The sequence below is a fragment of the Erythrolamprus reginae genome, chromosome Z (genome assembly GCF_031021105.1).
Source record: "Erythrolamprus reginae isolate rEryReg1 chromosome Z, rEryReg1.hap1, whole genome shotgun sequence".
Lineage (NCBI taxonomy): Eukaryota > Metazoa > Chordata > Lepidosauria > Squamata > Dipsadidae > Erythrolamprus > Erythrolamprus reginae.
Window position 1 is genome coordinate 139,994,466 of NC_091963.1, and position 107,813 is coordinate 140,102,278.

Sequence of the window (107,813 nt, forward strand, 5' to 3'; positions counted from 1 at the left end):
AAGCAAGGAGCAACCTGTTTGCTGAAAGTCACAACAATTTTTAAAATGCATTTCATTTAATCACAATATTGATATGTATGTAGAATTATCTAGGTGTTACAAATGATATGTTAATAACTATTCAATAAAACAGTATCATTCATATTTACTTAAATGTGTAATATTAATTTCTTCACATACATTTCCTTGCAATCCGAGGCTGCATTAATAGAGGAATAGAATCAAAATCATGTGAAGTTCTAGTATCACTTTGTAAGTGCACATCAGAAGCAAAGTCTCAAGCAGAGGCGGGCATATGCCCACCCACGCCAATCTCTGGAGCCAACTAAAAAGTCCTAATGGATCATCGATCCCATTCGTACTGGACAAATCTCACTCCTGGCTGGTCCCACCTATCCTGTCCCTCCCTAGAGTCCTCACACAGCCTATTTTGGATGCAGATAAGTGCAGGGTGCACACAGAAGCTTGGGAGGTGTGTGAAAAATGGGCCTAGTGGAAGTTTGGCAAGGCTGGAAATGGGCCTGTTTCTGGCCTCCACGGGGCTTCCGGAGCCTGGGGAGGCCATTTCTGCCTTCCTGGAGGTCGAGGAAAGCCTCTGGAGCCCAGGGAGGGCAAAAACACCCACACCCACTCACTATGGTGCAAGAGGCCAACTAAGCCATGGTCATTATGGCCACGCCCACACAGAGAACGCCTTGCTAAAATTTTTGAAGCCCACCCCAGGGTGGAAGCTAAAACATACAAAGAATGGTTGCAGAAATTTTATATGTCTAGTCTAGTGAAAAGAAGGACTAGAGGAAACTAAATAGCAAGGTTCCAATATTTGAAGTGCTTTAACAAAGACAAGTGGGTCAAACTATTTTCCAAAGCATCAGAAGGCAAGGCAAAAAACAATTGATGGGAACTAACCAAAAAATGAAGCCACCTAAAATTAAGGAGAAATTTCCTAATAGTGAGAGCAATCAACCAATAGAATGGCTTGTCTTCAGAAATTGTAGGTGCTCCAACTCTGCAGCCTTTCAAAATGGACTGGACTACCCTTTGTCTGAATTGGTATAAATCAGGCCAGTTAAACTGGTGACCCATGGGGCGGATGCATCATGTACAGGCCACACCCACCCCAGGTCCACAAAGACAAAAAAAATGTCACAATATATCACAATATGTCACATGACTCAATTGAGTTTGACACCGATGGTATAAGTTGTCCTGCTTGAGCAGGGGGTTGGATTTTAGATGATTCCAATGTACCTTCAAGTTCTGTCATACTTTTTTATTCTATGTTAACATTCTGCTTTAGAATACATAGAAGAAATTTTCAGTCATTCAGGTCAAGGTTGTCCCAAAGATGCTTTTTCAAGATGATGGGGATTATAGGAAAGCTGCTTTCTGCGAATTAGATTTGTTTTTCAGATTTTTGAGGTTCTTGGTCACATTTGGGCATCTTGATGGGGACAGACACTAGTTCATTTTAAAAATGTAATTTATTGATGAAGTTCTTCCTACCTGAGCCATGGGAGCACAGTGGCTGGAATGCATTATTGAAGGCTGACTCTACCTGCTGCCGGGAGTTTGATCCTGACCAGCTCAAGGTTGACTCAGCCATTTCCAGGAATAGTAAAATGAGGACCCAGATTGTTGGAGGCAATATGCTGACTCTGTAAACTGCTTAAAGAGGGCTGCAAAGTAGTATGAGGTGATATACAAGTCTAATTGCTATTGATATGGTTAGCACTACCTAGTGGTGATGAAATTGCTTCCTATCATCCTAGTTTATTTTGTCTTTTACATTCCCCCCAAAAGCACTATAGTCTGTCTATAGGTATATAAGGCCCTTCTTGCAACCAAACATGGTGCTAGAATCCAGGGGTTTGTTTTATAGATTGTTGTGGTTGGCTTCAGGCCAACTCCTTTGGCTGCTGATTTTGACACAGAGCAGTAGGAGCCATCTGTTCATAGAAGACCCATCTGGCTGGAAGATGAATCAGACAGTGAACCAGAAGGAGAGGCAGGGAGGGAAATGAAGCAGGAAGAGAGAGAGAGGAATGGAGTCAGTCAGATCTCCAGCCAGAGTTTCATCTGACTCAGAAGGGGAGGAGTTAATGAACAATCCTATTCTGAATGTTTGGGTCAGGAGAATGCTGGGAAGACAAAAGCAGCTGCGCAAATGCAGAAACAGATTATAGGTCACAGGTGATAAGAATTAATGACACTGCTGCAACCTTGAAAAGGGGGAGGGTTGCAGAGGCCTGTGTGGGAGTCTATCATTCAGTTTTGAAGAAAGTTTGTTGAATTGTGGTTTCGTGTTTGCTGTGGATTTCTGGACATTATGACATTTAAGCTGTGAGGTATTTCTGGCTGTCATAAGCCTGAAAGACTTCTGCACTGATTGGAGTAATTAACTCTGCCTTATTGAACTCTTAAACTAACATTTGCCCTGAAACTCCGTGGTTTGCAGTTTTCTGAATATAAAGAACAACACTTGTTATATTTTTACAATCCTGCTTGTGTATGTTTAATTAATTACTTCATTCCTGGGTGTCCTGGGGCCAGGCAGAACACAGATTTCCTACTTCCTTTCCTAAACACCAGTTAAATATAAGAGATGTAGAAAACCTCATAGTTTTGAAGGGAATAGTTGCAAGTCTTCATCTAATATTGCCAACCCCAACCTGGAGCTGTTTTCTACCTTCTCGTGCAGATAGTCTTTCTCCCTTCCTTTTCTAGCCCCTTTTAATCTTGATCCCTGAAATTGGAAAGTGAGGCTGAGAGTGGAATGCTTCCTTCAAGGCCAAAAAAATATATAAACGTAAGAGACAAAAAATTGTGGTCCTATAATTTTCCCTCTAAGGACTTCAATCTGAGAATGGTCATTTTGGTTTTTCCAATGTTAGGACTGGTCAAGGGTATTTTTGGCTTTGCTCATGAACTTTCCTTTGTGGCCAAGAATCATGATGTGACATGGTATTTGAATAACAGTAACAGAGTTGGAAGGGACCTTGGAGGTCAACCCACTGCTCATGCAGGAGACCTATACTAGGGTTTTCTATGGCCATGGTGTGTGCCACAAGTGGCATGCAGAGACATATTGATGGACATGCAAGCTCAGGTCTGGCATGCATGCGCACACCAGTCAACTGATTTTTGGGCCTTCTAGGCCCACTGGGATTCAGGAAAGAGCCTCTTTTCAGCTTCCAAAAGGGGTGGAGAAAGCCCATTTTTGCTCTCCACAAGCTTCAGAGCCTTTCTAGAAAACTGAAGAGGGCAACAAGGGCTTTCCCCATCCCCATGCCTCTGGGGGCCCTCCAGAGGCTAGAAATGGCCTATTTCCCAACTTCTTCTTCTTGGAAGGCTCTGGAGCTTGGAGAGAGCAAAAAAAAACAACAACCCCAAAGCAAAACAACAGACCTTCTGGTTCAACAGAATTTGGCAATTGGGCCATTTTCTGCCTCCAGAGGGCATTGGGAGGGGTGTGAGGAAGGCTGTTTTTTCCCTCTCCAGGTATCTGGAAAGGCTCTGAAGCCTGAGGAGAGCAAAAAATGGGTGTGCCATCACATTTATTTATTTATTTATTAGATTTGTATGCCGCCCCTCTCCGTAAACTCGGGGCAGCTAACAACAATAATAAAACAACATATAACAAGTCTAATATTTAAAATAACTAAAAACCCTTATTAAAAACCAAACATACACACAAATATACCATGCATAAATTGTATGCCAGGAGGTGGGGGGGGTGTCGCATGTACATGTGCTGGGGGGTGCATGGAATTATAAGTGTGGGCACACAAACATGCAGCCCCTCCTTTTGGCACGTGAGCCAAAGAGGATTCTCCATTACTGTTCTATGGCAGTGATGGCTACCATTTGGCATGGGCGCCACAGGTGGCAAGCATAGCCATATTTGCCGGCATGTGAGCCGTTGCCCTCGCTCGTCTCCAGCATGCATGTGTGCATGGCCAACTGATTTTCAGCTCACACAGAGGCTCTGGGAGGGCATTTTCAGCCTCCGGAGGGCCTTTCAGGGAGATGGGGGAGCTTTTTGTCCTCTTCAGGCATTAAATTATGGGTGTGGGCACCCGCACATTGAAAAAAGGTTCACCATCACTGTTCTATGGTATTTCATACATCATACAGGTATTAGCATAATTTTAAAAACTTGAAAATGCAAAAAATAGACAGGAGTACAGATCACACAAAAATGTCCTGTAATATGAGCGTGTTGCTTAGAAACCCTTCTTATTGTTCAGCTTTGAGCATAACCTTTAGACTTACCCGGGGACCTCTTTAAAATTTTGTCTTCTTCGTCCCTTGAGAGAAAGAGACAAGTTGCACTTTTAATGATTCTCTACAGAATTCACATAACTTCTAGTTTTCTTTTGTGATTCTTTAAGTGTTGCCTGATTCCCAGATCCTGAAGCTATTGTCATGTTGAATTTTGTAGATCAATCTATATGTTGTTGAGAAGATGGTTCTGTCAGAGCAGCAGATCTTTTGTTAGTAGAAAGGAGTGGCTCTTCAACGTTGTAGCTAGTATGTATTATTAAAGCTTTGTTCGTCACAATAAATTGAGCTGTGACATCAAATTATCCATTGATATCAGATACTCCTTTATTTTCTGATAGCAGTTTACCCTCCAGAGAAAGTTCTATGCATGTAGTCGGAAATAACTATTGGATAACCATTTGTCTGAATTGGTGTAGGGTTTCCTGCTTAAGCAGGTGATTAAACTAGAAGACCTCCAAAGTCTCTTCCAACTCATTTCTTCTCTTCTCTTCTCTTCTCTTCTCTTCTCTTCTCTTCTACTTCTCCTTAAAAGTTGCATTTCCACAACTACCTAATAGATCCATGTTATTATTTAATTCTGAAATTTTCTTCTAGCATCTTTAAATCAACAATGGGAATTTTATCCTGAAGAAGAAAGGGGAGAAAATTGAACATAGTATAAGAAATATATAAGTTATCAATAATAGTAATAATAAAGGTTTGTTAGGAATAAAGATTAAGGACATTTCCAGAAACAACATTTCATGCAAAAATAAATAAATGAAGGAAAAATGGTTCCTGGTTTTGGATTAGATGTCTGATTTAAGAATAAACCAAGAGTCATTGGGATATCAGAATCATAGCAGAGAAAGATACTAATTTTAAAAAACCCAGCAGCAATACATATTGTGGCATAATGAGTATTATAGTTTCAAAAGGAAAAAAACCAGGTTACAGTAAAAATGTATGAATTTTTCTTAGTATGCATTGAGATAATTTCTTGTCCTAGTGAGTGAGGTTATTCAAGTACTTTTTTGCAACACTTTGTTATATTATTAACTGAAAGAGTCAGGGATTCAAAAAACACTTTTGCAAGTAAAATGTTCATTCTGCTTAGCATCCTTTTGCAAAGAGGAAAGAAAAGAAATGGGACTAAGAAAGAGGGAGATCATCTTACCACCATTATAATTTTGGAAAATCATTTCATTTACCACAATATTTCCTCTATGAAGGAGGTTCTGAATAGGAAAAATAATGGTTTAAATATTCAGGATGTTTTATTTTAAAATGTGGCTTAAGGAGTGTGGTTAAACTGGCCATTATTGGCAAGAGCTTTAGAATAAAAACCTTAGTATGAAATAGCTTTTCATGATGAAAACCAAAGATGCAAGATGCACTCTTTAAATGAAAATTGAATTAAAAATAAGTGCTGGGTTTTTTTATTTCCCAACTCTAATCCCTCCCCGTGAAATAATAGCCTTGTTCTATGAGGGTTTTACATAAATTTAAATCAGAAAGTGATAGAATTACAAATATAACGAGAACTCTAAATATAATGGGGGTGGGAGGAAATTGTCACAATTCTATCCTGTCTTCAACCTTTAACAAAATGTTTAAAAATTGAACTGCTTACTATGTACTTTTCTCCATTTTTGTCTTCCCCTCTTTTTCCAATGTTTCTGTTTGTTTTTGTTTTATTCTCCTTTTATTTCAGTAAATGTTTCCCATTTTATAAAGTATTGGAAGGTAAAATTATTGGAGGCATATGTGAATAATTGTGTCCTTACTTTATGTCAGCCCTTTGTCTTATGAATTCAGCCAATCAGTTTCTTATTTCCCATTCTTTTTCCCACCATTTCCTCACTTTTGCCTGCTCCATTTTTCTTTTGTATTCAGAAAATAAACACTGGAAGAAGAGGGGTTGAATCTGTAATGGTAGAGTCACCTTCTGCGCCATCTCACCCATCATCTATGGGAGTGAAGAACAGTTCTTATGTGACTGAGTTCATACTGACGGGTCTATCTCATGAACGTGGCATCCAACTCTTTCTCTTTGCTCTCTTCCTCATATTTTATCTCATTGTCTTGCCAAGCAATGTGCTGATCATTATTACCATCCGAGGAGATGCACACCTCAAATCTCCCATGTATTTTCTGCTAGCCAACCTGGCTTTTTTGGACATCTGGTATTCTTCCATCACTGCACCCAAGATGTTGGTTGACTTCTTCGCTGAGCGCAAAGTCATTTCTTTCAGGGGCTGCATTGCTCAACTTTTCTTCCTTCATTTTGTGGGGGCTGCAGAGATGTTTCTGCTCACTGTGATGGCTTACGATCGCTATGTTGCCATCTGCAAGCCTTTGTATTACTCAGTCCAGATGAGCCGAAGACTTTGCATCGTATTAGTGGTGGCTTCTTGGGTTGGAGGTTTTATCCATTCTCTCATCCAGGTTGTGCTAATTATCCGCCTCCCGTTCTGTGGGCCCAATGAACTGGACAATTATTTCTGCGACATCACGCAAGTGCTGAGAAGCACCTGTACTGATTCCTTCGTGGAGGAGATGGTCATGATTTTCAGCAGTGGCCTGATTTCTGTGGTTTGCTTTGTGGCACTCTTGGTTTCTTATGCTTTCTTGCTTATTGTGCTAAAGAAGAACATGGGTGAATCAGCTAGCAAAGCTCTCTCCACCTGCTATTCTCACATCACCATTGTCATTTTCATGTTTGGTCCTGCCATCTACATTTATGCCCGTCCTTTTGATGAATATGCACCTGATAAAGTGGTCTCTGTTTTTCATACCATCATATTTCCCCTTCTCAACCCCATCATTTATACCCTACGGAACAAGGAAATAATTAGCGCCATGAAAAAGATGGTTCTTCAATACCTCCTTTGCAGGAAATTCATAGGGTGATAGATTTATCCATTCTATGAATTTATCAATTGCATTCCTGTTTACCAAGCTGGAGGTAAATATTTAACATTCTATGTAAAATCATTCAACGAAGAAATAATCTCCTCCACAATAAATTATTATAGTAATATGAAATGGTCTTCTAAAATTATTTCATAGCGCAGGTAGTCCTTGATGGATGACCATAACCGAGCCCAAAATTTCCATTATTAAGCAAGACAATTGTTAAGTGAGTTTTGCCCCATTTTATGACCAATCTTGCCACAGTGGCAAGATGAACCCATGCAATTGTTAAGTTAGTAGCATACATTGTTCAAAAAATAAAGGGAACACTTAAACAATACAGTATAACTCCCAAATAAATCAAACTTCTGTCCACTTAGGAAGCAACATTGATTGACAATCACTTTCACATGCTGTTGTGCACATTAAACTTTGTACAGAACAAAGTATTCAATCAGAATATTTCATTCATTCAGATCTAGGATGTGTTCTTTGAGAGTTCCCTTTATTTTTTTTTGAGCAGTATAGTTGTTAAGCGTATCTGGCATAACTATTAATATTGCTTTTCACAAAGTTGCAAAAGTCATCACATGACCCTGGGACACTGCAACCATCATAAATGTCAATTAGTTGCCAAGCATCCAAATTTTGATCACATGGCCATGGAGGTGTAGTAATCGTGGTAAGTGTGATAAGTAGTCATAAGTCACTTTTTTCAGTGCTGTTGTAACTTTTAACAGTCACTAAATAAACGGCTGTAAGTTAAGGACTATGCACAGAACTCTTGAAACTTGATTTCTTCTGTGTCATGAAGCAAAATGCTGGATGAGTCTCATTTGTTTCAGTTATCTTCTCGTGGTGCATCTATGTGTGTTTTGTGTAAGAATAATTGGCTTTGAGTTACATAATGGGAAGAAAGAAGGAGGAATACTTAGAATGGAGCATTCAGCAGAATTCCAAGAGATAACTTCAAATTGTCTCTCATTGGAAGAATTTTCTGGGGATTTTTTCCCCTAACAATAGCAAAATCTAGTTCATTCTTTCTTTCTTTGGCAAAGATAATGCATACACAGCTTCCTTTTTAAAAAAAATAATGCAGAATGTGCTGAATTGTTTCTGATATGACCATGGCTTGGAAGCATTATGTCAGAGAAAGTCTTTGCTGTGGAGAATGACAATTGGCTGAACACGAACTAATAGTCTAAAGCAGCTTCTGGAATAACTAATGCAGTTCTTTGGTGCATTGGAATAAGTGTCACATCAAAGACTCAATGCTGCTATTTGATTTTATCTTCTTGTGGACAGTGATATAAATTGTTTAATTACATATGCACATACATACAATCATTATCTATTTGGCAGGATTACATCTCAGAAGAGCATGAATAGAGTAGAGTAGAGTAGAGTAGAGTAGGAGTAGAGTAGAGTAGAAGTAGAGTAGAGTAGGAGTAGAGTAGAGTAGAGTAGAGTAGAGTCGTTTATTGGCCAAGTGATTGGACACACAAGGAATTTGTCTTTGGTACATATGCTCTCAGTATACTTTTTTTTTTTAAAGATACATTTGTCAAGAATCATGAGGTACAACACTTAATGATTGACATAGGTTGCACATAAGCAATCAGGAAACAATCAATTTTAATATAAATCATAAGGATACAAGCAGCAAGTTACAGTTAAGCAGTCGTAAGTGGGAGGAGATGGGTAATAGGAATGAGGAGATGATTAATAGTAATAATAATATTAATAGTAATGCAGTCTTAGTGAATAGTTAGTAAATAGTAATGCAGCCTTAATGAATAATTTGGCAAATTATTGCTTTAGCAGAGTGATGGCATTTGAGAAAAAGCTGTTCTTGTGTCTAGTTGTCTTGATGTACAGTGCTCTATAACATCATTTTGAAGGTAGGAGTTGAAACAATTTATGTCCAGGATGTGAGGGTTATGTTAATATTTTCACAGCCCTCTTTTTGACTTGTGAAATATACAGATCCTCAATGGAAGGCAGGTTGGTCGTAATAGCTTTTTCTGCAGTTCCGGTTATCCTCTGAAAACTGTATCTGTCTTGTTGGGTTGCAGAAGTGAACCGAATAGATTAGAGCATATGCATAAGATAGCCATGAAGATGACACTGGGACCTGAGGACCAGTCCAATGACAGTAGTTGAAGGAACTTGAGATGTTCAAGCTCAAAAGAAGAGAGCAAGAGATGTATCATAGTATGTGGGAATAACCAGGAGTGAGAGTATCAGACTGGACAACCAACATTTGAAGATGCTCAATCAACAGAAGGGAAGATACCATGGGAAACATTTCAGAAGAAACTCTTCCTAGTTTCCTAAAGACACTAAAAGGAAAGGAGGGAGACTTGCAAAATTCTCTTAATATAACCTTACAATAAAGATAAGAGTTTTGTGATGGTTTGCTTGTGTCCTGCACAAATAGTTATGGACTCAGAGGACACAGAGACTGTGGAGGGACGAGACAGGTGTCTTATATTCCTGGCACCTGAGAGTGACAATGAAAGTGATGAGGTTTCAGGGTCAGAACAACCAGGGTCTTCTGCACTTCCTGGCATGAGTAAATCAGCATTTCCTGTCATGAGTGACTCAGGGGAAGAGGAGGAACCTCTTCTGGATGCAAAAGTTCAGAGGGCATCCAGAAGACAGGAATGGTTGGCTAAGAAAAGAGTAGTGCTGGGAGCTATTGGGCCATGCCCTCAGGGTATTTAAGAGTGAACAAAGCCACACCCCAGTGCAGAGAATAACAAGTTGTTCTGGCTTCTAGTTTCATGATCATTGTCTTGCATTTAAAAGAACATTTTTTGGCTTTAAGAACTCTGAACTTTGAAGATTAGTCCTGTGCATCTTTGCTTTTGATTATTTTCAGCTGGGTAATTATTATTTGTGCTTATCTCTTTTTTTGGAACACTTGCCAGCTGAAATATTGTATCTACCCTGCTCCTTTCGGCAAAGACATTTATAGACTTTTGCTTCCTCTGAAAGACTTTTGCTTTCTGCGAAAGACTTTTACTTGTAAATATACTCCTTGTACAAAGTAAATTCCTTTATTATTTAATCCTGATGGTCTGTATTTGATTCCTGGAGGGCTTAGTGCAGGCAGGGCCGCCGATAGACGGGTATTACTGGGACTGCTGTCCCGGGCCCGGGGAAAATTGGAAAATTGGGGGGCCCCGGGCCCCGGCGCCCCCCAAAAACTCCCCAACCCCGAAGAGAGCCTGAATAATGGGGGGGGCGGTGCTTCTGCTGCTGAGCCCAGTCTTCTCCCGGTGGCTTTCGACTATTGCAAGGCTGGCCTCGGCTCCCCTTCCCTAAACCCCCGCCAGCCCCCTCCTTCCCTTCCCGCCCTGCCCTCCTTCCCCGAGGCGTCCCTTGCCCAGCTCTTCCGGCGAGGGTGGGCCTCCGCCCGCGCAGAAAGCATCCTCCCTCACACCCAGCGCCGGCCATGGGGGCTTCTGCCGGCGCCTTCCGCAAGGCCCCCAGAGGAGCCGCGTTGGTCTCCAGACTTCTCCTGGTGAGTCCCCGCCGCAAGGATGCGGACGAGGGAGAAAGGGGAAACGGCGCCTTGCGGTAGAGGGGTAGTTGGTTTGTGGGGAGCGGGGGAGGGAATTATAAAAATCACAATTTCTTGCGTTGCTTTTTCTTTCTTTCTCTCTTTCTCTCTTGCTCTTTCATTCTTTTTTCTCTCTCTTGCTTTCTTTCTCCCTCTTTCTTTCTCTCCTTCCTTCCTTCCCTCCTTCCATTTCTTTCATTCCCCCTCTCTTTTTATTTCTCTTTCATTCTCTTTCTTTTTCTTTCTTTCTCTTTCTTGCTCTTTTTCTTTCTCTCTTTTACCTTCCCTTCCTCTATTTCTTCTTTTCTTTCTCCTTCCTACCTTCTTACCTCCCTCCCTTCCTTCAGTCCTTCCTCTCTTACTCTCCCCTTTCATAAGTTTCCTTCCTTCCTTCCTCTGTTCCTGTCCCTTCCCCCTCTTTCTTTCTTTCTTTCTTTCTTTCCTTCCCTCCATTTCTTGCTTTCCTTCTCCTTTCTCCCTTCTTTCCTCCCTCACTCCCTTCTTTCACTCCTTCCTCTCTTACTCTCCCCTTTCACACCTTTCCTTGCTTACTTTGCACCCTCCCTCTGTTCCTGTCCCTTCCCTCCCTCCTTCCTTCCTTCCCACCCTCCGTCCATTCATTCACCCATTCCTCTCTTGATCGCCCCTTTTACAATTCCTTCCTTCCTTCCTTCCGATGTGGGCCCGGGCCGGCAGAGTAGTTTGCTTTTGCACCCCGTCTCGAGCTCCCTTGGTGCCAACCCGGCCCTCCCCACTTCAGAGAGAGGGGGGAGAAAGAGAGAGAGAGAAAGAGAAAGAGAGAGATAAAAAGAGAAAGAGAGAGGGAGGGAGAGAAAGAGATAGAAAGAGACAAAGAGAGGGGGAGAGAAAGAGAGAGAGAAAGAGAGAAAGGGAGATAAAAGAGAAAAAAGAGAGAAAGAGAGATAAAAAGAGGAAGAGAAAGAGAGAGGGGGAGGGAGAGAAAGAGAAAGAGAAAGAAAGAGAGAAGGGGAGAGAGGGAGAGAAAGAGGTAGAGAAAGTGAAAGAGAGAGGGAGGGAGAGAAAGAGATAGAAAGAGAAAGAGAGAGGTTGGGAGAGAGAAAAAAGAGAGAAAGAGATATAAAGAGAAAGAGAGAGAAAGGGAGATAAAAAGAGAAAAAGAGAGAGAAAGGGAGAGAAAAAGAGAAAAAGAAAGAAAAGTAGAGAGAGAAAGAGAGACAAAAAGAGAAAGAGAGGGAGAGAAAGAGAGAGAGAGAGAGAGATAGAAAAGCAGGTGGGGGGGGGCACACCTATTTTGCCAGCCCTCGGATGGGCCATAGGGATCCGGTGTATGTGGAGGGAGAGGTCCCCAGCTTCTGTTCTGCAGAGGGGAAGCCAAAGCCCCCGCATGGGTTATGCAGAGTGCCAGTGTTTGGGGCAAGGTGGGGGGTGGGGGTCTTCCTTAACCCCCATTTCTTTGGTGGGGCTAAGAGGCCTGCCCAGCAGGGCTGATGTGTTGCAGAAGGTCTTGTTGAGGGAGACCAGTGGAGCCCCCCCCCCCGCTCCCATCCCCAGGGAAGGGGGTTGTGGCATCACTGCCACTGGCTTTGGAAAGAAGCCCCCGGCCTCTTCAGGGGGTGGAGGGAGGGGTCCATAGCACAGGGCTGGACAATGGCTGAAGACAGTTGACTGCAGCTTTCAGAATTCCTCAGCCAGGAATATGAAGAAGACAGTTTGAAAATTTAAAAGGGAAGGAAGGAAGGAAGGAAGGAAGGAAGGAAGGAAGGAGGGACGGAGGGAGGGAAGGAAGGAGGGAGGGAAAAGAAAAAGAAGAGAAAAAAGGAAAGAAAGAAAAAGAAGAAAGAAAGAAAGAAAGAGGAAGGAAGGAAGGGGAAAAAAACCAAAAGAGAAAAAAAAGAAAAAGGGAAGGAAGGAAGGAAGGAAGAAGGGAGGGGGGGCCCAGACACTTAGGCTGTATGGGGCCCCAAAATTCCTGATGGCGGCCCTGAGTGCAGGAAGATAACAAGTTCATACTCTTCTCTATGCTTCTTGTCTGGGCTACCTCAAAGAGCAAATCTGAACATGAAAGCTATGTTCAGATTTGTCAAGAGAAGCTATCATTTCCCCCCTCATACTACCCTTAATAAAAAACAGTTCAGGTTTAAAATATACATGTTTCCCTATTATCTTTTCTATATATCTATATATTTTTGCCCAATTATTTTTCTTTAACATAAGTCTATCACAAATGATAATATGTGGCTTACAATTATTACGATTATGATCATTATTACGATTTTGATCTATGATGCATATTTCTGGATCCATAGTACTTACAACCATATCATTGTCTATGGCTATAATAACATTTTATTTGATGCATTTAGTGTATAACAGAAGAACAGTCTACATATAAACAAGTAAGCAAACAAAAAACCAAATAAAAATAACTTTTTAATGGGCCAAAATTTTCTACTATCTTTAACTTAATTGTGTTAAAATATAAGTTGACTAAAACATTGCCATCATCTCTTCTGGGACTGATTGATCAAGCAATCAATCTATTCAGGTCTTTAATGAGAACTCCCAACTGCATTGCTGACATCCAAAGAAATCCATTCATTATTCTTTTCCACATATATTCATTTGCCTGTTTTATGATTAGAGTCAGAACAAATTCAAAAGCATTCACTGATGTCGCAAAGATCTCATTTTAACATGTGATTTGACAGTGGCAAATATGTGTAAACCCAGGACAAGTATGTGAGGTAAAATGAACAGATTTGGTAGAATAATCTTAATCTCCTTAATTTTTTTTTCAAAGAAAACATGCATATAGGTTGGAATCTGAACATAACTCTGCAACATTTATGATAAATCTGGCTTTAGAGATTTTTGCAAACTACATAGAAATGATATTGTAATTGTTTTCTCAATTATTGAATCCAAGTTATAGGAAATAATTTTATTGCAGTATTTTCTTTCCTTCAAAGACCAGGCAAAGGCATTTTCTCTCTCCAAAACATAGAATTCACAGGTAAATTGAAGCTAAATGTGATACACTTTGGAGCTATTATAACAATTATTTATTGATTTATTCCTCTATGAAGTTATTCCTTCTGTTTTCATGTCTCTTTCTCTCACTCTCTCTTCTTCCTCCCTTCTCCATACATGGAGAAAACTATGAGTATAATCCAGTTGACAAAAATATTTTCATTTAAAGGCTAGCATCTGTGTTTGTAAAAAAAGAAAATAAAATAAAAGCTCCTTATACATGTGCATGGCAACTTAACAAGTTAAATCATGAAACTAGGAAAGGTAAAATGAAGAATGGAGAATCAGGATAAGGCAAAAAAAAAAAGCATTATTTTAAAATACAGAAACAGGGTTTGGTCTTGAAAAAAAGTGAGTAAGTTTACAAGAAGATGCTGATAAACAAATAATTCCCTCAACACTGTCAAACTACAGTAAGTCTGCACTACTATTGCTACTAGTTTTTTCTCATCATTCCTATCACCCATTTCCTCCCAATTATGACTGTATGACTGTAACTTATTGCTTGTATCCTTAAGTTTTTATTAATATTGATTGTTTCTTCATTGCTTATTTAACCCCTATGACAATTAATTAAGTATTGTACCTCCTGATTCTTCACAAATGTATATTTTCTTTTATGTATACTGAGAGCATATGCACCAAAGACAAATTCCTTCTGTGTCCAATCACACTTAGCCAATAAAGAATTCTATTCCATTCTAATTTCAGCAAAAAGGAACATAACGTTGATAGACATATCACCTGTTTCTGAATAGTATTTGATATTAATGAAACTGTTTATCATAGTTTGTGATGTTCCTTCCTGTGATGGATCTAGAAAAAGCTAGGGAAGATGGGCAGAAATTGTGTATTAAATTTTTTTGCACAGAGATGAATAAATTTGAGAAGCAAGAGGTGAGGAAGCATGGTGGCTCTTTAAAATCTTCATCATTTTAGGAAACTGGCTATCTCTCTAAGATACCTAACTTTGATTGTTGCTTAAAACATTTATTAGAGCATTTATGAGGATTGGATGTAAAGGAAGACTTCACTTGCTAATGCTCACACACTGAATTCTCAGGTAGAATCAGGATTCAGGTTTTTAGCTCTAAGATGTAACTTTCCTTATCTGTGAGACTTTCCCACATTTTTGACCAGCTGGATCCTAAGGTGACCTGTTCACCCATTCTACACTTCATTCTGTAGTCTTACTAGAGTCAATATGTCTCTCTTCTCTCTTTTTCCTATTTTTTCTGCATCATCTCTCTTTTGTCTTCTCCCCCTTTTCTCACTTAATTCTCTGTGTCCTTTCTGTTTACCCCTAACTCTGAAAATCCTTCCCTTATGGCCAATAAACATAACAGGGAGAGAGATTTACTACAAAAAGAGGGAGAGTTGGATCTCTTTGAAGTTCACATATTTTCATTTATGTGCCTATTTATTTTTATTTACAGCCCGTGACAGTTATTTAAAAGAAAAAGAGCATTAAGGGAAGTGAGCATATTGGCTTCTATTGCACTGTATACATGTACGTCATATGTTTTGTTTCGTGTGTGCCAGAGACCCAAATGGGGCCAACAAATTTTCTTTTTATAAGTGCTTACTTTCCATTTCATAATAATATTTATTATTAGATTTTTTTTTAATCCAGCATTTTTGTGTTGGTGTTTTCTCTTTAACAATGCATATATCACCATCACTATTATTTTCATGTTTTGTTCTTTTGTGTGTGTGTTAATAAAAATCAATTTAAAAAAATTAAATTGTGAAATTATGGCTACATTATATACCAAAAGACTGATTAGGCACACTCCTATTGATATTCATAGCTTTGATCTGCTGATTATCTCTATTTTTTTCAATTAATTATTGTGAACAATAATATTGGAAGTGAACAGCCTTACTTAGGGGCTCTAGTTATTAGAAAGTTTTTTGAATTTCAAGAATTTAACCCAATCAGAGCTGGAGATTTATTACTTAAGTATTACATATTAACATGATTTTCCTCATACTTCAAATTATTCTACTAGTTTAAATATATGAATGTGAGTTTGATATTCATGCACCAATACTGAGATATATACATAATTTACATGTCTGACTCCAAATTCTTGGGATTGTAATCCCAAAATATTTGAAAAGACTCTTGTTGAGGAAAGTTTGTTTACTGAGGGGCAGAAATAGACAGCAGCTATGAGAATGAGAAATAAGAGAATAACAGAGTTGGAAGAGAGCTTGAAGGTCTTCTAGTCCACCCCCTACAAAGGCAGGAAACCCTATATCATTTCAGACAAATGGCTGTACAATATCTTCTTTAAAACCTCCAGTAATGAACATCTGGATCAATTGTTCCATTGATTAATTGTTCTAAATATCAGGAAATTTCTCCTTAATTTTAGGTTTTTTCTCTGCTTGATTAGTCCCCCTCCATTGCTTCTTTTCTTGGTGCTTCAGGTGCTTTGGAGAGTAGATTGACCCCTTCTTCTTTGTGGTAAGTCCTTCTATTCATTAAACTTACTAGACATACCCACCCAATTCCTGCAAACATGCTTCATATGTTTTAGCCACCACTCCCCTAATCATATTTATTGCTCTTCTCTGCACTCTTTCTAGAGTCTCAACATGTTATAATAATTTATAATAATAATTTATTAGATTTGTATGCCGCTTCTCTCCGTAGACTCTATTATTAATAATGATATTATTTTTTTGTTTGGAAGCAAATCATTTCTGAAGAAAGAATCCTGCTGTCTCATATAATTAATCTATTCTCTGCCATCAATACTCAACCTCCAACTGCTAATAAGATGGATTTCCAGGAAAAGAACGGCACAAGAATCAATGAATTCCTGTTGGCAGCCATTTCTCCCACATGGCAATCCCAAGTTGCTCTCTTTGTGGTCTTTCTCCTAGTCTATGCAGCCACCATCATAGGAAACACCCTCATAATGTTAACAGTGGGGTTTGCTCCCCAATTACGCACCCCCATGTACTTCCTACTGGGGAACCTGTCTTTCCTGGATCTTTGCTACTCTACTGTCACAGCTCCCAAAATGCTGATGGATTTTTTGGTTGAGAAGAGAAGCATCTCCTTTGATGCCTGCATGACTCAACTCTTTTTTCTCCACTTTGTAGGTGCCGCAGAGATGTTTCTCCTCACTGTCATGGCCTATGACAGGTATGTGGCCATTTGCAAGCCTTTGCATTATCCCAGTATCATGAATAGGCAGCTCTGTAGTTGGTTTGTAGCAGCCTCCTGGATGGGTGGTTTAATCCATTCTACAGTACAGACTATCCTCACCATGAGGTTACCCTTCTGTGGACCCAACTGGGTGGACAATTTCTTCTGTGATGTGCCACCAGTCATTAAACTGGCTTGCACCAACACATATGTCATTGAGATCCTCATGGTCTCCAATAGTGGCCTTATCTCCACTAGCTGTTTTATCATCTTGTTGACTTCCTACACCACCATCCTGGTGAAGATACGTTCCCCTGACGGGCGCCGCAAAGCTCTTAGCGTCTGTGCTTCCCACCTAACTGTAGTGACCTTGTTCTTTGGACCTTGTATCTTCATCTATGCTCGTCCTTTCTCCACTTTCTCAGTGGACAAACTGGTCTCCCTTCTTTACAATATTATCACTCCTATGTTGAATCCCTTGATCTACACTTTGAGAAACAAAGATGTGAAGATGGCCATGAGCAAACTGAGAAGCAAGGAAATAATGATTGACAGTGATAAGAAATAGATGGGATATTTTCCCCCTTTCTCTTATTTTATACTTTATTAATTAGATTTGTATGCTGCCCCTCTCTGAGGGGGATAGTTGGGTTTCTTTCTGTGTAAGTTTCCGAGATTTCTGGGGACGTTTTGACGAGGTCCCACTCCTCATCTTCAGGCTGGTGGTTTAGTCCTTGTGCCAAGGCAAATACATGTTATAACTTACACGGAAAGAAACCTGAATATGCCAAGACCTTCATACCTGGACCCGTGAAAAAATCTACAAATATATATAAATATATATATTTGTTTTCGTAGATTTTCATGGGTATATGTATGTAGATTGTTCTGAGTTCGGGTTCTGCCCCGTGTAATATTTTGAGTGTCTATATATGTCACATGTTTTTTTTGCTGAATTTGAAAATTAAGGGAGACTAGGATAGATCTATTTCGGCCTTATTTTGGCCTCATCAGCTAGCCATACCCACTGGGACTTGAACCTGCAACCTTTGCCTTGTAAGGCAGAGAATTATCCTCTAGGCTACAGTATCCAATCCCTTCAGCTCTGCACCAGGGAAGGGTTACATATTTTTGTGTCGAATCACCCTGGTGTATTGAAGGAACATCATATATATCCGTAGATAGATAGATAGATATATTCGTAGGTCCAGGTATGAAGGTCATGTGAGATATATATATCACATGTTTTTGCTGAATTTTTAAAATTAAGGGAGACTAGGATACTGCTATTTCGGCCCAACCCAATCCAATATATATATGAAAGTCTTGGCATTTTGGGTTTCTTCCCATGTAGGATTCAGATATTTCTGGTGATGTATCTGAATCCTACATGGGAAGAAAACCGAATATGCCAAGACCTTCATACCTGCACCCGTGAAAATCTACAAAAACAAATATGTATGTATGTATGTATGTATGTATGTATGTATATGTATATGTATATGTATATGTATATGTATACGTATATGTATACGTATACGCACACACTTACACACACACCTGTGTTTCCCTGAAAATAAGACAGTTTTATATTATTTTTTGCTTCAAAAAACACATTAGCACTTATTTTCCAGTTATGTCTTATTATGTCTAATGTTTTATTAGTATGGTACTAAGTGCATCAGTCCAGCTGATGATCTTAAGTAGGGCTTATTTTTGAGATAGGACTCCTGAAAAAATCATGCTAGAGCTTATTTTCCATTTGTATCATATTTTCGGGGGAAACACAGCAGGAATATGTTTTAACTTACCTCGCCGCCGCTTTGCTTCCTCCCACACATTGCCGAAAACCAAGCTTCTGTGCCAGCACAGAAGCAAAAAATAGAGCCAGTTAGGGGGCATGGCCAGTTTGCAATTGCTGCAGGTTCAACAAGCAGGGGGAAATTCCTGCTGTCAGGTCTATAGAACCGATCCAACCTGGATGCAACCCACCTCTAAAACATGGTATAGGAAAATTGGTAGAAATTCAAAAATTTTCATCTAAGTTGCAACCCACTTCATAACTACATACTTTTATTGTTTAGCTTTTGATTCTGGTCAAATATTTGGTTTTTTATATATATATATAGATAGATCTATCCTAGTCTCCCTTAATTTTCAAATTCAGCAAAAAAGCATGTGATATATATCACATGCATATATATATGCATGTATTTGTGAAGGATGCAGTGTCCTGGGGGTCAGGTGATCACCTTTTCTGAGCTTCTAACAAGCAACGTTAATGGGAAAGTCAGAATCACTTAGCAAGCATGTAACTTCACTTAGCAACTGTGGGAAGAAAGATTGTAAAATGGACAGAAACTCATTGTCTTGCTTTGCAAGATAAATGTTGGGCTCAGTTGCTGACATAAACAGATGATTACTTGTCGTTGATTATAATACAGTGGTATGTCTACTTAAGAACGCCTTTACTTAAGAACCTTTCTAGATAAGAACCAGAAAAATTTTCCATCATTGTTGATCTCACCTGATTCCTAAGAGGTCAGTAAGGGACATGCATAAGTGCACCAGAGTGCCTTCCATCCCCTGTCCTAATGTTTCCCTTTTACTAGTATCATGTGTATAAATATTGTTAGATCTTTGTATACCACCAATACTTATTTGACAAAACAAATAAATAAAATAAATAAAAATAAAATAAATAGATCAAGGGGGCGGCTCCATTGGCCTCAGAGGAATACGGGGAGGAGCAGTCCGTAGCAGCCCTGATGTCCTCAGGGTTGGGATGGCTTGTTAGCAGGGAGGAAAAGTGGCAAGATGACCAAGAGAGGGCAAGCAGTGAACATGAGGAATGACAGAGCTCAGGTGATGAGCAAGGACCACTCCTTCTGATCCCTGAGAGCACAGAAAGGGGAGACAAGGCAGGAACAGTGCAGGCTGAGCCAACAACTTGGAAGGAGAGTATCCTGCACCTTTTTGCAAGACACATCTGGACACTGAGATTTAAAGAGACATTTTAGAAGAGTCATTTGTTGGGAATAAATGCTAAATTGGTAGAGTTTGGTGTGCCGGTACAGATGTTTAGAGTTTGTGGGATTTCTTGTTTCTTCCTTAGTTGTGGACTCCTGACTTCATGGACTCATTATCTTGTTCCTGACTGTATGGACTCATTGTTTGTTCCTTGTTTCATGGATTCATTTCCTTGGTCCTCTGTTTTGCTGGACTGGGTGCAGACAGGGGCTGCTGTGTGAGGCGTGTGATGGTGGTGAAAGGCAGATGCTCTCAGCCTAAATTCGTTCAGCTTAGACTGAGCTCTTACCTGTAGTGTGATTAAAGCTAAAGTTTATACTTGGAGTCATTTACTGCACATATTTGGCATAGCCGATCTGAGAGGAGAAGGTGAAATAGTGTAACCAACCCTACTTGACTTCTTAGTAGTTTTCAGTGCCAATGGAGTGGCGTCCGGGTTTGGAAGTTGGGAGGGCTCTGTGTTGCCCTGGTTCTCTTCCTCCCTCGGTAATCACTTTCAGTAAGCATTGATAGGAAATTAGAGATCTGGCTCTAATCCACAAAAATAGCATAAATAAATCAACAATTCAGTAGCCCCAGAAAGAGAAAAAAAAGTAATCTACAACAGGGGCCCCAAACGTTTTGGACCTCAGGGACCAATAAAACCATATCTTTAAATCTCATGGACCACTAATATGATCTGTCTAATGACTGCCTGGGTGGGTGTGGCTAAGTGGTCAGGTGACTGGCTGGGTGTTGCCAACTTGATGTCACTCACATTGAGGGGTGCCTCACCAGCCTATCCTTGGCCCTCCCCTCCAAGCCACTCCTCACCTGTCTGCCTGGGCTCCTTGGGGCTCCAATAGGAAGCAGTTGTTGGAGAATAAGTTAGCAAAACAGCTGGCTCAGTTCAAATCAGATCTGACCAAGAAGGAGCCTCAGCAGAAGCACCTCACTGGGATTACAAGCATAGGCTTTCCAAGCAAATGGGATGGCCTGTGGGAGTGCAAGGTTATGTATCAGCACCTGGAGGCTCAGCAAGTTGAGATGGTCAGCCTCTTCCAGACCAAGATTCAGTTCCACTGGAACAAGGTCCTCAGGCTCTTTGCCACCATGATGCTTTCCTCCAGCCTTTGCCCAAAACCCCATAGCAGGAGGCTGAAACAGACCCCAAGTTAGAATTTCTGCACCCCTGTGACCCGTGCAAAAAGACCCTGAAGAGGAAGACTCTCTGCAACAACACAAAAATTCATTGCACATATCCAGCCTAGGAGCTAAAGTTTGAGGACCCCTCATTTAATGCAATATAAAAAATGCTAATATTTTTTCTGCAGACCACCAAATTTTCTTGCAGACCACTGGTGGTCCACAGATCACCAGTTGGTGACTGCTGATCTGCAACACATGGTGTAAGGATAATAATAGCCACTATTTAAAATAAACAAGCAGAAGATTAACAAAGCATATCCATGAACACCAATTAGCAATAAGAACAAAAATTAGTGTTGTAACAATTGGTGAGATTTAACCATAGTTTCAGCTGAGACCAAGTTAAGCCCAAATGCATACATAGACTTAACAATATCAACATACCGTTCAAAAGAGATGATCCAAAGGCCAAATTGGAAATGTAAAGACCAAAATACTTCTTCATCAGCAATCAACATCCAGATGAGCAGAGATTAACACCAAGGATAACACTAGACCAACAAACGAGTAAACAACATGCCAATCAATTACTAATGCAGACAAAAAAGCTAACAACCTAATCAAGGAACCATGAAGACCAATGAAGACACTTCCAAGACCGATGAATTGAAGAAGCTTCTTGGGTGAAAACTGAAATCATTTCAAACAAAGAAACAAGAAAGTCCAGTTGCCTCTTCAAAAAATGCCTTTGGCTGTGCCTCAAATAAGCACATTGACTTGATAGGCATATCAAATAAATTGCCCACAATCACTACATTGATTCTTTTATTGTAGGATATCTGAAGGGAATGATACTCCTAAATGAGATCTAAATTTCATTGAAAACAATTTTATTTGTTGTTTAATTAATCATGATTGAAATTTCCATTTGAATTCAATTGATTTCTCATTTGTGGGAAAAACAGTTACTGGAAAAGAAAACCTTTTATTTCTATCATGTAGTTCATTGTTTCTTGCTATCATTGTTATTTTGTTCCTAATTCCCTATAGTACAATTCCCTCCATGTCACAAATCAGTTTATGCACCTGAGCATGCCTTGATCTGTACAATTATTACCAATCAAGCATTGTTTCAATCTTGCAATTACAAAAAGTATTAAAAGTAATCTATTTCAAAGCAATAAAAATATAATATTCTTCCCTCCACCATGGGTACAACTGGAGAACAAAGACTTTTGATTCTGATTTTTAAAGCACATACACCTCCGATTCATGGAATAATGAATATCAAATTGTCCTACTTCAAATGAGTAAACCGATGGCTGGGAGATAAAATGGTCTGCAAGATGATATTATTCTTCATATCTGTAGCAATGCTGCCCCTGTGTGTAGAATCTAATAGCTTGCTTGGTAAGTGTTCCGTAGGAAACCAGCCTCATATTAAGCACAAGCAGTATCATTCAGAAAATGTGGTCATTGCGGCCATTTCCAGTCTAATTTACATGATGTCTGAAAAAGTAACATTCACAAGAAATCCATCAAAGGAACTACTTGATGATTTCATGTATGTAATTCTTCATTTTAAACAATGCAATACAGAAATAGTTAACATTTGTAGCATGATTGAATGAGAATGAATTTTGGATTGTCTTTGCTGCTTGGTTATTTTTCTTTCTTCTTAATGATGATATTACTGTATTACTAAATTATTGGTGGGTTTCTCTTAGAAAAACTGTTTCTCAACATGTTTTTATTTAGATAGTTTACAAATCCTTCCTTGAGCAGATAATAATTTAATTTCAGCGCATTCCTTTTTGTGTGGCAATAACTAGGCAATGTACAAAAAAGGGTCAGCATTGGCATCTCATTGAAGAAGAAGGAAGAAGAAAAGAAGTAGGAAACAGTGGAGTAGAATATTAGGGTAGGAGATAGAAATATTGGATTCCTAAATTAAAGAAAGCTGTAATTATTAACAATTATTCTATTTTGCAATTCAATTTTATTTAGGGAAATATCAAGTGGATAGAAAAAAAAGTTGAGTGTTACAGCCCAGTTATATCAGTCATTTACATCTATTATTATTTAACTTTGCCTTTTGTCTGGAGACTAGTTGTCTGAAACAGATATGCAATGCAAAATGCAAAAATAGAAAACATTAATTGGGATGCACCCGATTCCAACTTTGTGAACATTGAAGAAGAAGGAAGAAGAAGAAAAGAAGTAGGAAACAGTGGAGTAGAATATTAGGGTAGGAGATAGAAATATTGGATTCCTAAATTAAAGAAAGCTGTAATTATTAACAATTATTCTATTTTGCAATTCAAAATAGAATATCAAGTGGATAGAAAAAGAGTTGAGTATTACAGCCCAGTTATATCAGGAAGACATTTACATCTATTATTATTTAACTTTGCCTTTTGTCTGGAGACTAGTTGTCTGAAACATTCAGATATGCAATGCAAAATGCAAAAATAGAAAACATTAATTGGGATGCACCCGATTCCAACTTGGTGAACATATGCTCTCATACTCATTTCAGATTATTTATGCAAAATTACCAGCACATCTTGGCTTTGGAATTTGCAATCAAAGAAATCAATGAGAATTGCAGGATCTTGCCTAATATCACCCTCGGTATCCATATGTCCAATAGCAATGTCCTGGCAAGGTGGATCTACCTGGCTTCCATGGAGCTTCTCTCTACAAAGGGAAGATTTATTCCAAACTATAAGTGTGACCTCAAGGACAATATAATATCTGTGATTGGAGGACATAATGCTTACATTGGTCAGTTAATGTCAAATATTCTGAGCATTTACAAGATTCCACAGGTAAGAGTGATTCCTGAAATTAAAAAGTCAAAACCATTTAAAAAACTATTTATATGAACAACTGTGGCTTGTGCATAGTGATATATGAAATAGAAATAAAAACTATGATACGTAATAAGATCATCTGGGAGTTTTTTCCATCTACGTGTAATGAAATGTAGACCTAGCTCAAATTCAAGGCACAGATATCGCCAAAATAGACGGTGGAAACTTTTGAATCTCATTTGGAAACCAAGGACCCAGAGTTCAGAGGAAGAATGGAGAGGCACACACTGCAAGATGCTTGAGGTCCAGTGTAATGTTTCCAAAGTCTGTGTTGATTTGGGGAGCCATGTCATATGCTGGTGTTGGTCTACTGTGTTTCATTAAGTCCAGTGTCAATGCAGTAATCTACTGGGAGATTTTAGAGTACTTCATGCTTCCATTTACATACGAGCTTTATGGGGATGGTGACTTAAATTTTCCAGCAGGACTTGGCACCTGCCATACTGCCAAAAGCACCAAAACCTGCTTCAATGGCTGTGGGATTACTGTCCTTGATTGGCCAGCAAACTCACCTGACCTGAACCCCATAGAGAATATGGGGCATTGCCAAGAGAAAGATGAGAGACATGACACAGAACAATGCAGAAGAGATGAAGGTCATTATTGAAGCATCCTGTTCTTGCATAACAACTCAGTAATACCACAGGCTGATAGCGTCCATGCCACACTGCATTGAGGCAGTAATTGCTGCAAAAGGGGCCCAAATGGAGTACTGAGTACATATACATGCTTATACTTTTCAGAAGTCCAATATTGTTCTATGTACAGTGGTACCTCTACTTACAAACTTAATTCATTCCATGACCAATAGAAAGGTTTGTAAGAAGAAGCAATTTTTCCCAAAGGAATCAATGTAAAAGCAAATAATGTATGCAATTGGTGAAATCATAGGGAGGGTGGAGGCCCTGTTTCCTCCCAGGAGATTCCCAGAGAGGCCCCATGGAGGCTTTCTCCTGCCTTTTCCAGTTACAGTTTTGGAGGCTTGTGTTTGTAAGTGGAAAATGGTTCTTGAGAAGAGGCAAAAAAATCTTGAACACCCGGTTCTTATCTATAAAAGTTTATAAGTTTGTAAGTAGAGGTGTTCGTAGGTAGAGATACCACTGTACAATTCTTTTTTTATTGATCACATGTAATATTCTAATTTTCTGAGATGGGGGATTTGGGGTATTCATGAGTTGTACCCCATAATCATTACTATTATGACAAATCATGAATTTGCTGGCCAATCAAGGACAGTAATCCCATTGTCACTGAAGCAGGTTTTGGTACTTTGGGCAGTATGGGCAGGTGCCAAGTCCTGCTTGAAAATGTAAGTCACCATCCCCATAAAACTTGTAAACAGATGGAAGTATGGAGCACTCCAAAATCTTCCAGTAGACATCTTGAACTAACTTGCCTAGCATGTTATGAACATCTCTCATTTATTAAGTTTCACCTTTTAAGTTACATTACTGAAATAAATGAACATTTGCATAATATTCTAATTTTTTGAATTTCATCTGTATCATTTAGACTCATATACTGCTTCACAGTGTTTTACAGCCCTCTCTAAGTGATTTACAGAGAGTCAGCCTCTTGTCCCCAACAATCTGGGTCCTCATTGGAAGGATGGAAAGCTGAGTCAACCTTTAGCCTACTGAGATTCGATCTGCCAAACTGCTGGCAGTTTGCACTCTAACCATTGTGCCATCGAGGCTCTTCAGAAAAACCTCAGGCACGCGTTCTCTGAAAAAGAGAAGTTACATGAGATCACAGCCCCAAGTATGAACTCTCAGTGTGAAAAGCATTTACAAGTCAATCGGACAATGGAAGTAAAATCTATTGCTTTCAGCATCCCGTCAATGACCTAATCCAAATAGACTTCACTGAAGATTGATTTGAAAAAGCATGATGTGACCTTAAACCTTCCCTATCAGTCAGACCAGATGGTCTATGTGCATACTTCCTAAAAAAAGCTCTCTTCTGCTATAGCTGGACCACTAAGCATAATTTTTGAAAAACCCTTCAGTACCAGCACACTTCCTAAGATATGGTCAAAAGCAATGGTCATACCCGTCTTCAAAAAAGGAGACCCCTCTCTTGTCGATAACTACAGACCAATATCACTAAGCTGCGTCCCATGTAAAGTTATGGAATCAATTATAAACCAATCAATTATTCTCCACCTAGAAACTAATAATCTGCTCTCTAACAAACAATTTGGATTCAGAAAAAAACTATCCTGCAATCTACAGCTCCTTCACTGCAAAAACATATGGACAACTCATCTTGATCAAGGAAAATCTATAGATGCAATTTATATTGACTTCTCCAAAGCCTTTGATTCAGTGGTCCATGACAAACTACTTCAAAAACTCAAATCCTATGGTCAAAACAGGAAGTTCCATATCTACACCCATCCCTGTTAAAAGCGGAGTTCCCCAAGGTAGCGTACTGGGACCTACACTCTTCATTCTCTACATCAACGACCTTTGTGATCTCATCACAAGCAACTGTGTTCTTTTTGCAGATGATGTAAAACTCTTCAACACCACAGATAACACAACTACTCTACCAAAAGACCTAGACTCAGTTTCTGACTGGTCCAACACATGGCATCTCCAAATCTCAACCAGCAAATGCTCTGTCCTACACATTGGCAAAAAGAATCAGAACTTCAAATACAAACTTAATAAACAAATTATCACAGATAATCCCCACTCGGTCAAGGACCTCGGAATACTAATAACTAAAGATCTAAGTGCCAAAGCCCACTGTAACAACATTGCTATGAAGGCATTAAGAGTTGTTAATCTAATCCTACGTAGCTTCTGCTCTGGAAATCTCACACTACTTACCAGAGCTTACAAAACATTCGCCAAACACATTCTAGAATACAGCTCATCTGTGTGGAACCCATATCGCATCTCAGACATTAACACCCTTGAAAATGTTCAAAGATCACAAGAAGGGCCCTTCACTACTCCACTCGAAACAGAATACCCTACGAAACTAGACTTACAATCTTGGGTCTTGAAAGCTTAGAACTACGATGCCTTAAACATGATCTAAGTATTGCCTACAATATCGTATGCTGCAATATCCTGCCTGTCAAAGACTACTTCAGCTTCAACCACAACAACACCAGCATAAGCACACCATTGTGCCTACTGTCCCTGTCCTATTGTCTACTTTTTATCATTACTTATCTAATGTTTAATATGTACAAATTGTCACCCTATAATTGTTTGACAAATAAATAAATAAAAAATAAATAAACACAAGAGCACACAACAGATTCAAGCTTAATATTAACTGCTCCAAACTTGACTGTAAAAAATATAACTTTAGTAATTGGGTTGTCAAATCATGGAACTCATTACCGGACTCTGTAGTATCATCCCCTAACCCCCAACATTTTACCCTTAGACTATCTACGGTTGACCTCTCCAGATTCCTAAGAGGTCAGTAAGGGGCGTACATAAGTGCACTAGAGTGCCTTCCGTCCCCTGTTGTATGGTCTCTCCTATATCTCGTATTTCTTCTCTACTATATCCTCTATAACCTTCATTGTGTATTATTGTGTATTGGACAAAATAAATAAATAAAAATAAAAAATTGCTTGTCATACAGAAAGTGAAAGGTTCTGGGGGCTATAATCTCATGCAACTTCAGGAACCCATTTTCTGCCAAAGTGGATGGGTGCCTGAAGTAATCAAGGTAATTCACTCCTACAAATCTTGCAGTTACAAATAGAACTGATAGGCTTCGTTATATTCTTAACTCAAGTAACTCAAGTAATTAAATAAAATATAACAATATTGCTGGGATTGGATAACAATAGAATTATAATTAAAGCATATTGTTCCACCTTTCTATTAAAATATTTCTGATAATATGATGGATTTAATTTGTATTCCAAAGTTTCATCTAGATATTGAATGTATTCCTTAAAAATAGATAAATATTTAAGGATATGAAAATATATGCTCCATTTCTTTCTTTTTTCATAGCTCCTATATGGTTCTGCTATGGAGACAGATGACAACATACAAGCTGCTTACTTCCATCAATTATTTCCAAATGAAGAGCTTCAAATTATGGGGATCATCCAATTGTTGCTTCATTTTGAATGGAAATGGATTGGACTCATTAGCCAAAACCCTGAAAGGGGAAAGAGTTTAATACAGAATAGGCTTTATATGTTTTTTAAGAAAGGCATCTGTTTTAATTTCATAGCAGAAATGCCAAGGGAAATAGTTACCAATGACATTGAGGTTCAACTTAATGGCTATTTCATGATATACTGGGTCATTATGAAAGGTTCTGCCAATGTTGTGATCATATATTGTGAGAACGAGGACGTGACTGTCATTAGAATGTTGCCACTTATTTCAGAATTTGTTGACACCCCAATGAAGAGAAAAGATAAAGTTTGGATAATGCCAGCACAGATGGAATTCACATCAATCCCTTTTCAAAGAACTAGAGCCATGGACTTCATCCATGGTGCACTATCGTTGGCAGTTTCCTCAAATGAAATGTTAGGGTTTCAGAAGTTTATTCAGATGAGGAAGCCTTCTTCTTTTTCTGAAGAAGAAGATAGTTTGACCAGGCTGTTTTGGGAACAAGCGTTTGAATGTTCTTTCCCAAAGGCTGGGTTAAATGAAGACAGAGACAATCAATGCACTGGTGAGGAGTCATTGGAGACCCTTCCCAAATCTTTGTTTGAAAGTAGTATAACTGGGCAAAGTTATAGCATTTATAATGCTGTCCATGCAGTGGCCCATGCACTGCAATCCATGCTTTCATCTAAGAGTAGAAAAAGAGGAAATGCTTGGGAACTCAAAACTCTCAATCAACAATCATGGCAGGTGAAAATGAAATGAATTTAAATATCCCTTTATATAAGTGCTAGTCATATAAGTGTTTGGCTAATATTTTAGAGTTATATATAGCTAATAGGATCAAAGTGACAGGTCATATCTTTAAAGGGGGTAGATTTTGCTCTAACAATTCAGGGTGACATTAAACATAGTGTGCAACTGTGCTGGGGAGGCCATATCAAATGTTTATTTAAGAGGAAAATCAGTTCTAGGAGGAAGTTAAAGCTGGGCAGTGGGAAAAAAATGAGTTTCCAGATGAATGGAACTGTTTAACTGACGAATTGAAACATAACTATTATGTTCTTGTATCTCACTGTGGATTGTGATTGTTTTATCAGAGTATTATCCTGGCAACCCCTTCTAAGCTATAAAGCCACTGGGTTTTTTTGTTATGAGTATATATGCAAGAATCACTTTGCCTCCTTTTTGAAATATATAAAGAGAGAAAGAAAGAAAGAAAGAAAGAAAGAAATATCATTTATCACTGAAGAAAGACAGTTCACATCCAGAGGGATAAAAGTTGTTTATTCCTCATAGATAAGGCACCAAAGTCATTTTTAACATACTACAGTTCTAAAGCAATAGAATTTGAGTAAGATTTCAGAAAGTGCTATGTTAGCACTTTTCATAAAATATTATCAGCTGATTGATAATATTGCTTCTTGCATGATGACAATGCTAAAGGAGTTATAAAAATAATGTAGAGCAGTATATAGATTCCATTTGGAAAGGATGCATAAGCATTTAGAAGGACTTTTAATAGGAAAATTGTGATTCATTCACACAAAAGAGGGAATGTGAAATAGCAACACACACACACACACACACAAACTTCAAAAAATGTTTGCTGATTAATTTGCTTCAAAGGGGTAATATCTAGCTTATGAAAGTTTCTTCATTCATACTTCTCCATTATATATATAATCCTTTCAATAAAATTCCTTTCAATTTTTTCCATGTAGTTCCATGGGTATCTGAGAGCTGTTTCATTCAACAATAGTATGGGAGAAATGGTTTCCTTTGATGAAAGAGGCAAACTAACAACTGGGTTTGATGTTATTAACTGGGTCACATTTTCCAACCGATCATTCCATCGAATCAAAATTGGAAACATAGCTCCAGTCACTCTTTCCCAAGAACTTCTAACTATTTCTGCAAAGGAGCCAATCTGGCCTATCATGTTTAATCAGGTAGTTTTTGCAAAGATATATCGCAGGGAATAATTACTATTGTTTCTGTTATTTTCACTATGTTGTTGTTGTTATTAGTTGCAAAGATATGCCTGATCCATCGTGACTGCATGAACATCATTCCTCCAGGCCTTTTTGTTCTCTACTATTCTCTACTATACTATACATTTAAGCTCATGCCTACTGCTTCAGTGACTCCATCCAGCCACCTCATTCTCTATTGTCTCCTTCTTCTTTTGCCCTCGGTCTTTCCCGGCATTAGGCTCTTCTCCAGTGAATCCTTCTTTCTCATTTGGTGGCCAAAGTATTTGAGTTTCATCTTCAGGATCTGGCCTTCTAAAGAGCAATCAGGGTTGATCTCCTGGCAGCTCCTTGAAAGCAAACCATTGAGTGAAACTTTAGTAGTCAGCAAATGAGTTGAAGTTTGGACAACCCAGCACTCTTGGAACTTTGAGGAAATTAATATTGAGATTTAGAGCTATTGCAGATAGCTCAAAATGAAATGGTAGTTCTGATTCAACAGTTTTATTAGACTTTATTTATTAGACAGATTTAGTAGTACTCATGTTGCTTCTTCTTGCTGAAAGATACTTTTTAGATGCAAAGGAAGTATTTGACAACCTTAATCCATCCCCCCCCCCCCCAAGAGTTAGACTTCATGGATTTTGGTGAGAATTTTTAAAAATGGGTTAAATCAATGCATCACAAAATGCATAGATTACGTAAATGATGATTTGATAAATCTTGTGTTATTTTAACGCACCTGTGACAATGTCTGCTGTACTCAGTTTTACTTACATTATATTTGGAAATTAGGGATGGGGGGAGGGGATAAAGTAATTAATGATTTAAAAAGAGATGCATAAATTAAGTCCATTTGCAAAGTATGTGTTATTGATGGTGAGATATGGCCCAACGTTAACATTAATTTTAGCAATCACTTTCTTAGCCATACCATTTTGAGAATCTGGAACAAATATAATGTCTAGATGTATTTATCCCCAGAAAAAATAAACTGTATAGTGAATCTTTGGAAAGGGGTGGCATACAAATCTAAATAATAATAATAATAATAATAATAATAATAATAATAATAATAATGATGATGATGACACGAACAAAGCAAAGCTAAGACATCAGCCTGGCAACCAAATGTAGATTAGTCCACTAAAGATTGTGAAAGATGCACCTTTTTAAAAGATAGGTAGAAAACTGAGTCACTTCAACTGTGTCATTTCACTAGAAGGTAAAATGGCAAAACTGCATCTCACTTATTTTGGCCATGTCACGTGGGGGAATTCACTGGAAAAATCAATCACCTGGGGAATAATTAGTGGTAAAAGTAAATTAGGCCAACAAAGAATACAATGACCGGACACCATCATCAAAGCTGACACTAGCCACAGTATAAAAAATAATAATAAAAATAGTGCAAGATCAAAAGATGTGGAGAGACTTTACCCATTTAATTACCAAGAATTAGAAATACCTGAATTATGATCATCATCACCAACATCGTCACCATCAAACTGGCTAAAATTAACAAAGAGGCTTAATTTCTTAATTTTCCTTCTTAATGTCCAATAGGCACAACCTTTCTCTATGTGCAATCCTCAATGTTTATCAGGTTACAGCAAAATAAAAATAGAAGGAAGGCCCTTTTGCTGCTATGATTGCCTTCCATGTCCAGAAGGGAAAATTTCAAACAAGACAGGTAAGAGACCTAAAACACACATTTCATTGCTATGTATTTCAGGCAAATGTTTAGATTTTCTTTTTATATATAAACAGTAATTTACCATTACTTTAAAAATTTGCCTATAATACAGGAGAGGTGTAAATTATTTAGAAGACCATGTAATCTATTTTATCATCATATCATCCTTGTACTCTAATAAAAATAAACCAGATCATAAAAATACATTTTTTCATTTTTTGTGTCTATGAATGTTAAGAGATTAGAAGACTAATTCCTGCTCAGGCAGGAATCCCTATAATACTATATCAGATAAATGGTTGTCCAATCTCTTCTTTAAGAGTTGCTTAAAGCATTTTAAACATTCACAATTTCTGACGCAAGTTGTTCCATTGATTAATTGTTCTAACTATCAGGAAATCTATTATTAGTTCTAAGCTGGTGCTAAATCTCCTAGATCACACTATCAGAACAAACTGAAAACACTTTGCTTAGAAAGTTTTATTAGTTATCTTTCCTCACATACAATCAAATAAAGTTTATAAATATGAGTGCAATAATTTCTTTTTCAGATGCAGATGACTGCTTCCCATGTTTAGAAGATCAATATCCAAACAAAGCTCAGAATTTTTGCATTCCAAAACGCTTCATATTTTTGTCTTATGAAGAAACTTTGGGCTTTAGTCTGACAACTACTGCTTTCTTCTTTTCTTTCATCTCAGCTTTGGTTCTGCATATCTTCATTAAACATCAAGAAACTCCCATTGTCAAAGCCAATAATAGGAATCTCATCTACATTCTTCTCATTGCTCTCCTGCTCTCCTTCCTTTGCACTTTGCTTTTCATTGGGCAACCTGACAAAATAAAATGTCTCATGCGACAGACTGCTTTTGGCATAATCTTTTCTATAGCCCTTTCTTGCATATTGGCCAAAACAATCACAGTGGTTCTTGCTTTCATGGCCATCAAGCCAGGCTCCAAAGTGAGGAAATGGGTAGGGAAAAGGCTGGCTAAAGTTATCGTTCTTTCTTGCTCCCTAGTGCAAGTCACCATCAGTAGCATATGGCTGGCAATTTCTCCTCCTTTTCCAGATTCAGACATGTATTCCATGGCTGAAGAAATTGTCCTAGAATGTAATGAAGGTTCAGACTTCATGTTTTATACTGCCCTTGGTTTTCTGGGCTTCTTGACTGCTATTAGTTTCACAGTGGCTTTCCTTGCTAGGAAGCTACCTGATAGTTTCAATGAAGCAAAATTTATCACCTTCAGCATGTTGGTCTTTTGCAGTGTCTGGATATCATTTGTTCCCACCTATCTCAGCACCAAGGGGAAGTACATGGTGGCTGTGGAGATCTTCTCTATTTTGGCTTCTGCAGCTGGTTTACTGTGTTGCATTTTTGCTCCCAAATGCTACATTATTCTTCTGAGGCCTAATTTGAACAGAAAGGAACAGTTGGTAAAAAAACAAAACTGAGTCCATGCATCCAGGATGCTATAAAGTCTCCAAATTGTGATAGAAAACTCAATTATCTGCTTAAGAAATTACTGCTCATCTTGTAGGATTGATTGGAAACAAGTATGCAGGAATAAAATATGGAATGTAGTCCTTATAGAAGGATTTTGGGGTTTTTGTGAGAAATGGACAAATGTTATGTGGCTGCTTAAGAATTGTTTATGTTTGTCATAGAAAAGAGAGACCCGTAGGAAAAGTCAGAAGGTAAAGTCTAATGAAAAAATGAAGGGAAAAGAGAAGAAGAAATGTGAGAAATAAAATTTGAACCTATTTTTTGCCATTTTGTACAACCATTAAAAATATTGATAACCCAAAAACAGAAGAAAAGAGGAAAAAGATATAACTCAAATAAATGATGGTACATCCTTTGGCAAAGGCAAACTTCTAAAACATAATTGAAAAAATAAAAAAGACTACATAAATGATATCACACACTCGTTCAACTTGCATATTTCCAGCAGAATGTTAAAATTACTTGTTGGCATGGGTGTCAAGATTAAGAAGTGTTTATGCATATGTTTTGGGAATGCCCGGTAGTGCAGAACCTTTGAGAAAAAAGTGCAAGAGGGTATTGATAGAATGTTAAATATACGATGGGCAAATACAAAGGAAATGGTAATATTAGTTAAAAGCAAGGAGATAGGAGAATTTAGAGAAATAAAACAAGCAGCGATAGAAAGCGCTCGGGCGGTAATAATTTTGGGTTGGAAGAATGCGACAAAATGGACAATACAAAATTGGTACATAGTGGATCATATTCAATTTGAAATTATGGACAAGCGGATGAACTCAGCTAATGAAACTGATTTGCAAGAACTGATGGGATGATGGGACAAGGTTAGAGAATATATGGTTAGTAGAATTCGAGACCAAGCTACAAGGAATAAATTGGAATCACTTTATAATATGTAAACAGATATTTTGCTCTTGAGTTAAAATGGTATACAGTATATAAGATATGCCCCCATTTTGGTGAAGGGGTGTGACTGTTATCTGGTGGTGGGCACAAATCACTGAGCAATTGTTGTATGTTGTGTGTGTGTTTTATATTTCAAAATCAATATAAATATTTTTAAAAAGAGAAAATAAAAAGAATATATGTGTAAGTATTTATTGGATTAAGGATTGAAATCTTTTAGCAATCTTGACATTTCCATAATATTATCTGCTTTTCAACTTAAATTTCATGAAACAAATAACTAACACAATTTACAATTACTTACAAGAGTAAATAATATGCAGCGATGGATTTACAGTAGCACATAAGCCAATTAGAGTCCTCCAAAGCATCCAAAGTCAATCAAAAGACTCAGCAGTCCTGGAATAGAAATACAACATACTGTATAGTGCAGTGATGGTGAACACAAATGCAAGCACACACACACACACAGAGAGAGAGAGAGAGAGAGAGAGAGAGAGAGAGAGAGAATGGCAGCCTCCTGAGTTCTTTGCATGGAATCGGGATGCTGCTGTTTCCATGAGAGGTTGAACAAACATTTCTTCCCCCCTCCCACAGCCACTGCTTCCCTCCAGGCTAACACACACAGAGAGAGAACTGCAGCCTCCTGAGTCCTTTGCATGGAATCAAGAGGCTACTGTTTCCATTAAAAGTTGAAGAAATTTTTCTGCTCCCACCCACAGCCACTGCTGCCCTCCACGCAAACACTCACACACACAAGGCAGCCTCCTGAGTCCTTTGCATGGAATTGGGAGGCTGCAGATTCCATGAAAAGCTGAGAAAGATTTGATTCCCCACCCCAGTCACTGCTGTCCTCCATGCACGCCTACAACCACCCTCCTACCCTCACACATGCAACCTTCTGATTCCTTTGCATGGGGGGGGGGGAAGCAACAGCAGCAGAAGCTCCATGCTGCCGAGGACTCTTTCGTCCTCCTTCTTCTCCTGCTCAGTGAAGAATGGAGGCAATCCAGTATCAGCCTCCAGCTACCTCTCCTGCTTGCCTTTCTGCCAGGCTCTCCCCCACTTGGCAGTGGGAGAAGAAAGTGCCTGGTGCCCCTTCGGCTCCAGGGTCAGGCAACATCGGGGCAGCATGTGCGGATGAGGCAGCGAGGGACTAAAGCTGTGGACGTGGAGGCCAACCTGAGTTTCTCCCCTCACCCCTCTTGCACCGCCACAGCCTCCCTACCAGTCCACTTACTATTAGGCCGGTGTGGAGGGAGAAGCAAACAGCCCTTTGCAAGCCTGCTAGTGGATTTTAGTTACTGCACATGCATGTCAGGAACCCGGAAGTTCCATGGCTGCTGCCTGGAGTGCCCAGCAACATGGCTCCATGTGCCACCTGTGGCACGCGTGCCATAGGTTTGCCATCACAGTGTGTATACAACATATAGTGGAAGGCAGTGGTTAAAAAGTAATACAGTCAAACAAGCTAATAGTAAATAACAGGCTAATCAAGGAACCAAGAAGATCACTCCAACAGGGTCAGCTACTATTACATACAATGAAAGCAAACCCCACTCATTTGTAGCACTGAGGATATTATCTAATAATGCAATGAAAAATCTGCAAGAAAAGGGACATTGGTACTTATCTGATAAACCCATTCTCATAGGGTGGAACTAGCCTCCAAGGATGAGATGACCTTGGCCTTTACCCAATCAGGACTGAGTCTGAAAACAGTATAAATATTGCCTTCCATCTTAGGTTCCCCCTCTTTCAATGAAGGATGAAATCAGACTCGTGCAGCATCCAACACTGAAAAATGTTATGCAAAAAAAACAGTAACAAGCACCATATGAACATGGGCAGGTAGTCAGAAACAGTACCAAGACACAATAAATTACAGTCAGCCAGATCAAAATAAGGGTGGGACTTATAGGCTAGCTCCAATCTACGAGAATGGCCATATCAAGTGAGTAGTAACACCCCTTCTCCTTAGTAGGTGGAGCCAGCCTCCAAGGATGGGACATGCCAAAGCAGCCTAAAACTTGGGAGGGTCACTTGTATCTCGCTGGTTCCCTCGTGATCCATCCCTGCCTGTTGTAAAACCCAACGGTCAAAGTCTGCCTCGCCTATGATGAAGGTATCAAGTTTGTAATGGCGGACAAATGGGGTTGGAGAGGACCAGATGGCTGTCCAGCAGACCTCCTCGATCGATGCTTGAGCAGTTCAAGCTGCAGAAGGGGCTGTGGTTTGCATTGAATGGGCTGTCACTCCACCAGGGCAAGGTAGAGTAAGGAGGTCATAAGACAAAGAAATGACCGCACAAATTCAGTGACCCACCATTGGGGAAGAAATCTTTCTCCTGAGGGAAGCAGATTAGAAAGAGATGAAGAGCGCTTCTGTCCGACAAAAGGCAGAGGTGTGGTGAATGTACATGTCCAGTGCTTACCTCATGTTGAGTGCATAGTTCTCTCTAAGCTGAGCAGTGAGCAATCGCTCACTTAAAAATCATCATCAACTCAGAGTTGTCCAAACCTGCCCAGAAGCCGAGAGGGAAAGAGTGAGAGGGAAGGAGAGAGAGAGGAAGAGAGAGAAACAGATAGAAAAAAGAGAGGAAGGAAAAGAGAAAGAAAAGGAATGGGAGTAAGGAAGAGAGAAAGAAAATCAAAATCTAGTTTGAAACTAGCTCAACTATTTAAGTGGCATTTTGATATTGATAGAGTTGCCCTATTATGAGCTCACTGTTATAGACACACAGTACAGTATTTTATTTTGAAATTCTCTGAGGCAAAACAGGGTGGGTTTTTTGTTTGTTTGTTTGTTTGTTTATTTAATATTTCTGTGCCACCCAGTCCCGAAGGGACTGCCGCTCAGACACTACACTTTTCTGCCCACCCCCAAAAAATATTAGAGGGAACACTGGTTGAGTGTGTGCCATTGTGTCTTCAAGTCAGTAGACAGGGGATGGAAAAAACAAAGGAGAATTACCTCCTGTGTAAGTTCAACTTTGAGTGAATGTAGGGTTTAACCTCAGCACAACCCAATCCAGATGGAAGTCACAGAGGTTGCTTCATACCGAAAAAGCTGCTAGTTCGCAGATCTGATGGGCTGAAGTCACTGTGACAAGAAAGACCACTTTGTAAATGAGATGGCAAAGTGAAGCAAAGTTCAAAAGCTCAAATGGACCCTTAGCCCTTCTCCAGAGTCTCAGGGTGGCTCATAACAATACAGAACATATAAGAAATCTAATATCTTCAGCACCAGTCTGGATAAAATAGCATCCATATTTTTTTTATCACAATTACTCCTGTCCTTAATTCTATGATATATTCTCTAAGAAATCAAGAAATGAAGGAGGCAATGGGACAGGTGAAGAAGAAATGCATTTTTTCCCACTGATCTTAGAAAAATGGCAAGCATGAGTAGATGCATCTGAAATTTTTTTGTCATTTCACATATTAGCTTTTTAGGAATAATTCTTCTTATCACTAAAGGAGTAATCATAGTGCTGCTCAACATACAAGTCCAAGTCTCCATGTATGGTCACTCAAATCCCCCAAGTAGAAGAGAGTGATCTTTCTCAAAGCCAATGTTTATTTGTTTGTTGGTTGGTTGGTTAGTTAGTTTGTTTAGAAAATTTACGTAGCTACTTATGTTTCATGTGAAAAACATGGAGCTAACAATGAGGACAATTTAGTAAAATTGTTAATCAAGCAAAAACAGTATTAAAATTATCTTACTATAATAATCAATGTATTGTATACCATACTCAATAGCACACATCACACATAATTATATTCTTCAAACAAATAGCTACAGGTACTACTCAACATATGACCACAGCTGAGATCAAAACGTATGTTGCTAAATGAAAAAATTGTTAAATGAGTCCTGCCCCATCTTACAACTTTTATTGCAACATTTTAAAGTGAATCACTCCAATTGTTAAATTAGTGAGACAGATGCTAAGTGGTTTCCCCATTGACTTGGCTTGTCAGTCATCTGTTCTTCTCATTAATCTCTCTACCCCTACAAACTAACCAAAATGGAAGGATTTGACATCAATGTTTTGGGTCCACCAATCCTGGGATCATCCCAATGTCATTGGTTGTAAGTGTCAGTTCTAGAGGCCATATTTTATCTTTTTGTATCCAGGCCTGCCACAATTTCTACTGTGGGAAAGTGGGAGGGGGATTATATGGAGTAGGTGATATGTAGTAATCTAAATAGCATTCTTTCCAGAAAGTAAAAGTCACTGTTCCCTGTAGCTGCAATGAAGTAACAGGGAGGCATCTTCAGTTTTGGATTGTGCCTGATTAGATTGTGTGATATGGATGCTTAGAACAGGGACTTGAACTTTCTTTTGGGGATTTGGGGAAGAAACCACAGAGTCAGGTAGTTTATTCTAGTTATTGACCATGCTGAAGTCATATTTCCTGCAATCGAGTTTTGAGCAGTTTACCTTAAGCTTGTATCTATTGTGTGTTAGTGTATTGTTGTGGATGAACCTGAAGTAATAATTGACATGTACTAGATAATTTTATGTACTACACTTATCTAGCAGTTTGATAGTATGTAAAAAATGCAAGTAGAAAGATAGGGACCACCTTTGGTGGGAAGGTAATAGTGTTCCATGCACTTTTGGCATTTAGTCATGCCAGCCATATGATAACGAAGACATATTCGGACATTGCTGGCTCTTTGGCTTTGAAACAGAGATGAGCACTGCAACTCCAAATCTCAACCAAAAATACTCTATCCTACACATTGAAAAATAGGGACCACGTTTGGTGGGAAGGTTATAGTGTTCCATGCACTCTTGGCATTTAGTCATGCCGACCACATGATAATGGAGACATTGCCTTTACCTTTATCAGTTTAATCCCATCATTAAATATCCATCAGAGATTTTAAAGAAGCCTACTATCTCCAGAAAGCATGTAGATGTTGCTGTGTTATATTTGAAGGTTTATTTATTTACTTATTTTATTTATTAATTATAGGGTGATAATTTGTACAAATAAAACATTAGATAAGTAATGATAAAAAGTAACAAAAGAAGACAATAGGACGGGGACGGCAGGCACAGCGGTGAGCTTATGCATGCCCCTTACAGATCTCTTAGAAAGGAGGAAAGGTCAATTGTAGATAGTCTAAGGTTAAAGGTTTTGGAGTTAGGAGTAGAAACCACAAAATCAGGCAGTGCATTCCAGGCATTGATTACTCTGTTGCTGAAGTCGTATTTTTTGCAGTCAAGTTTGGAGCTGTTGACATTTGATTTCATGCTCATGTGTTGTTGCGGTTGAAGGTGAAGTAGTCGTTAACAGGTAGGACATTTTGATATATGATTTTATGAACTATAATTAAGTCGGAACAGAGAGGACAGAGTTGTAAGTTGTCTAAACCAAGAATTTCAAGGTTCTTGAATGTTAATGGAAAGATTAGCACTGAGAGCCTCTATTATTCTTCTACAGATCTAAAATGGAAAATGGAACATATTCAGAAGTATCTAAATTTGTCCTCCAGGGATTATCACAAATCTGGCAGATACAGCTATTCTTTGGTGTTGCCCTGCTGCTTTTCTATATCATGCTCCTCCCTGGGAATATTCTTATAATTGTGACAATTCTGAAGACTCCCTCTTTGAAATCCCCCATGTTTTTCTTTTTGGCCAACCTGGCTTTCCTGGACATCATCTACAGCTTTGTCATCCATCCAAAGCTTCTCCTTAACATCATTTTTGGTTACAGAAGAATCTCCTACTTAGGTTGTATCAGTCAGATATTCTTCATTCATTTTCTAGGAGGAGCTGAGATGTTCCTCCTCATTGCCATGGCTGTTGACCGGTATGTAGCCATTTGCCATCCATTGCACTATGCCACAGTAGTAACCAGCATTGCTTACTGGGCTATGGTAGCAGCTTCATGGCTAGGAGGCTTCATACATTCCATCATCCAGCTCATTCTCATAATCCCACTTCCATTCTGTGGCCCCAATGAGTTGAATAATGTCTTGTGTGATGTCACCCAGATCCTCAGATTGGCTTGCATCAATACCTACACACTAGAATTTTTCATGTTTGCTAGCAGTGGCCTAATGAGCATTGCCTCTTGCATCCTCCTCCTCATGTCCTATGGGGTCCTGTTTTTGAAAGTAAGAATGGGCTCCAGTCCCAGGAAAAGCAAAGCCTTTTCTACCTGCATCACTATCATCATCATCATCATCATCATCATCATCATCATCATGTTCGGTCCAGCCATCTATATCTATTGCCACCCTTTTCAAGAATACTCTTTTGACAAAGTGGTGACTTTTCTTCACACGGTGGTCTTCCCTTTGATGAATCCTATTATCTATACCTTGAGGAACAAGGAAACCCAAGCTGCCATGTGGAAACTGCTCAACAATATTAGTTATACCTGTTAAATGAATACATTCAATGCATGTCATTAGTACATAAATACATTTCAAAGCAAAGTATGGCTGAGTGTTGCATTTTTTACTTATTAATTACTGGTTGCTTATTAATTATTGGTTACCGTCTATTAAATATTGTTGTCTTGTGAGACTAAGGAAGCAAGTATTCTGTCATAGAGTTCAACTGGTTTAGGACAGGGGTAGGCAAACTTGGCTCTTCTATACATGTGGACTTCAACTCCCAGAATTCTTCAGCTAGCATGATTGGTTCAGGAATTCTGGCAGTTGAAGTCCACAAGTCATAGAAGAGACAACTTTGCCGACCCCTGATATAGGACAACTCACTGTGGCCATCTTGCCACATCCAACTGGGCCACAGCCATTTCACTACAGCCAACCCATTGCAACCATCTTTCCATGATCCTCTCACTGTGACAAACTCGCCATGGACAACTCCATGCAGGATAACTGAATGCGATAAATTTTATCGGCCAGTGTTTCTTTGATATTATTTCCAATAACAAAAAGGGAATAATGTTAAAGAAACAATGAAGGATAACATTTTTCGTATTGAAATAATCTCACATGGCATTGTCCACAGCAATTTGTCCTGCAATGAGTTGGTTGTTATGAGTTGTCCCACAGTAAATTAGCCACAGTGAGAAAGCCATGGTGTGTTGAGCATATCAAGATGGCCACGGTGAGTTGGCCACAACATATTGTCCCATTCCAGAGCCCAAGCTATGAAAAAGCATCTCCACAGAGATATGAACTGTTCCCTCTTAAGATTCCAGAAAATTCTGAAACATGAGTTTGGTCTCAAGCCTGCTGGAGTTATTAAAGTTATTCTTTAACTAGACTCCCTGTTTGGTGTTTCCCCCCCCCCCCCCTAAGATTTACTTTGGGCTGTCCATTTGGTTTGATGTTTTATCTGATTTTATGGGTTTTCCAGTCTTGAACATCACTCAGAGTCCATTAGTATCTGGCAGCAAATAAAAAAGTAAAAAAAGTAGTAAAGGAAAAGTAAAATAAAGTAAAAGTAAAGTAGTAAAATAAATTAATCAAATCAAATCAACATAACATAGAGTAACGTAATGTAACGTAATGTAACGTAACATAACATAACATGCAATATGTGCACTTGCATGCCTACCATTCCTGTCCTAATGTTTCCTTTTCCTTTTATTCATTTCATATATTCAAATTATGTATATACTTATTTGTATTATCTAATACAAGATTGACAAAATAACATAGCATGACAGGACAAGACAAGACAACATAACATAATGTAATGTAACGTAACGTAACATAGCATAGCATAGCATAACACAACATAACATAAACATTATCTATCTGGAACCCATACCACATTTTGGACATAAACAGTCTGGAAAATGTCCAGAGATACATTACTAGAGGTATCCACTCCTCTATTCACAACAGAATACCCTACACAACTAGACTTACAATCCTAGATTTAGAAAGCTTAGAACTATGTCGCCTTAAACACGACCTAAGTATAGCCCATAAAATCATCTGCTACAACATTCTTCCTATCAACAACTGCTCCAGCTTCAACCACAACAATACACAACAGATACAAACTTGAAGTAAACCACTCTATAACCGACTACAGGTAATAAAACTTTAGTAACCAAGTAATTTATGCATGGAATTCATTACCAGACTCTGTAGTATCATCACCTAACCCCCAAAATTTACCCTTAGACTATCCACTGTTATGCAGTGTGGATTCCATACAGGTGAGCTGTATTCAAGAATTGGTCTGACAAATGTTTTGTATGCTCTGGTTAGTAGATCTGTGCTTCTAGAGAAGAAGCTGTGTAGAATTAAGTTTGTGACTCTTAGTGCTCCTTTGACAATGCTGTTGCAGTGGGCTCTGGCACTTAGGTCATTGGAGATGAGTACTCCAAGGTCTTTGGACTTACAGGATGATTACATCGACTTGTATTTGTGATTGCTTGTATTGGTACCAGTTGTGGCCACTGGACCATGTTTTGTCATTTTTTGCCATTTTTTACCATAAAGCTCCCAGCGACCAATAGGGGCCCACATAGTTGATCTTCTCCAAGTTGTGTCAGCTAAACACTTTTGGCTAGCAGGGCCCTCGGGGAGAGCCTCCTCTGCAGCAGTTCCAGGTCTCTGGAAACAGCTACTTCCTGAAAGCCATACTACTCCCATCCTATTAGCCTCCCGAAAAGCTGTAAAGATCTGCTTTTCCATCAGGCCTGGGGCCATTGATTAGATCAGTGTTTCCCAACCTTTTTTGAGCCGCGGCACATTATTCACATTTTCAAAATCCTGGGGAACATTGAGGGGGGGGGGGGGCGCAAAAAAGTTTGGACAAAAAAATCTCTCTTTCTCCCTTTCGCTCTATTTCTCTCTCCCTCCCTCTTTCTTTCTCTCCCTCCCTCTTTCTCTCTCTCTCCATCCCTTTCTTTCTCCCTTCCTTCCTCTCTCTTTTGCTCTTTCTCTCTCCCTCCTTCCCCCCTCTTGCTGTCTCTTTCTTTCTCTTTCTCTCTCTCTCTCATTCTGTCTCTCTTGCTATCTCTTTCTCTCTCTTCCTTTCTTTCTCTCTCTTGTTCTCTCTCTTCCTTCTCTGCGGAGGCCGGCAAAGCTTTTCCGGGTAGGCTGGCTGGGGGATAGGGCGCGCGCTCGCACGCACCCCCGACGTTCCAAAGAACCTTCTCCGACCTCCGCTGTGAGAAGGTTTTCTCCGAGCGCTCGCCGGAGGAGCTGGAGAAAGGGGCAGATCGAGCGGGAGGGTGGGCGGGCGGGCGTCAGCGGCGAGAAGCCAGGGGCGCGAGGGGAACGGAGGCACTGGGGGGTGGGGGCAGCCGCGGCGCCGGCCTCCGCACTTTCATCGCTTCCCACCCCAAACTCCAATGCCCAGCTCCTTGTGCGGCACTGGAAAAGGGTGCTGCATTGCCGGCTTCTACCTGGTGCTGCCAGGGAATCTCCAGCTGGGCAGGGCTCTCCTTAAGCTCTCCTTTTTCCCTAGGAGCTTGGTGGCACACCTGGCTGTGTCTCGCGGCACACTAGTGTGCCGCGGCACACCGGTTGGGAAACGCTGGATTAGATGATACGTCATCAAAATCTGGCCATAAATTATACGTATGGTCTTATTGTAGGTTTTACATTGTTTTAAACTCTCTCTTCTTAGGGAGTTGGATGGCATATAAATGTAAATAAGTAAGTAAGTAAGTAAGTAAGTAAGTAAATAAATAAATAAATAAATAAATAAACAAACAAACAAATGAACAAATAAATAAGCAAGCAAGCCTATTAGGTATTCTGGATTCAGTTAACAGCTAAAGGATTCACTTAATAACTATAGTGATTAGTTTAATGAATTTTGTAAAAAAAAGTCATAAAATCAAGTTGGATTATGTAGTAACCTTCTTAACAACTAAAGTGACTTATGATGGAACATTCAGGCTCAGCTGAAATCTGGTTTTAGTGAATAAACTTAATGGAGAACAGATTTTCAAAACTATTTGCCTGGTATTCATTTTTTTTAATAAAGACCCTGGAGAGAAACTGAAGGAATCTTACACTAGGGCTCAGTTTGTCCAGGGAAATACAGAATCTTCTAGTTGTCTGATGACACACATTTGCATGAGTGCCAGGACTTAAAGGAAAGAAAAGAGAAACATATTTACTGATCCTTTTCTCCCTTCCTCTCTCTTTGTTATTCATACCTTCCCATCATGTAAGCTTCTTAATAGGCCTAGGAAGAAGAGTGAATTACAAGCTGTTCTTCAAAAAAAAATTCAATTCTTCAAAACAACAACAACCCCACCTTTGATTATGGATAACACTATGCTTAAATTTAGGTTCTGTTTTTAATTTTTCCCTGGTCCCATTCTAGCAGTAGCTACATAATCATCAGAACTACTTAACATTTTAATGGGAGAGGAATACAAAGGAGAGAGAACAGTTTACAGGTGATACTCTGCATGTTACGAAATCCCATCAACATTTTGATTTTTTTTCCTAAAGTACACGACCACCCAGAAATGAGGGAGCTGTCCCTTAATTTCCCCCCTGGCTTTCTATGAGTAAAATCACAAATTTGGATTCGCTTAACGACTGCATGATTTGCTGAAAGCCGGTGCGGTTCACTTCACGGTGGCAGCAAAAGAGGAGCAGGACCATCTCTAGGTAAGACTAACCAGGATTTACTCCCAAGTAAATTCTTGTGTGGGGTTGATAAGGAAGGAGTGTGAGCAATTCCTTCTCTCTTCCTCCTCCTTCTTCTCTTTTCTTCCTTCCTCCTTCTCTCTTATCCTCTTTTTCTTCCAGTCTTTCTCTTCCTTCCTCCCTCCCTCCTCTTCCTTTTCTTCTTTTTCTTTTTCTTTTTCTTCTTCTTCTTCTTCTTCTTCTTCTTCTTCTTCTTCTTCTTCTTCTTCTTCTTCTTCTTCTTCTTCTTCTTCTTCCCAGTCCTCATATGAGTAAATAGATGAGACTACATGGAGTGAAAACATGAAACTGATTTGTGTTTAGAATATATATTTTATTGAAATATGTGCAAATAATAGAAGAAAAAGGGCATTACTTAATTAGAATCATTTCTGAATGTCTCTAGTTTTTGAGAGAACCATCCCAACTAACTCCATCATCAAAGATCTCCCTCTCCAAATTCCATTTTTGCATCTTGGTCCGTTTCCTCCAGTTCTTTGCAAATCCCATTTCAAGCTTTGACAGAGGAGGGCAAAAGGGAGAAAAATCACATCTTGCCATTGCAAATTGGATAGCTAGATAGGTAGGTAGGTAGGTAGGTAGATAGGTAGGTAGGTAGGCAGGCAGGCAGGCAGGCAGGCAGGCAGGCAGGCAGGCAGGCAGGCAGGCAGAGATGGGGGTGACTAACAGTCTTCTAATATTATTATATCTTTTGAAGATACAAAACACAGGATGTTGAACTATGAAGTTTGCAATCTTATTGTAAAACTTCTGGTTCAATATATTGCACCATTCCACCTTCAGAACTGCTTCACTGGATTATCTCCAGACTAAGACACTCCCTGCCAGCAGGTTCAGCTTCAAAGACTGATTTCAGACAAGAAGGCACTGAGGTCAGATTTAAGTCTCCACATACAGATATTTACTATGGCACCTCAGAATTAATATATTACTTTTATAAATCCATTGTGTTTTTAGTTCCAGCATCAAAGGCTGCTTCCTCATAAAATGGAGACACCATATGTAATGGTTTCTTGGGCTGGAAATTACAAAATCCACCAATTTTAGATGTGGGTTGTTTCCCCCCCCCCCCCTTGAGTTCGACCACTAAGATTGATGGAAACATTGGGTTTTTTTAAAACCCCAACTGGGTCAGAGACCTTAATTTGCAATGATTGCGACTGTGCTACCCTATGTCCCCCCCAAAAAAGACATCCCCTGATAATAAATCCAATCTGTCTTTTGAGTGCATAGCAATAAGGCCAAGCGCTTATTTCAGGGTTCAAAAAAATATAAGATAGGGTCTTATCTTCAGGGAAACACAGTAACAGACCAGTAAAGGATGCCAATCTGATACTGAATCTGGATCAAGAAGCTCGTATTTGTAAAAAAGTAAGTAGGATCTCCTTCAAGTTTTTTTTAACTCCTGGGGGCTTCACAGTTATAAAGATAAGAGATTTCTCCTCCTTAAATGAGGCAGAAGTGCTGGCAAGTGCTTAACTATTTTAGCATAAATGATGGGATTTCGGAACCTGTTAATTTCCACCCATCATCATCATCATCATCATCATACCTTTCTTCTATTCCTATATCTCTTCTATTCTTTCATAGATATGTTCTATTACTTTATCTTCTTTTCTATTATTTCTTAGATATACTTTACTATGAGTATCTCCTCTATAACCTTCATCATGTATTTTACTATGTGTATATAGATATATACCCACTAAAAGCCTCATTGTGTATTGGACAAAAATAAATAAATAAATAAAAAATAAATAAAAAAATCATCATCATCATTAATTAGATTAGATGCCCTCTCCTCTCCCAACAGACAATACAGTCTACAAATCCAATATTAAAAAGCAGAACAATTAAGAAACCCTTATTAAGAACAATCACACAACTCAATATACCATACATAAAGCGGGACAGCCGGGGGAATCAATTTCCCCAGGCCTGGCAACATTGGACTAGATAGCTTCATTATTTGACAGTAAAAAGACAGTCATGAATCTAGCATTCTGATCAACATACATAAAATAGAAGTGCATTAACACTCAAAAGTAGTGAAATAGAAGACATAAGTTTGTGCTGCTTTTTTATTCAGCAATGATCTTGGAAATTAAAGCCAAACAGTGCATCCCATTAATGTATGGTGTTTGACATGTATAAACCTCATCCAGAAGTTTCATAATTAAGGAACATGTTGGTCAACCAAAGGGCCACCAGCAATTTTAAGAAGGGAGAACAAATGGTAAATTCTTAATCTATTTCTAGCCATAAACTCCATCCCATTTCTTTTATTTTCAGTTCTTGAATTCTTCTTCCAGATTCTTCCATGCAAGCCCTCTTTTCTATTTGCTGTTCAGAGATGAAGAGGAGGACTCACTTGATAGAATAGATCAGGATTTTTTTTCCTCAAAAAAATTTTCCCGCACATCTTATATTTAGGTTGCTATCAGATCACTTTTTGCTTCTTCTTTCAATATAGTTATATACGATATATTTCATGTTTATGTATTTCTCAATTTTTGTATGTTCACATTTTATCACAGTCTTTGTTTCTATTCCCTATCCATTTGTATCAGTTGTTCCAAATCTCATAGTATTCAGAGTTACTTGTTCCTTGATTTTCATTGTCAATCTATCCATTCTTTTAACCCCCACTCACATCTCTCTGTTCTATATTGCCTATATCTCTTTGTTATACATTGCCTAATATATAAACAAACACAGAGAAATCCCAACTTTGTTTTGGGGATGGCAATAGTAGGGCACATTTAAGACATCTTCTCTTGTGGTTATCAACCATACCCCTTTTTAATGATCTGGACCTTGAAAGGTATAGAATGCTAGAGAATAAAGGTATAACTTTATTGAGTTATTGAATCATTTGTATACTATATTCCACATTAAAAATGTCTCAATCCTAGATCCTACAAATATGTTGAATCAGAGTTCCAGGTTAGGAAACACCATTTGTCGGTTCTGGAGGGCACCTGATTGGGAAAGGTTAAGATAGACATTTTCCTCAACAATAAGAAGTACTAGAATATGTTAAAGGATCACATTCTCTTAAAACTTACAATGATGTGTCTATGCAACTATTGATAATGTCTAAAAATAGATCCAGGACCTATCAGCCTGACCTCATACCAGGGAAGATTCTGGAGAAGATAATCAAGCAACGAATCAACAAACATCTAGAAGCAAACAAAGCAATACTCAAAAGCCAACACGGGTTTGCCAAAAAGAGATCATGTCAGATAAATCTTATTGTATCCTTTGACAAAGTGACAAAATTAGAAACAAAGATGATTGGGGACTCAAGGCTAAAACATATAAAGAATGGTTGCAGGAACTGGGTATGCCTACTTAAATTAAAAGAGGGATTAGGGGAGACATGATAGCAGTGTTGAAAGAAGAGGGAGTCAGGCTATTCTCCAAAGCACCTGAGGGTAGAACAAGAAGCAGTGGGTGGAAACTAATCAAAGAGAGAAGCAGCCTAGAACTAAGGAGAAATTTCCTGACAGTTAGAACAATTAATCAATGAAACAACTTGCCTCCAGAAGTTGTGAATGCTCCAACACTGGATGTTTTAAAGAAGATGTTGGATAACAATTTATCTGAAGTGGTGTAGGGTCTCCTGCCTAGGCAGGGGTTGGACTAGAAGACCTCCAAGGTGCCTTCCAACTTTGTTATTCTATTATGACTCTTTGTGATTGTATGGGTCCGGTTTCTTCTCATCTTCTAATCTTGCACTATTTATTTGAGATTTTCTATACTCTGGCTGGTGTTATTTCTGATGGTATCCAACCACCATTTTCCTTGATGACCTGGTTTCCTTTTACCATTAACTCTTCCAAACATAATTGCTTTCTCCAGTGAATTCTCCTGCATGACATGGAAAAGTAAGTAAGATGCAGTTTCATGATTTTGCCTTCTAGTGATATATCTGGTATTATGTGATCTAACACATGATTGTTAGTCACTTTTACTGTCAAAAAAGCAATGAAAGAGGGTAGGAGGTGACCAGGCTGAACTGGAGGGAGGGGTCAAATATGTCATCAGTCATGACTTCCTGCTACGTCCAGCCCACTTTGAATGCCTTTCTTAACTCCTGCTAATTTTCTTTGACCATTAATAGCTCAGATTCTTGTAGAGAGTTTAAGCTTGCAATACATTTTTATACTTATTTGAAATGCCCTAATCTCTTGATTTCCTTTGTATTTGACAGGTAGCAGTTACAGAATAGAACAATAAAGGTGGGAACTAACAATCCATATGGCCAAGTAAGAGTGAAAATATAAATCTAATTGTCTTGTTAGGATTTAGTCTTGCCAGTTGGTCATATTAGACACTGAAATCCATAATATCTGGAAGGGTCCAGCTTGCTAATAACTATTTCAGGTTTGTTTGTTTGTTTGATTGATTGATTGATTGATTGATTGATTGATTGATTGATTGATTTCTATGCCCCCTTTCTCCTGAGACTCAGGGCAGCTTACAACAAGTAATATACACATGATAGAAATCTATATAAATTAAACTAAAAATTGCCATAATTAAAAAACCAACCAAACGAATTAAGACATCATGCATCAGACTAAATTTCCTCCTAAGAAATATTAATGAATGATTCCTAGGAAAACCAGACAGACTCTGAGAATCAACCAGGATTAAAAACCTATTATTTCCAGGACTCCTAGATCCATGGCTGTAATATATTTGGAATTACACAAAGGTTAAATGGAAAATACTAACACCGATTCTCTATAATTTGTATTCCTTTACAGATATAAAGATGGAAAATGAAACTTATTTACCTGTGACTGAGTTTGTCCTCCAGGGATTATCACAAATCTGGGAATTTCGGATATTATTTTGTGTTCTGCTGCTGCTCTTTTGCATCATCATTCTTCCTGGGAATATCCTGATTGTCATGACAATTCTGCGGAATCCCTCTCTGAAATCTCCCATGTTTTTCTTCTTGGCCAACCTGGCTGTGGTTGATATCTTTTACAGCTGTGTCACCCATCCAAAGCTCCTCCTTAACATCTTTTTTGGTTGCATGACAATCTCTTACTTAGGCTGTATTACACAGATATTTTTCATTCATTTTCTAGGAGGAGCTGAGATGTTCCTCCTCTTTGCCATGGCTATTGACCGGTATGTAGCCATCTGCCATCCATTGCATTATGCCATGGTGGTAACCAAGGTCATTTCCTGGGCTATGGTAGTAACTTCATGGTTTGGAGGCTTTATACATTCCATCATCCAGGTCATTTTCATTGTTTTCCTTCCATTTTGTGGTCCCAATGAGTTGGATAACTTCTTTTGTGATATCAACCAGATTATCAGATTATCTTGTGCCAACATCTATACTCTAGAATTTGTCATGTTCTTTAGCAGTGGTGTGCCAAGCATTGTATGTTTCATTCTCCTTCTTATCTCCTATTTGGCACTGCTGATGAAACTGAGGATGGGCTCCAGTATAGGAAAAAGCAAAGCCTCCTCAATCTGCATCACCCATATCATTATTATCTTCATCATGTTTGGTCCAGCCATCTACATCTACTGCCACCCTTTTCGAGACTACCCATTGGATAAAGTGGTGGCCTTTTTCCATGCTATGGTCTTCCCCTTGATGAATCCAGTGATCTACACCTTGAGAAATAAGGAGATCCAAACTGCCATGCGGAGACTGCTCATAAATATTAAAACTAGCAGATAAATAATAAGATTGGTTTGTTAAATTTTTCCCAAGAAGATTTTAAGTTGAAAACAAGAAAGAAAATTGGAGTTGAAAGGCCTTATGTGTTTCTTGTTAACAATTAGTTAATAGAAAGATTTAAGAGCGATAGCAAGAATTACGAGTCTGAAAAATGGTAAGGCTGAATTAGATTTGGAACTATGTGCAAATGATATATTACTGTTAAGATGTACAAACTTTTATTGAATGATTATAACATAGGCTCAGTGTTGCCTTTTTGATAATTAATTCTAGTTTCCTAAGATGGTATTATACTGTATATCAAAACAGAAAAATTAAACTAACCATGTATAGTGGGACAGTGTTCTGCCCCAGCTATGAACCACAAAGAACACCCAAATTCTGTCCAAACCTTTATTTACTAAATTAAAAACTATTAATGAGCTTTCTTAGTAGTAAGCAAGCAGAAATATAGTATAAAACAGTCTTTGCTTTACACTGGCTTAAGTTAATCCAACTTCATCAACAGTCAGCACGAGTTCATGAAATAATAAATCAAGTCTATAAATAAATAAATAAATAGATAGATAGATAGATAGATAGATAGATAGATAGATAGATAGATAGATAAATAAATAAATAAATCATGTATTTTACTATTTTGAGTGTCTATGCGACATTTCGGTGAAATCACATTCACCATCATCAGGCTGAAGTTGTAAGCTTTGTGCTGCTGTAGATATAGTTTATATAGATATAAACTATATCTACAGCAGCACTTCAGCCTGATGATGGTAAATGTGAAACTGGTGTTTCTGTCCTTGTTCTCAGGCGAACACTGCGAGACCTGAGCTGCATCCCTTCTACAAATACTGGTGGCTGGGTGTGATTTGATGGCTCAGCAATTGCCTGCTGTGTAGAAACTTCCTGGTGAGTCAGTGGGGTAACAATTGGGGTTGTTGATGTAGCTGAGGTATGCTGATTAGTTAATGGTTGTAGATTAGGCGTGATATCCTGAGTAGTAGGAACTTGCAGGATACTTGATTGTTTTACAATGTGTGTTCTGAGTCTGGTTTCTATGGCTGGGATACGTTTGAGGGCTGGTTTCCAGATGTCTGGTAAGTGAGAGGTATCATCCCGCTTGTTCATATTTTGGGGATGTTTTTCTACACACATTGTAAAACAATGTAAACCAGCCTGCTGGGCTTTCGTGTTGGCTTCATGGGCTGGAGGATTCATGCATTCCATAATGCAGGTCATTATCATCCTCCCACTCCCTTTTTGTGGTCCCAATAAACTGGACAACTATTTCTGTGATGTTACCCAAATAATCAGATTGGCTTGCACCAACACCTACAGCCTGGAATTTGCTATGTTTATCAACAGTGGCCTTACGACTGCTGGATGCTTCATTCTCCTTCTCATTTCCTATGGAGCACTGCTGATCAAAGTGAGGACAGGTATCAGCCAAGGAAAAAGCAAAGCATCTTCTACTTGCATCACTCACATCATCATCATTTTCGTCATGTTTGGTCCAGCCATTTATCTTTACTCTCACCCCTTCCATGACTTCTCCTTTGATAAAATGGTGGGTTTTCTCCACATTGTGATTTTCCCTTTGATGAACCCTATGATTTACACACTGAGGAACAAAGAAGTCAAAGTTGCCATGTGGAGACTGTTGAAGAACCACAATATTTAATTGGAGAAATCAAAGAAATTTATTTTTATTGGTATATTGTTTAATTTTTTTATATTGGACCCCCTAGTCATATTGTCATCTCTATAGACTGGTTGTCAACATCTGAGATTATTTATAACATTGGCATGAAATTCTATTTTTAACAAGTCACCTCCTTCTTTATGTAATAATGACATTTGCCAAGACCTTCATCTACGAAAACATATACATATATACACATATACACATATACACATATACATATACATATGTATACATGCATATATACATATATATGCATACATACATATACATACACACTCACTATATATGTATGTCACATGTTTTTTTGCTGAATTTGAAAATTAAGGGAGACTAGGATAGATCTATTTCGGCCTTATTTTGGCCTCATCAGCTAGCCATACCCACTGGGACTTGAACCTGCAACCTTTGCCTTGTAAGGCAGAGAATTATCCTCTAGGCTACAGTATCCCATCCCTTCAGCTCTGCACCAGGGAAGGGTTACATATTTTTGTGTCGAATATTGTATATTTGTATATATTCATTTTAACAACTATATGATTGGTTTAATGACCATGGCAGAAGAGGTCATGAAATCAGGCACTGCTCACTTAATAGAGTTCAGCTCCAATTGTGATTTTAAGTGGAGAACTACCTTTATCCACAAAAGATAAAGAGTGCTAAATATGCAATTCACTGTGAGTACAGACTATTTGGTGCTGCCAATTTGAAAAAAAAAATGTAATGGGATGATGAATATAAAGCCGATTTCCTACCACACACTTTTGATTAATGCTTCTGAAGAAGCAATATACTGGCAGGGAGGGGGTCTGTGTGGCTAACTTTTGAATTCAGTCCAAGTGTTGCATACTTTCTCTTTTTATAAACACATTGTCAATTCTCATTCTATTAGGATCACAGGCAATTTAAGCATGGAGTATAAAAAGCCTTCGGCTGCCCCAAGAGCTTCCAAACATTTGAAGGGCAGAGCCTGAAGGGTAAATAGCAACTCTATCTCAGACTTCAGACTTCAGACACACACACACACACACACACACACACACACACACCTTCTTTTTCACACTCATTTTCCTCCTAGCTTGCTTGAACAAAAATAGGCTCCACAAGCAGACTGGTGTAAAAATGGAATTCATGTTGATTCAATCCACATTCCTAAACTCAATCTGATAGAAGATTCCCTTTTCTTCAGGCAAGACTTCCTTTCCTTTCCTTTCCCCTTCCCTTTCATCCTTTCTTTCCCAAATGTACTGTAAATTTTATTTGAATTATTGTGTTTTCATTACTTTTAAGAAACTAAAAATTAAATTGATATTTTAATACATATTGTGCGTGGGACTGCATTTTGCCTGATGTTGCTTAATTGAATAACAAAACCCACAAAGTTAACCATAGTTATGTCTCTAAGCATTGCAGAATTCTGTCCTTTGTTTTCTGTAATTCTGCAGTGTGTTAATTCTTTGTTTAGTGTAGCTGTATTTGTAGAGTAGAATATTTGATTCAACTGATTCTGTAATTACTATCTGTCCCCATATAAACCAATTAAACACATAGGGGTTTCTACAATGGACACAAAACCATTAAGAAAGCATTTTGCCATCTCTTTATTCCACGTATGGCATTGCTCTAGGTAGGTCACTCATTTAGATGACTTTGTGACAGCTCTGTTGACAATTTCTAAGAAAACATTTTCCAGTGATTAAAACTGTTATGAAGACATTTCTTTCTTGCACTAACAGCAAGAAATCATCCTAAACTAGCAGTCCACGAATACCTTAGCAATAGACTTAAGAAAAGAATAATGTGGGATTGTAGGATAGGGATAGAAAATAAGTAAAGAGAGAAGTAAAAAAGGATAAATGAAATTTGAGAATGCAAGTTTAAAATAAAAGTATGCCAGTTAAACTTATTTCTACAATTTGGTTTAAAGTCACAAGCAGTTTTAATTTGAATAAACATGCAGAAATTCACATTATGTGTCTCAAAATGTCACAGCTTGGAAATCCATTTATTTCTGAATGATTTTGGTAGATGAAATAAGTTATTTTTTAATCAACAAAGATGATTACTCCCTCGTTATTGTGAGGAACTGGAATTCCTTTCACTAAGTTAAATAGTTTTGAAACACAGGTTTGCAACTCAATTTTATCCATGAAAGATTGCAATCTGTCTTTTTATTCTGATAAATGTATATGCCTGTTACACTTGTTTTCAAACAGAAGTTGGGTTCCTGATTCCTTCTAAAATAATAGTGATTAGTCCTGATACCCTTAAATGCTGCACTGTGACACAAAAATTTATTTAATATTCCACCTTCATAATTTTTATAAATAACTTAAGACAGGGAGCCTTCCCTCCTCCTATTTTCCTCACAATGACAAAACCTTGGGAGGTGAGTTGGGTTGAGGGAAAGTGACTGGCCCAGAGTCACGCATCTGACCTTGGTGCCTCAGGCAGGACTAGAATTCAGAGTCTCTTGCCTCCTGGCCTGGTATCTTAAACCACCAGAACAAGCTGACTGTTGGTTCAACCCACCTTCCTCGTAACAAGGCATGCAACTAGCTTAGTGAAAAAAAGAAGCTGTATAAAAAGTGATTTTAGAAATGCAGCATGTTGTTTCATGTTCCTTAAATTATTCCACTTCAGAGGAAATAATTGTAACAATGGAACTAAGCAACCATACTACAGTAACTAAATTCCTTCTTCAAGGATTATCAGAAATCTGGGAACTACAATTGTTCTTGTGTATCTTCCTTCTGCTCTTCTATCTTGTCATTCTACCTGGGAACATCCTCATCATTGTGGCCATTATCAGTGACTCCCATCTGGAATCCCCCATGTTCTTCTTTTTGGCCAATCTAGCTTCGATGGACATCTGCTACAGCTGCATCACGCTTCCAAAGATTGTAGTCAACTTCTTCTCCAGCAGTAAAACCATTTCCTTCCAAGGTTGCATGGCTCAGCTATTTTTCATTCATCTTCTCGGGGCAGCTGAGATGATCCTTCTTATTGCCATGAGCTTTGACAGGTATGTAGCCATATGCCAGCCTTTGCACTACCCCATTGTTATGACTAGGGAACTTTGCTGGGTCTTTGTGTTAAGGTCATGGGCAGGAGATTTCATACACTGTGATCCAAGTTATGCTGATCAGTCCACTGCCTTTCTGTGGTCCCAATAAACTGGGCAATTTCTTCTGTGATATTACTCAGATTATTAAACTGGCCTGCACCAATACCAACACTTTAGGGTTCATCATATTTGTCAACAGTGGCCTTTTAACTGCTGGATGTTTTCTTATCCTTCTCATCTCTTACTGGGCACTATTGATCAAGGTGAGGATGGGCTCCAGCATAGGGAAAAAGCAAGGCTGCCTCTACCTGCATCACTCACATTATCATCATTTGCATCATGTTTGGTCCAGCCATCTACAGCTACTGCCATCCCTTACAGAATGGCCTCTTTGACAAGATGGGGCTTTTTATCATACAGTGGTTTTTCCTTTGGTGAATCCCATTATCTACACGCTTAAGAACAAAGAGATTAAAGCCGCCATGAAAAGACTGCTTGCAAGGTATGAGATTTGTTGAAGAAGGGGAAGAAAATCAGGACATTTCCTTACTTAAACAGAGAAACAGAATGACCATGGATAAGGCAAAAAAAGCAGTGGGAACTGGAGTGACTTCAGACTTCTTAGCTACTACTTGGGGGGGGGGGGAAGCAAGGGATTTTGAGAGTAGTTGGTCCAGAATGGTCTCCAGCTGGAGATTTATTTGTCTCCAAGCTTATTGATCTTTCAGAGCTATTTAGGAAGCTCTGTTTTCAACTTTTTCTCAAAGGTAAACAATCTAGTTTCATGATGGAAAAACAACATTTCTGTGTTTCACACAGGGGTGGGCTTCAAAAATTTTAACAAGGGGTTCTCTGCCTGGTTGGTGGGTGGGTATGATCATGTCAGCATGGCCTAGTTGGCCTCCTGTACCATAGGGGTGGGGGATAGCCCACCCTGGGCTCCGGAGGCTTTCCTCAAGCCTCTGGGAGGGCGAAAAAAGGCCTCCCCAGGCTTGAGGCCCGACTGGAAGTTCCTGGACTTTTGCTAGACCAGTTTTTACCGCCCCCCCCCCCCAAGCCTCTGTGCACAATCTGCACTTACCTGCATTCAAAATGGATCATGTGGGGACTCCTGGGAGATAAGGGTAGGGATGGTTGGGGCCAGCCAGGAGTGGGATTTGTGGGTTCCCTTAACTACACAGAATCTTAGCTAGAGGTTCTCCCAAACCCCTGAAAATCCCCAGCAGCCCACCCCTGGTTTTACGTCTTTACACAAGGAAGAGCTTCTCCTGGCCTTCAAGGAGGCAAGCGTTAATTCATTCTTGAAAGACCTTCCCTGACTCCATACGATTTTGTTACTTGTCCATTACACAGGTCCACTAAAACCAGTGATGGGCTCCTACGGGAACGGTCAGGAACGCAGTTCCAGTAGCAAAATTTGGAGCTCCACCCCAGAGCACCCAATTTGCACTGAAAGATGTTAAAACGAAATGCATAAGCTATGCCCACAGTGTGGTAGTAAAAATTTTGGTAGCCCATCACTGACTAAAAGCCAAGTTATTCCCAATGCTAGAAGTGTTTAGTTGTCTATTTTTATCTATTAAAGTTATATCCTTCTGTAATCAAAACAGACTTTTTTATACTCATATTTCTTCCGAGTTGGGTAAAATGAGGATCTGGATTGTGGGGGCAATATGCTGGCTCTGTTAAAAAGTGCTATTGCTAACATGTTGTAAGCCGCCCTGAGTCTAAGGAGAAGAGCGGCATAAAAATCGAATAAATGATAAATGATAAATGATAAATGATAAATGATAAATGATAAATGATAAATGATAAATGATAAATGATAAATGATAAATGATAAATGATAAATGATAAATGATAAATGATAAATGATAAATAATAAATAATAAATAAGCAAAATATAATAATAAAAAATAAAGCCCTTATAAATATATTTCAAAATCAAATTATTTCTGGCAATTGTGTAAAGATGTGTTCACCTTCCTCTCTATCTATCCATCCATTTTTTTTCTAGAGCAGCAATTTCCATTTTCATTATAAGGAATACTGTAAACTACATATAGATTACCCTATGCTTTCAGGTTTTTTTTTAATGGGAACACGTGCATGGGGCCACATATAATCCGAGTACTTCTTTCTTTCACACCCAGAAACGTAGCCAGTCAAGTACATTCACCAAGAAAAAAGAGAGGCTCTATTGATGTGTCTAAGTAGTCGTTAAAAATCAACAACTTAATATCACATAAACCAGTCAGTCAATTCTTTGATTCAGGATTAGTTCTGACATATTGCCTCGGATGCAGGGTATGTTGTGGGACTACAGGGCCTCTAGACTATGAGGGTGTTAGGCACACGATCAGGGTACCAGTTGTTAAACTAGTTGCAGCCCACCACTGGATGTACATGTATACACATCCAAAATAGACTGTGTTGTTTCTCTGTGTCATAGAATATATGTGGGTATATGCATAATTTTGTATTCATTCATTCATTTACTCATATTTATGTAATGTATATTGGAGGTGGTGACCCTTGGAGAGCTATGTGCAATGAAATTTCATTTTAATGTATGGCGATTAGTGATAAGAAAGTTATTCTAATTTATCTACCATGCACAGTGACTGCAGTTGATGAACAATGCCTAGCCATGAATAAAAAGTGCACAAACATCCTATTTCTTAATTCTTGATGTGTATAAATTGTTAGCAGGCTCTAAATTGGAAACAAAGTTTGCTGCCTCTCTTTTTTCCTCCTCTGGCACCTCTGCCTCATCTTTGGTATTCAGTATTAACGGTTTAATAAGATCCCTTGAGAAGAATAGAAGACTGGTGTCTCCATATTGGTTCTCTGGAGTTGCTACCAAGGATATGTTCTCTGGAGCTGCAAGAAAGAAAACTAAGTATAATGAGATTCAGCTGTGGTCCTTTCCTTCCCCAAAAGGAGACTGAGATGTGGTTAGATTCTCTCTCCTCTCCCTCTCTATCTCTTTCCTTCCTTCCTTCCTTCCTTCCTTCCTCCCTTCCTCCCTCCCTCCTTCCCTCCCTCCCTCCCTCCCTCCTTTCCTTTCTTCTTCTGATGCTCAAAGATTAAGAGTTCCAAAACTGAACCTGTGATATTTATACCATATCAGGGGCACAACCTTGTTCAAATGCAGAGTCCTCTATGCTGCTGTATTTTTAAAACCTTTCTGTCCATTTAGCCATTCACCTAACCTCTACTCTCTTTGCATTTCACACTGCCTGTTCCCAGATTCTTTTTCTTAATGCAACATCGATTTAATTTCAAATACAAACCTTCTCAAACCTGGTGCCCTCTAGCTTCATTACACTTGAATTTCTAAGTTTAACTTTGGTGAGTGCCTTCAAGTCAGGTTTTGATTCCTGTAGACTGCCTGAACAAGTCCCTAGTGTTGGTTTGAAAAGACCTTTTGGGGGGGGGGGGTTGCCACTACCTGTTCACCTAGGGCTGAGAGAGGGTGCTGGCCCAAGGTCATCAAAATGGCTTTATGCTAAAGTGACCAGATTGTAACTTTGGCAAAGTGGGACACCATTGCAGCGGGGGGGGGGGGGGGGGAAGAGAGAGGAACTCAGCTGCAGTCTTGAGACCACCAAAACTTGCAGCATCGAGGGCAACAGGTTGGTAAGGAGGGTTTCTCTGCTGAGTCACCAGGAAGGGGAGATGGAGAAATAGCATGAGGACTGGCAGGCTGCTTGGCGGGGGGAAGTGCTGAGGGGCTCCTCCTTCTCGGAATGCAAACAAACTATGCTCTTTTTAAGACTCAGCTGATGGTGCCTTCCCCAGCTCTGCACTTCTCTCCCCACCCCTGTGCTTCTCTCCCACCCTGGCTTTCTCTTCACCCCGGCGGTTTCCTTGCAGTTCAAAAGGAGACATCGAGAAAATGAAAGGCAAGAGGCGGCCTGGACTAAACTGCGGGAAAACTTCAGGGCGAAGCGAAAGCCAGGGTGGGAGGAGAAGTGCGGGGATGGGGAAGGCACCATTGACTGAGTCTTAAAAGGGGCATAGTTTGTTTGCATTCCGAGAGGGAGGAGTCCCTCGGTGCTCTCCCCCCCCCTGTCAAGCTGACTGCCAGTCCTCGTGCCTCATTGCTACAAGCCTAAAGAGGGAAGTGCAGATATCAATTCTCCTGCCTTGTTCCAGGGACCTTTGGAAGGTGCCCAAGGAGGGGAGGGACCGGGGGTCTTCCCCTCCCCTTTCTTGCCTCCATCTTCCTCTTGATTCTCTCCCTGGCCTCCTTTTCCTTCTCCAGACTCCTCGTCCTCTCAGCGGCCTCTCCGAGCTACCCTCCTGCCTCCCGCCCACCGCCCCAACCCTTCCCCCACTCTCCCTTGGGATCTGCCCTGGAGCCCCTCCAGGAAGCTCAGGCGGAGTGCAACGGGGAAGAGTTGGGGGTGCCTTGAGGGGCTGTGGGCATCGAAGACAGCACTGGGCCTCTCCCCTCCTGGGACACATCAGGACTCCGTCTGCAGAGGCTGCAGGCACCCAGGAGACCCAGGCAGGGAAGAGATGCAGGTGGACAGCCTGGAGGGGCTGTAGCACCTGTGCCATAGGTTCGCCATTACTGGTATAGTGTCTCCTGCTTGTGCAGAGGGTTGAATAACAACTCCAAGTTTTGTTGTTGTTGTTGTTAAGTTCCCATACCTAAAGTAGTTGTCAGAGTTCCAAGTAATAAATCCAAAGCAAGCAAGACTCCAAGGCATGTAAATTCTTCGAAGAATATTTTTATTTGGAATTAGCATATTGGCACATATCTGGTGAAAACTGACTCTATGATCTCCCTAATTTTCACCTAATTAAAAGTAAAAATCTTCCCACTCTCTCAAAACAATCAATCACATGATCCAATCACCAAATGAGTTGGCAGTAGAGTAACATCAATCCACCTTCTTCCGACCAAGTGTCAGAATGTCCTTGGTCCCCAAGAGAAAAATATTGTTTTGACTATGTGTTCCCCTCTATCTCAATTCCTCCCTCACCTTTCCTCAGCGCCAGTGTGACAACATTGAAGAGGTAAAAAAATGGCTTCAAATAGATCAGTTTCAGGGTTGACAATAGGATTATTCTAATAAAGTCGCTCCGGGTCCTCAGAGAAGGGCAGCATAAAAGTCTAATAAATAATGATAATAATAAAAAGTCTCCCAATCCTCAACTGGCATTGGCATCCTTCAGTCTCAAAAGACCATGGTATCATGCTCTGGACTCCTCAGAGCACAAAGTCTGAGTAGGTTAATATGGAGAATAGAACATTATCCAAGCAGCAGGTCCACCCTCTCCATGTCTCTGAAATAATCCAATGGAATGGCAAAGGCCAATACGATTGGTTCCAGGTACATCGCAGGAGTTATCAAAGTATGGCTCTACACCAGTGTTTCTCAATCTTGGCAGTCTGAAGACGTGTGGACTTCAACTCCCAGAATTCCCCAGCCAGCATAGTTAGCTGGGGAATTCTGGGAGTTGAAGTCCACGCATCTTCAAATAGAAACATAGAAACATAGAAGACTGACGGCAGAAAAAGACCTCATGGTCCATCTAGTCTGCCCTTTTACTATTTCCTGTATTTTATCTTACAATGGATATATGTTTATCCCAGGCATGTTTAAATTGCCAAGGTTGAGAAACACTGCTGTAAACAGTCAGGAACTGCTTCCGGGACTCTGGCTCTGGATTTTGCCTGAAGGTTTACTCCTGTAGCCTCTTCCAATGATGGATATAGCTACAAGGCAGTGGAGTTTTGCAGTCAGAGTTTCCCTTCTCCTAGTGGTTGAACAGGGCATCTTTCGTGCCTTACCATGTTGTTAGCATACTACATCGCTACTGCACCTCTTTGTCTCTTACATGTCTAGGGAAGATGTGCTTTCCCAAATGTTTTACTCTCCTGCCTTTTTCCAGTACTTTTGAGAATAGCTACACCATGCTGTCCTTGGCGGCCAACACATTTTCATAACTAACTCCCTTGGGGGTGATAAAGCACTAAGGAATGGGAGTCTGCTTTTGCTTCCAGAATTATTGACAGATTTATTTATTTTTTTTGTTCCTGATTTGCTAATCCTCAATACATTGTGCCATTGTACAGTATTCTTTGAGTAGTTCCATCTAGTGCCAAGCACAGCTTTAGGAGAAGTGGCTACAGCAATTATCAAAGAACATCTGTTGGTGTTTGCAGGTGAGTAAAAATTAAAATGAGTTGAAGGAACCCTTGTACTTTCAGCAAAAGACTAATGTAAGACTACTTGGTGTGCCCATAATATCTACGTTTAATCTGCAAGATCCAGGTAATATTTAGAATTACTCACTGAGGATTTTGTTTTTCCTTTTTTCCCTTCATTCTCTTGTATTTTTAGGATATTCCTTGACTATATACTTGAGAACAAGGGTCATAATTTTGTATTGTTCTGTAAGGCTTTCTCAACAAGCGCAAGCTGGAGTGCAAGCTATGATTGAAATAACCACATAATGAATAATATCTAAATGTTCTAGAGATGAAGACTAGAGAGAAGTGGAGGTAAAAAGAGAAAGAGAGACTGGGGGGAGAGAAATAACAAAAACAGGTGCCCTGTGGGGAAAAAAAAGTAGGTTATGGATTCCAGAGGAACATCATTAATCATTGATTTGCTTTCTACATTTTGCAATAGCTGTGACATAAACATAGTATATAACATCCAAGCTAAGTATAATAAATTAAAATTAACCAAATATCCAATAATTTTTTTTAAAAAAAATTAACCAAATATTGCTCTCTAGTCTTAGTTTTCTATTTTTTTAGTAGCTTATAGATATCTATGAGTTATTCAGTTTCTGCTTACTTTTATATATATAATATGTACATTGGAGAATGATTTGTTTCATCACATAGACAAACCTTGGAGCAGAAGTGTAGAGATAATTTGGAGATAATAGGTGAATAACATCTGGATCATTAGGACATATAAGAAAGTAGATGGTCCACAAGTCAACCTTAACTGTACTTCATCTATGATGGAAATAGCTCATCCATGATCTGTTTTGCCTGCCCAGTTTTCTAGGTAAGAAGTGAATGGCATGGAGAAACAAGACTATGGTGACCGAATTTGTTCTGATGGGCCTCTCTTCATCTTGGGAAATGCAGCTGTTCTTGTTTATCTTCCTCCTCCTCCTTTATGCAGTAACTCTCTTCAGCAACATCCTCATCATCCTGTCGACTTCCCAAAACCGTCATCTTTTCAACTCACCCATGTTCTTCCTGCTGAGTCATCTGGCTTTCCTAGATATCTGCTTGGCCTCCTTTGCAACTCCCAGGGCTCTCCTGGGTTTTCTTACCCAGCATCAAGCTATCTCCTTCCAGAATTGCATGACACAAATCTTCTTTCTTCACCTCTTTGGAGGCAGCGAGATGCTTTTGCTAATAGTTATGGCCTATGACCGATACGTGGCCATCTGTCACCCTCTCCATTATGCCTCAGTCATGAGCCGGAGCCCCTGCGTGGGCTTTGTGCTAGCCTCTTGGACTGGTGGGCTCCTCCACACCAGTGTGCAATTGGGCTTCATGCTAAGTGTGCCGTTTTGTGGACCCAATCAGATAGACAACTTCTTCTGTGATATCCCCTTGGTCATCAAGCTGGCCTGTGTAGACCCTTATCCTTTAGAGGTTATGATGGTGGCCAACAGTGGCATTTTATCCTTGGTGTGCTTTGTGGCATTACTTGTCTCCTATGGACTCATACTCTCCACATTTTGTTCCAGACACCACTCAGAGGGTTCCTCTAAGGCTTTGTCCACATGTACTTCACACATCATGGTGCTCATCATGTACTTTGGACCTTGCATATTCATTTACCTGCGCCCACATACCCGTTTCATGTTTGACAAAGTGATCTCTGTCTTCTATACTGCAGTTACCCCTTTTGTCAACCCTACTATCTATGCGCTGAAGAATAAGGAGATGAGAGCTGCAATGAGGAAGTTGGTGTCAAGACATTTGGGACAGGTCTTTGCACAAATTCACATTTATCCTGCAGGAAGACTTTCTTGCTGGAGACACAAAAAGAATTGGTGTCCACGCAGGACAGTCTTGAATACAGTATCATTGTTACAAATTGTATAACTTATGGATTGTTGAATTAAATAGTTGGTTTGAAATAAACGGCCCAAACAAGAAATGCTATAAATCAAGATTAGGGACATTAATAAATGTATCCATTTCCCCCTTACATTAATCAACTATGGATCACAGTTCTCACTTTAAGTCCTATCTTTAGAACAAAGAACAATAGGGTTGTATGGAGTCTTGGGGGTCTTCTAGTCTAACCATCTGTAAAAGTAGGAGATCTTACACCATTCTGGGCAAATGGCTATCCATTGTCTTCTTGAAAAATTCTAGTGATGGAGCACCCAGAGGTAAGCCATTCCACTGATTAATTCTTCTCACTATCAGGCAATTTATCCTTATTTCTTGGCTGGATCTCTCTTTAATGATCTTCCACCCACTCAAATTCAAAAATGATTCAAAATGAATGAAGTGCCCCTGTTTCACATTGTGCCTTGGGAAAATCCTCATGACATAGCAGTTATCAATTTCAAATGGTTTAAAGAGGATATTAGATTTTGTCAACTTCAAGGTCATCTAAAATTCTCAAACATACAAAATAAAATGGTGTTGCCCTGCCCTGCAAAACTCACAAAAGAAGATGTGAGAATTCTCTGTCTGTTGGTGTGGCCCAGCAGTGCTCCACAAAATTCTGGCAAGATTTATCTTCATTTTCAGAGCCTTAAAAAGGTAGAATTCACCTTCAGTTGTGTCTGTTTAAAAATCTTCCTATATGTACAGTGACATTACTGGAGGACATTAGTCTATGCCTTTATCAATCTTATTGCAGCATGATTATGAGAGTGCCAGATAAGGTTCCACTTTTTTGGCAGAAAAGGAGAAGTTTCCTTGATTGGCCAAGCTCCCCAAAGAAGCCAGCTTTTCCTTGGGATTCTCATGTCCCATAAATCAAGCTTTCTTTTCATACTTCATAAATCAAAAAGAAAAAAAAGGAGAAAGTAGCAGCAAAGAGCACCCTCCCTAAGAACATTGAAGCAAAGATTGCAGACATGATGAGCAAAATTGACTTTGTTTGGCCTGCCACACTTTATGCTTTAGAATGTATTCTTGCTATGGGAATTTGGGAGGGGTTGTTACACGAGGTGTGTAGAGATGTAGCAATAACAAATTCTTTCTAGGGTCTCAAGCTTATCCCTTGCTCAGTACCTGTCCGGAAGTGGGTGAAGTGGACATATTGGCAGAAGACGACTAGTCAATGTGATGAACTTGTGGATGTGGGAGCAAGGGAATTAATTTTAAACTGGCTGGAGAAACCCTTGTGGCTTTAGATTCGGGTTTCTCACAGATGTGCCAACATGACTCTGTTAATAAATTGGAATTTTGAGGAAATCTGTGTCTTAGTCTCTGATTTAATTTTGGATGCTGTTTGGAATCCTGATATTCAGTCATTTCTGTTCTTCTACTGACCCAAACATGGCCTGGTTTGGAAAAGCTATAATAGACTGGATAAATATCACATCATCCTTGATTTACAATCATTCATTTAGCAACTGTTCAAAGTTACCATGCAACTTGGGGAAAAAGATGGTTATAACTGGTCATTGCACATGCAACTGTTCCAGCATCTCCATTGTCACATGATCAAAATGCAGATGCTTGGAAATACCTTCAATTGCAATCACAATATAGGAAAGACAAAAAAAATGGGGCCTAAAAATGAAGTTAGATCATAATTAGATAAATTGTTAGGAACAGAAGATAAAATGGTTTTTAAAATGTATCATTATCTTTTAGAACAGTCAATGTATGAAGAACAAGTCAAGGAAACCATGTTAAGGTGGAGTAGAAATTTACAGCATTGATTTACTTAATTGGCAGGAACTCTATGGGAAAAAAATAGAAAACTTGCCTTGACCACTACCTATAAAGAAAATCTCTGTAAGATGTTCTACAGATGGCATTTCTCACCCAACAGATTAGCTAAAAATCTCAAAACTCTCACCATTGTGCTAGAAATGCAAAATAACACCAGGGACCTATTGCCACATGTGGTGGGAATGCTGGAAAGCCTGTGATTTTTGGAATAAGATAAAACAATGGTCGGAAGAAATATTAATGTTAAAGAGAGAATTAAAACTAGAACTTTTCTTATTGGGTATAACAATAGATAAATATGATAAGAGGAATAATATACCTCGAGTCCTCGGAGAGGGGCGGCATACAAATCCAATTAAACAAACAAACAAATAAAAAAATAAAAAATAAACAAATAATTAATATCGTATTTTTCGGGGTATAAGACACAGTGGTGTAGAGGAGGAAAACAAGAAAAAGAGTATTCTGAACCAAATGGTGTAGTAAAGGAGTAGGCAAAGTTGGCTCTTCTATGACTTGGGGACTTCAACTCCCAGAATTCCTGAGCCAATCATGCTAGCTTAGGAATTCTGGGAGTTGAAGTCCACATGGCATACAACAGCCAACTTTGCCTACCCCTGGTGTAGTATCATATTGTTTAATAAAATACCAGTGTGGCAGAATACTTTTTAAAACCATGTATAGTTATAGTTATAGTTTATTAGATTTGTATGCTGCCCCTCTCCAAAGACTCGGGGCGGCTCACAACATAATAGTAATACAATACAAATCTAATAGTAAAAGTTAAATCAGTTTAAAAACACTAATACATATTAAAATCCCTAACTATACAATCATACACATTCAACCTAATCCATCATACAGTGAGGCCGAAAACATAATAGAAAGGGGGGAGAAGGTGGTAATTATCCCCACATCTGGCGACAAAGGTGGGTCCAGCATTTTACGGAATTCGAGGAGGGTGGGGGCTATTTGAATCTCTGGAGGGAGTTGATTCCAGAGGGCCAGGGCCGCCACAGAGAAGGCTCTTCCCCTGGGTCCTGCCAGCCGACATTGTTTAGTCAACGGGACCTGGAGAAGGCCAACTCTGTGGGACCTAACTGGTCGTTGGGATTCGTGCGGCAGAAGGCAGTCTTGGAGATATTTTGGTCCGATGCCATGTAGGGCTTTATAGGTCATAACCAACACTTTGAATTGTGACCAGAAACGGATCGGCATCCAATGCAGGACGTGGAGTGTTGGTGAAATGTGGACAGATCTTGGAAGCCCCACGATGGCTCTCGCGGCCACATTTTGCACGATCTGAAGTTTCCAAACACTTTTCAAAGGAAGCCCCATGTAGAGAGTGTTGCAGTAGTCAAACCTCAAGGTGATGAGGGCATGAGTGACTGTGAGCAGTGACTCCCGGTCCAAATAAGGCCACAACTGGTGCACCAGGTAAACCTGGGCAAACACCCCCCTCATCACAACTTAAAGATGGTGCTCTAATGTTAGCTGTGGATTGAGGAGGATGCCCAAGTTGCGAACCCTCTCTGAGGGGGTAGTAGACGGACAGATGGAATTGTCCTTGGGAGGCAAAACCCACAGCCATTCTGTCTTGTCAGGGTTGAGTTTGACACCCATCCAGACCCTCACAGCCTCCAGGCACTGGCACATCACTTCCACTGCTTCACTGACTGGACATGGGGTACAGATGTACAACTGGGTATCATCCGCATACTGATGATACCTCACCCCATGCCCTTGGATGATCTCACCCAGCGGTTTCATGTAGATATTAAATAGCAGGGGGGAGAGGACCGACCTCTGAGGCACCCCACAAGGGAGCAACCTAGAGGTCGACCTCTGACCCCCCCACTAACACCGACCGACCAGAAAGATAGGAGGAGAACCACTGGAGAACAGTGACTCCCACTCCCAACCCCTCCAGCCGGCGCAGAAGGATACCATGGTCGATGGTACCAAAAGCCGCTGAGAGGTCAAGAACAGGATAAACCCCTGTCCCGGGCCTGCCAGAGATCATCCATCAGTGCGACCAAAGCAGTTTTCGTGCTGTAGCCGGGCCTGAATCCAGACTGCTGAGGGCCTAGATAATCGGCTTCTTCCAAGGACCACTGGAGCTGGAGTGACACCACTTTCTAAACAACCTTCCCCATAAAGGGAAGGTTGGAGACTGGACAATAGTTATTAAGTACGGCTGGGTCCAGGGAAGGCTTCTTGAGGAGGGGGAGCACAAGTGCCTCCTTATAAGGAGCCAGAAAGGACCCCCTCCTCAAGGAGGTGTTGACAATCTCCTGGACCCAGCTCCGTGTCACCTCTACTTTCTATACACCTATACTTTTTCTCTTGTTATGAACTGGGTACTAGAAGGTCATTTGACAAAAATTCCGACCAGACTGGGTAGAAATTCCAGCTCATCCATATTCAGGAGTTGTGCAAATCAAAAATAAAATAGCACTCTCCCAGAGCCAGAGTGTTCCAACGCTCAGGAAAACTGAGAAAATGTTGCCTTACCCACCCACCCTCCGCTTTGTGTACTGAACTTCTTCCAAGTGCAAAACAATAGCACTTGTATGATAGTTACAGCATTTCAGTGTCACATGATTGCTATTTGCAACTTTTTCAATTGGCTTCTGATGAGCAGAGTCAATGGGAGAAGCCAGATTTGCTTAACTGTATGATTCAATCAACTACAGATTTGTGTCATAAAATCAGGCATCACTCAACTAGCAGCCCCCTTTCTTAGCAATGGAAATTCTGGCTCCAACCAAGTTCAATAAATTATGGATTACCTGTATTGAAAACTTTAACTCATGTAAATATATCCTATCTCTCAGTTCTACCTATCTGTGTGAGGTTATTCATGGGCTGTTTCTTTCAGGATCATTAGAGAGTACGGAATCTCCCCCCATTTGATGTCAATAATCATCAGAACTTTTTTGCCAAAATAGTTTAGAATATAATCCTTCCTAGCCAATTTGAGACTACACTGGCTTCACAATATTAATCCACATAATCATTGGTGCCAAAACCAATAGGAATCATAACCTTTGATCCCTAGACATACTGGTCTTCAAGTTCCCATTACTCACTCTCCTACCGGGATGATTTGTATAAGTAGCCAGAAAGGCTACCCAGCTCCATTTGTGCAAACAGTGTGCACATTGCGCCTTCAGCTCACACAATACCTCTAGCTGCATAGCTAGAGGTATAACAAGCAGTAAGAGGGAGATTGTGATCCCCTTATATAGAGTGCTGGAGAGACCACATTTGGAATACTGTGTTCAGTTCTGGAGACCTCACCTACAAAAATATATTGACAAAATTCAACGGGTCGAAAGATGGGCTACAAGAATGGTGGAAGGTCTTAAGCATAAAACGTATCAGGAAAGACTTAATGAACTCAATCTGTATAGTCTGGAGGACAGCAGGAAAAGGGGGGACATGATTGAAACATTTAAATATGTCAAAGGGTTAAATAAGGTTCAGGAGGGGTGTTTTTAATAGGAAAGTGAACACAAGAACAAGGGGACACAATCTGAAATTAGTTGGGGGAAAGATCAAAAGCAACGTGAGAAAATATTATTTCACTGAAAGAGTAGTAGATCCTTTGAACAAACTTCCAGCAGACGTGGTTGGTAAATCCACAGTAACTGAATTTAAACATGCCTGGGATAAACATATATCCATTGTAAGATGAAATACAGGAAATAGTAAAAGGGCAGACTAGATGGACCATGAGGTCTTTTTCTGCCGTCAGTCTTCTATGTTTCTATGTTTCTAAATGGAGCACATGCAATTCTCCGCTGCTCACGCAAGTGAGCCTGTGCACACCTGCTCACTGGCCATTTTTACAGCTCAGTCGCAAACCCCTCACAGCCCTCATGGCCCACAGGTTGGAGACTCCTGATCTATGGAACAATTTGCCCTCAGAAGTTGTGGGTGATCCAACCCTGGAAGAAGAGACAGTACAATCATTTTGGTTTTCCTGCCTGAACAGGGGGTTGGACTAGAAGACCTCCAAGGTCCCTTCCAACTCTGTTATTCTGTTAATTATTTTTACCACGGGATGGAGGGGGCGAGGTTACTATTTGCAATCAAATGTGTGCATCTACTGCAGAGATTTTAAAAGCACATTCATGATGGCCACAAATGGATGCTGACTCTTTCAATAGCTTTTAAGCAAGATCAAAAGTACAGATATATCTTTGATAAGACAGGAGAGGCACTTTTGCAATCTAACCGCAGCAATCATTTCTTCATTCTAATTATAGAGGTTGCCTGAGAGGCACTAGAGGGCAGCAAAAGACTGACGGGGTGGGGAGGGGTGGGAAAAAAATTCTGAAGATTGTAAATAATAATCTCAGGCTTGAATCCTTTGTGAGGGTTTAGGAATGCCTCAGTGTCCATATTTGTAGGTGGGCAGTGCAAAATCATCCAGTTATCATGTTGATTATATCTTTGTGTATTGTCTGATTTCAGCCAATGTAGCTTCTAAGTCAGGTTTGGTTAAATAGTAGTTCAACTAATTGCAGGTTCCTCAAAAGCATGCGGAAGAGTAATAGTAGTAATTAGCACAGAGAATCAGCTTCTGGGCTTACTTCCTTCTGCTCCTACACTATACTTACATATGGGAAGCTGACATTATTAACACAAATGTTGGTCTAGAAACCAGGACACTGTGAGTTCCAGTCCCACTTTTAGCATGAAAGCTGGCTGGGTGCCTTTGGGCCAATCGACCAGGAGACTGAGAGTTCTAGTCCCGCTTTAAGCATGAAAGGTTATTCTCTGGCCCAACCAGCCTCACAGGGTTGGTTAAAGAAAAAAGGAGGAGGAGCAAGGTATAATAACTGAGGCCTTTTACCAGAACAAGTGGGTTTAATCAGAACATGCCAACAGGGCAGGTACAGGCTTAAGAAAGTACACAAGAGAACACAGACTTATATACAGGACGCCTTCTGAGGCAACTACCAATCACATACAAAGGAGGGTTCCCGCTTTAACAGTAACTATGCGTATGCGGCCAATCAGGACCCTGGAGAGGGATACGCGAGCTCGAATCTGACAGCCGGCTTATTGCTATGCAGACACAGCACTCCTGCCCCTTCGGCTGACACAGACATAATCTTTTAAATACCCAGGTCTGCGACAGATTCTCTCGGAGCGCCGGGGCTCTGTGGGATGTTCTGACCTCTCGATCTCGGCCGGATGGATTGGATTGGGAGCCTGGCCCATTTCTTCATCCCTGTGAAACGCTGAGGGAAAGTTTCCTGTAGTTCCTGCAGCTGTGGGTGGGTCCTGAAGACACACCCCCTGGAACTCATTGGCTTCCCGATCTTCCTGCCGATCCTCCCTATTTAGTCTAATCTGATCCAGGTGTCTTTTCCAAATTCGTCCGTCTCTCAGTTCTACTTCGAACGAACGAGGCCCCAGTTCCCTGCAAACTATACCTTTCTCCCAATTCCTATGTCCTGAGAAGGCACGGGCAAATACCGCGTCTCCTACAGACACCTCACGTCTGGCGGCTTCTGGCCACTGTACTGTTCCCGCATACCCTGGGTGCAACCTGTCAAGTATGATTCGCAACTTGCGACCCATTAAAAGCTCAGCTGGCGTCTTCCCCGTGGTTACACATGGGGTGGTATGTTGAGCCATGAGCACATCAGCCAATCTAGCCTTCCAAGAATTCTGGGGCAGCCGTTTAAGGGACTCTTTAACTGACCTAACTGCCCGTTCCGCCTGGCCATTACTGGCCGGATGCCAAGGCGAGGTCAAGGCATGTCTAATGCCAGCTGTGGCCAAAAAAGATTCAAAGAGGACTGATGTGAACTGCGGGCCGTTATCCGAGACCAGTAGATCCGGGAACCCATGTGTGGCAAATAGGGTCATTAAGGATTCTATGATGGCCTGCGACTGAGTGGACTGCATCTGGGCCACCTCTACCCACTTGGAGTATGCATCCACGGTGATTAAAAACGTTTGCCCCATGAAGGGACCGGCCAAATCTATGTGCAAGCGTGTCCAGGGGCTGGCCGGTGGTTCCCAAGTTAAAGGTTCCGCTCGTGGGGGCAAAGACCTGCTCTCCTGGCAAACAGCACAGTTAGCCACACATTGCTCCACTTCCTTGTCTAATGCCGGCCACCACACGTAATCCCTGGCCAGACCCTTCATTCTAACTATTCCAGGGTGCCCCTTGTGCAGCAGGGACAACACCTGGTTCCTCAGCTTGCCTGGTATAACTACTCTGCCCCCCCTTAATAGAACTCCTTTCTCTACGGAAAATTCCGTGCGACAGCGGAAAAACGGAATGAACTGGTCAGCTGGGGTAGAGAGTGGCCACCCCCTTAAAACCCATTGCCTTACCTGGGCCAGAATGCGGTCTTTCCCTGTCTCTCTAGAAACCTCTGGGGCAGCCAGTACAACTGGCCCGTCTGTCAAGGCAAAAACGGAGCTGGCCGGTGCAGGGTCTGTTACTTCTTCATGTACTGGGCACCTGCTGAGTGCGTCTGCATGTGCAATGTGACGACCTGGTTTGTACGTTAACGTGTAAGTGTAGTTGGCCATAAAGACAATCCAACGTGTCATACGTGGAGACAAAACAGCTGGGCTCTGGCGGTTACCTGAGAGTAACCCTAGCAAGGGCTGGTGGTCCGTCACTAACTCGAACCTTCTGCCATACAAATACTCGTGGAAACGGCGAACTCCCGCCACTAGGGCCAATGCCTCCTTATCTATTTGGCCATAGTTTCTTTCTGCTGCGGCCAAAGTCCGGGAAAAAAACGCCAAAGGGGCTTCCGAGCCGTTTGGCAATCTGTGGCTGAGGACAGCACCCACTCCGTACCTGGAAGCGTCACAGGTGAGAACTAATGGCAGACTAGGGGAATACTGAGCCAGGACACTGTTTGAGGTGAGTATCCCTTTGACCCCTCTGAAAGAAGCTTCCTCCCGCTCCCCCCAGTGCCAAACTGACCGCTTGTCCAGAAGCCTATGCAACGGCTCTGCCACCGAAGCCTTGTGCGGGATAAACACCGCATAAAAATTCAAGAGACCCAGGAAAGCCTGCAGCTCCTCCTTCGACTGGGGTCTGGGGGCATCCCAAATGGCCCTAGTCTTTTCAGGGGTGGGATGGATTCCCTTCCCATCCACCCTGAATCCCAGGAAATCAACCTCTGGAACCCCAAAGACACACTTTTTTGATTTGAGCTTCAGTTCCGCTTCTTGGAATTTGAGCAATACCTGCTTAACCCTGCGAAGAAGTTCGTCTTCGGAACTCCCCGAGACCAGCACGTCGTCAAAGTAGGGCACCGTGCCTTCCAGCCCATACAGCAACCGTTCCATCAACCCCTGGAACAACCCCGGTGCAATAGAGACCCCAAATTGCAGCCTGTGGCACCTGAACACCCCCCTATGCGTTATGATCGCCTGGGCTTCTGCTGTCAAGGGGTCTACGGGGAGCTGTTGGTAAGCCTGGGATAAATCAAGCTTGGCAAAGATCTTACCATTACCCAGAGTGTGAAGTAACTGCTGCACCACTGGGAGCGGGTATGAGTGGTGAGCCAGGGCCTTATTAACAGTGCACTTATAATCCCCGCACAGTCTCAATCCCCCATCCCCTTTGAAAGCGATGACCAGTGGGGTCTCCCAGACAGCCTGGTCCACCGGCTCCAACACCCCTTGTGCAATCAGACGGTCCAATTCGGCATCAACTTTTGGCCGGAGGGGAATGGGCACCCTGCGGGGCTTCAGCCTTACAGCTGGCACTTTAGGATCAAGGCTAAAAGTAATCGGGGTTCCCGTGTAGCAACCCAGCTTGTCATCGAAGACGGAGGGGAATTCCTTAGTAAGCCCTTGAAATACTGATTCCCCTCTCACAGCGTTCACCCCCGCAACAGAAAAACCCAAAGCCTTAAACCAGTCTAAACCCAGGAGGCTGGAGAATGGCCCGTCCACCACCATCAGAGGCAACCTGCCCATGAAAGATTTGAACATGACAGGGAATCTCCCTTCCCCCAACACCGGAATGGGCGCCCCTTGGTAGTCCCGTAAAGTCACAGTACATGGCTGCAACCGACTCTTGCTCAAACCGGGCATGCATTTTTTGATGGTGGCCCAGGAAACCAATGAATGCGCTGAGCCCGTGTCCACTTGCATGGCGCAATTCACGCCTCCCAAACGAACTGTCACGGAGATCTTGTCTGAAGAGCCTGAGGTTTTCCTCACGAACGTAGAAGCTGGGCGCGGGCAGCTATAGATGGCATTGCAGTCATCCCTCTTAGTGGAAGAAAATCTCCTCTGCCAACGGGGATTGGAACCTTGGAACTCCCTCTGCTCTCTAGGGGCGGCTGGAGGGGACCTCCGGGAACGGCAGACCCTTGCAATGTGGCCCCTGGCCCCACAACGCCGGCAAGCCGCTTCTCTAAACGAGCAATTTGACCTATAATGGTTTCCCCCGCAACCCCTGCAAGGGGACAGAGGGGCCCGGGGGCGGCTGGCAGGAGGCTCACGACCCCTGGAAGCACCCAGGCGGCATACCTCCTCCTCCTCAACTTCGCAGCCGCCCTCCTTTTCTGTAGCGGCTTTCGGGTTCTCTGGCACCGCTGGCACTTTAGCTGTTGCATTCACAGAGCTGTCCATGGCTGCCAGGGATAGCGTGGAAAGCTCAAAAGCACGAGCTTCAGCTAAAGCAGTCTGAAAGGTCAAATCCCGGGTGGCCAGCAAACGGCGTTTAAGGCGGCCATCCCGGACTCCGAACACTAGCCTGTCCAGCAAGTAATCATTTAAATCTGTAAACTCGCAATATAATGCAGCCCGGCGGAGAGCGGCCACAAACTCATTAATGGATTCGCCCTCTGCCTGGTTTCTCTGATAAAAAACGTAGCGCCGGGCACACCGTGACGGGGCAGGGGCATAGTGATCTTGGAGAGTTGATAGGAAAGTCTCCCAAGGCACATCATGGATAGAGACGGGAGCGAATAAAGCTCTGGCAGTCTCGAACATCTCGGGGCCGCAGAAACCGAGAAAATAAGATCTTTTGCGGTCCCCAGAAATCTCGGTATACCCATTTGAAATGAGAAAACAGTCGAACCGGGCAACGTAGGAATCCCAGGTCTCCCCTTGTGGGTTGAAAGGGGGAAAAGTAAGCTGTACAGACATTGTCACTTACTGCAGACACAGATGCTGGATGGAAATGCAGGGCTGAAATCTCGTCGCCAGTATAATAACTGAGGCCTTTTACCAGAACAAGTGGGTTTAATCAGAACATGCCAACAGGGCAGGTACAGGCTTAAGAAAGTACACAAGAGAACACAGACTTATATACAGGACGCCTTCTGAGGCAACTACCAATCACATACAAAGGAGGGTTCCCGCTTTAACAGTAACTATGCGTATGCGGCCAATCAGGACCCTGGAGAGGGATACGCGAGCTCGAATCTGACAGCCGGCTTATTGCTATGCAGACACAGCACAAGGAATATCATATATCAGTGACGGAGAACCTATAGCACGGGTGCCACAGGTGGCACACAGAGCCGTATCTGCTGGCACATGAACCATTGCCCTAGCTTAGCTCCAATGTGTATGTGTATACTGGCCAGCTGATTTTTGGCTTGCACAGAGGCTCGGGGAGGGCATTTTTTGGCTTCCAGAGAGCCTCTGGGGGGATTTTTTTACCCTTCCCAACTCCAAGGAAGCCTTTGGAGCCTGGGGAGGGCAAAATACGAGCCTATTGGGCCCAACAGAAGTTGGGAAACAAGCTGTTTCCAGCCTCCAGAGGGCCTCTGGGGGGATAGGAGAAGCTCTTTTCATCCTCCCCAGGCATTGAATTATGGGTGTAGGTATTCACATATGCGTAATAGCGCGCGCAAATGCTCCTTCGGCACCCAAGGGAAAAAAAGGTTTGCCATCACTGTCATATATGTTCAGGACCTTGGGTTATTTATGAAAAATAAAAAATACATGATTTTTTAATTTAAATTAAATCTAAAGTGTCTAGTAGAAACCACAAAATCACACATGTCATCATGCAAATGACACAGATTATGGAATATTTATTGGGCAATTATATACTTTGCATGATTTCCTCAATGGCTTCTTATTGCTCATGAAATTTCTTCTTCCCTCCTCCAACGCACCCTGCAGGCACTCAGGTAAATGTGTTAGAATATGCATGACTGAGAGAGCTAATGGTAACAAGGTGAGCCAATGAATAGACATAGCAACTAAGTCAGCCAATGAGAGCTAAACATATCTTAGTCTATGCAGAGAATTGAAACTGAAACTAAGAAGGCTGGGGGTGGCTCAGCCCACTCTGTGTTCTCTTGTCTCTCTCTGAACTGAAAGCTTGTCTACCACTGGAAATAAAACTGCTTGTAACTACATTGAAGAAGAATTCTGCTAATGGTATTGTAAATTCATCTGTTACTGTGTTTATAAAGAAGTTCGTGAATTCAGCTGAATCAGTTATCTCTGTGTGCTTCTGATTTTGATTTTTGCAACAAACTCTAATAAAATGTAGCTCCACAAAGTTGCACAAGCCAGGGTCCTGTCATTGCAAGTTGCCTGCCTTCCTGTATACAGAAGAGATGGAGAAAGGGGGGGGGCACAAAGATATTCCCAGGTGATTGTATATACCTAAATGTCTGCAGGGGAAGTGAAGTGGCAAGTGACATTGTACTAGATGACATCAGGAGATGTGTGAAGTGTTAGATATCTTGCCCGGTTACCTACCCAGTTACAGGGTAAAAGTCAAAAGTTCAGATTTGTTTATTGCATGTTGATTGGTTGGCTGCTTTTGATGCTAAAAATGTATCTTTGTAAAGCTGCTCTGTTGCTGGGGCTAAATTGTATAAATACTGAGAACTGTCATTGTATAGTGCTCTCAATACACAATTGCTTTTTGACTGAATTGAACTTCCTTGTCCTGCTAGAGAAATAAAACTTGCTTTGATTCAACCTATTTTTGAGAGTTATTACATTGGCGATGAGGACACCGACCCTCCGTGTGCTATCATGGCTACTCCGTCAGTAGTCCAGCCACCTGAATTCTTCGACCCAGAAAGAATGACCTGGACAGCCTACATGGCGAAGTTTGAAATTTTTTGGGAAGCCGCCGGCATGAAAGACACCGACAGCGGCCACAAGCATGCCCTTTTCCTTAATTACTGTGGCACACAGATTTTTGAGCTGGTGGAAACCCTCACTGACCCTGAACCGGCGAACTCAGTTTCCTGGGACACTCTTTCGTCCAAGCTAGCCGCTCACTTCAAACCTACGAAGCCAGCTAGAGTTTTTCACCATCAATTCTCCCGGATGGCACAAGCCGAGAGTTATTACATGAAGATTGTCCCAAAGGTGGGTTTTTCCCCCCCCAAGAGATAATTGGACTTTCTGTTTTTTTCTTTGAAGACCTTTGGCTTCTCATCCAAGAAGCTTCTTCAGTTCTGACTGAATGGTGGGAAATAGAAGGATTTGTACTCCTTGCAGATAGCTAGTCATTTGCATTCTTTTAGCAAGTTGCTGAGGCCACCTAGAGGTTTATCTGTATCATCAGGCTCACATGAGTGGTGCAAATGGGTGTGGAGTCCTTCTGAAAGGACTGTATTGTAGACTGGGGATAGGTGATGTCATATTGTAGGTGCGGCCATGTGGCGCAGGAGGAAATGAACCGCCAGCGAGATTAGTTAGAACCTACCCCTGCCATAGACATTAGGGTAAGTGTGAGTATGTCAAGCTGTACAATGCACCCTCCTTCCAGGAGATATCTTAATTTTTACTACCAGTTCTGTGGGCATGGCTTGGTGGATGTGGCTTGGTGTGTGTTTTAGGGGAAGGATCAGTGGTTAAATCTACTTGCTTTCCCTACCAGTTCAGAAGTGCGCATTGTGGACATGTGCCATTATAATCCACACTTTTTTACCCTCTGTGTATATGTAGAAGGCTTTGTGCATGTGCAGAGAGTTTAAAAGGGGGGGCAATGTCTGGGCAGGTGGGCAGAGCCTTACACTGCCGCTGCTACAAATTCTCTGAATTACCAGCGGCCACTGTTACTGCTAAGCCCAAACTGAGCCAAACCAGTAGCATTTCACCCTTGGGAAGGATACTGTAAAATCTCTATGCTCTCCCCACCCCAGGGGAAAGATACTGTAAAATCTCCATGCCCTCCCCACTCCAGGGTAAGGATACTGTAAAATCTCCATTTCCACACCATTCCAGGAAGAGGATACGGAAAAATCCCCGTTTCTTCCCGATCATCTGGGACTTGGGAGGCAGATAATAGATGTGGGTGAGGCCAGCCACAGGTGGTATTTACAAGTTCTCTGAACTAGTCAAAATTTCTGCTACTGGTTCTCCAGAACTGATCAGAACCTGCTGAATCCCACCTCTGATGGAGAAAGTAGGGAGGAGCAGCTCTGAGGCAGTGTTGCATAATCTTGACATCTTAAAGATATGTGGACTTCAACTCCCAGAATTCTCCAGTTCAGGAAGCACTCAAACTCATTAAAAGTGTTTTGCATGAAATGAAATGAACCAGCTAGATGACAGAGATGGTTGCATGGATTCTGAACCGACATCTGTGATGTAGGATATGACGCGATATGGAAATCCAGCTTTGCAGAAGGCTCTTAACTTGGGGAATAAATTAACCCCCCCCCCTTTTTTTTTTGCTTGCATAATGCTTTGAGTTACAAAAGCAGGGAAGAATTTCTTATCAAGCTTAAGCTGTATAAAAAGTAACAAAGATTAAATTTAAGCAAGCTTATTGTGTTGTGCATAGGCAGCCACTCAGTCCTTAATTGACCTGGTATGTATACAATGTGAATTCAGTCAAATAAAGGTAGCTCTCAATTTACAATGATTATTCTATTCTTCCTATCCTATCCTATTCCTTAATTGACCTGGTAAGTATACAATGTGAATTCAGTTAAATAAAGGTAGGTCTCAGCTTACAATGATTATTCAATTTTATTCATCTGAAAGAATAAACTAACTACAGCAGCAATGAGTCTTGTGAAGTCTTGAAAGATTAATAGCTTTATTGTGGCCTGAGACATGGCAAACAATAGCTTACTTCAGTGCCGGAGGTGTAATCCTGGCATGGGATGAATAATAAGCTTTGAGGTCAGAGGGAAATGAAATGCAGGAGAGGTTTCATATGATAATTAAATAATATGAAACAATTTCAAAACAATTGTTGACAGGCATTCTTGCATCATCATCATCATTTATTAGACTTGTATATACAACATACAATACCAAACAAAACAATATATGTACAAATCTAATAATTAAAACTATGACTAAAATCCGATTCATCTTAAAACACAATCAATATTCCACAATTATATCCATACATAACATTTAATAGTCAGAAGGGGAGGCATGTACTAACTGCCCCATGCCTGCGACATAAATGGGTCTTAAGGATCTTGTGAAAGGCGAGGAGGGTGGGGGCAGTTTGACCTGATCAGCCGCTGGGATATATACGGCAGAAGGCGGTCCCATAAGTAATCTGGTCCAATGCCAGGTAGGGCTTTATAGGTCATTACCAACACTTTGAATTGTGTCCGGAAACCAATCGGCAACCAATGCAGGCTGTAGAGTGTTGACGGAACATGGGTATATCTGGGAAGGCCCATGACTGCTCGCGCGGCCTCATTCTGCACGATTTGTAGTTTCCAAACACTCTTCAGAGCTAGCCCCATTAATGAACTAATGAATAGCATAACATCGGGAGAATCTTGTAACCTGCTGTTAAACCTGCCAAGCAACAGTAGTCCTTAACAATTGTAACCGTTCAAAGTTACAGAGTCATTGAAAAAAAAGTTACTTATGACCATCTTTAATACTTATACCTGTTACAACAACTCCATAGTTGATGATAAAAATTAGGACACACCACAACTGGTTCCTATTTATGATAGTCGCAATATTCTAGGTCCTGTGGTCATCTTTTAGTCAGTGGGGACGCTAGATTGACTTAACAACCATGTGACCAACTTAATAATTTCAGTGATTTGTTTAACAATTATGGCAAGAAAGGCTGTAAAAGGGGGCCAAACTGCCTTAACAACCATCTTGCCTAGAAACAGAAATTTTGGATTCAATTGTGGTGGTAAAACAAGACTACCCATGTTCCAGAGAAGAAATTTGTGACAATTGCTGGCTGGAGGACTTTGAGAGTTGAAGACCACACATCTTTTAAGAGAAACCCTCCTATTCCACCAGCTTTCATAGTACTAGACAACAGAGTATCAACACTCGAGACCTTCAAGTTTCTAGATTCTATCATGTCTCAAGAGTTAAAATGGACACCTAACGTCAAAAACGTCATGCAAAAAAGCACAACAAAGAACATACTTCCTGCGCCAACAAAGAAAGCTCAAACTTCCCAAAGAGCTGGTGATTCAGTTCTACAGAGGAATCATTGAGTCTGTCATCTGCACCTCTATAACTGTCTGGTTTGGCTTTGCAACCAAACAAGACAGATACAAATTTCATTGGATAATTAGAACTGAAGACAAAACAGTTATTGCCACTGCCTTCCACCGAGGACGAGTCAAAAAAGACAGGTGTAAAAATATCTCCAGATCCCTTGCATCCTGGACATAAACTGTTTCAACTTCTACCCTCAAGATGGTGCTATAGGGTAGTGATGGTTAACTCTTTCCAGATCGAGGGCCCAAAGTGTGCATGCGCATGTGTGAATGTGTATACACCCAAACTCTCAAAATGCAATGTGGGTATGGTCCCTCTGCTTGCACACTACCCCCCGCTCCCCCTGCACACCACCCTTGACAAATATGCGCCCACACACCCTGCACACATCCATGCATGCACATACCTCCATATACACCCAGCCCCCATGCTGTGCCATCTCACACATGCATGAATGCCCCCCCCGCAAGTAACTCACCCCACCCCCTGCATGTGTATGTGCCCCTTCATATGCCCGCCCCCCCACATGTGTAGCAGAAAGCCAAAAACCAGCTGACCAGCAGGAGGTATGCGCACATGAATGTGGAATGAACTGGGGTGATGGCTCATGCTCCTACACTGTGTGCCCTCTCTGGCATGTGTTCGCCAACATGGCTATAGGGCAGTGATGGTGAACCTATGGCATGGGTGCCAGAGGTTGCATGTGGAGCCATATCTGCTGGCACGCGAGCTGTTGCCCTGGCTCAACTCCAACATGCATGTGTGTGCCGGCCAGCTGATTTTTGGCTTATAAAGAGGCTCTGGGAGGTCATTTTTGCTTTCCCAAGACCCTCTGGGAAGGTGGGTAGGGTGTTTTTACCTCCCCCGGCTCCTGGGAAGCCTTTGAAGCCTGGGGAAGGCAAAAATTAAGCCAACTGGGCCCAACAGAAGTTGGGAAACAGGTCTTTTTCAATCTCCAGAGGGCTTCCAGGGGGGGCGAGGGAAGCTGTTTTTGCCCTCCCCAGGCATTGAATTACGGGTGTGTGCACTCATACATGTGCAATAGTGCACACTCATGCTCTTTCGGCACCCAAGGAAAAAAAGGTTCACCATCCCTGCTATAGGGCATTGAATGCCAGGACAACTACCATTTCTTCCCCCATGCCATCACTCTGCTAAACAACTAATTCCCACAACACTCTCAAACTATCTAGTAAAATTGTATTAGTATTCTTCCTCTCATCTTTCCTAATACCTATTTTGTTATCTACTGATTATAACTTTGTTGCTTGTATCTTACGATTTATATTGTTTGATTTAGTATCCTAGTATGATTTATTTAGTATCCTATGACTATCACTAAGTGTTGTATATTATGATTTATTATGAATGTATTTTATGATGATCAGTATTTATCATTTGTTGATTATATGAACACTGAAAGCTTATGCATCAGAGACAAATTTCTTGTGTCCAATCACACTTGGCCAATAAAGAATTGTGTTCTGTTCTGTTCTAGTCTAGTCTAGTCTAGTCTAGCCTCGTCAACTCTACTCTACTCTACTTTATTCTACTCCACTCCACTCTACTCTACTAAAGCTGCCAAGATTGAGAAATAATGTTCAAGGATACAGAGCATTTGGAACCAAATGATGAACTGTGCATTTGAGTATTGTTGTGATAGAGGTCATGTAGAGGATGTGTGCAGCAAATTACCTACCTCAAATGTCTGCATGTCTCAAATATGTACATGATCTCACCCAGTTCACATTGCCAGGATGATGTAGGGCACTATCCCTGGCTGGTACATGATCTCACCTAGTTCTTAAGGATTGGTCAGGAGAATTCACCAATAAAATGCTATTGCTCTTTTTTATCTTTTTCTGTTTGGAAAACTGTATAAAAACAATAACACTGCAAAGGCAGTCAGACATCTTGGCATCCTGCTATGACTGGTCTCTAACTACACCAGAATATTGCAATGTCATATCCATTCTTTTGTGCTTGTGCCAGAACATTGCACACGAGGGGCATTACATCATGAATTAGTTTAATTTAATTTAACTTAACTTATTTGACTTCTATGCCACCCAATCCCGTAGGACTCAGGGCGGCTTACAAAAATAAAAAAACAATACAATAATAAAAAAAGAAGTCAAACCTCAATAATAAATAAAAACCCATAATCCTAACAACCCCTTAAAACCCCCACATCAGTCTAACTATGTACATACTAGACAAACATTATTCGGGCATGTCGGATGTTAAACTTCACAGCCTCCAGCCCTGTCCAGAAAGCCAGTTTTTAACAGCTTTTTGAAAAGCCAGTAGAGTGCAAACAGCAAAAACATCAGGGGTGGTGGTGGGGAGAGAGTTGGTTCCATAGAGCCAGAGTGGCAACGGAAAAGGCCCTCCCTCGTGGTCTTGCCAACCTACCTTGTTTAGTCGATGGGACCTGGAGGAGACCAATTCTGTGTGAACTAATAGGCCTTTGGGAGGTCTGGGAGGTAGGAAGGAATTAAAATATTTCATCATTTTATCCTGCTTTTTTTCTCCACCCCAAGTTTGGGCACTCTTTTTTCATCATTCACAGTGGTAAATCCACAGTAACTGAATTTAAACACGCCTGGGATAAACATATATCCATCCTAAGATAAAATACAGGAAATAGTATGAAGACCATGAGGTCTTTTTCTGCCCTCAATCTTCTATGTTTCTACGTTTCTCTCATTCACTGACTTGCAACTGATCTCTTGGAAAATGAGTGTGCATGTGCCTTGTAACTTTAAAGATAAACACATTCCTTCATCTCTCAGGCATAGATAGGAATGTAAAACCAGAACTGGTTGAGAAAGCACAGTTAGTTCAAACGGAAATGAAATGCAAGATGCATGGCCAACTTTTAGCTAATTAATTGATCATAAATTATGTTAGGTGTGGAAACAGCTGGGTGTTATTTAGGCACGTTTGCTAGGTTTGGTTTTATGAAGACATGTAACATATGTAATGCTATGTGAGAATGACCTGGGGAGACAGGGGGGAGAAATTCAGACCGGAAAATCAGGGTGTAAAAAAGATATCTTGACCCAGAGAAGAAAGAAGGGCATGGGAACTGCTTCAGAAGGATACTCCAATTTTTTTCAGAGAGTAAAAGCAATGGAGGAGAAAAATACTTACAGTCTTATCTGATTCTGTTAATATAACCTTTGGTCACTGAGAAACACTGCCCTAGACAGTAGTGGGGATATTCATAATCTCATAAGTGGAATCTTTGCAGATGGGAATGGCTGCAAGGGGTCCAAAAAACCCAGGTGCCCCAACATGCAATCAAGGTCCCACACATAGCACACAGAAAAAGGGATGTGGCTTTAATCATGTGGCGTGGAAATGGAAAGATTTATCAGTGAACAGAAGGACAATCACAGACCAGAACTTTGCAAAATTGACCAAGAAATCTGATCAATACAACTAGTAACAGTCCTCAAATTACAATAGCAGATTGGCTCATGACAGATTTAGGGCCATTTCACTGATGGCTTACACTTAAGTGGTTGTGTCTACAGACTCCTAGATTCTTCTCACAATTACAGCAATTGGACCAGGTACCACCTATTCTATACCCGTGCATTGGTTTTTTCTTGCCTAAATATTCACTTCTAGGAGTCTTCAATGTTTCCTAGGCCCATTTTTGCTTCCCGAGAAGCTTCAGGGAGGCCTCTGAGGCCTGTTTTTGCTTCCCAGGGGGCTTCAGGGAGGCTTCCTAGGCCCAAAATGGGGTATGGCCCATTTTTGCTCCCAGGGGGATTGCAGGAGGCTCTCTATCACACCTCCTGACCATGCCCGCCATGACTTCACCCACCAAGCCATGCCCATAAAACTGGAACTAAAACTTTTGGATCCCATCACTGATCAAGATTCTACTGGACCTTGAACCTATAGGAGGGTTAGCTATTCCTGCTAGCTAAATGTCATCTGCAAATTTAATAGATTGCCCTCCTATCCCTTTATCTAAATTGTTTACAAAGATATAGAAAAGTACTGGAAATAATGGATTCTACTCTTAGAAACAGTGTGATTTTCAGCTGAAAAAGCTTACAGTTTTGCATTGTTTACATGGAAGTTATCAAGACAATTAAATCCTTGTTTGACTCAAGCATCTGGTATTCAGAGCAGATAAACTCTGGGCCCTCGTGGTTACTTGGGAAGTTGATCATTATAAGTTATGAGCACGCAAGATATTCTAGGCAGGCTGATGTCAGATTGCTGCAAGACCTCCCTGTTGTGGCCAAATTTAGAGGGCAGGGATGGTGCCAGCCAAACATGAGGTGAGTCCCTGTACGACCTACAGAAGCATATTGGTTACCAAACACTATTTAGGCAATTATGCTTTAGAGCATAATTAGAGTGTTTCTGGGAATTGAAGTCCAAATATCTTCAAGTTGCCAAGGTTGGGAAACACTGCTTTAGAGCAGTGTTTCTCCACCTTTGCAAGCTTAAGTGTGTGGACCTCAACTCCCAGAAATCCCTAACTAGCATGACTAGCTGAGGAATTCTAGGAATTGGAAGTCCACACATCTTGAACTTGCCAAAGTTGAGAAACACTGCCCTAGAAAAATCAAGATTAAATTGAACTCTACCCATCCACTTATCCTACTAATCTCCTGCCTTAAGAATCCAGGACAAGCACGGTTCCTGCCCAAGCTGGAGTTGAATCTTGAGTGAGCCTAACCTCACCTCAGTGCTCCTGTACCCTGTTTTTACGCCTGCTCCCTCTGCAAAGCACAGCAAACCAAAGATAGATCCGAGAAAGTCAAAGAAGGACATGCAGAGTGGAAAACCAGGAGATCAGGATTCTCCCAGCTCTGCCGGGATTGTGAGGCCCGGAGCCAAGGATATAAATGAACCTGGGGGAATGCCAGCTTCTTTACACATTGCTCAGGGCAGTCTCAGAAGGAAAGGGGGCAAAGGTACTGCAGCAGGATCAGTCTACTGAGGTCAACACAGGAATAGAAAGGGAACTTTGCTTTTTTTTGTTTTTTTATTAGTTTGCCAAACATGTACAAGATAGCTCTTAGAAGTATGAACATGGACATGTATGAAGAAAATGAATACAAGTAAATGGGGACAGTAGGATAGGAATGGTAGGCATGCTGGTGGGCTTATGCACCCCCCTTTATGGACCTCTTAGGAATCTGGTGAGATCCATGGTAGAACTGTTTGTTTATTTGGAAGTATAGTATGTCTCAGGCTATCCAAGAGGCTATCAAATAATTGCACAGTATTCTGGAGATTACCTAGGGTTTTTTTTTCAAAATTCTCTTTTTCTTTCTTTCTCTTTCTTTTTTCTTTCTTTCTTTCTTTCTTTCTTTCTTTCTTTCTTTCTTTCTTTCCTCCCTGCATGATAGCAGGCAGAAATTTTACTGCTGGCCTTCAGCCAGCAACACGACTAATGTTCAATGCAGTGACAGTCTTGCAAAGAGACAAATGCTGGGTAGCTCTGGTCCTCACCCAGCAAGCAAAACCAGTCCTACCTGATTTTAGTATCCAAAGTCCAACCATCCCACCCTTTTTCTAAATATGGCTAGGCCAGTATTTGCCCTTGGAGCTGTTTGCAAAGCCTGTGTCTCCTGCTACCAAACTCGAAGCACCTACTAGAACTGGACTTTCTTTTCTTTTTTCCTTTTGAAGATGTTTCACTTCTCATCCAAAAAGTTACTTCAAGCTCTGAGAATCTCCATAGACATCCACTAGATGACAGCAAAGTGAAAACAAGGAAATAACCCCCACTAATGTGGTTGCCTCTTTTGGTCAGTTGGAGTTTTGCAGCTGATATAATCCACTAGAACATGCTAGACGCACCCTGAACAAGCCAAAGCCTCTGAGCATGAGTAGCTCCATCACTGGTTCACTTCTTTCTTAAAAATAATTAGAGTTTTGGTGGCGCAGTGGTTGCAATGCAGTACTGCAAGCTACTTCTGCTGACTGCCAGCTGACTGCAACTTGACAGTTCGAATGTCATCAGCTCAAGATTGACTCAGTTGAAGTGACCAAGGGATTGAGATAAAATGTATGGTTTAAATAAAAAACTAACAGATCAGATATTAACTGGGACACATGAAAAAATAAATATATATATAGCTATTTGTTAAGTATTAAGATGGAAGAGGAACAAGTAAAAGAGACAATGATTTTATGGGCTAAAAACTTTGGCTATTCAATTGAATTTGATCAATGGCAGAAATTATGGAATAGAAATTATAAATTAACAATGACTACTGTATACAAAGAAAGTCTTTATAAAATGTTTCATAGATGGCATTTTCTATCCTCAAGGTTAGCAAAGATGTTTAATATAAATCTTGCAAAATGTTGGAAATGTCACCAGATACCTGGTTCATACTACCATATGTGGTGGATGTGTCAAAAAACAAAAAAAATATTGGACAAAAATACATACATGGCTTGAAAAAAATCATAAAACAACATATAGTCCTTGGAGAGGAATGGCATATAAATCTAATAAATAATAAATAATATAGGGAAAATCAGTATATTTGATTTTACATGTATTGACTGCAGCAAGAATAGTATTTGCATAATGATGGGAAATGGAAGAGATCCCAACAGAGAAAGTTGTGATTAGAAAACTATTAGAATGTGCAGAAATGGATAAGCTGATACTTACAATTAAGGAAAAGAAACAAACTGCATATTTTTTGACTCGGGACTTATTTTATCAATTACTCACTGACAAAAACAGGAGCTAGAAAGAGGGAAATATATGAAAGGATCAGTGATATAAGACTGATATGTTGACTTGGTTAAACAAATAGTATGATTATTAATGTTAATAATATTAATATAATTGATATTAATGCAATGGTTATTGTTGTAAACACTTTGATTATTATTTCCTAAAAGGATTTGTACCCTGGCAACACACTGTTCAATTGAAATTGGAATTTTTGTATGTTATAAAATAAAATAAAAACTTATTACAAAGAAAAGGTTGACTCAGCCTTCCATCCTTCTGAAGTTGGTAAAATGAGGACCAAGATTGTTGGGGCCATAGGCTGACTCTGTAAACCGCTTGGAGAGTGCCACTGCTATTATTGCTATAATTACAATTAGGCATGAGTTTCTGTAAATTGCATTTCAGATTGTTGTGGGTTCATTTTTTTAAAAAATAGAAGGCCTATTTGTATTCAGACAGAAAGAAACACACCTTGTGGGTGCTGAACAGCCCTGCACAGTTCTGCTTAGCAAAGATACAGTTTGCAAAGAACCTTCTGGCCACTGCAGATTATTTCACATCCTGATAAAAGGAGACATTGATTTCTTATTAGGTATCTGCAAAGCAGCGACTGCAGTCCATCCCTTCACCCTGCTGCGTTCACGTAAAAGCAAGGAATGACAGCAAAGAATTTTGGACAAAGAATTCCAGCTTGTTGATGGAATAAATCTTCTTACAAAAACTCACCTCTCCATAGCAAACCAACTCAGAACTGGTCAAATCTTGGAGAAGGGGGAAAATATCCCACATACTCAGCCTCATTTTTCCAATGTACAAAGCTGCTAGGACTGAAGCAGGTATGGGTTCTAATTTACCCTGCCGTTCATTCGCTTCCTTTTGTGCCATGTAGCTGTGCCACATGGACACATGCACATAATGCTGAATATTTGCAAAATAATAATAATTTAAAAAGCTAAAAACAAGATGTGGCATATGCATAGTGCTGGAAACTCAGAAGAAAAAAATTCAGCAAAAATTTCCAAAAAAATTATATATATACATACAAAAGAATAATCATGGAAGCCATAGAAATAGAAAAACAACCCCCTCAATATGATGACATCCAGCCCTAGCCAAAAACATATCACATTCACAACTCCACCATGTCAATCATCTAATTAATGGTTCTTTGGAAAATATTGTAAGTTGACCCCTATTTTTGCCTACTGTGTATTACTATTAATCTTCTCATTGTTCCTATCACCTGCCTCCTCCAATCAAAACATTACAGCACAGCCATCTGATCTACTTGCAACATTTGAACCAGAACTCCACCCCTACCACTATTTATAAAGAAAAAACAACAGTTACAAACAAACCATACTCAAAGCAGCACGAAGCCAATAACTTATATGCCACCCCGAGTTTTCGGAGAAGGGTGGCATACAAATCTAATAAATAATAATAATAATAATAATAATAACTTCAGTCTGAAGATGGTGAATATGATTTTGCCAAAATGTTGCAAAGACACTCAAAAGATTACACCGGGAAAAAACCAAACTCACAACAATCTACATAAAAATTCTAAAGAAAAGATGGTGGAGTCCATGGACCAGTACTGACAGAACGGGCTCTGTGACATCATCAGTGATTGGCTACCAGTTCAATAGAACTGGTGTGAACTGGGAGGAACCCACCACTGGATTGAAGTGCTGAAATCTAACAGTGCAATCCTCTTGTCACCAACAAACATTTTTCTACAAAATAAGGGGGATGATTTTTCAATTGGATTGTTCCTTAGGATACAAGTAGTTCTCAGTTTACATCCAGAGTTTCCCTTGCTAAGCAAAGTAGTTGTTAAATAAGTTGTGCTCAATTATACTAAATTTTTTGCCGTGGTTGTTAAGCGAATCACTGTAGTTCTTCCAACTTCCCCCGTTGACTTTGCCTGTATTCTGTAAACATCATAAATATAGGCTGGTTTCCAATTGGCTGAATTTCGATCATGTGACCACAGGGGTGCTGCAATGTCATAAAGTGCAATGAACAATCTTTAAGTCACTTTTTTCAATGCCATTATAACTTTAAATAGTCTTTAAATGATCATTTGTCTTATACTTTTTTGAACCTTGAAATAAACTATTGGCCTTGTTGCCATGCAAGGGTTTATTATCAGGGGATGTCTTATTTTGGGGAAAACAGGGTAAATATAAAGAGTCCTTGACTTATTCATTTAGTGACCTTTCAAAGTTACAACAACATTATGACAATTTTTCACACTTACAACCAGTAAGTGTGGTTGTAAGGGAGGACGCAATGGGGGTAGTAAGTTTATGCACTATTTATTGAATACTTAATAGTTTTTATTGTCCTTCCTTCTCTAGTACCTTAGTATGATCCTTAATCACTTTTAAAATAGGAAATAATTAAATAGTATGTTTTTACCCATAAATGCTTTAATCATTTTAATCATTATCTAGAACTGAAACTGTATAGTAATTAAAGAAAAATGAGCTACTTGTCTAATATGTTATCTTACTGAACCTTGTGAGTTCAGTACAAAACCTTAAATGTTACTGTGCTCCTCAACAAATATTGCTGTCTATCATTTGTCCTTTTTACGGCTATTCAAATAATGTGACTCAATCAACTGAAAAAGAGTCCAGGCACCTATTTGAAACCTTATCTTGGTCAGTAAGCCCACCAAGTCACATGACCTTTAAGCCATCCCCAGTCACATGATTGTCAAGCCACTCCCACCTGGTCATTTGGCCAGCAAACCACTCCTACCCAGTCATGTGACCGTCAAGCTGCACTTACAAAATAAGCCACAGCCATAGCATGGCAGTAAAAGTTTTGGCAGTCCTTCACTGCTTAAAACTATTGCAAATCCCCATGGTCACCTCATCAAAATTAAGACGCTTGACAACTGACTCATATTTATGATGGCTGCAATGTCCCCGGGTCATTTGATCCACTTTTTGTGACCTTCTGACAAGCAAAATCTAAAGGGAAGCCAGATTCACTTAACAACCTTATTGCTAATTAAACAACTGTGGTGATTCACTTAACAACAATGCTTCAAGAAAGCTCATACAATGAACAAAGCTTGCTGTACAAATGTCTTGCTTAGTGCCAGAAACTTTGGGCTCAGTTGAGGTCGTAAATCGCAGACTACCTGTAAACTTAGCAGATACCTACAGAAATAGTAAAGCAGCTTCACCATTTGGGATTTTCATTAAAAATGCCACTAGTATGTAGGCACATAAATAAAAACCAGATTAGCTGTTAACTATAAATAGTGGTTGGATTGACATGTGTTCTTTTGGACGCTCAACCCTTGGGTTTGTTCTAAACTGCAAATAGAATTGTTAAAATATGCAGAACGTTCTTCCTCTTAGCAAACATTTTTCCGTTCCATTCTTAGAATGGAATCTCTTAAAAAATAGCCCCCTTTCCTGCATTTACAACAACAAATTCTTCTGAGTTCACAGCCATTAATCTGGTGGTTTGTAGATTATTTAATGTTGTGCCAGAACAGACACTTACGAGCTGCAGGGCTGACCGCAAATTCTTATACCATCATTGTTATTGCTCTTAGCATTATAATTAACATAGCTCTTTGTTAACGTGTGCTGTGAACTCTGCTTGCAACCAAGCCTTTTAATTATGGCAAAGTTGGTATGTCAGCCAGTTCAAAAGTGCATTATGGTGTCTTGTTAAATGAGCAAGTATAAAAAGATGATTATAGAGGAACAGAATAACATGGTTGGAAGGGACCTTTGAGGTCTTCTAGTCCATCCCACTGCCCAAGCAGGAAATCCTATACCAGCGGCCTTGAATCTTTTGGACACAAGGGACCCATTCAATGGAGAGAGGGTTTTTTAAGTGGACAGCAGGAGCGGTGTTTTTGAGTGCTGCTGGAATCCCGTGGATGGGACATTGCTTGTTTGCGTGACCCAATTGCTGGCACATCTCAGTCTGATGCCAGATCATAGAGCAGGGATTGGGGATCCCTGTCCTATACCATTTCAGGAAAGTGGTTGTCCAATCTTTTCATTAAAAACCTCCAGTGTTGGAGCACCCACAATTTCTGAAAGCAGGGTGTTCCACTGATTAATTATTCCATCAGGCAATTTCTCCCTAGTTCTAGGTTGCTTCTTTCCTTGATTAGTTTCTCTTTTTAAAAAAAAAATAAAGTATCTTTATTGTTTTCCAGAAATAAAAAAGAAGAAAAGAAAAAAGAAAAAAAATATATTAAAAGATTGTTCTGTCTGGGTTTCCCCAGACGTCAACACCAACTAAAAAGAGTATCCAGACACGCTGGTAAAAAGCAAAGTCATTTTATATCTTTGAAAACAAACACAGATAACAAAAACTGTTCTTACAAACTGGAATGCTATGAAGCTTCACAGAAGAGTCACGACGGCCAGACAATACAACAGGCTTCTTGCTGGCACACACACCACTGTAGATAATAAAACCCACGCCTCCCCCAAGTTTTCAGCCTTCGAGGCCACAAGCCAGAATCAGAGACGGCAAGGATCGAAGCAAGGTCACAGGACTCCCAAAAGATAACTCTCCACAATACAGGAAGGGCGGGCCTGCCTTTTCAACCTTTTTGAGGAGAACCACACCCAAACCCAGCTGTTGCCTATTAGGGATGGAAATACCTGGCTAATTGTCCCCTTCGTTGTGCTGCCCTTCTCTGCCTCATATCTATGATGGCTTGTGCGTTCTCATCTAAGGACTCCAGGCTACTCGCTGGGGAGAGCTCCCCCCCGGGGGTCTCAGGCTGTTCTCCCTCCTCCTCATCCTGACATTCCTCTTCCCCATCTGCCTGGTCCTCCTCCTCCTCCTGTTCCTCGTCCTCCCCCTCTGAGCATGGAGCCGGCAGAGTTCCAGCCGTTCCCTGAGGAGCCTCAGGCTGAATCACAACAAAGAATAAGGAGTAAAAGCAATATTTCTCACATGTTTTGTTCTGGTTTAACAGATCTTAATCCATTTCTATTACCTTTCTGATACATTTCTTTATATTTTTTATATTTACATATAATTATCATAAGTAAATCTTACTAATTAATATAGAAAGAAATACATTGAGAAGAAAAAGAGTAATAAAAGTCATACTTCCTAAGGTAATTATTATCCTTCTTTTGTATACTAATACTTTGTATTGTTACATTTTCAATCTTTGTTTCGAATCCATTCATGCCATTTTTCCCAAATTTGTTTAGATTTTTTACTTTCAATCCCCTTAATTGAATTTGTCATTTCATCCATCTCAATACATTTATATATTTTATCAATAATTAAGCTCTCTGATGGAGTTTGTTCATTTTTCCATGTTTGTGCCAATGAGATTCTGACTGCAGTACTTATATGTGTTATGAGGAAGAGCGTTTGTTTGGTATAAGATCTTTTCCAAATTCCTAAGCGTAAACCTTCTGGTGTATATTCTATCTTCTCTTTTATAATTTCGGTGAGCCAATTATGAGTTGTTGTCCATATTCTTTGAATTTTGGGGCAGGACCACCACATATGATTAGTTTCATCCATTGTTTCTTGCCCTTCCCTCTGGTTCTTTGGAAAATATTGTAAGTTAACCCCTATTTTTGCCTACTGTGTATTACTATTAATCTTCTCATTGTTCCTATCACCCGCCTCCTCCAACTTATGACTGTAACTTGTTGCTTGTATATTTATGATTTATAATGATTGTTTCCTAGTATGATTTGATTGCTTATCTGTACCCTATGACTATCATTAGGTAATGTACCTCATGATTCTTGATGAATGTACCTTTCCAGTTATGTACACAGAGAGAATATGCACCAAAGACAAATTCCTTGTGTGTCCAATCACTCGTGGCCAATAAAGAATTCTCCCTTCTCTCTCTCAAATATTGAAACAAGCTATCATGCATCCTCTAGTGCTTCTTTTCAAACTAGAATACCCAGTTCCTGCAACTGTTCTTCATATAAGTTAAGGAGTTATCAAGGAAATGTACAGAGGAAACGTGGGGTTCCAGAAGATATCCAAGAGATATGAGTAATTCTTCAGTCATGCAAAACAGATATATTACAGTTCAATTAGTGTTTACTTTAGAAATATCATAGTCAAATTAAACAGTCCAGTCATTAAAAACCTCCAGTGTTGGAGTACCCACAACTTCTGAAGGCAGGGCGTTCCACTGATTAATTAAACAGTCCAGTCATACACATTCAAATCAGTCAATATCTCTCAATACAAAAATAATATAACAAACCTGCCTTTGTCCTACATATCAGACATACATTACAGCTTACAAATACATCAAACTAACACAGAACGTATTACATCAGAAAGAACAGAGAGAGCAGAGAGAGTCATCCCCATCTTCAAAAAAGGAGATCCCAGTCTAGTTGAAAACTACATATCAATCTCATTATGCTGCGTCACATGCAAAGTCATGGAATCAATCATAAACCAATTACCTTCCACCTAGAAACTAGCAACCTACTTTCTAACAAACAATTTGGTTTCAAAAAGAAAATTATCCAGCAACCTGCAACTCCTTCAGTGCAAAAACATATGGACTACACATCACAATCAAGGCAAATCGATAAATGCCATTTACATTGACTTCTATAAAGCCTTAGACTCAGTGGTTCATGGCACACTACTTCTAAAACTCAAATCCTACAGCATCTTAGAATCCCTCCATAGTTGGATAACTGCATTTATTTATTATTAATTGGATTTGTATGCCGCCCCTCTCCGAGGACTCATTCCTATCAAGCAGACAACAAGTTGTCAAAATAGAGAGCGCCATATCTAATCCTGTTCCGGTTAAGAGCGGCGTACCCCAAGGCAGCATACTTGGACCAACACTCTTCATACTCTATATAAGTGATCTTTGCGATCACATTACAAACAACTGTGTTTTCTTCACCAACGATGTAAAACTTTTCAATACCATCGATAACACAGCTACTTTCCAAAAAGAACTTAACTCTGTCTGAATGGTCAAACATCTAACAACTCCAAATCTCAACCAAAAAATGATCTCTCCTACACATTGGCAAAAAGAATCAGAACACCAAATACAAGCTGAATAAACAAGACCTTGCTGACAACCCTCACTCCATTAAAGACCTTGGAATACTCATATCAAATGACCTAAGTGCCAAAGCCCACTGCAACAACATTGACAAAAAAGCTTCAAGAGTTGTTAACCTAATCCTACGTAGCTTCTACTCCGATAATCTCACACTACTAACCAGAGCATACAAAACTTTCACCAGACCAATCCTTGAATACAGCTCAAATGTAGTCTGGAGGCCACACTACATTTCAGACATTTTGGAGATACTTTACCAGAAGAGCCTTCCACCCCTCCACTCGCTACAGAATACCCTACGCAACTAGATTTACAATCCTAAATTTAGAAAATTTAGAACTACATCATCTTAAACACGACCTAAGCATAGCCCATAAAATCATCTGCTACAATGTCCTTCCTGTCAACACATACTTCAGCTTCAACCACAACAACACATGAGCACACAACAGATACAAATTGCTCTAAACTCAACTGTAGGAAATACGACTTTAGTAACTGAGTAGTTGATGCATGGAACTCACTACCAGACTCTGTAGTATCATCACCTAACCCCCAAAACTTTACCCTTAGATTATCCACTGTTGACCTATCCCGATTCCTAAGAGGTCAGTAAGTAGCATGTGCCTTCTGTCCCCTGTCCTAATGTTTCTCTTTTACTAATATCATGTATAAAATAAAATAAAGTAAAGTAAAGTAAAGTAAAGTAAAATAAAATAAGTAAGTAAGTCGTGCTTTCTGGCACCCTCTTATGGCAATTTGCAACACTACTTCTTAAAGCTATAGCACTTCAATACAAACAAGCATTCATTGTTAGCTTGTTTATATATAGCAAACCCAACTATCTTCTACAGAGTACTAACAATATGTTTTAACTTCCAGTCCCCTCATCATCTTTGTTGCTCTTCTCTCCACTCTTTCTAGATTCTCAACATCTTTTTTATAATGTGATGATCAGAAGTGAATGTAATATTCCATGCATGGTGTTACTAAAACAATATAAAGTGGCACTATCGGTAACATTTCAATAAAGGAATGAAATTAGATTGTCAAACAATTAAGTGAGGAGTGAAAAGATTAAGAGAAAGGGGAAGAAAGGGGAAGAGGTACAGGTAGTTCTCATAACCATTTGTTTATCAACCATTCAAAATTTCAGCAGCACTGAAAAAAGTGACTTACAACTGCTACAGAAAGTTACAGATGTACATGTATATGTACAGGATATGAACACAGACTTTGGCATCAGTACCTAACAAGGTTGTAATCCTAAAATTGCCGCCGTTTTTGTAGATTATAGTCTTTCTTTACCCTTGTCAGGAAAAACAACAACAAAAACAAAAAAAACCTCAAGAGAAATTATATGTCAAGTAATTAGATATGTGATTAAGCCTGAAGAACTGGTCCTGTCAATATGAACTGAGCAGTATTTCATGAGTAGAATAGAATAGAATAGAATAGAATAGAATTCTGTTCTGGCCAAGTGTGAGTGGACACACAAGGAATTTATCCTTGGTGCATATGCTTCCAGTGTACATAAAAGAAAATATACATTTGTCAAGAATCATGAGGTACAATACTTAATGATTGTTATATTGGTCAAATAAGCAATGAGGAAACAATCAATATTAATAGAAATCTTAAGGATACAAGCAACAAATTACAGTCATATAGTCATAAGTGGGAGGAAATGGGTGATAGGAATGATAAGAAAAAAACTAGTAGTAATAGTAGTGCAGACTTAGTAAATAGTTTGACAGTGTTAAGGGAATTATTTGTTTAGCAGAGTGATGGCGTTTGGGGAAAAACTGTTTTTGTCTACTTGTCTTGCAGTTCTCTATAGCAATAATAATAATAATAATAATAATAATAATAATAATAATAATAATAATAATAATAATAATAATTATTATTATTATTATTATTATTATTTTTTTTTTTTTTTATTAGATTTGTATGCTGCCCCTCTCCGAAGACTCAGGGTGGCATACAACAATAATAAAAACAATATTACAGCGAAACAAATCTAATATTTAAAAAAAGCATATAAAACCCTATCATATTTAAAATACATACCAAACATAAAATATAAAAAAGCCTGGGGGAAGGTGTCTCAACTCCCCCATGCCTGGCGATATAGCTGGGTCTTGAGTAATTTACGAAAGACAAGGAAGGTGAGGGCAGTTCTAATCTCCAGGGGGGAATTGGTTCCAGAGGGCCGGGGCTGCCACAAAGAAGGCTCTTCCCCTGGGGCCCGCCAAACGACATTGTTTAGTCGACGGGACCTGGTGAAGGCCAACTCTGTGGGACCTTATCATTCTGTTCCCTTGTTCTTGTATTCTTATCATTCGTGCGGAAGCAGGCAGTTCCGGAGGTACTCTGGTCCAATGCCATGTAGGGCTTTAAAGGTCATAACCAACACTTTGAATTGTGACCGGAAACTGAGCGGCAGCCAATGTTTGAGGGTAACAGTTGAAACTTAAATCTTATGTCCAGGATGCGAGGGATCAGTAAATATTTTTACCACCCTCTTTTTGACTCATGCAGTATACAGGTCTTCAATGGAAGGCAAGTTGGCAGCAATTGTTTTTTTCTGTAGTTCTGATTATCCTCTGAAGTCTGTGTCGGTCTTGTTGGGTTGCAGAATCAAACCAGACAGTTATAGAGGTGAAGACGACAGACTCAATGATTCCTCTGTAGAACTGTATCAACAGCTCCTTGGGCAGTTTGAGCTTCCTAAGTTGGTACAGAAAGAACATTCTTTGTTGTGCTCTCTTGATGTTTTTGATGTTAGGTGACCATTTTAAATCTTGAGTTATGATAGAACCTAGAAATTTGAAGGTCTCTACTGTTGATACTGTGTTGTCTAATATTGTGAGAGGTGGTAGGGAAAGTGAATACAAGAACAAGGGGACACAATCTGAAGTTAGTTGGGGGACAGATCAAAAGCAACATGAGAAAATATTATTTTACTGAAAGAGGAGTAGATCCTTGGAACAAATTTCCAGCAGACGTGGTTGGTAAATCCACAGTAACTGAATTTAACCATGCCTGGGATAAACATATATCCATCCTAAGATAAAATACAGGAAATAGTATAAGGGGAGATTAGATGGACCATGAGGTCTTTTTCTGCCATCAATCTTCTATGTTTTTCTTAAAGTCTACCACCATTTCTACAGTTTCAGGTGTGTTCAGTTCTAGATTGTTCTGGTCTCACCACAAGGCTAGTTCCCATCTGTATGCGGTTTCATCGTTGTCGTGAATGAGATCAATCACTGTTGTATTGACTACAAAACTTCAGTAGTTTAACAAATGGATCGTTTGAGCTGCAGTCATTAGTATATAGAGAGAAGAGAAGTGGTGAGAGTACACAGCCTTGGGGAGGCCCTGTGCTAATTGTACAGGTATCCGATGTGATTTTGCCTAGCTTCACCTGCTGCTTCATGTATGTTAGGAAACGTGTGATCCACTTACAGTTGTGTTCAGATACCACTAGCTCAAAGGTCCCCAACCTTTTTAGCACCAGGGACCGGCTTTAAGTTAGACGAGTTTTCTACGGCCCGGTGGGGGGGGCTTTGGTCATATGGGGGTGGGGTTATGGAGGGGTGGAGCTTAGTGACGCAGCCCTCCACACTTCTCCACAGGGCAGGGAGAATGAGGAGGCTCCTTTGGCGGCTGGGGGCTGCCTGGCTTTGTGATTTTGACTGGGGGGGGAACTTAGGAAGGTCCTACTTCTCCCCCCCAGCCAAAAACTCAAAGCCTATCTGCTCCAGAAACTTGGCGATCGCGCCCCACCGCCGCCGCCTCCTCCGTTTCCCCCAACGGCAAGCAATCTAAACGCGGGAAGGGCATTCCGGCGCTTCCCTTCAGCCTCAGAAGCCCCCTCGACGCTGGAGGGATGGTTATGAGGGGAGCGAGCGAGGAGAAGAAGACGTCCCACTCATCGCTCCTGAGGGAACGGGCGAGGGCGTCGGAGACCCAAAGCCCATCCTGTGTGGAGGGAGACGGAGCCAAGCGGGGCCACCCGGAGACCTTTTCCCGTCTTCTTCTCCTCGCTCGCTCCCCTCACAGCCAGCAGCCCCGCTCGCGGGGGGATGCCCGTTCGTAGCTACCAGCCCGCCAAGCGTCGAGGGGGCTTCCGAGGCTGAAGGGAAGAGCCGGAATGCCCTTCCCGGGTTTAGATTGCTTGCTGTTGGGGAAAACGGAGGAGGCAGCGGTTCTTTTCTCCTCGCTCCAGAAAGTAGGCGATCGCGCCCCACCGCCGCCGCCGCCTCCTCCGTTTTCCCCAACAGCAAGCAATCTAAACCCGGGAAGGGCATTCCGGCTCTTCCCTTCAGCCTCGGAAGCCCCCTCGACGCTTGGCGGGCTGGTAGCTACGAACGGGCATCCCCCCGCGAGCGGGGCTGCTGGCTATGAGGGGAGCGAGCGAGGAGAAGAAGACGGGAAAAGGTCTCCGGGTGGCCCCGCTTGGCTCCGTCTTCCTCCACATGGGCTTTGGGTCTCCGACGCCGCGGACCGGCTGGAAAACCCCAACGGCCCGGTCCCGGTCCGCGGACCGGCGGTTGGGGACCTCTGCACTAGCTGATTTAGTTTGGTTAAGAGAATGTCCGGTATGATGGTGTGGGAACTTCATTTTCCAGAATTGCCTAGGAGCCTAAGGAATTCTGGGAGTTGAGGTCCATACACCTTCAAGTGACCAAGGTCACTGGATTAATTGAAGAGCATCTGAGAAAAGAAGGAATGAGATGTTAAGAGACTGCCATAGAAATTAGTTTTTTAAAAATAAATGAACTCTTGCTGCAGTCTCACCCTTAGAAATTACAGGACTTTGAATATGACCCTCGCAGTACAAATGTAATTTTGAAATAAGCAGATCAAGCAGTGGTGACATGACACTATCAAATTTTGCCCCAGGAGTGCTCAGAGGAATGCTAAAATTATCACTCCGGCCCATGTTGCTTCAGAGCCAGATCCCTGTTTGCTGCATTATATTATTTGTTGTTGTTGTTGTTGTTGTTGTTTCTTCTATTCATTAAACATGAAACTCAATCATCTGAACATTTTAAAAAAGTGTCACAAATACCACTGACTGATGCTAATGGTTGATATAGGTTGCTGCCAGCATCCTAGATATCAACCAAGTATCTTCTTGTTCTGAGTAGTACAATTTTTTGCAGTTCCGTTGGGTTACTGCACAGAACTGCAATTCTTGATGTGTTTTGTGAAATTCTTGCACCACATGCCCTGTTACATGTTTCATCCATACCCATGTAGTTTCAATGGCCAGGTCACAATATTTCATAATTTTTCCAGTTCTTTTTCTTTGACTCTGGAATCTTCTGGTACAACTATTTCAATAAACAGTATTCTCCGGCCCTTGACAATCATGACATCTGGCATGTTGTGTTCCAAATGATGATCTGTCTATATATGAAAGTCCCACAAGATCTTCACCATCTCATTTTCAGTAACTTTTTCTACTTTGTTCTCCCATTACTTTTTGGATACAGGTACTGCATTTTTCAGAATATAAGAGGTGCCTTTTTCCTCCCTAAAAGAGGTTGAAAATTTGGATGTGTCTTATACTCTGAATGTAGCTTTTTAAAAAAAAGCTTTTTCCCCAGACCTAACTAGGTGCTAAAAATCTTCCCAGCTTTTAGCAGCATGCAGACTTTCATTGTTACTCTCTGCAAAGAATGTTTTCCAAGCCTTTGCAGGCTTTTTCCCCCATTGCTCTAATTGCTGTAAATGTTTCTTTCCAGCCCTAATCAGATGCTACCAATGTTCCCAGCTCTTACCGGCTTGCATTGGTACTCTCTCTTAATAAGCTTTTTTAAGCCCTAACCAGGGGATAAAACAATGTGCTGACGCTGACCAGACTAAGGACGCTAACCAGATGAATATCTGGTAGGCAGAGTTTTTTTCTTATTTTCCTCCCTAAAAGTTAAGGTGCATCTTATACTCCGAAAAATACCGTATGTCATATTTTCTACATAATGACCAGTGGACTAATTTAGCAACTTGATCATGTCTAGCTTTATAATCAATTTGCATGATTTTGCTGCACTCCCATATTAACTGTGAAACAGTTTCAACTTTGTTGTTGCAAAGTTGTTGTTATTGTTTTTATTATTGAACTGTGCATATTAGCCTTTAAAAAAAAAAAAAAATCCATTGTTGCAAATATTTCTTCTCAGTCCAGATCCCTTATGGGATTTTAAGGGAAGCTCTGCCTAGCGCAGGAAAGGTGAATCATGTGGAACCATTAATTGTGCCTGACTGTTGGGTGTTCCCAAAAGGACAGGATATGATTTGGCATCATTTATGACTCTTTGTATGAGGCACGAGATGCAGCGTTTTATCACAGGCCAATTATCTATCATTAAATAATCAAGCAACCATAAAATCACCGTTTGCCCAAATAATGCCAATTCAAATTTGCATGATAAAAAAATTTGGAGTAAGTCTGAATTTTATCCTTTCAGAATAAAAGCTGGTAACAGAAAGATTGACAAGAAGCAATTCTGAAAGACACCCATATTATAAACAGCTATATTAGTCAGTTCTAAGCAGTAATGGGTTGCTGTCCCCATGGGGGGGGGGACACAGTGGGGGTAGTAAGTTTATGCACTATTTATTGAATATTTAATAGGTTTTTATTGTCCTTACTTTTAAAATAGGAAATAATTAAATAGTATGTTTTTACTCATAAATGCTTTAATCACTTTAATCATTATTTAGAACTGATCTTTTATCAATTAAAGAAAATCGAGCTACTGGCCTAATCTGTTATCATACTGAACCTTGTGGGTTTAATACAAAACCTTAAAATTTTACTGTGCTCCTCAACAAATAATGCTGTCTATCATTTGTCGTTTTTGTGGTTATTCGAATAATGTGACTTAATCAACTGAAAAAGAGTCCAAGCTCCTATTTGAAAACTTATCTTGGTAGGTAAGTAGTGATGAGCGAACCGAACCCGCACAATTTGGGTCTGTACTGAATTTTGCGGTGTTTGGTATGACGAACACGAAATTTTTTCAAACTTCGGGCAAAGTTCGGGGTCGTGTTCGGCGTTTGGAGCTTTGACGTCACTGGCAGGTTGCTAAGGACGCCAAGGTGATCACTTACTGGATTCCATGGAATCCAGGAAGTGATCACCTTGGCGTCCTTAGCAACCTGCCGGTGACGTCAAAACTCCGCCTCCGGAATCTCTTCGTGGGAGGGATTCCCCAGCTCCTTCAAAGGGAGGTCTTCACATAAAAGTAAACATTGTTATTTTTACGTGAAAGGATACCGCAGCGGCACTGCAAGCAAAGGGCAGTCCTTTCACGTAAAAATAAACATATTTATTTTTACGTGAAAGGACCACCCTTTGCTTGCAGTGCTGCTGCGGTGTCCTTTTTCATACCACACCGATAACAACCCATCCCTGGATGAAAAAGTGCATGTGAGAGCAGAGCAAGGATGAATCAGCTCATGTGTGGATGAGCGGAGCCAGCATGTGCACGAAGCATGCACTACCGAACCGCTGTTCATTAGACAACTGAACATTTTTCATTTTTTTAAAAATCATCCTCTTGTCTTCTGCCATTTCTAAATATTTTCTGAAAATTGCTAAATCCCTTAGGGCAGAGGCTTTGACTATGGCTGGCACTGTGAACGTTTTTATAGAGTACACCCTTCCTCATTACAAAATGATTTTCCTGCTGATGTAAACTCAAAAGGCTGAAGGAAATATGGATGGAATGTCACCTCTGTCCTTCTTACGTTACTTCTGTCCTTCTTAGTCATAGCCTTTTCATCCCTTCCTTTAAGCTGCCCAATTTACAATATGCAAATCCCCACATTTCTTTCCTTGGGCACAAAACATTTAAGGCTAGACTTTATATCAGCAGGGTCAAGTCTTTTATTGCTAAACACATCCTTGTAGTCCTCAACTTACGACCACAGTTGAACCCAAGTTGCTAAATTGAGACAGTGATTAAGTTAGTTTCCCCCCATTTTACAACTTTTCTTGCCACCGTTGATAAGTGAATCATTGCAGTTCTTAGGATAGTGACATGGTTGTTAAGTATGTATTGTATATTTTATATGTTGTGAGCCGCCCCGAGTCCTCAGAGAGGAGCGGCATAGAAATCCAATCAATCAATCAATACATGAACTTGGCTTTCCGGTCAACTTTGCTGTCGAAGGTGATCAAGGACCCCTGGATGTTACTAACGGCATAAATATAAACCAGTAGTCAAGCATCTGAATTTTGATCGTGTGACTATGGCAGTGCTTCTCAATTATTTTCTGTTACGCACCCCACCCCCAAGAAGGTGTAAACATTTTGCATGCCCTCAACTCTCAAGTGTTGTCTACACTGATCCTCCCCTGCTCTGGCTCTTGAGTGAAGTGAGAGGTGGAAGAAACTTTCGTGGGCTACCTAAGAAAGCCAAGCTGACAGCCAAACTTCTAGCCTGGCTCAGCCACACTTCCTTGTTTCTTCCAAACACAGTGAACGCAATAAATCTTTCTCTCTTCAAAACTCTACCAGGAATTAGTGTTCATGTGATTCTTAGATCGAAAGGGGAAAGATTTCTTGCATTCAGCATTCCAGGGGTGGATTTATTTATTTATTGGATTTGTATGCCACCCCTCTCTGGAGACTCGGGCGGCTAACAGCGACAATAAAACAGTGTACAATAGTAATTTGATATTAGAAATGATTAAAAATCCATTAATATAAAACCCATACATACATACATACATGCCATGCATAGAATTGTAAAGGCCTAGGGGGAAAGAGGATCTCAATTCCCCCATGCCTGGCGGCAGAGGTGGGTTTTAAGTTGTTTACGAAAGGCAAGGAGGGTGGGGGCAGTTCTAATCTCTGGGGGGAGTTGGTTCCAGAGGGCCAGGGCCGCCACAGAGAAGGCTCTTCCACTGGGTCCTGCCAGGTGACATTGCTTAGTTGATGGGACCCAGAGAAGATCCACTCTGTGGGACCTAACTGGTCGCTGGGATTCGTGCAGCAGAAGGCAGTCCCTGAGGTAATCTGGTCCGGTGCCATGAAGGGCTTTATAGGTCATAACCAACACTTTGAATTGTGACCGGAAACTGATCGGAAACTAATGCAGACTGCGGAGTGTTGGTGTAACATGGGCATATTTGGGAAAGCCCATGATTGCTCTCGCAGCTGCATTCTGCACGATCTGAAGTTTCTGAACATTTTTCAAAGGTAGCCCCTTGTAAAGAGCATTACAGTAGTCAAGGATTCCCATTTTCACTACTACCGGTGTGCTGCTTCTGTTCTCCTACATGTGTTTTTGCTTCTGCGCATACGCAGGAAACAAAATCTCACAAGGGGATGCGCACGAGATATTTCAGCAAACTTTTTTTGCTTCCGCACATGCACAGAAGCAAAATAAATCACCAAAATCTCACGCATGTGCACGTTCTCTTACAAGACTTTGCTTCAGAAGCAAAAACACACTGGGACGTGTGCACACACACGTAGGAGAACACAAATTGTGTGTGCATCGCAACTTTTGCTACTAGTGCACTGTCCTCAATCGTATGGTAGCAACCCACTACTGCCTGTGTCTTACAAGCACTCTTCCTCCCAACCTACTGCCGAGAGAGAGAGAGAGAGAGAGAGAGAGAGAGAGAGAGAGAGACAGAGAGAGAGGGGGGGATATGTTTGGAAGAGACAAGGAAGCGCGTATTCGGCTAGAAATTTGGCTGCCAGCACTTTCTCAAGCAGGCCGTAAGAGTTTCTTCCCCCCAGTGCTTTGCTGGAGAGCTTTGGGGGGGGGGAGGATCAGTGGACACAACACCAGGAACACAACAGAGCTATACATTATTATTATTATTATTTATTAGATTTGTATGCCGCCCCTCTCTGAAGACTCGGGCGGCTCACAACAGCAATAAAAACAATATAACGGTGGAACAAATCTAATATTAAAAACATATAAAACCCTATCATTATTTAAAAACCAAACAGCAATCCCATGTAGGACGCATGTCTTGCAGACCACCCCGCCCATCCTGTCATCCCCAAATTGCACCCCACCACGAAACACATGTCCTACCTTACAATTGTACTTGTACCTCTGTCATGTTCTTCAATGCTGTATCCAGGGCAGCCTGTTCTAAAAGATAACGTCTCGCGAGTTTGAGAAGTTTGGTTGAACTCACAAGACATTTTCTTTTAGAATGGGCTGCTCTGGACACAATGCCAAGGAATGCAATTGAGGTATTGGTACAAATGTCAGATGTGCATGGCAAAAAAAAGCATGTTCCCCCAGGGCTAAGCACCCCTCCCCAGGGGAGTGCTCTCCACTATTTGAGAAGCACTGGACTACGGAGATGCTGCAACAGGCATATAAAATTGTCATAAGTCACTTTTTTTCAGTGCTGTTGTAACTTCAAACAGTCACTAAATGAATGGTTGTAAGTCAAAAACTGCCTGTAAGGATAAATTAGTTTAATATTGATTTCTTTCACTGGTGAAGCATGTGAAGGGCTAATAGCAAAATATTTTCACCTTCCTTGAGAGTTCTGATATTGTTTGATATTGTTTGCTCATTAATTTTTGCTTGCCAGGTTCTCTGATGTTTTTCTTCCTTCACGTGTAGTTATACTGTATCAGTATTTTTCAGTCTTAGGAGTATAGACTTCAACTCCCAGTATTCCCCCATCTGATCTGCATGGAATTCTGGGAGTTGAAGTCCACACACCTTTAGATTGCTAAGACCTGAAAAACACTGGATTATATATTATAAATATATAGCAATCTATCTGTCCACTGACAGCTGATTTGTCAGATTATCAAGCTTCCGGGAATTCCCTGCGGGCCAGATTCGGCCTATAATATGATTGGATCCAGCCCACGGGGCCATCTTGGAAAGTGTAAGAGGCCAGCCTGTGTCACTTCGGCTAGGTCTACCCAGTGTGAAGAAGAAATGTTGGGTCCAGTAGTGGGTTCCAAATCCCATTGCTACTGGTTCACTTGGGCGCTCGCATGCACAGAAATGTCCCAGTGAATGGGCGGAGCCTCCCACCGATGCTGCTACCGGTTCGCAGAACCAGGCTGAACCAGGAGCAACACACTGCTGATCAGGCCAGTGTAGCTTCAGTCCAGTCCACTCAATGCAAAGGGGGAACCTCTGGTCAGCGTTGCTTCAACCCAGTCTACCCACTGCGAAGAAGAAACATGCCAACAGTTTGGGGAATGGAGTCAAGTTGGCCATGCCCACACATTCAGACCTCACCCACCCCATCCCAGAGGTCAACCACAGCACTGATGCAGCCCTCAATGAAATTGAGTTTGACACCCTAGCATTTTTCAATGAAATTTGATTTAATATGTTGACAGCTCCCCAGCTGAAATGGAATCGGATATGCCTAGAGATTGAGACTTAGGGATTTTTCATCAGGGCTGCCAGGTGACAGTCATGGACTCTCATTGGTTTATGGAATTCACTTCCAGAAGAGGTCGTGACAGCTGTCAGCCTGGATAGCTTCAAGGCAGGAATAGACAGATTCATGGATGCCAAGTGTATTGATGGTTATTGAAATGGATGTCCAAGTGCCGCCTCTATATTGGTTGAGGCAGGCGGGATTCCCTTGCATACCATTTTTTGGGGGTCAAGGGAAAGGGAGGGTTTTGCCTTCTCTTTCTGCTCAAGAACCCCATATACAATTGGTGGGCCACTGTCTGACACAGAATGCTGGACTCATGGGCTTTGCCCTAATTCAGCATAGCTCTTCTTATGTTCTTACTCCTTGTGCCAGTGTCCTATCTGCCTCTCCCACATGGTAGGTGTATTCTAACTCTGGGTTTTCACAGCAATGTGTAAATTGCTACTGTAAATATTTGTGGCCTTGACCGCACTTGGAGATAGGGAGAATAGAATGCTGAAATTTGAGATACAGGAATTTTCTGACTCACCAAAGCCATCTGGTTAATCCCTCTTTTTTGAAATAGGGCAACTGAGATGGAGAACTGGGTCTCTGGGCTTTCCTTGCACCAAACAGGGACAAACAAATGCTAAAAGTGACCAAAGAGTGAAACTATCACATTAATCACTGCAGTTCCAAGCTAACTTGTGTCTCAAGGCTCATAGATGGGCTTTCTCTTTTTTCCCCCCACAATAAGCTTGTAAGGTGGGCCAAGGCAAAGATGACTTAGCCCATTGTTTCTCAATCTCAGCAGCTTTAAGATGTGTAGTCTTCCAACTTCCAGAATACCCCAGGCATTGGACCAGATTATTTACGGGACCACCTTCTGCTGCATGAGTCCCAGTGTCAGGTTAGCTCCTACAGGATCGGTCTTCTCCAGATCCCATCAACTAGACAATGTCGCTTGGTGGGGCCCATGGGAATAGTCTTCTCTGTAGAGGCCCCAGTCTTCAGTTCCCCCCAGAGATTCGTACTGCCCCCACCCTCCTTGCCTTTCATAAGAATTTGAAAACTTATTTATGCCACCATAAAATAAGCCATGAGGTCATTAGATCCCAGCCTCTGGCCACTGAATGCTTAGTATGTTTATGGTTGGTGCTTGAATGAATGATTTTTAATTGCTTAGCCTTTTATAATGTTTTAAATTAATGACCTATATTAATTGGATCTAATTGCATTATTGCATACTGTTTTGTTACTGATGTGTTGTGAGCCGCCCTGAGTCCACGGAGAGGGGTGGCAATCAGTCAATCAATCAATCAATGCTGGCTGGGGAATTCTGGGAGTTGAAATCCATACTTTTTAAGACGTTCAAGGTTGAGAAACAACGGCTTAGCCAAAAAATGTGGAAGCTGGAAGCTTCAGGATTAATGCTTCAAACTGCTGCCATACTTGGCATCTACACTACACTATGTTGGTTTTCAAAAGGAAGCTAATTTAATTTTAATTACTGTACATTGACATGAGATTTTGTTCATCCCTTTCCATCCTGTAAGGGTACAGATGCCCTTGAGCTGAGCATGACTCTGTGAAGATGTTTTGACAACAATTCAAATGTTTTGGTGCTATTGCTGCCTTTGGGCATTTCTTTAGCTCCCTGTCAAGCCTAACACATTTGCCCTGTGGCATTTCCTAGTGGTCTCCTATCCATTCTATGCAGTGCCAAACCCAGACAAGATGGGCTATTTCTGAGATAACTGACCCTTCATATAGCACAAAGGAACTGAAGGGGAAGGGTTGTAGGCCAGTAGAGAGGGTGAGAGATAAAAGGGATGGGGGTATGAAGGAAGGAAGGGAGGGAGGAAGTTGGGAAGTAGAGAAGGAAGGAAGGAAAAAATTGAGATAGGGAATGAAGTTGGGAGGGAGGGAAGGAGGGAATGAAGAAAGGAAAAGAGGAACTAAGAGGAAAAGAGGAAGGAAGGAAGGAAGGGAAGGAAATTTAACCAGAGCATATAAAATATTTGCTAGACCAATCATTGAATACAGCTCATCTGTCTGGAACCTGGGCTCCATATTGGACATTAACACAATTGAGAATGTCCAGAGATACCGTATTTTTAGAATATAAGACACACCTTACTTCTGGGGGAGGAAAATAGAGGGGGGGGGAAATCAGGTGTTCATCTGGCTAGCATCCTTAGTCTGTTTAGCTTCAGCACGTTATTTTATCCCCTGGTCAGGGCTGAAAAAGCCTTTTTCAGATGGAGTAGGAATGAAAACAAGCCTTGAAAGACTTAGGGCAGGAAAAAACCTCCTTCTGAGGGAGCAGGAAGCCGGGGAGTTTGTTAGCATCTGATTAGGGTTGGTGTGGGGGAAGATTAGAAAAAGCTACATTTGGAGTATAAGATGCACTCAAATTTTCAGCCTCTTTTGGGGAGGAAAAAAAGTGTGTCTTATACTTCAAAGGATATGGTAATTCACAAGAAGTGTCCTCCGTTCCTCTGTTCTCAATAGAATATCTTATGCCACCAGACTTGAAATTTTGGGCTTAGACAATTTAGAACTCCTTTTGTCTGACCTAAGTGTAGCACACAACATTGTATTCTACAATGTCCTACCTGTCAACAACTACTTCACTTTCAACCACAGCAATACATGATCTCGCAATAAATAATAACCTTAATGTAAACTGCTCCAAACTGTAATCATATATAGGCTTGGGACAAAATAAATAAATAAAATAATAAAAATTTGGGAGGGAGGGACAGAAAGGAAGGGAGGAAGGAAGGAAGGAAAAAAGAAAGAGAGAGAAGGAAGGAAGGGAGGGAGGGAGGAAAGAAGAAAAAGAGAGAAGGAATTACTACATCTCTGACATGGGCCGGGGGCTAAGGGTAACCTTCTTCTGGCCCTCTCAGCACTTACCTGGCTGATAATTGAGCACTGCAGCCTGGAACCCTGTGAGCTCAAGCTATCCAACCAGTCTTAGCCTCC

General features: G+C 40.6%; 7 protein-coding genes and 1 pseudogene across 7 annotated transcripts; all 8 read left to right on the plus strand.

Annotated features, from left to right (window-relative positions):
- Positions 1 to 6,237: 6,237 nt before the first annotated feature.
- LOC139154177 (olfactory receptor 4M1-like) lies at positions 6,238 to 7,179 on the plus strand. The gene has a single exon (XM_070728609.1). The coding sequence runs from the start codon at positions 6,238 to 6,240 to the stop codon at positions 7,177 to 7,179; it is 942 nt and encodes a 313-aa protein (XP_070584710.1).
- A 9,372-nt stretch (positions 7,180 to 16,551) lies between these two features.
- LOC139154713 (olfactory receptor 4Q2-like) lies at positions 16,552 to 17,493 on the plus strand. The gene has a single exon (XM_070729626.1). The coding sequence runs from the start codon at positions 16,552 to 16,554 to the stop codon at positions 17,491 to 17,493; it is 942 nt and encodes a 313-aa protein (XP_070585727.1).
- A 5,095-nt stretch (positions 17,494 to 22,588) lies between these two features.
- LOC139154178 (vomeronasal type-2 receptor 26-like) lies at positions 22,589 to 33,184 on the plus strand. The gene is made up of 6 exons (XM_070728610.1): positions 22,589 to 22,647; positions 23,623 to 23,914; positions 27,952 to 28,812; positions 29,787 to 30,014; positions 31,602 to 31,728; positions 32,283 to 33,184. The coding sequence occupies exons 1-6, from the start codon at positions 22,589 to 22,591 to the stop codon at positions 33,182 to 33,184; spliced, it is 2,469 nt and encodes an 822-aa protein (XP_070584711.1).
- Positions 33,185 to 39,608: 6,424 nt separating this feature from the next.
- On the plus strand, positions 39,609 to 40,553 carry LOC139154179 (olfactory receptor 4N5-like). Its single transcript, XM_070728611.1, has one exon. It carries the CDS (start codon positions 39,609 to 39,611, stop codon positions 40,551 to 40,553), a length of 945 nt encoding a protein of 314 aa, XP_070584712.1.
- Positions 40,554 to 49,557: 9,004 nt separating this feature from the next.
- On the plus strand, positions 49,558 to 50,487 carry LOC139152880 (olfactory receptor 4N5-like). The gene has a single exon (XM_070726240.1). The coding sequence runs from the start codon at positions 49,558 to 49,560 to the stop codon at positions 50,485 to 50,487; it is 930 nt and encodes a 309-aa protein (XP_070582341.1).
- Positions 50,488 to 50,812: 325 nt separating this feature from the next.
- LOC139154180 (olfactory receptor 4N2-like) lies at positions 50,813 to 52,168 on the plus strand. The gene is made up of 2 exons (XM_070728612.1): positions 50,813 to 50,819; positions 51,663 to 52,168. The coding sequence occupies exons 1-2, from the start codon at positions 50,813 to 50,815 to the stop codon at positions 52,166 to 52,168; spliced, it is 513 nt and encodes a 170-aa protein (XP_070584713.1).
- Positions 52,169 to 54,849: 2,681 nt separating this feature from the next.
- Positions 54,850 to 55,774, plus strand: LOC139152882 (olfactory receptor 4M1-like; annotated as a pseudogene).
- Positions 55,775 to 62,310: 6,536 nt separating this feature from the next.
- LOC139154181 (olfactory receptor 4K3-like) lies at positions 62,311 to 71,718 on the plus strand. The gene is made up of 3 exons (XM_070728613.1): positions 62,311 to 63,240; positions 65,468 to 65,499; positions 71,574 to 71,718. The coding sequence occupies exons 1-3, from the start codon at positions 62,311 to 62,313 to the stop codon at positions 71,716 to 71,718; spliced, it is 1,107 nt and encodes a 368-aa protein (XP_070584714.1).
- Positions 71,719 to 107,813: the final 36,095 nt, after the last annotated feature.

What these genes read in the sequence shown, in the direction of transcription:
- LOC139154181 (XM_070728613.1), top strand. Translation starts at nt 62,311, where the DNA reads ATGGCATGGAGAAACAAGACTATGGTGACCGAATTTGTTCTGATGGGC. An exon ending in TGTCAAGACATTTGGGACAG is followed by an intron (nt 63,241 to 65,467) that starts GTCTTTGCACAA and finishes GTATAACAATAG; the next exon opens with ATAAATATGATAAGAGGAAT. An exon ending in AGAGGAATAATATACCTCGA is followed by an intron (nt 65,500 to 71,573) that starts GTCCTCGGAGAG and finishes CTGTCTCTCTAG; the next exon opens with AAACCTCTGGGGCAGCCAGT.
- LOC139154177 (XM_070728609.1), top strand. Translation starts at nt 6,238, where the DNA reads ATGGGAGTGAAGAACAGTTCTTATGTGACTGAGTTCATACTGACGGGT.
- LOC139154713 (XM_070729626.1), top strand. Translation starts at nt 16,552, where the DNA reads ATGGATTTCCAGGAAAAGAACGGCACAAGAATCAATGAATTCCTGTTG.
- LOC139154178 (XM_070728610.1), top strand. Translation starts at nt 22,589, where the DNA reads ATGTCTGAAAAAGTAACATTCACAAGAAATCCATCAAAGGAACTACTT. An exon ending in TCAATCAACAATCATGGCAG is followed by an intron (nt 28,813 to 29,786) that starts GTGAAAATGAAA and finishes TTTTCCATGTAG; the next exon opens with TTCCATGGGTATCTGAGAGC. An exon ending in GGCCTATCATGTTTAATCAG is followed by an intron (nt 30,015 to 31,601) that starts GTAGTTTTTGCA and finishes AATGTCCAATAG; the next exon opens with GCACAACCTTTCTCTATGTG.
- LOC139152880 (XM_070726240.1), top strand. Translation starts at nt 49,558, where the DNA reads ATGGAAAATGAAACTTATTTACCTGTGACTGAGTTTGTCCTCCAGGGA.
- LOC139154179 (XM_070728611.1), top strand. Translation starts at nt 39,609, where the DNA reads ATGGAAAATGGAACATATTCAGAAGTATCTAAATTTGTCCTCCAGGGA.